Here is a 123,073-nt window from a genome sequence, read left to right on the forward strand (position 1 = left end):
GGCTGGAGAGATGGCCTAGTAGTTGAGAGCACTGGCTGTTCTTCCAGAGAACCCAGGTTCAATTCCCAGCACCCACATGGCAGCTCACAACTGTCTGTAGCTTCAGTTCCAGGGGACTCAAAACCATCTTTTGCTCTCCACACCAGGCACCCAGGGGGCACGAAACTTACATGCAGGTAAAATACGCATCCAGGTATAAAATAATTTTTAAATAAAATACAAATGAAAGAGATACACAGCTGGAAAAATTTTAACTATGACACAGAAGTCATCAAGATGACTCAGCAGGGAAATAAATATTAAAAATGACACAAAAAGAAACAAATTTTAATCACTATCCTCATCAAACAATTTGAAATATCCCCCACCAGATACGAAATATACATTTATTTATATTAAAAAATAAAAGGAAGAGGCTAGAGTCCAGTCAGGAAAGTGCTTGCTGTGTGCTTTACTGAGTTCTAGCCCCCAGAACCCACACATGGACAAAAGAAAGCTGGCTATGGTAGCTGGCATGCTTGTAATCTCATCACTAGGGAGGCAGAGACAGGCAGACCCCTGGATCTCTCTGACCATCCAGCTTAGCATAATTGGTGAGTTACTGGCCAGAGGGAGATACTGTCTCAAAAAATAAGGTGGATAGCACCTGAGGAATAACACCCATGGTGTCTTCTGCCCTCTCTCCCACATCCACCCGCACACACAAGTGCATTCCCGTGAACATGTATGCACATGCATATATGCACAGATAGGCACACCACAAATAATAATGGAAGGAGCCAGGTGCAGTGGTGCACACCACTAGTGTCAGCATTCACTCTGAAGGCTACGGCAGGAGGACTACACGTTTGAAGCCAGCATGGACTACAGAGTGAGTTTCAGGCCAGGCTAAGCCATACAGCCATGACTTATGCCCCAAGTCTGCTTAAATAACCCATCAGGACATGCTCTTACAAGGAGTACCAAGTGAGATGCTGTTTTGGAAAAAAAAAAAAAAAAACCCCAAAGGTAATAACAACAGCAGGAGACTGACTCATTAAGATGTTTAATAGACTACTGTAAAGATGAAGGGACAAGGAATGTGCTCTTGTTGAGTTTACTATAGAACTAAGTAAATATGTTACATAATTACAGATCAGCATTACACTTAAACCAAGCAGCAAGCCCTCCACAGGGAAAACAGAACAAAACAAATGTAACCTAACTGTATCAAGTTTTGGACCCAGAAAGGAATATACCAGAGGAATTTAAATAAAACTTTGAATGGTGTGTGTGTGCCAGGGGTGGAGTGATAGAGTGTAAATTAGTCATACACAAAGGCCTGTGTTTGATCCCTAACGCTGAAAAACTAGAATTAAAATTAATAATTGTATTCTACATCCCTGAGACATACTCAAGGACAACTCAAATGAATTGCAACACACACACAGCACACACTCAAACAGACACACATACACAGAAATAAATTTAAAAGACTACCTCCACCCCTAGAAAGAGGGAAGCAGATATTCTGAAGTGTGGTCCCTGGCCCCAGGCATCACATCTGGCCCTGTGGGTGTGTAGTAAAAGTCTATATGAAAGTTCTAAAGGACAGAGCATCGCTAAGGGGGTAAAACTGTCTTTAAAATATAGTGACTTGGTGGCAGCTGTAATCTAATAGCAGCTCTGCCCTGGTTGGCAGGTTGATTATATTATCTCTTTTCCTAAGCAGTAAAACCCACACATACGTTCTGACCTCTCTTCCCCTGTCTCTGGTCTTCTAAATGTTTCCTAGTAAGTGAGCCTGCATCAGAAGTTTTGAGAAGTGTGAAATATGGGTACCTGCATGTCATTAACAGTGACCAGGGCACCCATGTCACAGGACATACTGTCCAGCATTGAGACCAAACACACAGCCCAGAACAACCTCAGGCAGCAGGGTTGGGAGAGAGAAACAATTATTCGTTAAAGCAACAGACTCAGACCTTAAGAGGCAACGGCAGAGTTGTAGTCCTTAGAGAAACACCGGTAAATTTAAATACCAAGACAGACTGCCTCTTAGGAGTGCCTGGGGCTACAGCCTTTGCCCTAAATCATCAGTGCCCCGGGTGTTCATCCGGGTGCCATCCTGCAGTATTGACATGTGAGCAGAGAGCTTTGCTGTTGTGCACACCCCAAACTTAATTCCAGAGAAGGAACAGCTCAGTGGAGATCAAGTGTCTTACTCCTTGCAGCGAACTGAATGTTTCTTGCCACGGTGTACGTGTGCTCGCGTGGTATATATGGATGTGTTTGTGTGGGCGTGTCCACATGTGCGTAAGTCCGCATGTCAGGCCGGATGTCTTCCTCGATTGTTCTCCACTTTATCTGTGGGGTCTCTCGCTGAACTTGAGGCTTATCAATTCGATAGGCTGGCTGGCCAGTGAGCCCCAGGAATGTACTTGTCTCTGCTTCCCCAGTACTGGGATTACAGACCTGTGCTAACGCACACAGTTTTTGGGGTAATACAGAACCAAACTTAGGTCCTTGTGTGGCAGGCACTTGACCCACTGAGCCGTCTCCCCCAGTTCATCTTGTCAACTTGACTGGACTTGGCGTCGCTTAGGAGAGACACCTCTGGGCTTGTGTGTGACTCCAGTGTTAGGAAGGTTTAACTGAGGAGGAAAGACCCACTCTGAGCGCTGGCAGCATCGCGGCAGGCTGAACATAAAGGTCCAGGACTGAATTTAAGGAAGGAAGTGAGCCGAGCACCAGCTCCAGGGAGGAGCCACAGCCGAGGAAGAGAGGCAGCCTGGCAAAGCAGTGGGTTCTCCTAGGGAGGAAGTCAGCCTTAGCAACGCCCTGACGTTAGCCCTGTGCACCTTCTTTGGACTGCTCTCCAGAACAATAAGATCATGAATTAAATCAATCCCTATTGTCTTAAGTCCTTGAATCTGTGGTCATTTGTGGCCGTGGCTATAGGAAAATGATATATAGGGACGGCTGTTACTGCTTCCACAGGCCCGAGTTGGGAGCCTTTTTTGTGAACTCCAAATTCCTCGCCACCAATTTTCTGTTAAGACATGCTCTTCCCCCATCTGCTTCAAGTGTAGAGACTTCATGGGGAGGGGGGGGGGGTTGACCGACTCTAGCAAGGCATCGCCCTAGTGCTTGAGCGTAGGCGGACTTGAGCCCACGCTGGCCAATCACAGTCCTTCTCTGGGAGTTTATACATGGAAGCCAGAAGAGCGTCGATCCTTTGTGCTGGGGTTCGGTTGAAGATTCAAAGTTGAAAACTAAGATGGAGGGAGCATCAGCCTGCATGGCAGGCAGACATCTCTGAGTGGATGGGGAAGGAAGAAGAAAATAGGACGGAAGGAAGGAGAGTTGGCCATCCGGAGCAGGGAACCCTGCTTCTTAGCGCTTTGGGATCGGGTTGCTTCTGATGCCTGTGGCACACTTGTTCTCCACCTATGAAAAAAATCAATCCGTCTTGCTGTTGTTCACACTCACTGAGCAGGCTCCCAGCTCCTTGGAATACAAATACTTTTATTTTTTTGTGCTGTCTCCTGCAATGGCTGGAGACTGGGGCCCTAGGTCACCCTTTGTCTTTCTCTGCATTTCTATGACCAACTCTTGACTGTTTCTGTCTTGTCTATGTGAGTTTCTCTAAGTCACATGATACCATATACAAATTACAGAGGGATTTGAGTCATTCTGTGTCTCCGCCTGACACTAAACTCCTTTACGAAATAATCAGTTCCTACTTCAAACACATGGAGTCAGTTCCCATAACTGGCTACTAAATCTCTCTCTCTCTCTCTCTCTCTCTCTCTCTCTCTCTCTCTCTCTCTCTCCCTCTCTCCCTCTCTCCCTCTCTCCCTCTCCCTCTCCCTCTCCCTCCCTCCCTCCCTCCCTCCCTCCCTCCCTCTCTCTCTCTCTCTCTCTCTCTCTCTCTCTCTCTCTCTCTCTCTTCCTCCTTCCCTCCCTCCCTCCCTCTCTTTCTCTCTAACTTACCTATCTATTATCTATCTATCTATCTATCTATCTATCTATCATCTATCTATCTCTATTTATGTCAAAACTTTTATTCTTACTTTGACAAGTTCATACATGGATACATTGTAAACTGACGACTCTACCCTCTGCCCCCTCAAACATGTCCCCTTCCCCTGCCACTTTTCGTGGCCTGTTCATTTGTTTTTTAATAACCCACAGACTCCAATCAGTGCTTCTTGGATGAGTCTGAACCTATTAGACTCTCTGTTTTCTGACGCCCGCCCCTCCCCTCTACCTTACGACAAAGAATTCTGATGAGAATTGCATGCGATGCTGAAAACCCTGCAGGGCTGCTTTTCTTCAAAGTTCCACCTAGAGAATTACTTCTGCTCTACCTCATGTGGGGTGTTTGTTTGTTTGTTTTTGTTTTTGTTTTTTGTTTTTTTTCTTCCTGAGACAGGGTCTCACTATGTATTTCCAGCTGGCCTGGAGACCACAGAGATCCGCCTGCCTCTGCCATCAGAGTGCCGGGATCAAAGGCATGCGCTACCATGTCTGGTTTTATAGTCACCTTTAGCTTGAAGAATGGAACAAAGTGGCTGAGTATTAACGAGAAGGTTCTCCAACACTATTCTAGTTTCTTCAACAATGATTCTCCATCCTTATTTTTTACATTTTATTTATTTATTTTGTTTGGGGCACATGTGTGTATGTGTGTTAGTTTGTGTGTGGAGATCAAAGGAGGGTTTGTGAGAACTGATCCTCTCCTTCCAGCCATGTGAGTCTGGGAATTAAACTTAGGCTCAGCAGTAGGTAGTTTACCAGGGGAGCCATCTCACTCACCCCCAGCCATGATTCTTGTTTGCCTTTCAATTCTAAAGTTTCTCAGATCTAGAACATGCACTTAAACACTATCATCAAAAAACATGCACAGACTGTAAACCCTCATTGCCGTGGGGACGGGACTATCACATTTACAAGGTGACACCGATCACACACTTTGCTAAAGGATGCCAACAGACCACCATTGGCAAGTACTTCCCAGTCTTTCCTAGAACGGAGCTGTTAAACATGGTGAGAAGGTTGTGGGCATTGCTTAACGGTATGGAGCTCGTCTGGCATACATGTGGCCTTGGGTTCAATTTCCGCCTCTCCCCAAATTAAAAAATTAGGGCCGTCAAGGTGGCTCTGTAGGTGAAGGTGCCCAACCTGATGACCTGAGTTCAATCCCTAGGACTCACTTAATGGAAGGTGAGAACTGACTCATCATAAAAGTTGTTCTCAGAGTTCCACACAGGAACCTGTACACACACACACACACACACACACACACACACACACACACACACACACTCACACACACTTAAAAATATAATTTAAAATTAATTAATTCATATTAAAACACAAAAAAATGATAGAGAAGGGGGAGTTCTTATCGTTAACCTCTATTAGTAAAGTGGAGAGGGCTGTTGGCGAACAGCAGGAGACTGAGTGTGGTGTTAGCTGTACCATTTATTACCATTTAATAACCTCAGGCAATTCAGTTAACACCTCTCCATTCTAATGTCTTCCTCTCTACAATGAAACCCATGGTACACACCTTCCTGTCTCGTTGGCTGAGTACTTAGAAGAATTAGGCAAAATGGACACATACAAAGCTTTATCATGCACAGGACAGAGTGTCAGGAGAAGTTAGGACTGGAGGTCTTTATTCAAACCTGAGACTGGGATCACAGCTATTCTACTTACCATGATTGAAAAAGAGAATTGTACTGGATAAACCAATTTCTTTAATATGTGTTATGAGTTGAAAATCATACAAGCCCACATACAGAGTAGTATCAAATTTGGAACATAAGTAAGGATGCTACTATATGCAAATGGTTAAAGGTTCAGCGTATGAATCTAAACAGGTGCTACAAATTTCTGCAAAGCATGCCTAAAATGCTCTTCAGCAGATGCTTCCAAACTCTGCCTGAATTACAGCTTTTGAACAAGACAAAAAGCCCAATGGATTTGTACCAGAGATCTCTAACTTCCTCCACCCCCACAACTGTCTTTACTTAGTACTAAACTTAGAGCAGATGGAGAAACCAGCAAATAAGACAATGCCTGCATCTGCTAATAAATTAATCCTGCCGGACCCATTGAGGAGAAAGCTTCAAGTGGTCTGTACATGTTAGCAGAGCTGTGAACAATGCATGCGAGGGTTCCTGCCTTTGAGATATTCATCATTTATATGATTTAGATATGGCACTATTCGGTAACACTTGCTACTGTGTGCCTGGCACTACTGGAAATGCTTTAGTCTTATCAACACATTTGATCTCTTTAGCAGCCCTGTGAAATAGAAATTATCCAGTTTTCACAGAGGTCCAGTGACTTGGTCCAAGAGCACATGGTTAAGAAGCCGAGTAGAGATTTCAAAGTCCATGCTTCTAAATGTGATGCTAAACCACTCTCCTAGAAAGACACAGGAAAGTATAGGATACCTTTTGGCAGTCATATTTACTATATGTTGTGGATTTTTAAAGATTCATTTCATTTTTAGTTATGTGTATGTGTGTGTCTGTGTACGTGTGTACATGTGAGTGCAGGAGCGCCTATGGAGGCCAGAAGAGGGCATTGGATCCCTTGAGCTGGAGTTATGGGCAGTTGTGAGCTACCACGGCCCCCATTATCCTCTCTCATCCCCTGCCTCTCTGTTACCAGAACTCTTCTTCCCCACAGGTTCTCTCACTTTTGTGTCTTTTGTGTGTGCATGAGCAACCAAGTTTAATGAGGGCTGTCTGCATGAGCATCAGTGGGAAATTCTTTACTGGATGGAGCATGGGCAACTTATTAGTGGCCAGACCACTGAAGAATGGGAGACCCCTCCCCCCAGCAGCCACTAACTGTCAATAGCCCCCTAGGGACCCAATCTTATGCAGGTCTTGTATGAGTAATAACAGCTGTGGTGACTTCATGAGTATAAAGAACATGTCATATCCAGAAGACATATTTTTGGTGGTGTGCCCCTTTGTCCCCTAGCTATTACATTCCTTTTCTCCTTCTTCTTTTCATGTTCCCAGTGCCTCAGAGGTGTTGATATGTCCCATTTAAGACCAAACAGTCAACTATCACTTATTCTCAGTCTGCCCAACTGTGTTTCTGCATTAACTGCTATGCCCATTGCAGTAAGAACCTTTTCTTACAACGGTTAAGAGCAGTACTAATCTATGAGTATAAACACGAGTATTTAGAAGGTAGTTTGACAGCATGTCCATTTATAAAACAATAGAAATAGATTACCCCTCTTCCCCCACCAGGGCCTATGACTTTTCTAGCCATGGGCTTTTGAGTAGGTTTTCAAAGCCAGGCATGAGTTCCTTCCTGTGGAGTAGGCCTCAAATTCAAACATAAAGTAGTTGGTTAGCCCCACAACCGTTATGCCACTATTATGCCAATGGGTACATCTTGACTGGCAGCTCATTACTGTAGCTCTCAGAGTTCACAGGTAAGATTGTTGATGACTTTTCTCTACCTGGTACCACGTGGGTCTCGGATATCAAACTCAGATCATCAGGCTGGACACACTTCTTTATCTGCTGAGTCATCTCACCAACCCTTGCATGTTTTAAGACCAGGAAAAAGCTGATGGAAAACTCTAAGGTGTGTGCTTGTCTACTGCTGCTGAGAAGAGCAGGGATGGGAAAAGGACTCGGGTGGAGGTTGTTGCTCAGTGGTAGCACACATTCAGGAGGTTCCAGAATCACTCTCTAGCACCCCAGGGTGGGAAATAAGGGGAGAAGTAGTGATAGACAGTGAGGTCCAAGCAGGCAAATCCAAGGAAGCTTTCAGGTACTACCATAGCCTGGGTCAAGGCTCATGAGAGCATTACTGAGATTAGGGAGCTTGTTTCTCCATCAGTATGTCTGGTTGATTGCCTCAAGACATATCAGAAGGCTAGAACCTAAATTTTGGAGAGTCCAGAAAATTACTGTGACTTATTTTCTCCTTCCATTAGTGCTCAAGTTCATCGGACTCTGTTTTGATTGTAGATGAGGAAGGCATGAGTTGATCACTCACGGAAGATCTAGTGGTAAGATCATGTAAGATCTAGTCAAGATGTTTTTCTTTCTGGTGAGTGCAGTGTATGTCAGTGGAGGATTCTAAACAGAGAAATAACATGATCTGAACCATATCTTTCAAGGATTCCATTCTCATTTATATTGTGTAAAGTAACACTGTCCTCTTGAAATTCAAACGGTAATTGTGAATTTTCTTGTAGGTGCAGTAGCATTAAAAAGAGCTGGGCATAGTAACCAATAAAAAGAACACTTGGGAGGCTGAGGCAAGATAATTGCAAGTTTGAGACAAGCCTGACTTCCATAGTGAGACCCTGTCTCAAATACAAGAAAACTATACAAAGACAGGTGAACTCGTGTGTGTGTGTGTGTGTGTGTGTGTGTGTGTGTGTGTGTGTGTGTATGAATGCATGCACCCATATGCACTCATGAGGAAGCCAGAGGAGGACATCAAGTACCTTCCTTCCTCTATCACTTTACACCTTATTCCCTTGAGACGGGGTCTCAGTGAATCCGAGAAGCTCACCATTCTCACTGGTGAGAGAGCTTCCAGGATCTACTTGTCTCTGTCCCCCAGCACTAACATTTCAGGCATGCCTGGCTTCTGCATGGGTGCTGGAGAACAGCAATCATCCTTATCCACTGAACCATCTTCCTAAGCCGGAAGTCAATATTAATACCATAACAAAGCCTAATATGGCTAAAATGCCATTTTAACATCTAGTCAATATAAAAATTAAATTATGTTACTTTCATAATGTCTTTGAAATCCAGTGACTATCTCCTACTTCCAGCACATCTTGATATGGACCAGCTATAGCTCAAGGACTCAGTAGCCAACATGTGTGGCTGGGGACTTTAGCACAGGTGGGAAGCAATATGTCCTTCACCTACCTTCCCCAGCTGGGGGGTTGTAGGCGCTGTCTCCCCCATACTCAGGCTGGTGGAACTCCCCGAGGCAGCTTCCAGAACTCCCTGAGAATGATCAGGTAATACCTCAGGCTCCAAGTTGACAGTGTTGGATCTGTGCACAGCACTTTCTGTCCTAAGCACTTGTCATTCAGTCAACATGACAACATACTCATTAGAATCCTGCTGCTACCCCACATCGAGAGACGAAGGAACGTAGCCACAGGAGAGATGAAGTAATTTCTCCAAAGCCACACCACAGACTTGTGTCAGTGCCTATGATTTCATCTGTTACACCAGTGACCCTTAAACTTTTTTGTTCATATGCCCTCCGAAAGCTTTTGAAAATGTAGGCATCGCTTTTCACTCTAAGTCATAGCTGCTGCAGAGTGGCTGTTTCCTGAATGTTATAAATAAACTTTATTGTCTACATGTTAACTATGTTCAGCAACCTGGCTAAATTCATTTATTAATCCTTACAGGTTATCTGTTTAATTCTTTTGAACTTTCTACCCATGTAATTACATCACCTGCTTACAACGACCATTTATCCCTTTCTTTTTAGTTTTCACTTATTTATTTATTTATTTATTTATTTATTTATTTATTTATTTATTTATTTATGTCTTGCTTTATTGTACTGGCTATGGCATTTAAGGAACTATACTATGGTGTGCGCCCGGGACCACACAGCCTCCAAAAGAAGAGGAGACTCGGACCACATGGGGCTCCCGGGAACTGCTTGTGGCTTGGTTTCCCGTGTTGGTGGCAGGCGGTATTGAGCGTGTCTACAGGCCCACCTGCAGAAGTGTGTGCCCTGGGGTTTTCTGGAGGCCATGTCTCAGAGTCCTTTGTGCAGCACGTATACCAACCAGCCTTTCCTCATCACTTGCGACGGACACGGAACCTGCAGCACTTACCAAACCATCTGCCAGACTGTCTTATCTCCACAACCCTGGGCCGACTTCCACCAGGTCCTGCTGTGCCTGCTCCTCTGGTTGGAAGAGGACCAGGGGGCTCCCAGGGGTCCTCTTGTGGAGCAGCAACATGCCAGCCTCCCGGGCCGCCGCTGCTGCTGCCCCGTGTGATGATGGCAGGGAGATACTTGCCAGACAGATGGGGATGAATGCAGTACTGAAGAGGCCGGTTGTCCCCAGGGCTGGGTCAATACTGTGGGCAGTTACTGGTGCCAGCATTGGGAGGAGCAGGAGCAGAAACTGCAGTTGGTCCTGGCCCCACTGCACAGCCTGGCCTCTCAGGCGACAGAGCCTGGACTAGAAGACCCTGGCGCGCACCACACAAAACCATCCACAAAAGCGTAGACCGAAACAAACCCCTCCCAGCCGCTGGCTCACCGAGTGAACAGGTCTCTTTGGAGGAGCAGCTGCGGTCCTGCTCTTGCGAAACAGATCTGTGAGAGCATCTCACCCCTCAGGTTGGACTAAGCTGTTACCCGCTACATCCCTTCCAGCAGGAGTTCAAGCACTATCTGGTGGTGCCTGTGAGCAGAAGGCCCTGCTTTTCTGTCCCTCTTTCTCGGGAGGTTCCTGGGACTTGGGCTTGGGGAATGGGGTCGTGTGTGACTCTCCAAATGGAAAGGTAGGAGAGCTCGCTGCCCGGAGGTGAGGTGGGGATTGTCCCATCTTTGTCATAATAAAGCTGGGACCAAAAAAAAAAAAAAAAAAAAAAAAAAAAAAAAAAAAAAAAAAGCTATACTATGGATATGGCACCAAGTGGACATCCTTAAAATGTTTTTTAGAGACAGAACTTTTATTCCTAGTTAGAATATTTACTGTACTTTTCAGCTATTATGTACTAGAATAAAGGCATTCCCTAGGCTTAATATGATCAGAATTTCTATGATTATAAATGAGTGTTAAGTTTTATACGAAAATTCCTCTATCTAGGAGATCATCTTAGCACTCTTCTCCCATTTTCTGTGGACGTGAACACCAATGATTTTCCAATGCTAAGAAACGTTGCGTTCCTGGAATGAACTTCCCTTATAAAGATGTCCTTTTTAGTGTCTGTCATTGGATTCAATTAGCGAATTGTTTTCTTCCAGATTTTATGGGGGCGATTAAGCTGTAACTGTCATTTCTTTTAATGCCTTTCCATTTTGACATCATCTAGATTATACTGGCCTCATAAAATGAGCTGGGACAAGTTCCCCTTTTTACCTTCTAGAAGTCTCTGTGGAAGGAAGGTGTGTTTCTTTAGAATAATTCACTATTGGAGACCAGAAAAAAATTACAAGATTTTCAGGCATAAATTAGACTTTTAAAAAATAATATCAAGAATTCTTTGAAAAGTTCATACTGTGGATTTTCAACTATTTTTTAAAGTAATGTATAAGTTCTGGCAGACTGTGTTTGGGGTTATTCTCTCCCTCTCTCTCTCTCTTAATTTTTGAGACAGGGTCTCACTATGTTGTCATAGCTAGCCTCGAACACCAAACACCGGGGTTCTAGACCTTCCTAAGTAGCTGGGACTACAGGCAAACAACCACCTCTGTCTAACGGTTGGGGGGGGGAGGGGAGCGGGGTGCGTTTGTTTTGGTCCATAATTTTGTTGATTTTTTTTTTTGTTGTTTGAGACAGTTTAACTGCAGGCCTGCTTCAGCTTCTCAAATGCCAGGAGTGCAGAGATGCATCGCCATGCTCGGCTCCCAACTTCTGCTTTTTTAAAAAGTTGCTTTAGCCGGGTGGTGGTGGCACACACCTTTAATCCCAGCACTTGGGAGGCAGAGGCAGGCGGATCTTTGTGAGTTCGAGGCCAGCCTGGTCTACAGCATGGGATCCAGGAAAGGCACAAAGCTACACAGAGAAACCCTGTCTCGAAAAACAAAACAAAAAAAAAACAAAAAACTTGCTTTAGTAATTACACCTAATATTAACACTATTTATGGGATTTTTAAAATCATATTAATGTTTATATCATCTGTACCAATATCTCCTTTTACATTCCTAATATAGGTATTTTATAGAAAATATTTTAAAATAATCTGTCCAATCTACTGAAGCATGGATAAATAAAATGAAGTATATTCTTATAATATGTAGCCATAAAAGGACAAATTACTGATGGGATATATATTGAAAATATGCTGAGTGGAAGAAGCCATTTACAAAGGAGCTCATGCTGTACACGTTTATTCTTACAAAATGTTCAGAATTGGAAAATCTATGGAGCCAGAAAACAGATTAGAGGCTTCCCGTAGCTAGGGGGCTTAGGAAGAGAGCAAAGGAGAGAAGTAGAAATGACTAGCTGTGAGAATTATGGGGTTTCTCTGGGGGATGATAAAAACATTCTAAAACCGGTAGTAGTGATAGCTGCACATTGAATTATAAGCTATGTGAATTTGAGCTCAATAAAGCTGTTTGTCTTTAAAACGTCACTATGAGTTTAATACCCAGCACTAAATACCAACTAACGAACCAAAGCAAAAAACAAAACAAAAACCCAAACCTTATACTGTTGGACAAACTACATCTTCCCTCAGTTTTTTCCAAACAACAAACTGGAAACTTGACTTGAGAAAGAGTTTGTTATCTAATCATGTAACATTTGAGCCTTGGTATCAACATGTCCGTTTTCCTTGTCTTTGGTAACTTGGGGGTTCTTCATCCTGACATCACACCACAGCACTAGCCAGGCACTGGCTCTCCTAGAAGTGTTTCATAAAAAAGTATGCCTGTACATATCAGGACAGTCAGCTGGTTCCAAGACTATTGTCCTCGCTAGCACTTCCTCACGGGCTAGGCGTGTGCGGGACAAAGGGACTGTGTTCTAGTCTCTGCTGGCTGTATGGAAGTGCGTCCTGTGGTGGCAAGGCCCTTTGGATTGGTTGCTGACCCAGACCTGGACACTTCAAGAAGGTCAGTTCCAGTCCAGACGTGCAAAAGAGATACAGTCAGACAAACCTATCATCTCTGGAAGTCACAACAATGTGGAAAACCTGGGCAAGGTGACCTTGTTTCACTGGGTGGCATTGAACCACTGTTTCTTAGTTCCGCCTGTGCTGTCTGAACAGCCCTGGCAGATTTATATTGCTGAAAAACCTGATCCCTCACTCTTCCCTTACACTTTTTTTTTTTTTTTTTTTTTGTGGGTGAATTTAATCTTTGTACCTGCCATGTCTGCTGGGTATATAATTAGCAAGCTGACATCTGAGCAGGGCTTCTCGGCTCGCTTTATTTAGGGGTGGAATTTTTTTTGCTTTTAGGTAAACTTAGACACCCCAACTTCCTTATTAACCAGGATAATAAGGACAGCCTTATTCAACCCTCAGAATTCATCAAGAACACAGAAATGTCTGAGTCTAGGTGTCAATTAGAGTCACCTTGTCCTTTAGATGTGACTCAAACTGCTCAAGTCACGTGGGTTATGGAAAGGTCTGTGCCTCCTTCTAAGCTGGCCACTTCCTGGAGACAGTTCTGTGGTTACTTCTGACTACAGCTTCTGAAAGTGTCCTCCACTGGGGACTGTCCTCTGTCCCCTGCTGCTGTCTTCCCCAGGGAAGACTGTCGCGGAACTCAGAACCTGCTCTCAATTAGTGCTGTGCAGAGCGAGGAAGGGACCCTCTGAACATGGACCTAGAAGACCTCAAAGTTTAGGGCTAGGCAGGGAGTAACTTCCGGTAACCAGACCAGTCAACACAACACATCACTCAAGGTAACCTGTATCAGTGCTGCCAGGTCACAGTGACTCTTAATTGGCTCAGAATAAACTGTTGTCTTATTTCCTTTAAAAAACTGAGTGACCAGGCGGTGGTGGCGCACACCTGTAATCCCAGCACTCAGGAGGCAGAGGCAGGCAGATCTCTGTGAGTTCGAGGCCAGTCTGGTCTACAAAGCAAGTTCTAGGACAGCCAGGACAGCCAGGGCTACACAGAGAAACCCTGTCTCGAAAACAAAACAAACAGAAACAGTTGAATGAGGCTTACACCACTCCCCTGTCCGGTGTGAATCTCCAGACTATTGCCCAAGGCTCAGGCCTCTGCTCCCCTCCCCCTCCCTTCTTCCTTTGCTCTAATATCACAGCCAAGGCTGGCATCCAACTTCTCAGGTAGAGAAAATCTTTCTCTAATCTTTTCCCTGACTCTAGGGTTTTGTCTGCATATCTGAGAACACCAAACCAAAGTTTCAGAATGTTATTTATAAGGATTTGCCCATTAACATCATAGCAAGGATTCGGCTCCTCCTCCTCCTGTGTCAGAGATTGGATCTGTGCATTTTGTGTGTTTTTAACATGAAACAGGAAAAAAATCCATTGGATAACAAAGTACTAAATATTAACAAAATAACAGGACAAGACAATTGGATCCAGTCAACACTGTTTATTGAATGCCTTTGATGTTCTAGGCACTGACTTAGTCATAAAGGGGTACAGAAGCAGACACAGCTCTGCCCTTGTGTGGCTTACAGAGCTGCTGTGAAAGAGAAACATCACATACAGAGGCAAAACGAAGCTGTGAGTGACAAGTGCCAGGAAGATGGTTGTAGGTGCTGAGAAAAAGACACCACCTAGCAGGAGCTGGGCAGGCACAGTCCACGAGGCCTGACAGCAGAGCTGTGGCCTGAAGGTTCACTAGGTCGATTTGGGGAATGCTATTTCAGGTGAAGGAAGCAGGCTACTAGAAGGCTCTGGAACATCAGAAAACCTTGGTCAAGGACTGAAAGGTGGCCCACCCGGCTGGGGCTGCACACTTGAGTAGCACTGGGTGGTAAGGTTAAGTTAGAGAGATAAGTGAGGCCAGACCACTACAGAGTTTCAAGTCAGGGAGAGATGGCAAAAATTTACATTTCAAAGAAAGAACCACCACTCTGGCTACGGTACAGATGGTAAACAGGAATATTACAAGGACTTGAGCTGAACTGTCAGCTGCCTGGAGTACTGATGTGGAGACAACTAGTTATTCAGAGAAGTGGTTTATCTCTATGGGTGCTGTGATGCACCTCTATACTAAATGGATATATACATACCGGTCACAACACCCTCCATGCCAGTGACTCCAAAGGCACCAACAAAAGGGGTAAGTCTTTCCTCCCCAAACTTCCTACCCTCTCTGCCAAGGTGGCTTTCTTTACTTAGAAAAGTTATTAGTACATATTAATTGTACAAAACAGTGAGTTTCATTGTTACATTTTCATACATTCTTACAATCTGAATCCACTTTTAACCATTCCTCTTCCCTCCTCTACCCCCTTGTTTTTCTTGGGGTGTGGTGGTCAATGGGGACACTAGGAATCAAACACACTACTACCCCATAGTTTCTCCTTAAACTTAGTTCTTCTCTGTCAAGAGAGAATATTCAAAGTCACAACTAGTGCTTCCTTTTTAATATTCCTTATAAAAAAACAAAATAAACAAAAACTCCATGTATTTGGACTTTGGGATGTGGCTCAGTTGCTGGAGTATTTGCTTAGCCGGCACAAAGTCCTATGTTCCATCCCCAGCGCCATGCAAACCTGGTATGGTGGCACATGACTGTTACCACAGCATTCTGGAGGTGGAGGCAGAAGCATCAGAAGTTCAAGGTCATCCTTGGCTACACAGCAAGTTCAAAGTTAGTCTGGGCTATATGAGACCCCATCTCAAAGGAAAAGAGGAAAGAGAAAGATGGGGGGCAATATTCCCACTGATTGCCTTCCTTAGTTCATTAGCTCAAATCTGCTAGTAAGGACAGATCTAGTACATTTCACCATAAGCATACACCTCTGTAAATAAAAGTGTCATCACTGTCTATTTGTGATGGATACACTGGAAAGAGGGATTTTTATTTCATTAATAAAGGAAAAAGTAGCCAATTTTCAAGGTGGCATCAGAATATTCAAAGAAATCAGAGTTGAATTATGAGTATTAACTTAAAGGCATAATAAAGATATTTGCACGAGGAGGCAAAAATCATCTTTGCTTTTTATACTACAGATCAAATCCAGGGCCTCAGACACGCTAAACACCAAGCTACACTCTCAGCCTAAAATTTATAAAACTTTCTTGGGAAAGAAACATTCAAAACATTATGGTTAGATTATAAGTGCATGCTTATAACCCCACCTCTTAAGCAGGAGTTCTGTAAGCTTGAGGCCAGGTTGGGCTACACAGTGAGACTTGTTAAAAAGGGAGAGAGAAGATGGAGAGAGGGTGGGACTTGAGAGAGGTTTTTAAATTGATGAAGTCATATCTTCATAGAGTAATAAAACAGGCCACTCCTGTGTGGTGGTTAGGATGTGAATAAACATGAAAATGTATCTTATAAGTCAGATTTATTTCTTTCTGTCCTTTTTTCTTCTTCTGAGATGAAGTCTTACTATGTAGCCAGACTCTCGCAAATGCAAAGGAAACAGGTTTGTGCTGCCATGCCCGACTAAGATGTCACTAACATCTAGAGAGAGAACTGGAAAGAAGGACTGACTGGGGGATACAGAGATTTGAACAGAAGAACCCCAGTCAGCTTTGCTTCTATTAACAGAAAACAACCTCAGTGCTCCAAGAACCAACTCTAAAATGAAATAAAATCACTAAATTCATACTTTCAGAGACCATTTAATGCTGCAGAAAACGCTAATGAAAACAGAAGTTAAGGACCTGTCTGTTAGTGAGCATTCTATTTTGAAGTCCTATAACCAGTGTTTCTCTACATCACTCATCTACTTGCCCCTTTATGCTTTTCATTATTTTTATTGTGCCAAAAATAATACCTCAGAGTTTCTTACCAAGGATTTTTTTGATAATAAACTCCTAGTTTTTGTTTATCCAATAAAATATCTTTATTTTAAGAAAATAGTGGAGGGAGGCCAGCCTTCATGTAAAAATATGCATGAATAAACTATACACATACACAAACATATGTATAAGAATCTATAAAATATCTATCTATTTATATATACCCTCAATTTAAGTACATAGAAAAAAAAGACTTTTTTTTTTTTTCCTCCGAGGCTAGTCCAGCACTCATGTCTTTCAAAATCACGCAGATGGTTTAGCAATGCAGTGTCAGGGTCCACGCTGACTCCTGACTTCGTCTATGGAAGCAGAGCCCACAGCTCTCTGTCCACCTCCACACTCAGCTCACAGCATAGCTCCAGGGCCCTAGACCTGACACAGATACTCACCCTGGGTGGTGGAATCGTGAATATTTCTCCCTACAGTTATAAACTTCACTTGATGACTCATTTTTTTCCAAATAACACTTGATGTGGCATTTCATTCTAACATGCCTATCCTTTACCATCTACTGGAAGATTTAGCTTATCTATTAATTCAGCCTATTACATCACTAATTTTGGCAAAGCATATATTCACATTGGGAATACAAGTTTTGTGTCTCTGAACAGGCCTAGAATTTCAAGGTAATTGTTATGCAGGACTAACCCAAACTGTGCAGAACATATGGCATTCGTGACTCCCACTGAGTGAACTACTGTGGAGCCACCACCTCCCCTCAATCACTGCAACAAGAAAAAAAAATTCCATAATATCTAATTCCTAGTAGACTTCCCAGGACCATGTGTTGAAAGAATCCAGAATGTTGAATAAAATGCTAAGATAAAACCTAGTGCAAACCTGCACGGACTAGTCCAATGACACCCCCAACACGCTGTCATCAATACTGCCCGTAGACTGCCTTCATACATTTATCTCTGTGTCAGGAACACAGATTCTATACAGACTGCCAAAATGTCAGTTTTAGCCAAGAGGACCCAATCCTAGATACTTTGCCGATAATGGCAGTTAAGCTGGGCAAAGCTAAGTCCAACACTGGGTGGAGTATTGGCTTCAATCTGTGGCAGAGACACAAGAGGAGTACCCCTGAAAAATCGATTATTTTGTCACATCTGCACTTTAAGAAGGATGCTGGGTATTTTTATCATTTAAAAATGATTTATTGTTAAAAATCGTGTTCCCTCTCACTACTGAGTCAGCTCAGCAACCCAGCTCCATCTTTCGGATTATTAGGGCCAAAATAATTAAAAAAAAAAAAAATCCAAAACCTAAAGAAAAAAATTGCTCACCACCACCACCAATAAAAGTCTTAGCACAGGTCTGGTAATACAGGCACAACGCGTCCACGTTTATGCATTCAGGAGCACTGGCTTCCTTTCTTGATTGGAATGCCAATCACCATGAAATCTTCTGCTAGAGTCACTTCCTGCAGCCCTAGCACTGACTCAGCTTGCTTTCTCAGTTCCACAATGCCATCCGTCTCTCCTTCCCTAGTCAAGGCTATGGGTTTGTATCTCTGGCTGAAGTGAGTTAGAACCAGCCTCTTCGCACGGCACAGCTTCGCAAATGTTGCCGCCATCTGCGGTGTGCTGTGGCCATGCTCTTTTGCTTTGTCCATCTGAGAATCATCCAGAGTTGCTTCATGGATCAACAGGTCTGCTTCAAAGCACAGCTTCACTCCTCCATCACCCACAACCCCAGAACAGTCACCCAGTATGCAGATTTTTCTTCCAACCATAGGCTTTTTTAAGACGTCTTGGGGAGAAACTGTAACTCCATTATCCAAAACAACAGAAATTCCATTTTTCAGTTTCCCGTAGGCAGGACCTGGGGGTACACCTGATGATGAAACAGATTATACTACATCAAAGATATGGAATTATGGTTTGTAAAGAGACAACTTTTACAGCATAGCAAACAGCAAATAGCAAAGGTATCTCCCGGGGTCTGGAGCGAGTTGCTCGGCAGTTAAGAGCATTTGCTGCTCTTCCAGAGGACCTGGAGTCAATTCCCAGCACCCACATGGTAGCTCACGAATGTCTGTAACTCCAGTTCCAGGGCCTCTGAGGGTGCCAGACATATATATATGGTGCACAGACATAATGCAGACAAAACACCCATACACATAAAATAAAATTAAAAAATTAAAGGCATCTAATTATTTTCAAAACTGCAAGAAATGCTTTCCTGTTTGTAGACAATGGGTTATTTAAACATTTTAAAAGTTCAGTGTTGACTGTTGTTATGAACAATGGCTTTATGCTGGAAACCTTTTCCTAGAACATGTGTGAGCTGGCTGTTAAGCTCTGAAGTATCACTTAGGCCTTACTATACTCGAGATACCAGCTTTGATTTTCTGTTCTGCATGAGAATAACAGTTCTTGGGGATCCTTTATTTACCATGACATCAAAGAGTGGATCTAAATAAACACATAATCAGTCTCTCTAGTCAGAACAAGTGTCTATGAACTGACTAACTAAATAAGAAATTTGTTCGGAAGGACTACTGGGATTCTAAGTTTGAGATAGGGAGATGGTACAGCAGGTGAAGACCCTTGCAGCCAAGGCTAACAACCTCAGGTTGGTACTGAGACCCACATGGGAGAAGGAGGGAACTGACTCCCAAAAGCTGTCCCCTGACCTCTACCTGCATACCACGGCAAACACACATGCACACACACCAAGCAAAACAACCAAAAATAAAGTCAAGGGGTAGTTCAGGCAATCATACATGATTAATCTTCTTGGTAGATGGTAGCAGTTCCAGATTTTCAAACTTCAGTGTTATTTAATATAGACTAACTGTGGATAATACTTACAAACAAACACATGGTCAACACAGATTTTCAACAAAGATCATGTTTAAATTTTCCAAATATAACCATTTACACAATATTTACTTGACAAAAATACCTTCGACCTATATCACTTTCCTCACTATCTAGTATATTGTTTTAGTAGGGGAAAATAAGCATTAGATGAATCACTACCATTCTTTCAACAGGAATATTCACGCCATGCCAGGTGTAGTGGTGAGACCAGAAAAAGACCTCCATTTCTTGGGTCTCCTCACTTATGCATCATGGCCTCACATGAAGAAATTACCAATTCTTCAAGGACCTTTGCCCATCTTTGTGTGCTTCCTTTCCACTATGATGAACCATGACATGTAGAACTGGTTAAGGTGCAATGCCAAATTAATTCAATCAAGATTGAATGAGTAAGCAAGGTGGATAAAAAGGAAACTCTTGGGGTAGCTGGCTGCTACTGTAAAGTAAAGACCCATGGCAAAAATCCTTACACTGAAGACGTCATTGAAGAGCCAAGGAGATGCCTCAGTGGTTAAGGTGCTTGCTGAGCAAGCCTGAGGACCTGAGTTCAGATCCCAGCCCCCATGTCAAATCCAGGTGTGGTGGTGTGCATCTGTAACCTCAGCACTGGGAAACAGAAAGAGGTGGATCCTAGGGTCTTGCTGGGTAGCCAATCTGGCCAAAATAATGAGCTCTAGGTTCAGTGAGAGACTCTGTGTCAAAAAGGTAGAGAGTAGTTGAGGACCCCTGATGTCAACCTCTGACCTCTGCATGCACATGCATGGACGAGAGGACACACACACCTCACACAAAGATGTCATTGAAAATATACCTGAGGACTATGTATATTTCCAATTCCAATCAATCTTGAGGAAGAGGCTGGAGGATCATGAATTTGAATTTGAGCTACATAGTAAGTACAATGGGCCAGGCTGGGCTACAGAGTGAAACCCTGTATCAAACAAAAATGAAAATAGGAACAGATTTAAAAAACAAAAACACAACAACTTCAAAAATGAGACATGAGGATTTGGTTCAAGCACATGGGCTTGAACCCTAGCATGGCCAAAATAAAACAGAAAAGAAAAGCACAAGGAAATAAAAATAAATCCTGGACTTACCAGCCCAATTCAAACCACCCTGCCAACCAAGTCAGAGCTGGGCCTGGTCATACAGGCTATACCTCAGCTTCTCAGAATGATCTCACATTCAAAGCCACCTTGGGCAACTTAGTGAGAAGCTGGCTCAGGTGAAAAGACGAACGAGCTGGAGATCTAGCTCAGTGGAAGACAGTGCTTGCTTAGCATGTATCCTAGATTCAATGCCCAGTGTAGCCAAAAGGAAAGAAAAAGGAATGTGAATCTAGGAAGCTAACAAGAAAAGATTCAAATATATTAAGTATTCGAGTTTTGTTCTGAATAGCATCTTTGGACCCTAAAGATATTCCTTAATAAGCCAATTTTGGGCCAAGGAAGTGAGTGCTTACTGTGACCACACAGGAAACAGGCTCCCCCGACACTCCCAGTGGCTTCCGCTAAAACAGCTCAGATAAAGAGAAGGAAAGGCAGACTCACCGAGGTCTTTCAGCTTCTGTGCATTGAGTTTACCTGCACGTTTCTTTTCCATAACTGAAAAGCCAAAGGATGGAATTCTGTGAAAGAGGCGAAATGCCTTTACAACAAACTGCTCATCATCAACCAGACAGTAGGAGTTTTCTTCTGTGTCTAACAAGATAGTTCGTCCCTGTCCTTTGGGAGAGCTGTCTGCTTCATTCACATGGGTAAATTCTTTTAGTTCTTCCACAGGACACTGATCAGCTGTAGGCACTATCTCATGGACCACATAAGGAAAAACCAACTCCGTGTGAGAGAGCTCCATGGTTCTCCAGATGAAATCCCGAAGTCCTACAGGGCCATAGATTTCAATAGGCTGCCTTGTGACCACAGAGCCACTCTGCAGGCTGATCGTACAAAGGAGGCCCGGGAGGCCGAAGAAGTGGTCTCCATGAAGATGTGTGATGAAGATCTTGGTAATTCTCCCTTTTGATCGAGACAGAGAAATATATTAGGAAACTTTTCAGAAATAAAAACCAAGACAAAACTATTCGACTCAGCATCCCCACTCCTCAGCCCCACACTGGAAGTTAATCCTGTGCATACTACACACTTGGTCTACCACTGCGCTGCCACCGAAGAACATCCTCAGTTCCACAAACAAAGCAACTTAAAACAAGCCTAAGAACTTACATATAAAGTAGTAAACTGAAATCAGATGTTCTGTATGTTACCATACACTTATTTATTCCTTTCATTTTGCTGCGTGACTTCAGAAAAAAGAGAGATAGGCTTTATTATGCTGTACAGTCTGGTTGGTTAGTTAGTCGGTTGGTTTGGTTGATTGGTTTTATTTATGTGTGTTTGTGTGGGGGTGCATGTGGTGTTGTGTGTGTAGTCTATGCAATGAATACGTGGATATACATACATGTAAAGACCAGAGGAGGAGTTTGGGAGTCTTCCTCCATGGCTCTCTAACTTATTATCTTGAGACAGAGTCTCTCAGAAACCAAAAGCTCATCATTTGGCTTGGCTGGATAACCAATGAGCTCCCAAAATCTGCCTCCTGACTACCCACTAATGCTAGGGTTATAGGTACCACACAGACATGTCCGGCTTTTTACACAGATGAGGGGATTTGAACTCAGGACCTCATGCTAGACAGCAAGCATTCTTACCCTTGAGACATCTACCCAGCCCTACTTGGTTGCTTTCTGAGACAAGCTCTCACTCTATAGCCCATGCTAGCCTGGAACTCACTATGTAATCCAGGCAGCCTTGAACTTCTGGCAATTCTCCTGCCTTAGCCTCCCAAGTGACAGGATTATAGGTGTGAACTACCAAGCCCAGCTTCACAGGATAGTTTAAATAGGATAGTATTTTTTTTCTATGAAAATCTTCAAATTACAGTGTTTTACAGCTTTTCAAGTGTTTTCCTACATATTCTCACATTCCAAATGTGAAATATAAAAGTACCCCAAGATAACCCACTTAACTAAATGGCCTCAAGTGTCAAAGCATCTTTTAGTCACACTGTCCCCTATCAGTCCCTCTGAGATGAGCAAACATGTACATAATGTAAAATGGAATGTTCCATGGCTCTAATTGACTGTATCAAGCCTAAACCCAAACTGCCTTCTAAGGTCTCCTTGCTGGACAGGGATTCACTAACAAAGACTGAGCTATTTGTCCCAGTGAGGATGTGGAGGAAGGACAAATGGGACACAGACTGGGAGGAGGAAGACTAAGAAAACTAGAAGAGGAACGAGGTAGGAATGAGGAAGGTCGTGGACATCAGAGGCCAGTACGTAGACTACAGCAGATCCCTGATCAGACTGCACAAGGGCACTGGGCCCTACTCTTGTTTCCGGGCTGAACCTACACACCAGCTTTTTCGTGCACGTTGGCTCGGGCTGTAACTTGATTTAGCTAATGACAAACTGAATTCACTGCTGGGAAATGGCAGGATGCCACATCAGCATTTTCTGAGATGCACCACAGGCATTTTGAAAGTAACAATCACAACCAGTATATTTCCAGTAGAACAGGCTCAAGGGCCACCTATCTGAAGTATATGATACCATAAAAGTACAGGAGCAGTTTATTGATACCATAAAAGAACAGGAACAGTTTATCACACTGTGATTTGTTCTGACAGCAAACGCTCTCAAAGCACAGCTTCCCAGAATGACTACGCCCAGGCTGGCTCAGAGGCTGACTTGGGTCCTTGAGGACCCCCTCCCCCAGGTTGTGCTCTCTGGTTTCACAAGGTTTCTCTCTATAGATGTCTTCCACATGCTGCCTTTGCTCTTCTTCAGGTTTGTTTTGTAATTTCTGTATGGTGCTGGAGATATCTAGGGTGCTAGAATCTAGGGTACCACACACACTTGGCAAGTGCTCTCTCACAGAGCTATACCCCCAGGCCTCTTGTAAGCCTTCATTTTTGCTGGTTTGTTTTTTTTTCAACTTCAAATGATATTCCTTAAATTTCCCCATTTTTCCCTTTCCAGGCTGTCTCTCAATATGACCCAAGGACTCTAGAAACAAAATAATTACAGCAGCCACTGAGTCCAGGTTCCCATGTTGGCCTCAAAACTGCCAACATCAGACTTTCTAGGCCTCCTCACTATATCTACTGAAAACAAAGCCAAAGTTGGATACAAAACAGCCTGGGAAGCAAGGCAAGTGCAGCACACAAAGGGAGAGAGAACTGCTTCCCACAGTAACCAGTTTCATTTTCAGGAAATGTGATTTCTGAGAGACAAGGAATGGCAACCACAGCTATGAAAGGTATGAGGAAGCTCTCCGATGAAGAGTAAAAATCACACTCGATTCCTTTCCCCTAAGAAGAAGGAAGTGGTGGGGAAACACTGGCCACAGAGAAGCAGAACACTAGGCATCCTTAGTTGGACATGATAACGCAACTAAATATACTGTCCCAACAGTATATGATATATCTGTTCAGCTAAAACAAAAAGCAGCTAATGTCGAGCAAAGTGTGGTTCCATTTAGGCAAATTACACATACTTTTATACATATCCATACCATTACCACATCTGTATTCATAGAAAATGTACCTGTGGGAGCTATGGACATTAACTCAGTACAGTGTTTGCCTATCACCCATTCACAAAGCCATGAATTCACTCCCCAGTACCACATAAAACTGGATGTTATGGCGCATGCCTATAATCCCAGCACTTGGATGTAGAGGCAGGAGGATTGATAGTCAAAGTCATGGGCTATGTAATAAGTTCAATGCTTCCTGGACTATATGGAACTCTGCCTCCTAGAAAAGAGAGAGAGGTATGTGTATGTGTGTTGGGGTGGAGGGTGCATCTGTGTGAGGAAGACTTGGGCTTTTCTTATTTATACATTTTAGTTTTGTTTTATTTGAATTTCTTCAATAAAAATATGCATTCAAAAAATTTTCTAATTAAGAAGTTTTGTTCTTTTGAGACAAGGTCTCACGTAGATCAGGCTTGACTCAAATATAGAGGATAACCTTGAACTCCTAATCCTCTGGCTTCTACCACCTAAGTACTAGGCTAACAGGAATGTGTCACCAGAGCAGCCACAGCAACGTGTTTTTCTTCCTTCCCTTCCTCCCTCCAGCTCTCTCCCTCTCCCTCTCCCTCTCCCTCTCCCTCTCTTCCCTCTCCCTCTCCCTCTCCCTCTCCCTCTCCCTCTCCTCCCTCTCCCTCTCCCTCTCCTCCCTCTCCTCCCTCTCCCTCTCCTCCCTCTCCCTCTCCTCCCTCTCCCTCTCCCTCTCCTCCCTCTCCCTCTCCCTCTCCCTCTCCCTCTCCCTCTCCCTCTCCTCCTCTCCTCTCCTCTCCTCTCCCTCTCTCTCTCTCTCTCTCTTAAAATGGGCCAGGCCTACTATTCCAACCACAAATTCAAGGCCTTCCTGGACTACTGAGTGAATTCCAGAATAGTCAATGGGTAACTTAGCAAAATCTTATCTCAAAATAAAAACCTAGAAAAGTAAAAAGTACTAGGATTTGGCTCAGTGGTAGAGTACTCAATTGCCAGATTACACACACACACACACACACACACACACACACACACACACGCATATATATATATATATAAAATTTAATTTTTTCCTTTTTTTAGTGTTGGAGGCTGAACTCAAGGCCTTGCACATAGTCCCATTTTCAAATTTTACTATTGTGTTAAGATCGTGCTTTTGTAATGCTTTTAGAAATCACTTAATCCTCACTTCTTTTGCTTTGTTGATTTTGGTTTCAATGATGGGGACTGGAACATGGAGGTAAACAACCCAAGCATGCATTCCACCACAATTAGTGCCCCCTCTTTCATGCTGCAAGTATTTAAAAATCCCTCCTTTGTTTCCTATATCTACATGACTGATAGCTTCTGGTCCCTGGACACTAGAAGTATGTTTCTTTAAATACCAAGTGCACACCCTCTGATGAGCTGTAGCAACTGTGATTTATCAAGACCTCAGAAGTGGGAGACCCTAAATGTCTATTGTTCACAAGGAACAGGGGCTTGTTAGGCATTTACCAGGCACCCAGGTGTCACTAGACCCACCTGACTGTACATCAACGTGCAAGCACAAAAACAAACTCCTTACATAGCATAGTTCCAGACACTAAGGACGCTGTTAATAAAAATAGTATAAAATAAAGGAATGACTAGGGTAGGGAGAGGATACTTAACCCAGGAGGTTCAGAAAATCCTGAGGAAAGAGCCTTTGAGATGAGATTTAAATGATGAAAACCTGATAATTGATGAGCTATTAGAAATTATTTTTAAAGATTTAAATGGTGAGACGGAAGCAGCCATGTAGGACACAAATTATTTAATATATATAATTCCTTCAATTGTTTTTGGAGACAAGGTCTCACTGTGTAGCTCAGGCTGTCCTCTAACTCACAATCCTCTCTAACTCCTGAGTTCTGGGATTCCAGGCAAGTGCCACACACCTGCTTTATGACATTTCTTTTAGGCAGTTTGTATGCCTGTTCTTTGGGACAAGAAAAGAAAATTTAAGCCTGCTGCTCTGCTAAGGTCAAGCCTGAGCTACAACTGGGCCTAACACCAGGTCTGCCTGGCTCAGGCTGAGGGTTTTCAACACGGGATTCCTCTGCCTCCAGGGGCCAGTCTTGGCTTACTACTCCATTCCCTCAACTAGACTTCCATTCTTGCCAGGCCAGGGATTTTCCCTCTCTCAGCAATTCAGAGATAACCTTGTCTGAGAGGGCTACCGTGACAGCAAGAGTAGCAGTGTCCTCTCGTCGGCCCATCTCCTGCCCTTTGCACTCTCCCAGAACACTGTCTCCTGGTGGAGAGCAGTGTGGCCACCACTCCCTTGTTAGGACAGGGTCCATCTGCTACACCTCTTGTCTCTCGACATCCTGCGTGCCCAGGGCTTCGTAAATCATCCTCTCACACTCACAGGCTAAGTGAGAAGCAAGTAAAGGCACATAGGACATTCAGCAGGCACTGCTGGATGCCCGGTACTCTTTCAAGGCTTGTCAGACAGAGCTCTGCTTCAGAAGTGGATGCTTCTTTAGGGCTGATATGGAGGAGTCAAGAGTCAAGACATGAAACACGACCGAGGCCAGATCTGCGTAGCTGGGACACACACTGACCTGCTTTAAGTTGGCTTTTCATGAGCTGTGTCTGTGTCCCCTCCCCACAGTCAAAGAGCCAGCACTCGCCCTCACACCGAAGAACCACAGCTGAGGCACCCCGGGTTGGGGACGGGTATGCTGCTCCTGTCCCAAGGAAAGTCACATCCATAGACATCTTCCACCCTGCAACAGAAATATCACTGGGGGTTATTAAAAAATCACCGCACCAAAACACATTCCTCTGAGATTTACTGACTGGTGGAGTGATTGGTTGATTTTTGGTACTAGGATTGAACCCAGATCTTCACACTTGCTGAGCATGAGCTCTATTTACATGGAGCTATACCTTTGATCCCTAGTTATTTTCTAGTTAAAATGATCTGTTTGGTGGTTTAAAATAGTGCCAGTACTCTATCACTGAACTATAGCCCCAGGCCTGCTTATGTCTTAACTGGTTAAAACTACAGGTCACCAGACCTTATATAACCGCACACACATGGGCATGGGCAGCGCACGCATAAACACACACACACACACACACACACACACACACACACACACACACACCACTATAGTTCTGGGACTCAGTAGGTTAAGCCACTTGCCACTACCCCTGACAACCTGAGCTTGACTCCTGAATACACATGGTGGAGGGAACCAGGTCCTTGTTGCCCCCTTACCTCCACGCTCCCTCCATACACAAATAAATCAATAAATATATATTTTTAAAAACCTATAGTTGAAGGGCTGGGCATTAGCTCAATGGGTAGAGCTCTTGCCTGGCACGCACAAGGCTCTGGGCTTAGTACCTGGCACTACAAGTGAAGCACTGTAGTTGAATTCCAACCCTACGACAATCTAAAAAAGACAAACTACAGAGACAGTAAAAAGATGAGTGTTTGCCAGTGATACCAAGGAGAGGATTAATAGAGGAAGCACATTTTTAAGGAAACAAAGCCATTCTATATGACAGCATCAACTCAGCAATGTCATTATATGGAAATGGGCATGTAACTGGTATAGCACTTACCTAGCACATAGAAAGCTCTGGATTTGACCCCAGTACCACATATACAGACAAAGAAATGTTATTATGTATCGGTACACACAGTGCACAACACAAAAATTCAAATGACATTTGTTAATAATTGTCAAAGCTGGCTCATGAACTTACCAGACTAATGTTAGTACAGAAGGAAATGAGGAGTGAAGGGTGAGAAGGTCTATGAGAAGGCTCCATACTTGTTTGTACTAGTTCATTTTTTTAAGTCCTTTTAAACACTAAGGCCCACCTGGGTTTGGTTCTGGCTAAGGTTCTGAACAAGAGATAGTATTTGATCATGCTCACCACGTGGTGGCCATGGTGACCAGTCCTTCCTCTGAAGGATCAGGGTGCTGGATAACAGTGCTGATATTTCACAGCAATGCAAATGGCGTCCTTGGGTCAAGGACAGAGTTCATGGTTGGTTAGAGTGCACCTTTGCCTTCTCCCCCAAGTCCCCTGCTCAAACACAGACCTGTGCACAGGCCAGAAGAGCTGCCATAAGCATACTCCAGCTGGGACTGTATCTGCTCTTTTCAGTGATCTGGAACCCAGTCAGTGTGCAGATTTCTGCCAACTCCTGGCACTAATCTCACTAGCTCTAGGCACGGTGCCACCTCTGATCTGTGTCTGTGACGGAGATGTGCGTCACACGCAATAAATGAGAGTTAGCTGAAACTTATGAATAACCAGTTCCACACGAGATAGAAATTTAAATACAAAAAATGGTAAGATGTGCTTTAAAAATTAGAAGAGTGCTGCGGATATAGTTCAATGGGTGAGCCTTTGCCCTGCACGCAAGAGGCTCTAGTTCCATCCCCAACACTGGGTGGGGGGCTGGAGAATGTCTTTGGGGAGTGGAAAAGTCTTCCTTGCAAAGGCAAGAAGCTCTGACATTTAAAAACAATGTTACACCATTTTGTAACTTCTGTGTACCAAAAACTCAGTCAAATGACAGAAAAAGTAAACATCCACAAAACCTCAGGCTGAGAGAAAGCACTGAGGAGCAGCAAGATTTTTTAGGAGTCAGATGACCAGGACTGTGGTGATATTTTGTTTGTGCTCTAACAAAGCTTGCCCGAAGATCAGAGGGTGGAGCTAGCCTTTAGTTAACCATAGAGGTCTGGAGGTCTGTATAGAAGGAGACAGGAAGTGATATGGCTGGGTGGAGAGAGGAATATAAGGCGGGTGGAGACAGGAGCTCGGCCCCTTTTTGGTTTGAGGAGTCGGAGAGGTAAGAGGTGACTTTGGCTGCTCCTTCTCTGATCTTTCAGATTTACCCCAATATCTGACTCCGGGTTTTTCTTGTTAAGACCAATTAGAACTCACGCTACACAGGAAGCCTGCTGCTAGGTAGGGCCTTCCAAATGTGAGAGAAGCTGCACATGTGATGTCTCAACAGCATGGCTGCCTAAACAGGGCCTGCAAATAATAACACCAGTCCCATGGCTACATGGACGGCGGAAATTTCAAAAGGTGCCACCCCTAGATGAAGAGCTACAATCCATGGATGCTTAGGGAGGAAGAATCCGTTTTCTTCAGGGACGAGCTACCTGAAAGGTTATCTGCTGTGTCCTACATGGATCCAGGGATGGGCCTGACTGAGGCAGCAAGGGAACAAAGAAAAGACAAACATACATAGACATACACAGATAGCTGGAGTTGGGTGGACTGGGCTATCTGACGGACAGACCCAACACCCCAGACGCTCAGTGTGTTTATTATATAGAGTTGAACCGAGGATTATTGCACATAGCTGAACAAGGAGGCAGGGTTATGGCATACAGCTGGATCGAGGAGGCAGGTTTAGCTAATCTCAGCAGGAGCAGTCTCTGTAGGGGAACAGTCTTTAGACCTTAAAGGAGGATGGTGCTAAGGTGGACATCAGCACATACTGTCAACACTCACACTTGGGACTCCTGAGGAAGGCTTGTCCATCCCACTGAGCCTCACCCTGGGTGGAGAGGCGTAGGGAGGCTTTGTGTTTTTCCCTTGGGTCTAAGGCTAAGGTCCATGACATGGCCATGTCAACAGCACACATTCACTCAGGGCTTCCTCCACTCCCGTTATCCAATCCCAACTGGTCAGCCCTAAATACATGCACACATAAGCAACACTAAATGGATTCAGTAGGTTGAATATACCTATTTGTCTATATGTGTGGAACAGTAGTAATTAAAGAAGAGGTCATGAATTTGTAGGAGGCGGCAGGGATGAATTGGAAGGGGAAAAGGGAGAGGTAGGAATATAAATACAGTACTTGTTATGAGATTCTCAAAATTTAAAGAAAGTAAAAATTGTTTTTAAGAGATTAAAGCCTCTTAAAATGTTTACGTGGTGCTAGAGAAGTGGTTCCTTGGGTAAGGGAGCTTGTAGCCCAGCCCAAGGACCTGAGTTCAATCCCTAGAACCCACAAGGTAGAAATATTCAACTTTCACAAGCTGTCCTCTGACCGCCTCACGTGCCCTTTCCAGCTCATTTTAGTCTATGAAAATGCACTTAATAAAAAATACTGACACACACAAAGTAAAGAAGCTATATACCAAGTCACAGAATACATTCAAAAGACTAATAAGCATTAAAAGTGCTCAGCAAATTAAAGAACAAAGAGACTCAATTTCCCACACATCAGCTGGCAGCTACTAATCAAGCCATGCCAGCCAGAGCTACTTGGGGTGATGGGAAATGGGGAAGCAGGTGCAATTACAAGTTACTGATGGTGGAGGGGTGAATTGCTATTGCACTCTGGGATAATAATTTGACAAATACTGCCAGTAATGATAGTGTTGATAATAAATCCAAGCAATCTCATTTTCTGGAATCTAGCTTATAGAAATAAATATTTATGTATAATAATGCTTACTTTGGTGCTTCTGGGTGGGCTAAAATATAGAAGTAATTTCTATGTCAACAGGAAAATTACTAGTGTATGTTCTTAATATTAATTATTCTATTGAATTACATTCTATAGGTACACACTCTGATCTGTAACTACAAGGATAACAATGGGAAAATTATAAATGGTTACAGTATAATCTTGTTCTAGAACAATGCTCCAAGCCCCTACACTTACATGAGACAGTGTGGGGAAAGGGTAAACAACATCATTAATGCTGGCAGTCTCCTGGATCTTTGGAATGATGGGAGATGGACAGGACAATGTCTGGTAACTTACATTTTTGTTTTCAGCTGCAATGAGCAATGTTTTATTTATTTTTGCTTTGTATTTAATAGTGAACTTTTTAATGTAGTAAAAGGCCAAACATGCTTTTATAGCTACACAACATTTAGTTTTTCTTTCCATTTTGGGAAACAGCTCCCTACTCTTTACCCTGCACACGCCTCACACACAAGGTGGTTATCTACACCCAAGCATTAAGGTTACTGTTAGCATCCCTTCCATGAGTTATTTCACATTTCTACCTCTAAGACTAAGCTTACCTTTTGACAATGAAGTAGTTTAGTATGTACAGGCTCCAGGCCACCTAAGGCTACACAGTATGGACTTATCTCAAAAAAAAAAACCAAAAAAACAAAACAAAAACCCGAGTTGAAATTTTTCAGAGGCTAGAGAGATACCTCAGTTGAGTGAAGTGCCTGACACACAGCATGAGGATCTTTGTTCAGATTCCCAGCACCCACATAAAAATCTGGGTCTGGCAGGGGTGTCTATAATCCTAGGGCTGGGGAAGCAGGCAAGCAGATCCCTAGAACTCACTGGCAACCAATCTAGACAATCTGTGAGTGAAAGACCTTGTCTCAAAAAATTAAGGTAGAGAGTAATCTGGAAGACATGCAACACTGACTTCTGGCCTCCATACACATTTGCACATCCATGTGTACACACACAATTCCAATGGGGTGTGTTGGTGAACACCTCAAATCCATGATGGGAGGCTAAAGTAGAGGGATTAAGAGTTAGAGGCCAGCCAGCGGTGGTGGCGCATGCCTTTAATCCCAGCACTCGGGAGGCAGAGCCAGGTAGATCTCTGTGAGTTCAAGGATAGCCTGGTCTACAGAGTGAGCTCTAAGACAGGCACTAAAACTACAGAGAAACCCTGTCTCGAAAAACCAAAAAAAAAAAAAAAAAAAAGAATTTGAGGCCAACCTGGGCTGGAGAAACCCTGTCTTGAAACAAAAACAAGAGATTTCAAACACATACAGAATTAGAAATGTCAGTACAATACATTGCCACAGAGTATTCACAAAACTTCAAATTATCAACTCCTGGGCAACCTTGATCCATCTACACTCCAACTTGATCCCCACTGCTCCAAAAGTACTTTCTCAGTGGTATGAGGTGCTGCTTCCTACAGGATTGACACAGTGCTGGAATGTCTCCTTTTCTGATGTTAACAGCTACTAATGATCACTGGCAAGATCCATTATTTCATCCGGGGTTGCTACTAGGTGACAGTTCGGTCGCAAGTTGTTAGTTGTTCCTTACTCAATTATCTGCTTACCCCAGGGAGTGCTTTGTATATAAAAGATCCATGAAGAGAGGCAAGATCTTATTTAAGTCTTGATAACGCAGCATGAAATAAACAGGCCTCCATGTACACAGTGGGCCTCCGTGCACACAGTAGGCTTCCATGAGGTTTTCTTGCCAAAAGTAGAACCAAAACCAGAAAAAGCTAAATACCACTTTACTAAAGAATTCCAGGGAGATTATTTAAAAGGGGGGGGGGCAATATACAGGTTGTAGGAAAATATACGTAGAACACATGGCTTGTACAAGGGGGAAAAAAGAGAAGGGATTAAGAGAGCAAAAGAGACGGAAGACATCACTGGTCTGAAATATGTGTACTTGTATGGCTCCTGATTTGGATTAACTGATAAAGGAAGAGACAGTAGGGGAAATGTAAACACTAATTGGATAATAGATGATAACATGAAATGCTAACTAGACTGATGATGACTTTATGTTTTAAAAAAAAACACAGCTATCTTGTCTTATAGACAAGCATTTAGCAGATGCAACAGGACATTTCAGAATCGCTTTGAAACAGTGGGAAAGAGGGTAATGGGTGAAACAAGCTTGACCACGAATTGGGAATTTTCCTCCATATATGCTGGAAAATTTCTCCAATAAAAAGTTTAAAAATAGACTCAATAATCAAAACCCTCCTGGTAGGTCAGGTGGCAAACAGCAATTATTTAAGCAACGGTGGTTTTGTGACATGCATCTCTCTAGGCATTAGGAATTAAATGCGAGCAAACCACATTCGGTCCCTGTCTTCTTGGACAAAAAAAAAAAAAAATCAGCTGCTCGCTTTCTCAAGACTCTCATCATCCACACGTTCGAGATAGTGCGTAGTAATTTCAGTCTTGACAAGGCTGTCACTTGGGGCCTGGCTGCAGATCACAATCTCTGCTGACCGTGGGGCCTCCCACAGCACCTGGGTGACCAGTGGAGACCAGCCGCTCCTCAGTATCCAGGATGGCAGTGTCAGGCCTGGGGTGCAGGAGGGTGATGACGCCGCCCTTCTTTTTTTTTTTTTTTTTTTTTTTTGAGATTGAAGGAGCCGCGTGGGCCTGAGAGCGAGTGGCCAGGCCTGTGGCCACCGCAAGCCCAGGGCACCACGCGGCGCGTCCTCGCTGTCCGGCGCTCCCGGGACCTCTGCGCCCGCCCCGCGGGCCTGCGAGTTCCGAGGAAGCGCGCCCGCCCCCCTCGGGCGTCCTGCCCCACTCACCCTCTCTGCGAGGCCCGCCGGAGCCGAGGGAGGCGCAGGCCGGCTCCGAGGCCCAGCAGTGCACGAGCGGCGACGCGCGGCCGGAAGTGCGCCGCCCCGCGGTCCGGCGCTGCCGCTCTAGGCGCGCGGGAGGTGCGCGGGAGGTCCGCGCTCGGTGGCCCCCGCCCGGCCCGTCTGACTGCACCGCCTGGAGAGGGGTCGCCGGGTCGCGAGTCCCCACCTACTTCCAAGTCTCCAAGGCCGTGCCGGCTGGGACCCCAAAGTGAAAACGTTTACTCTTCCGCATTTGGTTTGATTTCCCTGTCCTGTTTTCCAGACAAGAATGTTTTCCCTGGTGCACTTCTGTAAGTTTTGAGTCTGGTTGGGATGAATCTTTCAACCGCAAAACCAGAAAGTGTAAGCTTGTGCCTTGAGAGGAAAACACTTGGCATCGGAGTGCATTATCAGCATAACCACGTGCCTCCTAAATCTCTGATCTTATTTAAGGATTTTGTTTGGGTTTTTTTGCTTGTTTGTTTTGAGACAGGGTCTCACTATGTCACCCTGGCTAGGTTTGAACTTGCTATGTAGACCGTGCTAGCCTGGAACTCACCGAAAACCATCTGTGTCTACCTCTGCCTCCCGAGAGCGCCGGGATTAAAGGCATACTCGTGTTTAAGTTTGCTGTTTAGGGATAAACTTTTATCACAGCCGCAGAAATGAAGCTAGAACACTAACATTGGCTTCCGTGTTGTCTCGGTTCTGTTTTTGTTCTTCTGGCTGGAGATCTACTTAGCGTTTGATGAGTGCCACTGGCACCAAAGATAGTAATCTCTAGTGCCCTGTTCTTAGATTAGAAGGGGCTGGAGAGATGGCTCAGAGGTTAAGAGCACTGGCTGTTCTTCCAGAGATCCTGAGTTCAATTCCCAGCAACCACATGGTGGCTCACAACCATCTATAATGAGATCTGGTGCTCTCTTCTGGCATACAAGTATACATGCAGGCAGAACACTGCATACATAATAAATAAATAAAACTGTGAAAAAAAAAAAAGAAGGGACTTTATTGACTCTTCCTGGAAGACACGGCTGAGAGTGGATCACCGGCTGCTTGATCTCCAGCTCACATTCCTGTTCATGTGTAGGATAAAAGCTCACATTCCTGTTCATGTGTAGGATAAACCCAAATCTATCCCCCAAAGCTGCGAATTCTGGATCTAAAACCTGTTAGGAATGGCTGCTTCTGTACTCGTGATCCTACATCGTAGACGCACTCTCTGTTCGTTTCCTATCTACTCAAGGTGGTTGTTGGTACTCTTGTTTTCTCTCTGTCAAGCTAATAGCTTCAGCCAAGGGAACCCCGCCTTCTCACAGCTGATTTACTAGTCTGCTTTATAAATCTCCTCAAGGACAACTCTCCCTGCTTCCTTCCCCTCCTCAATGCTGTGTTTTAACCTCTAACTTTTCTCTTTGTGAGACTCCAGTCTCTCATCTTAATTCTGGAGTCTCACTAAATGATGTTTTGTAGAACTTCCGTAACTTTTAAGGTTAACATAGGTAAATTTAGACTTCAGGAGTTCTCATTCGAGTTTGTTCAAACCTTAGCTGCCCTATGTGTCTGTCCTTAAATTTTTGCACTGGACAGACAGTGGTGTCTGATCCAGGTGGGGAATTCTGCACCAGTTCTCCAGCTTTACACTAGATGGACCATGTGTCTGACCCATGAGGGTAAAAATCCCCTCTGAAGCTACAGGGAATGATGTCCCTTGTCCAGTAGTGACTATCTTGGATGGGCCAGCAATTCCTGGCCCAGAGATGGAACTGTTCCAGGTTGGCAACTAGATGGACTGGTGTTTGATCCAGGAATCTATGCTTATTTTGTTTCCTTCCCTTTCCTTCTAGAAGCATGCATGGCTTAGCCTCATTATAAATTTTAAAAGTAAAATGTTTTGGCCTAAAATGATTTTGAGAAAGGCATGTCCATCTGTGAGGGCACACCTTACAGGTACTTTCAGTCTGTAGGATGAGCTTCCCGTTTTGACTTTTATACGTTCACTGGGTATCTCCTTGAGCCTTAATGATCAAGTTAGACTCTGTCCTTAAGATGCATTTCTAAGAAAAGACTTCCTTTGGAGATGTAGACTGAAGGTTAAGGATTGCTTGTGCTATAAAGAAAATAGATAAACTAATTTAAAACTGACAAGTGGGGACTCTAATTGAAAGGTACAAAAGCTTCAGCTTTTCTTTTCTTTCTGTTTTTAAACATAGTTTTTTTAATTGATTCTTTGGGAATTTCACATCATGCACCCCAATCTCACTCATTTTCTCGTCCTTCCATATCTGCCTTCCACCCTTGTAGTGTCCCCCCAAAAGGAGATTTAAAAAGATAAATAAATAAAAATAAAAAGTAATAATAATATATAATAATAATAAAAGTAATAATAATAAAAGATAAATAAAAATAAAAAGTAAAAAATAAAAATACAAACAAAAATATTAATAAAAAAACAAACATAAAACAAAACAAAACCAAAAAAAAACTACTTTAATCCTCCATCTTTCCTGCTTCTCCTTCCCTTCCTCATTTGTCTTAGGGTCAGTGGGAGCTGCTGTGTATCATGCAGTACACCCTTTTGTCCAGGCAGCTTTACTTGCAAATGTTCATTGTTTAATGTGTTGCTGGTCAGGTTCAAGGCCTCTGGCTTCTGGTACACGATCAATACTGGACCCTCACCAAAACTCCCCTTGGATACCCTGCTGTGGCCGGGAGTCATGGAGATCCTGTGGCCATAGCTCTGCAGGACCAGTCCCTTCATGTGCTCCAGCAGGTCGTAGATGGGGCAGATGTTGGGGTGTGCCAACTCAAAGCCCTGGACGTGTGCCTGGGTTGTAGCTGAGTTGGTCAGTCCAGGCTGCTGGGACCACCACCTCAGGTGAGGGGCAGGGCCAGTTCTCCTGTGCCAGGGTCAGGGGAGCCTCTATCCCAGGGCCAGTGAGGGGTAAGGGGTCAGCTCTGTGGTTGGGGGACCAGATCGAGTAAGGGGTGGGGCCAGCTCAGCACAGCCCTCATACTTCAACACATGGTTCAACACATGATTCACATGGGCCACTGTGGTAACACAGGCAACGGACATCAACCCAGACCTTAGGGGCAGCAGGACCACAGACCTAGACATGACCAGCAGCGGCAGCTTGGGCCCAGATGTCACCATGGCCCCTGGTGGCAGCACAGACCTCTCAGATTGGCATGGGCTCAGCAACAGTGTGGTCCCCAGACTCCAACATGGCCCCAGGTGGCAGCTCAGATCCTGGCCATTTGCACAGCCTTCTATGGTAACAGGAGACATGGACATCAACACAGAGCCTGGCTGCAGTAGGGCCATAGACCCAGACATGGCCCCCAGCTACAGTTTGGCCCGGATGTCACCATAGCCCCAGGTAGCAGTGTAGGCCACCCTATCTGAATGGCCCCAGTGGCAGTATGACCCTCAAACACAAACATGACCTCAAGTGTCGGTCCAGACACCAGCCATCTGCACAGCCTTTGTTGGTAATAGGAGCTACAGACATACACACAGAACCTGACTGTATTAGGGCCACGGATCCTGACAGGGCCCTTGGCAGAAGCTCAGGCCCCGGGTGGCAGAACAGGCCACTCAGATCAGCCTAGCCCCCGGCAGTGGCATGTCCTTCGGACCCCAACATGGCCACAGGTGGCAGCTTAGAACCTGAGCATCTGTATGGTCTTTAGTGGCAACACAGACCGTGGCTGCAGTAGGACCATGGACCCAGACATGGTCCTCAGCAGTAGCAGGGGCATGGATGTTACCATGAACCCATGGGGCAACGCAGATCACTCTGGTTTTTCTTAATCAGTCTTTATGTATGACTATGTATAAGTATTCACTGTTTGCATCTGCTTGGTTTTTGTTTGTTTTTTCTGTTTCCATGGAACAAATTGGATTATAAATGATTTTTCATGTAAAGTAAAATAGCTAAATTAAAGTTGTCAGATGCCTTTTACTATTCAAACATAAAACAGAAAATCATCTTTAGCTGACTTGTACAAAACACATATTCCATACTCATGCTAATGCAGATATATATGTTACCTTTGAAAGTTTGTATGTTTTCAGAAAAAAGGACCAGACTCCAGTGAAGACAAGTAGCCCAGGTGATCCAGCCTCTCAGTGTAGCATAATCTTAAAAGGTCTTATTAATAAAAACAAACCTGGAGCCAGGTATTGGGGTGAATGCTGAAAGATCAGAGAAGCAGAACAAGCCACAGCTAACCTCACCTCGATAACTTCTCAGCCGATCCTGTTTCCTCAAACTGGATGCCTCAGAATCCTCATCCGAATGGATCTCAGCTAAACTGCTGCTAAAAGCTAAAAGCTTAACAAGACAGTTCCTGGTCCTCATGCCTGATATACCTTTCTGCTTCCGGCCATCACTTCCTGGGATTAAAGGCGTGTGTCACCATGCCTGGCTGTTTCCAGTGTGGCTTTGAACTCACAGAGATCCAGACGGGTCTCTGTCTCTGGAATTCTAGGATTAAAGGCATGTGTGCCACCATTTTCTGGCCTCTATGTCTGTCTAGTGGCTTTTCTGTTCTCTGACCCCAGATAAGTTTATTAGGGTGCACAATGTATTGGGGGACACAATATCACCACATCTCAGAGTACTTCTGTTGCAGTTTCCCCAACATTCTGCATCCAGCACAACTTCAAAGTGGCTAGCCGAGATGGTTCAACCACATGCACTACTCCAGCCAGAACTTCAGATGAGCCCTGCACTTTCCCACTACACAGACTGGACAACAAATGACACAGCTAGCTCTCCCAGGACTTGACCATTATCCCAATTTTCTCTGGGTCGCCTAAAGAGGCTGTTGCCCCCAGATAACAGGAAGCAGTCTAGAGAACATGATGCCCACATTCCCAAGTAGGTAGTTTTTGATCATTCAATGGATTATGGATGCTTGTCATTGTTTATAGGGGTTGGTTACAAGTTGTTGTTGGTCATGGTCAGGAAAAACACTGAACAAAGGAGATTAGATTCAGATCTCTTTCTGAAGGGGAAAGGGGGGATATAGTATAGAAATGATGGATAAAAGGGTAGATTGTTAAGACTACTTTTGGACAACTACTAGTCTCAAATATTTTACATTGGTATGGGTTTTTATATATTGATACAAATTTAAGATTATTTTTGTTATACTGTATATAAGTTTCTATTCTTGTTTAAGGTATGGTACCTATGCAGCTCATTTTAAAATGTAATGTAAATTTCTAGTCCTTGAAAGATATTTAGAACAATAAAGAAAGATAGGTTAATAGTTAGTCATCTATAACAATCAAACTTATAGTCATGTTAGGTATCTCTTCAAGGTCAAACAGAGATATATTTTAAATAGATAGATGATCTTTAAACACTTCAGAGACCTATAGAATATGGCATTTAAAATGTTTTAATAACACAAGGTTTTTCATGACAGTGAGATACTTCTGTTTCTGGCAGCACCAATACTTCAAAAAAGGATGATGGACTTCAAAGAACCTCCATATGGAGTTTTCTTTCAATGTGACAAAGCTAGCCATTTGGGCAACAAACTGCCCTTGCCTCGACTGCTGACAGTATGCTATTCAAATTGGACAAGAGGACACAAAAGAAAGCGACTGCCAAACTTTGTCAAGACAAGGTAGGGCAATCCTTCAAAATTCCTGCTTCACAGAAAAGTCTGTCAGATATTCTAGGCCTGTAAGTTAAAGGTGGATGCTTCAACATTGCAGAAAAACCTTGGGTGACTGTCCAGACAGCCAGATGTCTCTGTCATTTCTATAGTTTTGGGAGTTTTTTTTGCTCTGCACTTCCTGTTTACTCAGGTAATAGTATATCCTTCTTGGGTCTTTGATGGGGTTGAAGACTAGATAGTTACAGTTACAGTTTTCCTTGTTACCAAATTTGAAAAAGAAACTCCCAAAAGAGGTGTAAAGTGTATAAGGTTGGGAGACATAAAAGCTTAAATTGTTTATCTAAGAAAATGTTTTAAGGTCTAAAAAGATATTGTTAGGATGGTAATACAAATTATGATAGAAAATGGTCTAGGTATAAAACTTTGTATTCATCAAGATAAGATAGGTAATAGAGTATTTTCTCTGAATATGCCAAATACAAATGGACTGGACATTGTGAATGTAATTCTTACTTGATAACTGTTCTTATTGTATATAGTTTTACTATGTTAGAGTTAAAACCTTTTCTTTTTATTTAGACAAAGAGGGGGATGTTGTGGTATATTTGTACACTGTGAAGATGAATTGTTGTGATTGGTGTAATAAATAGCTGAACGGGCCAATAGCTAGGCAGGGAGGATAGGCAGGATTTCTGGGGAGAGACAAAAAGAGGAGGAGGAATCTAGGCATGTGAATTACACCAGTGAGATGCCAATGAGACACAGGGAATCGGACACAGAATGAAAGAAAGGTAAAAAAAAAAAAAAAAAAAAAAAAAAAAAAACCCAAAAAAAAAAAAAAACCACATGGTAAGCATAGATTAATAAAAACAGGTTAATTTAAGTTATAAGAGTTAGTGGGACAAGCCTAAGCTAAGGACAAGCTTTCATAATTAATAATAAGACTCCATGTCATTACTTGTGTGCTGGCGCTCCAAAGAAAAAATCCGATTCAATCCCCTCAATCCACTCCTCCTCTGTTTCTGTTCAGAAAGGGGCAGGCCTCCTATGGGTATAAAAATATTGACTGCTTCACAAATTTGCATGTCACCCTTGCATAGGGGCCATGCTAGTCTTCTCTGTGTTGTTCTAATTTTAGTATGTGTGCTGCTGAAGTGAGCACCCTTAATAACTTTTTAAAAAAATGTATCTCATGGGTATGGGTGTTTTATCTGCATGAATGCCTGTGCACCACTTGCATGCAGCACTCACAGAGGCCAGAAGGGGGCATCAGATCCTCTGCAACTGGAGTTACAGAGAGCTAGGAGCTGCCGTGTAGGTGTTGAGAACCGAACCCAGGTCCCCTAGAAGGACAGCCAGTGGTCTTAACTGCTGAGCCATCTCTCTAGCCCCTCTTACTAACCTTTTAAGATGTAACCTGAAAGCCACCAAAATGGAGCCATATCTAATACTAAGAGAGCAATTGCAGGTCTTCCTTGAGCCCACTTGACATTTGAGTATGTTATAGGTTCTTTCTGACCAGCTCACTTTCTCTTAACCCTCATTTCATGCTTAAAACCTGTATTAAAATACTTTATTTACTTATTTATTTATTTGTTTGTTTGTTTTGAGACAGGGTTTCTCTATATAGCCCTGGCTGTTCTGGAACTTGCTATGTAGACCAGGCTGGCTGAGAATTCACAAAGATCTACCTACCTCTGCCTTCTGACTGCTGAGATTAAAGGGGTGCACCACCATACCCATACTGCATTAAAGTATCATGAATAAAATCTCCAATTCTGCTTCATACTGATGAGCTTTTAAGTTCTTTTCTATACTGAAGCCATGATTCTCTGTTTGTCCTGCATCGAGGTTCCTAAAAGATTGTGGGAACTCTTCAGGCTTCTGAAGATAACATCATGGAGCTCAGCTCCCTCATCTGACTTCTGACAACGTCCAGCATCCCCTGTGGGTCTTGGATTCATCTTCCAAGGATGGGGGAGCTAATATCCAAGCTGGGAGGAGGACCCTCACCAGAAACCAACCAAGATGGTTTAGCTGTCCCGTAGCTTCAGCCTCTAGAGCTATGTGAAAACAAATTCCTGTTGTTTAATTGCTCGTCTCTAGCATTTTACTATGATAGCCCTCTAAAACTAAGGCTGACTAATAATGTAAGTCTGCTTGTTAATAGAATATTTGCTTACTGAATATGAGAGTTGTTTTAAGACTTGTTTTCATTAATTCCTAGTCATAATGCAGTAGAGGTTACCTGAACCTTACTCACATGTAAAACTTTTTTGGTATTGCCATTAAATTTAAAGTGCCTTATTTAATAGCATGTTTCCAAACTGTCTGAGGTTATTTCACAGTATAGACTGAAGCTGGGACAGTAAATCTGGGGGTGGGAGGAGAGAATGGTATGTATTAAGAACACAGAAATTCTAATTACCTCACCAATAGTTCCCATCATTTTAGTGTTTCCTATCTGCAGACACATTTCCAGAGTCATCTGTGCTAGCCTGGGCCTTCCAAGAAACACAGAAGATGAAATTAAACATGCAAGGAGCATATTAGGAGACCTGTTTGGTCAGAGCAGGAGGGAGCGAGCAAGGCTGTGAGAGCCTTCAAAACACGATGGAAATGTGATGCAGTGTGCAGGAGACAGGTAAGGAAGACAGGTGTGGACAAGAAAGCACATGGAAATACAGTTTTGTTCTGCAAGACCACTGGGGAGCCATGAGCTGATGTTGCCCTTTAGAAGTCAGTCCTTGGCTCCTAGGAAAGGGCCTGCCATTCTCTGCCTGCTGCCCTAAGTTGTTGGCTGAGAGAGTCCAAAGGCAGCCTGTCTTCCAAGTTCAAAGGGAAGATGATTTCAGAGTGTGGCACTTGTGGCTCCTAATCCGACATGATGAAAGCATTCTCGTGGTTGCCACACCCGAGTCTCCAGGTAGACAGTGAAAGAATTGAAACTGAGATCCTGTGGGCTGCAGCATTGCTTCCTCGGGGGCGGGGCAGGGGGTGAAGGGAAGTCCACACATACCAGAGGTCAGGAGGCTGTGGTGGGGATGCTGGGGGAGAAATTCAGGTGTTTTTGTAAACATGAAAGGAAAAAGCCTCGTATGTATAGCATTCTTACTCAGTTGAGGAGAGACAAATAAATAAGTGTTCTCACTGTATCAGATAGGGGAGAAAATTGGAGAGGGGTGCTGCAGAGTCTCGGCTGCAGTTATTAGAGGGTGAGTCAGAGAAAGCCTTCCTGAAGTGATAGCCCTGAAAGCTGAAGGAGGTGCAGATGTTGTGAGCTCTGAGAGTTCCAGGCAGAGGTGCAGTGAGTGTGGAGGCGGCTTTGGAGGTCCAGTGTGTAGCCTGGGGTAAAGGAACACCATGTCTGCAGCCCATTCTCAGTCATTCTGAAAATAACCTTTATGTGTACAGAGTGACAGAGGAGGAAGAGAGAGGGAACAATGAGGCAAACAGTAAACTCTGTGCTCTGAGTCAAGGCTGCCAAGTCCCTGGCATTCTCCCTGCACCTGCCCTGTAACGTGGACATAATCATCTTCCTGTCCCTGCCCCTGCCCCTGGTCAAAACAAATATAAAAGCCAGAAGAAATGACCTGTATGCATGCATATGGGATTACGGCAATTTAAATTTGGCCTTTGATTAGCAATGGGAAGATCTCTGAGTGTGGGATCGGTGTGAAGGCCTCGATGGAGTGATACAGGACAAAGCGGAGGGGACTGGCTTTGCAGCTCGGTGGGGAAGCATTTGCTGAGCCTGTGGCAGGCCCTGGGTTCAGTCGCCAGTACTGCCAGAGATTGCACAGTGAGAACTGAGGCCAGGAAGAAGAAGTTAGTTCAAAATTCCTTTGCTGAGTTTTGTTTGGGGGCGACATCCTGAGAGGAAGAGCATCTACCAGCCCTCGCCACGCTACTTTCAGGATGAGGGCAGTTGAAGCATGTTTGCATCCCGGTGCTAGTGAACTGCAGAGGGCGGGAGGGCGGGAGGACTGATGGCCAGCAAGACAGCAGACCCAATGGCACCAAGCTCTCGGACAGAGCGGCAATGAGCCCGGAGCCCAAAGAGCACATGGTCCTGGTGCTTTTGTTTGTTTAGGTGTGTGTAGTTGGAGGCTGTCAGTGTCTTCTAGCCAAAGGCCTCTACGAATGTATGTGTAGCTCACCAAGTCGGGCCATTGCTTATTCCTGTGAGGGAGTATGTATACTGCAGGGAAATATGGGGTGTCGTAGTAAGTCGGTACTCTCTGAGCTGAGCTCAGAAGGCTTACCTTGCATGCATGAGGATTTGATCCCCAGACTCCATAGACAAATTTTAAAAAGTGAATAACTAGACCTCTTGCAAGAGGTGGATCTGGTTAGGTGAACTTGCAGGAGCACCGAAGTTGAGGTTCACTCAGGATTGGGGGGGTCAGAAAGCGGAGACACTTCTAGGACAGCTAATCTCAACAAGCTCTCCGCCAAGAATCAGCACTTGATCATCCTGATGATCATCCTGGCCAGGAGAGGGAGGGGGATGATCTTTTTTTTTGTGGTCTCAGCAGTCAATGCCTGTGTGTTTAACTAGGTACAGACAAGGTTTACAGAAAGCTCCTGTTTTTATCTGGTTCCATCCTGATCAGCATGGCCTCATCTGGGGTTGATGTGCTTTTTTTTTTTTTCCCGGAGCTGAGGACCGAACCCAGGGCCTTGCGCTTGCTAGGCAAGCGCTCTACCACTGAGCTAAATCCCCAACCCCTGATGTCCTATGAATGATTTACATGCAACGGAACACAAGCCTAGATGAGTTGCAAGCCTGGAGAATGATGGTGAGAGCTCCAGGGCGCCCTCTTCTGATCATTCTCTTTCTCTGTGAGCCGGAAGCCAGGCATCTGCAGAGCATGAAGGTGCAGGACGACGTCGGAGATCTGAGAGAGTGGGTATCACAGGGACATGCCAGGCAACAGGAAGGGTTTCTTGAAGGTGGTGATTTTGACCAACTGACAATGACAGGCTCTGTAGTCACCCTTTGCTGCACTGACCGGAGATTTCGTCCGGGACTGAGGTTCCATCAGACAGTGATGGGGGAGGTTTGAATCTTACCATTGCCGTCTCAGATACTTGACACCACTATGGCCTCAGATTTTGCATCTGTAAATAGGGAAATATTGACATCCCCTAAGTGTTATGAAGTTTAATGAGTTATTCTGCCAGATACCTAGAACAGTGCTGGATTGCGTAAACAGTGGTCGCTACTGATTACAACACGCACCTCCCCCATCAAGTCAGCACGCTTTTCTAAAAGCGCTGGCATGGAGTTCGGGTCTCCTTTACCATTGCAATTAATCTAAATAAGGAGATACAAAGAGTAGGGAATGGAACAGAAGAAAATAAAGGGCAAAGATGAGGAGCAAAGTCGTGTTCTATGAGTGAGTTAAGTATAACAAATCCCCGAGGGGTCAAGTATCTGGGAAGAGAGGAGAGGAAAGGAGGGATTCTCAATAATATCAAGCTTTGAAGGTACCCTATACACTCCTTAAAAACAAGGTCACTCAGTTGTGTAGCTTGGTCTACTTGTAGGACTCCTAGCAACTGGAGCAGGGGCTGTCCCTAATGCTTCGGCTGGTTTGGGGAACCTATTCCTCATACTGGGTTGCTTTGCCCAGCCTTTATAATACCATGGGAGGAGCTTAGTCCTGCAGCAACCTGATATGCTATGCCTTGTTGATACCCATGGGAAGCCTGCCTTTTCTGAACAGAAATAGAGGAGGAGTGGATGGGGAAGGGTGGGGGGAGGGATTGGGAGGAGAGGAGGGAGGGGAAACTGCAGTTGGGATGGATGTAAAATGAACAAATAAATTTAATTAATAAAAAACGAGGTCACCAACCATTTATGCTTAAGAAAAATTTTACTAAGAAAATATAAGAACACATCTCATTACAAGTAATAATAAATCACAAAAAAGGAAAAATAGTTCCCATAATGATCAAGTTTTTATACCAGTCTCGGGACTATGTGTAAGAAGTCAACACAGCATGATGTACTCTCCATTAGGGAATCACCACAAGACTAGTCATCCCGTTATTTTACCTTAACACAAAGGTGAGAAAAGCTGAGCGATGACATGCAATGTGTGGTTTCTCCAAGTCAGCAACTGATGGCTGCTGATATTACTGAAGGAGAGACAATAACGCCAAGTGGAAAAATACAGTTTTACCTCCTGCTGATGTTAAAGCTTATTAGGCAAAGTACAATAAAAACACTGAGTAGAAATTTTATCAAATACTTAGCAAACATGGCTTTCCAGAAATTCCTTATTCCACACATACCCCTCCTTCATTGAAGTTGTGTGTGCACAGAACACAATAAACGTCACTGAGAGTATGTTCCAGGTGCGCGCTGACAGGAGCAGATTAACAAAGTGAGTGACGAGAAAGTGTCACTGACCCTGATCTGCAGGAAAGTGACAGTAGCTGGTGGCTCTGTGAATATTACCAAATCTAGAGATGTTAGTGAACTAGCTATTGAGACTCTTTGGTATAACCTATCACATTCAAACCAAACCAAACCAAACCAAACCAAAAAACCCCTTAATATACACACCCAATACTTAACAAATAAGGGGTTTGTTGGGTATTTGAATTATTAAGTAGGAACAAAGTGGAAAAAATCACATGAACTGGTAAAATGCATTCAAGAGGACTCAAAACTAATCTTGTACAAATAGGTGAAGAATTTCCACTCAGACAAAATTGGCTGCAGAGGCTGGCCCTTCGTTGACAGGGGTCTGAGCTGAGCCCCAGCTTGGCAGCTCACCATGAGCTCTTTAACTTCCCTAGGACTCTGTCCTTGTTTGTAATACAGGGTCAGAAACACAATGCTCCAGTGTAAACGTGCAAGACGCTTTGAACACCTGACATGGGGCAGGCACAGCCACACGGGTGAGTATGTCATGACTTGGCAACTGCACATGAAATGCATTGGTGACAACCCAATGACCACACGAAAGCCATAATTTTCTGGAAGCATGCAGTTAGAAAAGAGAAAACACTTTCTAGAATGTGCGCAGACCATTCCGGCACGGGGGTGGGGGTGGGGTAGGGGGGTAGCTAAGCTAGTGTAAGGCTTGACGACGTTACAATGGCCCTGCCCCCAAATCAGAAATAAAGAAGCCCAGTGAAAGCAAACAAAGGTCCTGAAAACCGAAGAACATAAACCAACAGATGTCTGGGCGTCTAAGACTTAGAGGATATGAAGTGTAGGAACAATGTCTAAGGTACTCAGACTGCACATATTTTTATGTGGCAGAAAAAAAATTAAAGAGTCCATTTATTGAGGAAATAATTACTTAGCCAAAGATATACTTACTTGTGTGCTAGCCTGGGCCTTTCCTGGAAGCACACAAGGTAAAATTAAATGTGAAAGTAACACAAACCAACTATTTAGACCATTTCCTTTTTCTCTCTGAGGGACACAATTTTCTTTAAGATATTGCTTTAAAACCTAAGTGATACTTTAAGTGCCAGTAAAGATTAGAGAGTTCCCCAAGGCATGTCCTCCTTTGGACTACCTGAATGTCTTGAAATTTGAAAGAAAAAACATAAACCCAGCACTCTTTCTTCCAGCACATATTAAGACATCTGACTTCAGATGAGGTGGTTTTTCTACAGCTGAATTATCGTGAACATTTAACGTATCTAGTGCGTATCGTTCGCTCATCTTTAGGGGTTTGGGTTTGTGAGGCAGGGTCTCATGGAACCCAGGCTGGATTGACCTCCGTTGTTGAAGGTGGCCTTTAACTCCCGATCCTTCTCCTCCTACTTCCCATGTGCTGGGATTAGAGGCTCGCAGCACCTCTGGCTAGTGAGTCTCGTTTTAACATCATGTACAAAGTGCAAATCACACTGGTTGGTAAGAGACACGTCCAGGTGTGCAGTCAGCAACATGTCTGTCTGCACTGGAGTACATCTTGAATGGCAACAGGATGCTGCTGCTGTTCCCTGCAGGATTCTGGAAATGGAATCCCAGTAAGGAGCTTTGAGGTTTGTACTAGGGCTGGTTCTGTGTAGGTGAATTCCAGAACACTGACAAGAAAGCCCCAAACAAAAAGCTCCAGGGACATCTGTACTTTCCCCCAAGGCAAGGCTCTTTGCACGTCACCATCCCGTGGGAGCAATGACGAATGTTCCACTCTGCACTCCATAGGACGTCAGTCTGAATTCATCAGTAACTTTGTAAAATCTCCTCTCCAGAAGCCAGGAATTTAGAGAAAAGTCAAGGACCAGCAAGTCCTTCCAGAGAACAAAGACCACCACCCCACAAATAGCCACTGGACAGCTGCTGTGTCACAAATACAAACTGGTCACTAGATTCTATGAGCTTAATAAAGTATTACAGATTATGTTTTCAGAAAAAAATATATCAAAAGCGTCCTTATTAACCTCCAAAAACATCCTGTATCAACTAAGGAAAATTAGATGCAGGCTGTTCTGTATAGGATAGTTTCAGCGGACTCTTTTCATACATGTTGAAGCATACAGCGTCTGAGCACTAAATGTAAAAGTGCGTGCAACGTAAAACTGCCTGGCCAGTTCTCTCCAACCACATGGGCACCACCTGTGAGGTCATTAGAAATCTGAGACCTCAACAACCAAACAGTAAGCTAAAACAAAAGTACACACCCAGACGGAAAAACATGAGTCTGTTTTGTGTTAGACAACTACTCCTAGGCATGGGGACCGCCCTAGAGTGTGTTGACATACCCAGTGACAGTCCCCTGGAGTGTGCTGATATGCCCAGTGACACTCCATTTGTCGTCTTTGTTGTTGAGGAAGCAGAGACCCAGAGAATGAACATCAAGTGGGTAGGAGCATGGGGAAGATCGGGAGGAGAAACAGGATCAAAATACAGTATGAAAATTAATTTAATAAAAAATAAGAAAAAAAATTGCAAGGTTGTGAACCCCATCCTGAAACTGCACCAGCAGCACCAGCAGCATGGGGCCAACCATCCAGATGACCGCGATGTCCCACATTACGGCAGTGACTGTGAGAACAAGGTGCCCATCAGAACCCTGGAGGTTCCGCTGGAAATACCTGCCAAGGCTCCCCTCCCTAGGAGGTCATTTAGGCGGCTGAAGGCGGGGAGGAGAGATAATCGCCATTTGAAAGGTGGTTCTGAAGCAAACTTGTAGTTAAGAAGCCACTCTTGGAGAACGGTTTAAGGAAACTCTTAGAACATTAACATCTGTGCATCACAATGGAAAGAAAGAAAACAGGGACCCTTTTCCTACTGATGACTGGAAGCTCATCTACTCCACTGAGTATAAGCCCATTACCACTCTTCCAAATAATTGCCTTCTTGCCCATAGAAGGCCCAAATATTTCTCCCCCTCAATATGATGCCATCATGGCCTCCCACTCTTAGATTAAAAAACATCGAAACTGACATCCAATAATTGATATTTATAAGCAGGTTGTATTTCATTTTGCCATATTCTCCTTAAAAATGACTGCTGTGAATTGTACTAGATATTTAATAAGCAACATCTTGGTAAGACTACTTTAATTCAGCATATGTCCTCACCTTCAGTAAATAAGCAAAAAGCTGGCAATTTTTATACCTGCAATGTTCCAAACTAAGATTTTACATACATAATGTTAACAAGAACATAAAAAAAAAGCCTATTTCATGATTTTTGTTACATTTATGGTGTGTGTGTGTGTCAGAGGACAACTTCTGAAAGTTGGTTCTTTCTTTCCACCACGAGTCCCAGGAATAAATTTAAGTGTCAAGGCTTAGGAACAAGGGCCTTAACCACTGAACCATCTTGTTTTCATTTTGTGGGTTTTTTTCTAGACAGGATGATACTAAGTAGTCCAGTCTGGCTTCGAACTTGAGGTCCTCCTGCCTCAGTGCTGGACCCACGCCCATATAATCTTTCATCTTTAGATGAATAAAACTATGATTTACTTATTTTACTAAACAGACTTCTGACTACTATTAACTACCCTATCTACCCATACTTAAAATGGCAATGCCATTTCAAACCTGCTTTTTTGGGGGTGGTCCTATGGACTGAACCTGGGGTCTGGTGCACATTAAGCAGTCTTAAATATCAGAATTTTAATCTCTTTAAGCAGGAAGCTGGAAAGGTGGTCCTTTCCACCTACAGAGTATGAAATATGTACTGTGATATGTACCTATGAATTGCTTTGTACTACATCCATTCCAGGGTGAGCATTTTTAAGTTCTGTCCCTGAGTATGTGGTTCATAACTATGATCTCAGCACTTGGAAGCAAGCCAGGGACATATAGTGAGTTCCAGGCCAGCTTGCTGGTCTCAAAACAAAAACAAGCTTTGTCCCTCAAAGCACTGAGATAGGCAAATGTCCCAGCCACATTGCTATTTCTCAAAACACTTCAGAGAGTTCCTTCAGAATCCCCAACATGTGACCCATGAACACTGATGTCTTCATACAGCACTTAACATCTTCCTGGGATAAAAACGACATTTCCTGCCAGGTGTAGTGGTACACACCTTTAATCCCAGCACTCTGGAGGCAGAGGCAGGTAAGACCTCTGAGTTCTAGGCCAGCCTGGTCTACAGAGTGAGTTCTAGGACAGCCAGAGCTACATAGTGAGACCCTGCCATGAGAAAACAAAAGAAGGCATTTCCTGGTCTAATTCTACTTTCTTTATATCCACTGAGCTTGGAAACCTATTATCTATTCTCAGCAGAGAAAGATGTCACTACCAATATTCAAAGGAACGTGTCATAGGAGAATCTCTAACTACTGCAAAATAAAGAACACGGGGGACAGAAAAAAAGGTATAGACTGTGGTGAAGTACTTCAGATAGGATTTCTAAATCACATGACAGTCGTCCTAAGATGTTAGGTAGATGACTCTCCTTCAACTAGAATTGAAGACGATGAAACTGTGTTTTCAAAATCAACACACCTAAGTTTCTGTTTGGTCAATAAGATAATGTAGCTGAAACAATGAAATGTAAGGTATGACTTTTATTAGACAAAAGTGGCTTTTTGTACACTGTTGCAGATGACTGCTCAGCCTGTCTAAAGGCAGTGGTGGCTCCTCCCACTCTGCTATAATGTTATAGTTAGCCACGATTTAGTTCTAGGAAATCGGGAATTTTTTTCATATTTCCCCATATCTGTCTACTACAAAAGGATTCCAGAGCATGAAAGTAAAATGAAGCATATATAAAAGAACAGTTTTAGCTACTGACAGTTTTTCTTTGGAGTTAGGTTAAATTTTGGTTTCTTCTCAACATTTTGTATTCATATCCACAGCCCTTGAGGAACTGAGTGGAAGTGGAAGATACATTCATGTAACAGCAAAAACACCGTGGCAGGCTCAAGTAGGAGCACACGGGGCGACCTCCAGCAGAACTACAGCATTCGTAGTACCGGACTGTGGGCATGGGTGGGCATTAACAGTATATTCAACGTATCTGTTCCCAACGAAAGAGATTCACAGGAAAAAAAAAAAAAAATGCCAGGCAAAGTGGTGTGGAAGAATAACACACAGACGACTGCAACTCTGAGAATGTTATCTTTTTGTCTAAAAATAGTGGTTCCCTGCAGCATGGAGCGTCTCAATGGGAAAGCGTCTATTCTGATATCTGAGGAGGCTTCAATGAAGACTCTGGCCAATCGTACACATCCGGCAGCAGGGAAACATAATCACTCCGCCATATTCTCTCTTTAATGTACTTGGCCTTGTCTTCAGGTTCTGGGTATCGGAAAGCCATTTTATTAGCATACAGGTATTCTGCAACCTGGAAAATAAACAGCATTACTGTGCTTAGGCTCTGAATGTTAACCTATCAGAGAACTAAAACAGCATTACAACACACAGACGCAAATACAGAAAAATGGCACTTTTCTTTTTCCAAAATATAAAATAATATTACTTTGACTAATTTCAAATTATTTTAAAATTATGCAAAATTTGAAAGATAAAAATTATCTGTCATCTCATGACAACTTGGATATGTTCTGGTCACCTTTCTTGATGTAGAAAAGAATTATAGTATTTCTCTAAATTCAACAAACAAATTGAAATTCTAGTAGGCAAATCTACATGCAAGTGATATATGTACCAGCCAGCATTCCCACAGCCCTGCTGAAAGGCTGTGCTGTTCAGGTGACTCTGCCTCCTAATCAGAACCGCCCCAAAGAGCAAAATGCAATCTTAAATATGTGTGTGCCCACCCCCTCTCCCCCAAAAAAATTAGAACTGACAAAGGAACAGACACATCCAGAAGCATGGCGGCTGTTAGCCACTCTCTTGAAGTACATAAGGCCGACTCAACCCCTCAGCGGCTGTCACTGCCTTCAGAGTGAATCCTGATCTGTACCATGTTCTTTTGTGAATCTTTGTGCATGCAAGCTCTCCTGTTTGAAACTTCCTGTTCTTGGTTCTAGACAGTTCCTCCTTCCTACAACATAGGAGACACTGCTGGGATACACAGAACAGTGCTTAGCTCCCAGGCAATCCAGATGGCACCCCGATGTTCATGCCAGTGCTAATCCCAGTCCTCAGACTGGGAACTTGGAAATGCAAATCCTGGGCTTCCCCCTAAATCTACACTGCCTCTTATGACCAAAGCCTGGTCCCAGGGCCCAGGACTCTGCTAACAAGCAGTACAGGCAATTCTGATGCGTTTTCCCATCTGAGATATGCTGTTTAGTGTGATAAACACCGCTTCCTCTCAAACTCTAAACCCTTATATTTTTTAGTGCATCCTCTTAAAGGAAAAAAATGTTCACTTTTGATTAAAATGTAAAACTCTGCAGAAAAAAAAATCCCAAGAGTTGAATAAACTAAAAGTTCTTAAAATTCCTCGGCCTATCCACTGAGTTAAGAATATAAGATAACAAAGCCCGGCAGTGGTGGCACACGCCTTTAATCCCAGCACTCAGGAGGCAGAGGCAGGCGGATCTCTGTCAATTTGAGGCCAGCCTGGGCTACAGAGTGAGATCTAGGATAGGCACAAAGCTACACAGAGAAACTCTGTCTTGAAAAACCTATAACAAAGAAACTTAAAATTCTGGGCCGAAGAGATGGTTCAGTGGTTAGAACCACTTGATGCTCTTGCCAAGGACGGGGTGGGGTGTGGGGTGTGGGGTGTGGGGTGTGGGAGTGGGGGTTTAGTTCCCAGCACCCCATATGGTGAATCACAATTGCCTACAATTCCAGTTCCAGAAGATCTGATACCCTCTTCTGGCCTTCCTGGGCACCATCATCACGTGGTATATTTAACATACATGTAGACACAACACTTATACAATAAAATGAGAATAATTAAAAAAAAAAAGGAAAGGGAAAAAACCTCTACTAAAGGAGGGACAAGACTCTTCCAGGGAAGAGGCCCTTCTCAGAATGCAGGTAACAGCAGGCAGCTACAACGTTCCGGTGCTGCCGAAGTGAACCTGAGCTTGTGCTTTAATCCGGGCCGTGAGGCCCAGTAACACAGCAGTTCGCCTTGGCATTTCCCCCTCAGACATGCTGACAAATGGCTAAAAGCAAGCCATTAGATAAGAGCCCCAGTGGGTCATGCAGGCACGCAGGGGTGACTGGAGCGGCTACTGGGGAACACACAGTGCATCATCAGCCCTGTCCTGATGATGCACAACGCTCCCGCTGGCCCCTGTGCTATAAAGAGGTGGTCGGGGTTGCAGGCTCCAAAGACATGCACATTTCCCTGAGCCTTTTCTCTTCGAAAGGAAGGCTAAACTCTGAAGCAAGCGGCAGCAGATTCCCTCCCTTCCCCGGGCTAGGGGTGCAACGAGCCTAGGTTCACAAGCCTACAGTAACGCAGAGCACGTCTCCTTCACTGGGTCATATTGGACATAGCAGCCTGGGCTACGTCACTCCCTTCTTAAACAAAACCATCAGAACATGTATCAGGTAAAATTTCCTTCTAAATGTAACTTATTTCTAATGCACTTGTATTACTAGGACAAGAAAATGTCATTAGAGTTCATGTAAGATGGCACAGATTACTTACTTTAATAGCTATGTTAACAGAAACTTCCTGAATATTAGCAAGTGATGGGTAAAGCCTCCCTTGGGCTAACTCTTCATCTGTCAACTGACTTGTCAGGGCCTGAAAGGAAAACCAGCATCATGTTTTTGTTTCAACAGAAGAATCTAGTAAAATGAAGAAAGCATTGGAGAAAGAAAAAAGTATAGACAGCAGAATTTTTATTTCTTATAGGACTACACTAAACCAATATAGAAATTAAAACTGCCATCAAGGCTGGGCATGGTGGAACACACCTTTAATCTTAGCACCCAGAAGCAGAAGCAGGTGAGCCTGTGAGTTTGAGGCCAGCCTTGTCTACACTGTGACACTACACGATGAGGGTCTGTCTAAAAAAATAAAATCAAAAAGCCCCACCAAAACACAACAGAACCCAAACAACACTGCTCACTGTTCAGCAATAAATCAATAACCAGATCTAAAGACTTAATGGCATGTTCTGCTTCACACATACCAACATCACAGAAGGAAATACACATCAGCACTAGAGTTAATGTGACTTCTTCAGAATTCCTACTGAGAGTGTGGTGTTCCACTACGAATATGGAAGGAGTTATATTTTATCTTCTACCGTTATCACCGTCGACGCTGTCAGAGCGTTACCTTCACATGACAGGTCACATGAGACCCAGGGTAGGGCATGAGTGCTATGTCACCTTCATACACACACACACACACACACACACACACACATATATATGAGACATAGGTACAAAGGTTAGAAATATGAACTATTCACAACTCATAATCAGGCATTTGAAAAAGTTATGATTTTAAAAAATTGACATAATACAAAAGTAGACAAATTAAAAAGAAATGGACTGCTAACTTCCTTTCCATCCATAAGGATAGTTAACCCACTCTGGTTTTAAGATCAATTCACCTCTATAATCCATACTTTATACAATCAGCAATATTTAAAACATTACCTTTGCAGCTTCCAAGAAAACACTGTCACTGATGTGCCGGGTTTGACAGAGAATAACAGCTAAAGCCACACCTAGAATACACATTACACAGCTTATTTATTTAATAAGGTCACTTTTCAAATTATGACAGGCTGAATTCCTAAACTGAGAAAAAGAAATACACGGTAATAAACTCCCGGCCCAAACAGCCCCAGAGAAAGCAAAACCAGACCAAAGTGAAAGGGAACGATCTCGTCAATGTCTGCTTCTCATTCATTAACAAAATCATTTTAGAAGTAAGTGGCTTTCTCAATTGTTTTACCTTTATAAACACAGTGAGTACTCAGGGGTTTGTGTCAGGGCCTGCTTCAACTCCCAGTGCCAAAGAACAAGAGCAAGCGAGACAGACAGACAGACAGACAGACACACACACACACACACACACACACACACACACACACACAGAAACGCCCGCAGCCACACACAAACGCGCATTCACCAACCTCTAAGGGAAGAGACAACAAAGCAGGCCCAAGCCACCTTGGACCCGACTCCCCAGCAGCAGCTCCTGTCAGCCCTCCAGCTGATGAGTTCACTCTTTCTGAGTCTCTGATACTTTAATTTCTTTCAGTTTTGAGCTTTAGAGACCTGATTCCTCCTGGCTGAACACAAGCATCCTGCCCTCTTGCTGTTTCCCGGCTTCTCTCTCTTCCCAATATGGACAAAAACAGAACTGGGGTCCAGTTTACATGCACGGTTTACAGTATGGCTTTCTAAGTGCTGCTCAGTCCAGGCCGTGTTAATGCTGTGCTGGGGCCACGTCCGCTTCTGTATACGTTTTCTTTTCCCCGAGTTTACTGTTCTGTTTTCCCCTTTACTGTCATCTTTATTAATTAACATTATTTCATCTCAGAACTCGTCTTTAATTGCCCGATCTTCTTGTACTTTGGCACCCTGTTTATATACTGGCATGAACCTTTGGGGCAGCTCTCTTCGCTCAGCTGATTCTCCACCCCATCATTTAGGGTCTGTGTTTCTTTGAGTCCATTTACTAAACTCCCTTTCCTAGTCTTTTGTTACCCTCTCTTTCTAGGAGGACAGATTTTCCCGCAATGTTCTGAGAACAGCTGATGGGAAATGCATTTTTAATTTTTGAAACTCTGCATTTCTGAAAACATGTGCTCACCTATTTCCACTCTTCTGGGCTTAGAATTTACGTTTGAAAATAGCTCTGCATCTCCTGGCTTCCAGCTTCGGGCACTGTCTTTTCATCTCTGGAAGCACGGAGATCTTTGATTCTGATTTTATGACTGTGTCTTGGGTATGTTCTCAAATCCACTGTGTCTGGAACTCCGCGGTGAGCCCAGCCCCTCTCTGAACCAGAGCCTTTCCACTTGGAGAAATGTTTGTCTTTGATGTCACCCCCCACCCCCACCCCCCACCACTTGCTTTTATTTTTCTCCTTTGTCCTGAAATTTCTATTTTCTGAACTTGTACCTCTGGAGCTGACACCTAACTTTATTCATTTGCTATCTCCTGTCCCAAAATCTATTTTTAAGTGGTTCCCTCAACTTATGTCCGTTTTTGTTTAAACACTGCTTTGGCCTCTTATGATATCAACCATTTTTAAATTTTTCTTAATGAGAGACTTTTCTTACATGACATGTTAGAAGAGCAGCCAGTGCTCTCAATTGCTGACCATTTCTCCAACCCCAAAGTTTACCACCCTCCTCTCCCTCCCGCCTCTGTTAGTGGCTAGCTCACTTTAGTGCTGAAGGCTACAGCTAGTGTTTGGTCTTATATTTGTCCTGTCCACTCTATGATCCCTTTTTTCCCCTTCTTGCTTTTTTTTTTTTAATTGTTGCATTTTATCCCTCAATATTCCCTGACTGGAAATGGTAAGTTTTTCTAGTATTCTAGTGATCATCCTCAAGTTTATAACATGTATCCTCACTAAAAATTTCCATTAGTTTAAAATTTATCTTCCTGCCAGACAAGGCAAATCCCTGCTAACAGGTCAAGTCTATTTAACCGAGAATGCATTGTTGTGCATTTTGTCTCGATACATTTTTTTTGAAATACAACATCACTGTTTTGCTGTCTATACAAGTTTGCTTCAACTGCACATCTACAACATGACTTGCTCTCCATTCCCTCCTACATCCCTGAGCTTCTGGGACTGTTTCCCACTGGCCTAAGGAACAAGACTTCCTGTCCTTTCATTTCATACAAATATGCAGGCAGTGAGTTCTCGGTATTTCTGAAATGTCTCCATTTTGCCCCAATTCTTGTGAGATACTGTCTCTGTGTAATGAATTCTATCTAGTTGGCAAGTATTTCCGAGAAGCAACAAGAACCGATCACTCCAATGCCTCTTGGCCCGCAGCGATACTGAGAAATAAGATGTTGTTCCCACAGCTGCACCTTCTGCTGTCACGACTTCTCTTTCTTGGGACTTTCTGAAGCCTCACAGTGAGGGTCTTAGACAGGGACTTCCTGTCTACCCCACAGAGGTTTCCCTGAGCTACACTGGAAGGCATTCCTGGCCACACGGCCCACACGGCTGCCTCTGCTTCATTCCCACTCTCACTGACTTAATGACAATTAAAGGTCGACTTCTCCCTTGCTTCTCCATACGTTCCCTTTAGACTCTGCTTCACTTACAGTTTCTTCTGCAGTGCCCTCCAGTCACCTGCTTTGGTCTACTCTTCCCCCACCCATTAGATTATTGCTGTTACTCAATTCTAGAAGTTAATGATTTTGACCAACGTTCCGAAGCTTTGCTTTTATTGCTATAAAACAATAATCATGTTTGTGTTATGGCACTTATCTTCTGTGTAGACCTGAACATGTCTTCTTGTCCTGTGGTATCTGCTGGTGTTGTCAGGTGTCTGCACACGTCTCCTTTCCCCCTCCAAACAAGAGTTGCATTTGTATGTTTCTTGAGAAAAACAACTTGAGGACTGGTGTGTTTTCAGAGACTTCTGATTGCTTTTGCCAGGCACTGGCAGTCCAGGGCAAAGCCTGGGGTTTTCCAGACCACCCACAGCTGTAAACCACAATCCACTCCTAGGTGCAGTCCTGTAGGGTTTCAGCCCAGTGTAGGTGGCCATTCATAAGCCGGGGAGTCATACCTGGACAATATGTCAACACTGTCCTTCCTCTAGTGTTGAGGGATATTTGATTACACTGTGAACCCAAATTTGTATTTGCATTAATTAAAATCAACCTTGGGTCAAGTGGCTGAGTTAGCAACTAGTTGACAGGAAGTGATCGTAGAGCACCAGAGAGACACAGGAAGTAGCAGGGAGGGATCTAAAGTGGCACAGCCTTTTCTGGTTTGGTGAAGCGGTGCAGCCTTTTCTGGTTTGGCAAGGAAGCACAGGTCTTTTGGAGACACCAGCAAGGAGAGAGGGTTAGCTAGTTGCTATTCATCCTCTCTGAGCTCCCAGGTTTTCACCCCAGCTTTTGAATCTCGAGTCTTATTTATAAATAGAACCATAGAGATTTAGTGAAAGCTACCTTTAGTGGCAGCGACAGAGCTGGTGCTGCAGGAACAGAAGTCCCGCTGGCTGCTGCCAGAGAAGCAGGTCAGTTAACTGTGGAGTTGCAATTGCTGTCTGCAATAGCTATAGATTTTGGAGTAGCCATTGTGCCGAAGTTAAAACAACACTGAAGGACAAACACAACTTATCCGTTGGTTGTTTATTTCCTGATTAGTGAGTGTTTTTAGAGTGTGTGTTGGGGGGGGGGGGGCGCTACAAACCCTGGCCACCTCACCAAGCTCTCTACTCATTGATCTTGACCCAGAATCCCATGTCTTATCAATCAATATGCTATTGGCTTCTTGCTGTGGATTATACTCATGGTTAAAAAAAAAAATGACTGGTCAATAGCAGGGCAAGAAGAGACTGGGCAAGACAGCCTGATGCAGAGAGAATGATGGGAGGAGGAAGGACAGAGTCAAGAAAGTCGAGAGATGCTAACTAGCCACTGAACAAGCAGGATGCAGAAATGAGGTGCAGAAAATGAGGTAACAAGCCATGAGCCACATGGCAAAGCATAACTAGAAATATGGGCTAATTTAAATGTAAGAGTTAGCTAGTAACAAGCCTGAGCTATCAACAGAGCATTTACAATTAATATAAGCCTCTGTGTGGTAATTTGGAAGCAGCTGCTGGGATGAGAAAACTCTGCCTACACCTTTTGATCTTTGAAGGCTGTCTATTTATCTGTACATCTTTACTTACTTTTATTTTATGAGTATTTTGCCTGCATTTGTGAATGTGTGTATGTGCATCATGTATGTGCCTGATGCCCGCAGAGGCCAGAAGAGGGCATTGAATCCCATGGAACTGGAGTTACAGATGGTTATGTGATGCCACATGGATGCTGGGACTGAACCTAGGCCCTCTGCAAAAGCAGCAAGCACTTTCTCCAGGCCCTCTAATCTTTTCTAAATATGTAGCCCATGATGGCTCTGAACTCACACTTCTCCTGCCCTAGTCTCCCAACTACTGAAACTACGAGCTTGGACCATTATACTCAGCTTTGAATTTTAAATCTTACCCATTGTTAGAGTGGTAGGACTGGTAGTTCTGACATATCACAGCCTTTGAGTTTTAAATTTCTTTTTATAAGACTTTCAGACAATCTCCCACTGGTGGGTCTGTTTTGACTTCCATCTTGTCTCTTCATAGGGCTAATAGCTTTCACTCATAAAGCCAAGGCTTTAAAATGCTATATATGTAAAGAATCAATTGCCAAAGTTCTTAAGAGTAAAATATAAGGGCTAGAGAGATGGCCAGTGGTCAAGAGCACTAGATGCTCTAGCAGAGAACCTGAGTTCTCCACGAGCACCAGGCACACATGTTGCATACACATACATGCAGGCAAAATACTCATATACGTAAAGTAAAAAAACTAAATAAATCTTTAAAAAAGTCAAATACAAATTTAAAAATTGCTTTGTCAAAGTCAGCAAAGTATTCTCTTTTTGGTTCTCAAATTTTTACACTACAGAAATACTGCTGGATAGAATAGGACAATTTAAAATATTACCAAATGCTAGAGAGAAATCATTGATGGTAGAGGAGTGTCTTTACAGATGCTAGATCTCAAGAGACAACCACAACAACATGAAGAGAAAAGGGGGCATTACAAAACAAAGACACTAGACAGGTTAAATAAACACCTTGTTTACGTTGACAGTGGTAATAATGAGCCTGCCTGGTGCCATGCATTACTGACAACTTAGCCAGAGCCTGCTGCCAGCTCTTTAGGGAAGACCCAAGGGGGGAAGAAGAAACATGTGACAAAGGAACTCATGCCAGATCCCCATTTTGCTCAATACAGTCTTTCTAAATGGGCTGAGATGTCGCTCAATGGTGGAGCACTAGTCTATTTTGTATGAGGTTCTGGATTCAACCCTTAGTATTACAAAAAGTGAAAAAATAAAAAGGCAACTGAAGACCAACAGAAATTTATGGAAATAAACACAAAGGAAGAAATATTTCCAATGACAGAGAAAAAAAAATCCTTAACTGTAAAAATAAAAAAAGAAATGAAAAATGCAATTCTAGAATAAGGTATTGGGAATAAGAAACTGTTAAGTCCCATGAACTGATAAACATGCTGCTAAGCAACTACAGACTTCTCTTATATTCAGATACCAATACAGCGGTCACGATGAAAATACTGAAGTGTCTGATTTCTCTTCACTGTCTTAGCCAAAGGCTGAGAAGGGAGGGCCTACTTAGTTTTTGGATACATACTGAAGTTACTAGGAATGAAATTGTATGCTATCTTTAAAGAAACTTAGGAAATACACTAAACGTGCTAAAACCCAGAACAGACACAAGCTGCGTGAGTACCACAGCAGCCTCCCATGTTACAAGACATAAAGAGGAAGTAAAAATGAGATTTAGAAGTCAGCTACAATATAGAGATTCAACCATGATCAAACATTAAGCTCCATGTAGAAAAAGATGAAATAAAAGAAGGGAAATGGGGGAAAAAAGTAAATAAAAATTCATACGTAAACATGTTTTTATAGTGATGGTGCTCACCCACAGATGTGCAAGACAAATGGAAATAATCCCACCCCCAGACACATCCCGGTAAAACCATCAATTGTAAGGGAAAACTGTGAATATTGTGAGAGAGAAAAACACTGTATTATGTAAATGAATGGAGCCTGTCCTGACTACAGATTTCCCACTCCCACCATGGGCCTAACAGAAGTGAGTGAAGGAGAGGCCTCAAAGGCCTGAAGACAATGACAGATCTCGCTCAAATAATCCAGTGAGAGGACAAAACAAAGATATGTGAGATTAGCAAACGTACAACATTTTCATAGGTTTTGTTTTTCTAGAGAGTGGGTCTTACTATGCAGTCTGGGCTGGCCTTTACTTGCTAGGTGACCCAGACAGGTCTCAAACTCATGATAATTCTCCTGCCTCCACTTCCAAGTGCTAGGATCATAAGCCTGTATGAACATACTTGCCTTCACATACTATGGGAGCCCACAAAGGTTTCCTAGTTAGAGCTGAGCTTGCTTTACACAGCAGGGCTGCACTAGGGGATGGCTGGACCATGTGCATAGTTACCAGGTGTCTGAGATTGTCTGCACTTGGCTGTGTGTGTATGTCTTTTGTTCTACCCCTTGGCATTCCTTTAAAAACCCTTTGGCAGACACAGTCAGGGCCCAATGGATTAGGATCCAGGCCCTCCTGAGGCTATCCTGTGTTTCTGTCTCTCTCTCTCTCTCCAGCTGTCTTTCTATCTAATTTTTCCTGCTGTTCCTGCACAAGAGTACCTTGGGGAAAGTAGGGTGGGGGGATGGACCCCCCACAACATACTATTTAGAAATATATATCTTGGCTTTCTCGAGACAGGGTTTTTCTGTGTAGCTTTGCGCCTTTCCTGTTTTAAAGGCTTATTCAAATATATATTCTAAGCCGGAAAGTGGTGGCACACACCTTTAATTGCAGCACTCCGGAGGCAGAGGCAGGAAGATCTCTGAGATAGAGGCCAGGCTGGTCTACAGATGTCCAAGGACAGCCAAGGCTACACAGAGAAACTCTGTCTCCAAAAAAAAAAAAAGAACAAAAGCTATATTCTAGAACCACGGGATAGAGTGGGACAGCACCCCTGTGCAGAAGATGAGGTCTGAGACGGTTTGCTGCAGAAATCAAGAGTGAAGTGAAATGGAAAGGGGCATCATGCTTGATATTTGCAGAAAAACACAGTGACAACAAGTTCTATAGTTAACAAATCACACTAGTTGGTGAATACTAATTATGTAATCACGATTTTTTTATAATAATGTTATGGAATACTCAGTCAATCCAGACAAATCAACAAAACACCGCACACTTGCTGAAAAACTCTCCACAATGTAGACTAGAAACTAACCAACCCGGAGGTGGGGTAAGGTAAAAGCTAAACACTGCAATTTTGTCCTTCTCCATTGGCAAGCTGACAATGGTCTCTGAAGAGACAGCTCCGTGGTTCAGAGGGCTTGTTATACAAGCATGAGGCCCTGAGGTTGGATTCCAGCCCCCACATAAAAAACCAGCCTGGTCTTTTATGTGCTTATAACCACAGCACTGGTTTGTAGGCATGGAAACAGGAATGCTGGGGTTTGCTGGCTGCCAGTCTAGCTGAAAGAACATGAACTCTAGGTTCAGAAGAGACCATACCTCAAAGGAATAAGGCAAAGAGAATAGTAAAGGACACCGATGCCATCCTTTGGCCTCTGCACGTGCACATACACTACAGACACACACTCATACACACGTGTGCATATACACCACAGACACACAAATGTAAACTTCCAACAAAGCGCTTTGCTGTGTAAGGTAAAGATAACGACTCAGGAGAACAGGCAAGACACCCCCGGTGGGCAGCAGGATCGGCAAACAGTGGAAGGGATGTGTGCAGTATTGTTGATGGCTCACAGCAGGAAGTTCACATCTACAGACAAGTTAGAAGAACCACGCCAGAGGGATACACCCATGGCCTGTATCCACCAGGAAAAGGGCAAAACCCGAAAGCAGTTACATCAGAGAGTGTGATGAAAAGTACCAACAGAGCTGAACAACCCTAACCTTCTGTTCCTCTGTACTTTCATGACACAGGTACTACATTATCGCTATAATAAAGTCTAACAGAATGAATAGATTTTCAAAGAAAACAGAGCAAATTAGAATTACTGAATTCCTTGTTTCCCTGTAAAATATCACACTTCTGGAAATACTATTGGTTATGTCAACTTTAAATTCGAAAGAATTCCATGAAATTTTTTTAAAAAATTATTATTTTATGTGTCTGACTATTTTGCCTGCATGTATGTCTCTGCACTGTTTTCACACAGTGCTGGCAAAAGCCAGCCAAGGCCACCAGAGGCCCTGGAACTGGAGTTACAAACAACTGTGAGTCTCCATGTGGGTGCTGGGAACCGAACCAGGGTTCTCTGGAAGAGCAGCTGGTGCTGAAACAATTTTATGCAATTAACGACGGATCTATAACATCAGTCACGATGGCATTTACCTGGGAAAATATACGCATTGTTTCCTTGGCCTGGGGTGAAGACTCGTCCATCCTGGAGTTTCACTGGCTCAAATGGGCTGCCACTGGCAAACAGACACCTGCCCTGTTAAGATGAAATCATCTCAATTTTTTTGGCCACTTATTCAGGGAAATTCATAAAAGAGTAAGTCTTACGGTTAAGTTAGACTACTAAATTACCTAGAAACAAGAACTCGTTTACTACAGAACATAGTCCTTTAATCTAAATCCTTTTATTAGAATAAAGCTTGTTTTGTGCATAGTACACAGGCAGATGAAGCTGAAAAATATCCATCTAACTCTTTAAACCCTAACACTCTACCTCCTTTATAAAATTAACACTGGTTAATAAATAGCACCTCAGATAATAAAGACTGATGGGAACCTCATAAATGAAGCGGGAAATAGCAAAATTAATTTCCTACCACTCGTGGTCCGTCTGTTCCACTAGCTCTGTGCTGGGCGCTCTGTGTGCCACTCAGTTCATTTACCTTTTCTGAAAGCCCTGCCTGACTGTTACCACCTTCCATTCATTGATTAAAAGAACCAAGCACAGCAGAACTAAGGCTAGGACATTTCCAAGTACTTTGTGAATACTGTCTAAAATTTGTAGCAGTTAAATTTGAATCCAAATTTTTATAAATCTAAATCCAATGTTTTTTTTCTATTATACCATGATCTGCCCCCCCAAGTTTAAAATATAGGCGTATGATATAATTACACTACTGTTACACAACAAGCTTGCCATGCTGCCTTGTTAAGGAAAGGTAAGTCTCCACATATTTTTTCTTTATTCAATTTTAGTACTATGTCTATAGAGATGTGATGCTAGTGGAACTGTCTGTATTTCCAAAATAAACTGGACACCCTTATGATCGAAGGGGCTATACATTTAATTCATAAAAAACTGTTTACATTATTACCTTGCCCCACCAAATTCAAAGAACAAAGGCACACAATAGCACTCCAACAGGGCAACCTATCTTGGAATGTTCAAGAAGAGCTAATGTTAAATCATGTTTAAATAACCAATTTAGTTAGATTAAAGAATGATTGACAGAAGCCAGGTGGTGGTGGTGCATGCAGAGGCAGGCAGATCTCTGTGAGTTCAAGGCTAGCCTGGTCTACAAAGCTAGTTCCAGGACAGCCAGGGCTGTTACACAGAGAAACCCTGTCTTGAAAAACAAAAACAGAAGATTCACAGGAAACTTACTGAAATGGAAAGACAAACTGCCACTTACTAGAACATCCGACAGCTGCCCCCATCTCTAGAGTGTCAGGGTTACAGGTATGTATCACAACACCTGGTTTATGCAATACTGGGGTCTAACAGTGGCTTTGTGCATGGTAGGTAAAATTGTACCAACTGAGCGATGTTCCCAAGCCCTAATACTAACAGTCTTTATAGTAAATGTTGGACAATCTGAAGGGCTACATTACATTGTGTTACTTTAGTAATTTCAATATAGTGCAAATTCAAAATTTAATTTCAAAATGATACGAAGTTTAGGTGTGGGAGCAAGCTAATTATGCTAATGGCTCAAGAAAGTATCTCACATGCACAATTCCACACGCTAAGTCATTTCCACTGATTCTACAGTTATTAGATGGTCCTCATGCAGAGCGTAACATGGTCAGATTTCACGACAGCAGCAGTCTAGTTTTAACTGGCTATTAAAACATGAAGACACTGTTCCAACAATTTCCTCCTGTAATCCCAATTGCTTAGGAGGCAGACAAGAAGATGACTAGGTTCTAGGTCAGCCCAGACAACACTGAAACCTCATCTCACAACAGAAAAGGGAGTATTCTTCTCGCTGAGCAGCAGAGGGTGTTAGAGCAACAGGTCATTTCTCCCCTAAAAAGAGGAGCACTAAAAACTTATGGGGCAAATACAAAAGTCATTTCTCCCCTAAAAAGAGGAGCACTAGGCCGGGCGGTGGTGGCGCACGCCTTTAATCCCAGCACTCGGGAGGCAGAGCCAGGCGGATCTCTGTGAGTTCGAGGCCAGCCTGGGCTACCAAGTGAGTCCCAGGAAAGGCGCAAAGCTACACAGAGAAACCCTGTCTCGAAAAAAAACCAAAAAAAAAAAAAAAAAAAAAAAAAAAAAAAAGAGGAGCACTAAAAACTCAAGAGGCAAATACAAAAGTTAACACCACTGTTTTGTGTAACAGTGAGAAAGAATTTATATGAACTCTGATTCAATGGTTCCATGCTTTTTACTCTGGGAAGAGAATATCAAGTCTCTCACACTCGTGTGTGGTGTGTGCCCATTTACATGGTAAGGTAAACAGATGACCTGTGGTAGTTTGTTCTCTCTGTCCATGTGGGATACAAGGACTGAACTCAGAACACTGGTCTTGGTGATAACTGCCTTTACCTGCTAAGTCGTCTCCCTGGCCTAAAAGCTGCATCATAAAACTGATTGTTTACAGTTTATCAAACTATTCTCTTTGGAGAATTTTGGTTCTTTCCAAAAATGTGTATTAAGTTCAACAATATTGTTCAAAAATAAAATTCTCAAATATCTGAACAGTTTTATTGATTTAGAACTTTGTAAAACACTATATATATGTAGACACACATATATAATGTTATATGTTTCTTTATTTTGAAAATGTCAGAGCTACTGATATATTAGATCTGAACCTAATGTTTATTATGCAAGAGAATGGCTTAATTTGGGGAATAACAGTCATCAATTTTACCCAAAACTGATAGATAGGATAAGCAATCAAGCTAACAATAATACTGTATTTTGGTAAAAGCTTACGACTAAAGAGAATACATTTTTTAAAAAATGTAAAATTTTATGTGTATGAGTTTTGCCTGCATGGATGTCTGTGCACCGTGTGTGTGACTGCTGTTTATGGAGGGCAGAAAAGAGGAGAAGATCAGTTTAAAAAAACTCTTTTATGCTGATTTGTGACTGATTTGAAAAGTAAGGATTTCAATCGGTATTATAGATTTAATAATAGTCACAAGAATTTATTTTTCTGACAGAGTAGTGGCAGCGGCAGAAGGAGCTGAGAGAATAAACACTCTAACAACGAGAAAAGGGAATGCTAAGTCCATCTGCAACATGAAACTGCGACCGAACAAATTCTCCAAGTTCTGCTCTGGCGGTGACATTCCAGGCTGTTTTATGCTCATGTCCCCTCTGGTTACTGTGGAGTGACACTAAGAAGTACGTCCTACAGAGTTTTAAAAGAAGCAGAGAGGAACCACAGCAATCAGGGGTTGGTGCCAGGGGACTGGAGAAAGAAGGCTCTGAGACCCATTGTCTCCAGCATTCCAAGCGTTTCCCTTCAAGGTGTCTGCTGATCTCCACAGCAGCCTGTGGCTGAGACCCTGAGCAGCTCTGGGGAGGCTCCGGAAACACAGGCAAACAGCAGCTCAGGGAACACACGGATAAAGGTTCTCAGTAAATACCTCGGGCTGCCCAGCAGGAAGGAGCGAGGAAGGGATGGAAGCCGAGCCCTTACCTGACTGTGTGCCAAATGGATTAGAGCCACAGAGCCTGGCCTATCAACCACTAGGAGGTAAAGGCCCCAAGCCTCCAGTAACTGTTAAACCTGCCATCCATGCTACCCAGCATTCAGACAAACGGCTAAGCTTACCAGAGAATTACAAACTAATGATGGGGGTAGGGTGGGGTAGGGGGTGGGGGGTAATAAAATGGATTTCCAGAAAGGGAGATTTTGTTACAACCAGAAACTTTAACTATAATTTCTGTATTCAGGAAATGAAATGAAAAGACAGAAAATTTCAACAGTGAGATGCGGCTGTGCAGTCCTCTGATCTGGGCACCTGGGAGGCTGGAGCAGGAGGACACTAAGTTTCAATCTAAGCTACACAGTGAGAGTTTACAACAACAACAACAACAACAAAAAAAAAAACCCAAAAATCCACAACGGGAAGAGATTCAGTAGAAAGCTGAAAGGTATGCCAGAGGACAAGTAAGTATTAAAATGACACCTGAGGCCGTGAGATGACACAGCTCAGAGGGTGAAGGGGAGGGCCGCCCGCCTGACTCCTCCACTTTTATCCTCAGGACCCACGCGACAGTGAACGCTGGCACTGGCCACCAAATTGTCCTCTGACCAACACACACGATGTGGCATGAGTCTGCCCACACATATAAACACAAAATAGTATGTTTTTAAATTTTAGAGATGGTACAGTCCTATTAATGATCTTGATCATTTATTTATTTGTTTACTGGAGGGGTGTGTGTGCAAGTTCCTGCCAAGGCACACAGGTAGGGGTCAGAGGGACAACCTGTGGGAGTCAGTTCTCTCCTTCTACCACATGGATTCTGGGCACTGAACTCGGGTTGTCAGGGTCAGTGGCAAAGCCTTTACCCACTGAGTGACCTTATCAGCACCCATATCATTATTTTTAAAAGACTCAACTTCTGAGAGATACAGTGTTTACAGTTGATATCTAAGATCTTTAAAATCATCTGGGGAGATATGAAATAAACAAAATTACCAGTGAGTTTTTAGCAATGAGAATAATAAAGACTTATTATTACATTCTCTATTTATGAGAGTATAACAAAGCCAGGAGGTGGTGGTGCTTATGCCTTTAATCTCAGCACTCAGGAGACAGAGGCAGGCAGATTCTGTGAGTTCAAGGCCAGAAAGGTCTACAGACAGAATTCCATGACAGCCAGAGCTACACAGAGAAAGCCCGTCTCAAAAAGACCAAAAAAAATAAAAAATAAAAAAAAAAGTATAACCTAACAATTATATTCACGAATATTCATATATTCAAGAAATTAAGTAGGAATTAGGCATATCATGGTAAACAGAACTGTAAAATTCATATCCTAGGGCCAAGGAATACATCTTAGTGGTAGCTTGGTGGCCTAAATGTGCACATCTACAAGGCTATAGGTTTATTACACAGGATAAAAAAAGAAAGAAAGAAAAAGAAAGAAAGAAAGAAGAAAGGAAAGGAAGGAAAGGAAAGGAAAGGAAAGAAAAGAAAAGAAAAGAAAAGAAAAGAAAAGAAAAGAAAAGAAAAAGAAAGCTCCACTTCCTGGAGTCACTTTGACCATCTACAAAAACGGAAGAAGTGATTACCTGGTGGAGATTAAAACACCATCCCACAGAACACGAGGGAACCCCCACTGCACACATATGTGCATACACGGTACACACATACGCTCCTGTCTGTAACTGACATGCAGTACAGCAACAGTGTCCAAGGCCCAAAGCACCGACTCGCTAACCGTCTGGGTGAAAGTAAGAAGTCCCGTCCAGACAGCCTCAGTTCACAGCAGAGCAAAAGCCAGCCCCAGTGCAGGCAAAAGCCGACAGCGAAGGGCATCTGAAGGGAGTAAAGTTGTCGTTTATAAAGTAAGAAAAAGAGAGCCGGGCGATGGTGGCTCACGCCTTTAATCCCAGCACTCCGTAGGCAGAGCCAGGTGGATCTTTGTGAATTCGAGGCCAGCCTGGTCTACAGTGAGTTCCAGGACTGTTTCACAGAGAAACGCTGTCTCCAAAAAAACCAAAACAAAAAAACCAAAACAACACAACAACAAAAAACCAAAAAGAAAAAGAAAAAGAGAGCAAAATTTCCACAAGTGAAAACTATGTAAGAACTGGCACCAAGACCCTAAGGACAGACTGACATGGAGGGAAGGGACCGCAAAGTGGAAGGGGCCAGGCCAGTCACAGTGGGCGGCCCACACAACCGAAACAGTCTAGACACGGCCACAGCACCCACTGCGCAAACGCAGTCTCACAAGAGGCGATGTGGCACAGCAGACACACCAGCCCTGTGTTTCCAAAACAGAAATGACACTCAACTGCCAGCCACCAAGCTGTGGACTTGGGAGCACTCTGTCTCCGGCGAGAATTAACACAAAGAAAACCACACCCAAGTCCGTGCTGAAAACCCGGAGCCATGACGGCAAGACACAATTCAGAAACAACAAAACAGAAAAAACAGTTCTTAAAGCACTGAAATACAGCAACTGTTAACTCCATGTGGGGTGAAAATGCCCTTCAAAACGAAGGCGAAATACACTACTAAAAGACTTCCTCAGACCCACACTGAGGTTCTTCTGGGAGGAGGATTGTCCCAGATAGAAGCAGACAGGCAGGAAGGATGGTTATAGAAAAAAACAAAACAAAAACGAAAACAAAAACCTTAAATGTAGGCAAATCAAAATGGATAGTTTCCATACAAAAAGAATTAAGAAAAAAGAAGCATGTTTGGTTTCTATCCAGAGAAGCACAGATGCCCAGCAGGCGGGCGAGTGAGGGGTAGTCATGAGGTAACCGCTCTCAGAAATGATGGGTTAGACTTGGTGACCCACGGCCATCGCCACTTAAACACTGATGAACGACACGCGCACTAATGTGTGACTACTGAGCTGATGGACCACCGCAGTAACCTGTGAGGTTTGCACTGACAATACCTCCGTAAGTGTGTAGGCCTCTTCAGCCGTGCACTCAGCCTGTGCCGTAGGATTACTCAGCGCAAATATTATGGGTCTTTCATTGATAGAGGCCATGGCTTTGATGACGCCAGGAGTAAAAAGGCGGCCAGCACCTGCCACTCCTACAATAAAGGATGAAAAAAAAAAGTAAGCACGGGCATAACAAACCGGTTCTTGCTAATTGTTTTTATAACACGTTTACCATAACGAAACCACAGGAATCATTACAAAGATAGATTTTTGTAGTGATGGGAGAATACTATGGGGACACAGCTTCAGATACGAAAAGAGAAGTAATGAAATGCCGAAAATTTTCACTTAAATATTTATTGGCTAGCTCACACAGTAAGCTCTAGGGAAAGCGGTAAAAAACATGACTCCTCCATTCTAACCAGGGACGAGACAGTACTGTGAGAGTCTACTCATCCAAGGGTCCAGAAACAGACCCTCAGAGAGATCAGACAGTAGCTACAAGGGCCTGGGGAAGTGCCAAGTCATTTAATGGGCACAGTTTCAGCTTCAGGGGTCGCAACCCACAGGTTGAGAACCACTGCTCTGGAGCTAAACAATGAGTGGATACATTCTTGTTTCCATATTGAGTTTTGAGAGAAGTGGAGTAAAAAAATGTTTTAAGATTTCTTCTCAGTATAAAAGTAATAAGAGTTCTTATCAATAAAAAGAACAGGCATACTTTTCTCAGCATAGGAACTCACTGTGAAGGTTTACGGTTCAACACTGAACAGAGTTCCTAAATGAAAGCTAGAAAAACACAAGATTGAGAACTCAAATCTACAGCTATACAGGGAACAGCACTGTATCTGTGCCGAGAACTCGGGGCTGCGTCAGTACAGAAGTCAGCGACATGGGCCTCACAAAACACACCCAAAGTTTCCGCTTGGCTGCCAATGACATTCCCACTCTGCACTGCATTTTCCCGGTACAGTCTTGAAATGACCTTGGCCTTTTAAGGTTGCATTCAACAGTCACAACTCTACAAGTAAAACACTATAAAGAGCCAGGCATGTAGTCCCAGCGCCTTGGGAGGCTCAGGCAGGACAAGCACTGGAGCCCAGGTGTTCAAAGCTAGCCCACAGGAGAGTAAGAGAGCTTTGGTTTTGTTTTCAGTGAAAGTTCAAATGTAATTTTAAAATTACATTTATCTATTTAGTGTCTGCATGTGTATGTGTGGGGGCGCCATGCCATGGAGTACATGTGGAGAGGACAACTTGCAGGAGATGTTCCTCTCCTACTATGTGGATCCTGGGAGCTCAGCTCACACTATCAGGTGTATAGCAAGCCTTTACCTGCTGAGCCATCTTGCTGGCCCCATTTCCAGATTTTTTTTTTTTTTGTACTTTTTTTTAAACAAATTTATTTAACTTTATTTTATACGCGTTGGTGTGAGGGTGTCAGATGCCCTGGAACTAGAGTTACAGACAGTTGTGAGCTGCCATGTGGGTGCTGGGAATTGAACCTGGGTCCTCTGGAAGAGCAGCCAGTGCTCTTAACCGCTGAGCCATTTCTCCAGCCCCATTTCCAGATTTTTAGATAACGTTTCAATAAGTAGTCTAAACTGGCCTTGAACTCTTAATCTTGCCTTAGTCTCCACAGAGTGTTGGGATTACAAGTGTGCACCACCATATTTAGCATGAGATTCTGTCTCTTAAAATTTTTATTCCCGGGGTGGTGGTGGCCTTTAATCCCAGCACTTGGGAGGCAGAGGCAGGCAGATCTCTGTGAGTTTAAGGCTAGCCTTGTCTACAGAGTGAAACCCTGTCTCGGAAAAAAATAAATAAAATTTTTATGCACAGTAACCAAAAATATTTATTTGAGTCAGCCCTCTTTATCTGCGGGATTTTGTATACACAGATTTGATAAATGTACATTTTCAACATAGGCTGGAAACGCTGAAGGAAACAAAACTGTGTACATACTGAACATGAGCAGACCATTTTGCATCATTTTCTATCAATACAGCTTTAAGTGTAAGCTGCCTACAGGTGTGCTCAAGTATACAGTGGGGTGTGTACAAGTTATGAACAAGTCCTACACCTCTGAACGTAGGGGACACAGGTGTGGCAGGTTTGGGTATGTCCAGTGGGCCTTGGCTCCAGTCCCTCATACACTGAGATCACCTGCAGATGCTAAAAGCAAGGTAAAATACATCAATTTACTTTAGTAATCTTCCATGATAGTTATGGCAGAGAGCTAAGTAACAGGATTATTTCTCAACAGCTTCACTTACCAATTATAACTGAAGGCTTCAGTTCATTCACTGCATCTTCAAAAGTTCCAGGTACGTTCTCTGGGGCCCAGTGAGCAAATGGTTCCTGGTTACTATCGATGCTAGCAGTCCTTCCCTGAATGTTTTCATAAAATACAGTATCACTAAGTGCATATTTAACTGAACAAATCAATTAGATACATTTTGTCCTTATAACACAAATGTATTTTTATTTACTTTTCTCTTCAACATTTATCTTCTAATTTTAACATCACAGAATCCAAAAATACAGTCCATCAAATTACATTATGTCTAGAACACAAACTTGGCATCTCTCTCAAGCACTCATTCCTTCCATGAAGTCCTCCTAAATTCAATATTTACAATGAAGAATCTTTAGTATTTTAGAAATGTAATACAGCAATATAGCAAATATTGTAAATTTGCCCACCAAGTGAGAAAAACATAGCCTACCAAATTTATGAACAGTCACACCAAAAAGTTTGTTTTGGGTACTAGGAATAGAACCCAGGGCTTTGAACATACAGTCAAATGCTCTACTGCGGAGGCAAACTGCCCAACTCCGCTCTCCCTTTAAGACAGGGTCTTGAATGGCCTAGCCTTGGCTGGTCTCAAACTCACTACATGGTTTAAGCCCTGTCCAAGCATCTCTAAGTAAGAAAGGTTAAAACTACTCAGAGTGCTGGCTTTACTGGCTCAGTATCATCACAGCTCTGGAGAGTGGGAATTTAGCAGGGAACATGCAGCGTATCCAAATGGATGACAGGTTTAGAACCACTAGAAGAGACTGAAAGTCTAAGACCCACAGGCCAAGCTACTTTAACTTTATATTCTAAAAACCAGAACCCAAACAACAGCAAAATACACTTGAGGGTCCAGGTGAACAGGGATGCTCGCCTGTGTGGAGGAAGCTGTTTTTGCCACCAACACTACAGTCCCTTTAGACTCGGACCCTTGCACTACAACATGAAGCCTGGAACTGCAGACCTGCAGAAATATAGTCCTCTCCCGGTAAACGTGTGATGTTTACAACAATTCTACTCTACATGGATTAGCAAACACTGCAGCTACAGCACCTCTGTAAGAACTGTTTAATAATCCAGACTGGGCTTTATACCCAGACTACATTCTTAGCTATTTACTCTGTCTCCATCTCTTTGAAACTGATGACTTTGAAAACAACAAAGTCTTTGATCATTAGAAATAAGTCTTCTCAAAAGCAACAAGTGCTCTTAGCTGCTGAGCCAGCCCTCCATGGCCATTTTAAACTTATTGCTGTGATTATAAAATTTCGTAAGGAAAACAAAACAAAAAAAAAACCCCAAAAAACAACATCCTCTCCCCAAAAAAGGACAGGATATTTGAGAGGACCAAAGGCAACAGTACATACAATGTTACCCCAGTATCTGGTTACGGACACCAGAGAAGGAAAAAGCACCAGAACTAGAGCCATGCACATGTCCTATACATGTAAATGTACGTGGAGACAGCATGCTCAATACATATAAATGGGAAAGAACTGTCCTGTCATGAGATTATGATGCAAACATGGGAAAAGAAAATAGTACTGCATATCGGATAGATGAAATATGTCACACGATGTAAGACCTTGTGGAGACCCACAGAGGTTTCTTGGTGAGATCCGAGCTTGCTTTTCCCAGGAGGGCTGCATAAGGAGATGATTGGACCACAGGTGTGGTTATTAGGTGTTTGGAAGGGTTTGCACTTGGCTGTACGGTATGCTTTGATCTAGCTAGGGGGGAGGTCCCTTGGCATTGGTATAAAAAGCCCTTTTGAAGAGACATAAGGGGCCGGTGGATTTTGATCTAGGTCCTCCAGAAGCTATCCTGTGTTTCTGTCTGTCTCCTCTCTGCTATCTTTCTATCCAAAAGTTTCTTATTCCTCTCTCCTCCTCATAGGAACCCTTTAAAAGGTGGGAGCCTGCCTCCCGCAGATGGTGCCCTGAACAGGGACTTAGGTTCAGGGATCCCCACAAGGCCTATGGTATTCTTTAACTGATTAAAAACAGTAACCAATGGAAAGGAATGCAGGCAGGCAGGCTCAGAGTTGCTAAAATAAGCTCCTTATTACACATGAACCGACACAGGGGATTATGACTTAAACAACATTACAACATTTAAGAGTTTCTGCTCAAATATTAGATGTATTGCTAATAGTTTACACAGAATGTTGGGTTCCAACTCAAAACCTAGTTTCAGTGTCAGGGGTGTAGACCAATGATAGAATGTTTATGCTTGCCTGGCATGCACAAGGCCTTGGGATCAATCCCCAGAACCACAAAAAATTTCAGTTTAGGAGAGTCAAATACAATCAGATATAATAAAAGAGCTTGAGAGCACAGCAAGAGAAAGTAAGTCCGGTCCCAGCAGACAGATTATGATTTAAGAATGAAGAAGTCTTTATAAGAGACAGTGTACTGGTCAGCTGTAACGGCCAACTTCACACAACAACCCAGAATCACTTGAGAAGAGGCTAAATGAAGAATTATCTAGACCACGTTGGCCTTTGGACATGCCTGGCGGGAGTCAGATATGTGTGGAAGGTGTGTGTATGCATGGACTGTCTGGATTGCCTTACCTGAGGATGGATGGAAAACCTACCCTAATGTGGATGACTCCATGTCACGGGCTGGGCCTGGACAGTGTCAGAGTAAGAGGAGCCAGACAACAAGAAGGAAGCATGCATGCATTTATTCTCTCTGCTCTGGACTGCGGTTGCGACACTTGAAGTTTCTGCCTTGGCTTCCCCGCAGTACTGGATTATAACCTGGAACTGCAGCCAAGTAAGCCCCCTCTCTCCCCTACGCTGCTCTTTGTCGGGGCTGTTTTATCACAGCAACAAAACGAAACCACGACAGACAGAAAGATGCGACGGTCTCTGCCGACACCACAGTGGAGGCCAGCTCCTGCACACTGTGGCAGGGAGTGAGATGTCCGTCTGTAAGGGGTGAGACGGTCAGCACCCCAGCCAGATGCTCTGTGGTTCCTGCAAGTTCTGCATCCTTACCTTAACTAATAAGCCGTTCTTGTCGAACATCCAGACCTTCCTCCGTGCCTCCTCTTCTGAGAGGCCACTTTCCACCATACACATAACTATAAGATTTGCAATTCCAAGTGCAGCCTGTCCAGGAAGCACAGTTTTAAAAATCAAGCCTAGAGTATGAGATGATGCTCAATTGCTCTGTATGTGAGGATCATGTTATCGGCCACATTTGCTTTATTTTCCCTTACAAATTACATAGTCACTCTGATCACAAAGTACTTATTTATTTTATAAGAGATCAAGATTCACACCATTTCAGCAAATTCTAAATTCACTGTATCTTCAATAAGCACCAACATGCTGTCTGACTTAATTTTTTTTTTCTTTTGATACAGAGTCTCTCTGTGCAGCCCGAGCTGTCCTGGAACACACTCTGTAGACCAGGCTGGCCCCGAACTCACTGCCTCTGCCTCCCAAGTGCAAGTGCGATGGAATCAAAGGCATGCGCCACCACCCCTGGTCAGTCTTACTTTATAGAAGAAAAGAAGAGTACTGGTCTGAAACTGTAAAAGCTTTAAAAACTTACCTCTCCTGCCCCAAGAAATAAGATTTTGTGTTCTGAGACTGGTTTCTTAATAACTTTTTGGGTCGCAAGAAGGCCCGACAGAGCGACTGCAGCTGTCCCTGTCGGAAAACCCATGATTTCACAATGAGACAGACAAGAGACATTATAATAAACATTTAAAATTTGGAAAATCTTTTCACTTCTGCTTTACCTTGGATATCATCATTGAAGGTACAGTATTTTTGCTGGTACTTTCTTAAGAATCTGAATGCATTATGATTCCCAAAGTCTTCAAACTGAATGAGCGTGTTCCGGCCGTATCTAGAAACAGCAAACTCTTTAATAATCGTGTTGAAAGCATCACTATTAAACAGATTTCCTGTTTACTATTTCTATGACGAGTATCTGAAAGAAAGGTATTATACTGGCTCAAGGCCTTGAGTTTCAGAGCTTGTGAAAGTCTAGAGTGCTGTGGGATGTTCTGTATGGCAAATGTGTTGCTAATTAGTCAATAAATAAAACACTGATTGGCCATTGGCTAGGCAGGAAGTGTAGGCGGGACAAGGAGGAGAATAAAGCTCAGAAGTGGAAGGCTGAGTCAGAGAGACACTGCCAGCCGCCACAATGACAAACAGCATGTGAAGATGCCGGTAAGCCACGAGCCATGTGGCAAGGTATAGATTAATAGAAATGGATTAATTTAAGCTGTAAGAACAGTTAGCAAGAAGCCTGACACGGCCATACAGTTTGTAACCAATATAAGTCTCTGTGTTTACTTGATCAGGTCTGAGGCTGTGGGAGTGGCAGGTGAGAGAGATTTGTCCTGACTGTGGGCCAGGCAGGAAAACTCTAGCTACACTAGAGCCCCAATGTGGACATCTGTTACTTGATGGACAAGGAGGCGCAAATGCGTCTATGGCCATTCTCTGTGTAAACGCTTGCCAAGGGCTCAGGAGGGTGTCCAATGCATACAGGCACAAAGTGACCCCCTAAAAGGGATTCTTTCTGCGTTTCAGAGAGCAGACCTTTGAAATGGATGAGTCTCGTTAAGTGACGGATGCCCGACAACGCAGAAAGGTTCATTAAGTAAACAGCAGGAGAGAGCTATCAGGTGAGTGCGCTCTGGTGAACGGGAGTAAGAAGGAAGGCCGTGCAGGTATGGTAGCACATGCATCCTGCACCAGAGGAGCTAAGGCAGGAGGAGCACAGGTTTGAGGCCAGTCTAGAAAACATAGGGAGACTGACTCAAACCAATAAACCAAGACAATAAAAGGCAAAACAGCCTGGAAAGGGAGCTAGCTGCACGGGGTCTTCATCTGGGAAACAAGTAATAGACGTAAAGAGGAAAGTTAAACAAGGTACACTCTAGTGACCCCGGATTTTCAGGGTTCACACTGAAGACAGGGAGAAGCTGGCTCCTGTTGAATCCCTGAAGGCTAGAGAGGAGGGAAGAATTCACAGAGGCCTCCTCCTAGCAAAGGTAACCTACCAGTGGTGTGTGGCATGTGCGAGTGTGGGGAGAGGAAAAACAGAGCAGCAGCCAGGAGTCTACGACGACCCAGGAAACGTGCAGCAGATGCCATGGAATACCAGAACAAACTGGAAAGTGTGGAACAGTCCGGGGCCAAGGCGGTCTGGATCTCTAAGAGGACAATACCTTGTTGTCCAGGGAAGGAAAGTGAGAAAGAAGAGGCGGTGTGTGGGAAGATGAGCAGTTCAGCTCTGAATCAGTCACCGTCTTTTCCTCTACAAGGAATTCATGTCTGAGTATCTCCACGTGCCGGTAATTTTAAAAGCTGAGCTAGAGTTTGGAAGATGGTTCAGTGGGTAAAAGTGCTTGCCCAGTAAGTGTGAGGTCCTGAGTTCAAATACCAAAAACCCTAAAAAACGCTGGACTCAGTGTGAGCATAAATAATCCAGTACTCTTACAGAGAGACAGAAAGCAGAGGCAGGAGCATCTCTGGAAGCCTGTGAACCAGCTAGCAGCATAAAAAGCATACCACATAAGAGAGTATGCAGTAGAAAAAAACAATGAAGAGACCCCGTTTTAAGGTTGAAGGTGAAGATAGACACAGGAGCTTGGTTTTTGACCTCTACACGCTTGCCATGGTACATGCACCAGCATGCACACACATAAATGCATATACACGCACACATGTGTGTACACACACAGGGGAGGGGGGGATGGAGCACTAGACCATAAAGATGAACAATCTGGGTTTTAAGCTGTGGTAATAGAAAACCACTGAGAAACTTCCAGGGGGTAAAAAAAGTAAGGCAATACACATTTTTGCAAGATTAATCCCAGTGTTAGATGGAAATGAACTAGAGAGAAACCGGCTGGAGAAGGGCTTAGAGGAATCCAGGGGAGGTGAAAGGTGGCTGTGGTAACAAGAGACACACTTCTGAGGCATGCAGATAGTGGTACCAGCGGAGTCTGAGGAGGCTCTGATGGAACGGCTGATGAAGAAAAGTCATAAACGGCACTGAGATTAAAGGTTTGACAAGGGGGTGAACGTTACTGCCATTATTAGCAGTTAGGAATAGAGAAGGCAGGCTGTTTGGAAAGGAAAGAACTCAATCTGAGATAGGAACAGGATACAGTGATAGAATTTCTCAAGACGGGATGCCCCAGCAGTTTGGAGTGCAGGGCCACAGAGGTGGCTTTGATGAGTCACATGTATGGAGGCCACAATTTACTGCACATGCAAGAACTGAGAGTCCAGCTTGGTCATACAGTGCTTGTCTAGCATGTGTAAGGCCCTGAACTCCATTCCCAGGACAGCAGCCCACAAAAAATCCCAAGTTCAACCCACGTAAAGGCAGATGGAGAGAACAGACTCTACAAAGGTGGCCTCTGGCCTCCACATTCACCCCAAAACACACTTGCACACATCTCCAGAAACAAACGAATAAACCCCACAAAGTGAGCCCAGGTAAGACGTCAAAGATGCAGGAGCGCTCTGGTGGAGTGGTGGGAATTAGCTCGGTCACGGAAGGCTTATGGGAGGAACGCACTGTGCGAGTTTAGGAGTTTCCTTCTAGATGTCATGTAATCCTAGCCAGCAATGCACAACAGAGGTACCATCTTGTGCCAGCACGTATCAGTGGGCATGAAAAAGTTCCCACAATTTAACCCTTCCCTCACATGCTCTCGGGACATTAAAAAAAAAAAAAAAAAAAAAGCAGAATGGTGCCCCCCGCCCCCAGAAGAGGTTCTTTTATAACCATGAGCTTCACAGGATACCTGTCAGTAATCGCCTTCATAAACTCATCAATCAGGTCATCATAGAGTTGGGAACGATCTCGCTTCTGATACAAGCCCATATAAAATGGATCTTTTAATAGTGCCTATATATGAAATTGAATACAAAAATAAAGTCTTTTATTACAGTATTTGTTTACATTAAACATATAAAACTTTAATCCTTAAAGAAACTTAATAGACTTGATTCACTCTTATTTATATAAACATTAGAAGCCACGTTTAAGACAAAGATTAAGATCTAAAATGACAAGATTTTCCCTTCACAAATCATCTTCAGAGATGGCTACAGTTGGTTGGTTGGTTTGTTTTTTTAGGATAGGGGAGGCTGGGCCAAAAGGAGGGTGCTACTCACATTATTATCGGTCCCCACGTCGATGCACACAGGCAAGCACTTCTCAGGCTGTATTCCTGCACATGCTGTATATAAACAAAGCTTTCCTACTGGAATCCCCATTCCATAAACACCCAAATCTCCGAGACCCAGAATTCTCTCTCCATCGGTCACCACGACAGCCTTCATTATAAATAAAACAAAAAGCGTATTAAAAGCTGCCAGAAGTGGGAACAAAGAAGTGCATTTTTAAAGAGGATGGACTCTCGTGTTCTGCTTCTACTCTCGCCCTCAGAAGCAGAATCACTTCTTACCTAGCTCCAAACATAACCCAATGAGCATGCTTAAACTAGGACTGCTGCCTATTATGAGGTATTGAAGGAGAATTAACTAGACACGTTTCCCATCTGACTTTGGCTTGGGAACAGAATGAGGGGACAGGAGGATCAAGTTATGTATTCTTTCCTAGTCTGAAACACAGGAGAAGTGAATTAAAGTCCAAAGTTACCACAATAAAAAGTCTAAAAATAAACAGCATGATTTCCAAACCTAGGGCCATCAAGAAAAACCTTAGCAAAATAAAGGAGAAAAACAACAATCTAGATTTTTTGTTTGTTTGTTTGTTTTTTGAGACAGGGTTTCTCTGTAACTTTGGAGCCTGTCCTGGAACTCGCTTTGTAGACCAGGCTGGCCTCGAACTCACAGAGATCCACATGGCTCTGCCTCCCAAGTGCTGAGATTAAAGGCGCACGCCACCAACGCCCGGCCAACAATCTAGATTTTAAATACATATATATATATATGCAACTACATACAAGTGTGTAAAATGATACTGTAAATTTAGTTATTTTTACCAAATTTTTCCTAAATTATCTGAACTAATAATTTTGGAAGGGTGGGGGAGAGGGAGGCAGTGTCCAATTTAGCACAGGCTGGCCTAGAATTCCTTAAGTAGTGAAGGATGACCTGATCCTTGTACTCTCACCGTGGAAGTGCTGGGATTGCACATGCTGAACTCACGATTCATCAGTGTTTGGGAACGAGACATTCACACTAAAGGCTGTAAGATGACTGCAGTGACAAGCACAGTCACCCAAAGGCCTTTCAATAAGTTACTCAGTTTGCTTCATGAATTCAGTTACAATGACCACGGCTTATATTTGCTACATTTAAAACTCTCTTGATAGTACAGTATTTGTCAAGGATCTAAATCTACCTTAGACAAAAAGAGACAGACAGACAGAGACAGAGAGATAGAAAGAAAGAACATACTACCCTCCAGAACCAAAGTTCCTCTGTCATTTCCTTCCTTTTCTGAGCCTGGGTCTCATGTATCCCAGGATGGCCTCCAACTCAAGCTTCTGGGCCTTCTGTCTTTTCCTTCCAAGGGGAGGGACTACAGGATTACAGGTCTGTACCACCACACTGGGTTCACTGGGTTGAGCATTCGATTTTCTCTACCAAGAAACTAAAGCGCCGGGCGGTGGTGGCGCACGCCTTTAATCCCAGCACTCGGGAGGCAGAGGCAGGCAGATCTCTGTGAGTTCAAGGCCAGCCTGGTCTACAGAGTGAGTTCCAGGAAAGGCACAAAGCTACACAGAGAAACCCTGTCTCGAAAAACCAAAAAAAAAAAAAAAAACAAACCAAACCAAAACACCTAAAGCTGGAGGGCTACAACCACTCGCTTTGTACACTAGCGTCAACGTCTCGCTCAGAGCAAAGCACTGTCCTGGTGATCTGTCTCAGAGTGATTACTGCCGGCACCTCCTCAGACACAAAGCACACACCTGCATGTATCCGTAGGTGTAAACAGCTCAGCGCAACAAGGGAAACTTGTTCTTGGCGATCTAAAGTTAACTTACAAGGAGGAGAAGACATGTGAGAAGGAGGGTGTGCTCTTCGTACCTTAACATGATTTTCGGGCCAGTTATCCACAATTGATCTGACATGACCTCTGTCTGAGATTGAAATAAACAATCCCCTGCAACAGAACAAAACACCTTCACATTTCATGACCGATATTTTCTATGTCTTTGTCCATAATTGGGATACTTAAAGATACTCTAATAAAGCATCAAGATATGGTTTCATTTCCAAGCACTGATTTATTTCTAAACACTTCAACTCTTTCAAATGATAACTATGCTGCTTACAGAATAACAAAGATTATTGTTAACTGATGTGATCATTTTCCCAAAAAGAAATGTGTCTCCATTGCATGGTCTAATTATCAAAGTGAAAAATAAAGAAAAATTCCTACATAGGAAACAAAGAATTCACGCTGTAACAGCATCCAAAAGCCCCGCCCCGTGTGGTTACGTCTCCTGTCAGTTCTCATCTGTGGTGCGCACGAGAATCACTCAAGGAGCTTTTATAAACTACACCCGGGCCCACGCCTCGACTAACTGAACCACACAGGGTGAGGTTTGGCAGCACACTTCCCAGTTTCCTTTTCTCCTTTAAGCTGAGTTGGGAAACACTCTTCTCAGAAGAAACCACACATGTGGCCAACCACACTAGGCTATCTCCTAGAAATGTTCTGAATACTTTGGTAATAGCACCATACAGGTTCAACAGTGCTTTTCGGTGTCTGCCAGGGAGTTTCTGTCACGTAAGCATGGAGGGTGCTCGCTAAGTTCAGGCTGCTAGATCTTCTTCCTCACCAGAAGCTTGTGGGGAGAGAGAAAGTTGGCAGGGTTCAACCTTTTAAATAATTCAGCAGGTGCTTCTTACGGACTCAAGTTTGAGAGGAGTCTTCAGACTAGATATGTGTGTGCGTGTGTGTGTGTGGGGGGGGAGATGCTGTCATTCCTGATCTAAATGCCTACAAGGATATCAATATGTGAGCTGGCCATGGGAAAAAACAAGGGATCAGAAGGGGCAGAAAAACTCAGAAACCGTCTCCGGCAGATCCAGCCCGTCAATTTCCTCTCAATGGTCTGTTACGGTTCTGTCACCCTTAGGTGGCAGGCAGCCATGTACTCCCCCAAGGACGTGAGGCACACGGAGGAGGAACTCTTCCTACTAAGATGTCTGACGGTGCTAGAACGGTCTGAAATTAAAATTCATCAATGCTAACTTTTCTTTTAAAAGGGAGGACAAGCATTAGAAATTAAAGCTGATAAATGAGGAAGCCACCCCCAACCTGGCAAACTGCCAAAAGGCTGAAGCGTAATTATGACCTGGGGAGGAGAAAGGTGCAGTTACTATACAACTCCTCTAATAATGGCAACAATTATTAGGAGCTAGTTAATTGAGCTATTTCTACAAAAACAAGAGATATGAACACGTTGAGTCTTTATAATACCAATTCGGCTTTTAATACAAATTAGGCTTTTGTGAGGCGAGAAATCTGGCAGGGATATGACCGCAACACACAGAAATCTAATTAGATATTACAGAATGTTTTCCTTACACAATCATCAATGGCATATTTGTATTTAAAAACAAGCCTTACTTAGGTCTTCTAAAGATGTGTCCATATTGGGAACAGGCAAGACCAACTGTTGGTGTATATACAATTGGCATCAGACTTTCAATATCATCTTGCAGTATTCTATAAAACAGTTTTTCATTTCTTTCTTGGATGCCCATTATATAGATGTATCTAAAATTAAGCACAGCAAATAATGTCTAAGTTAGCTTGCATCACACTGAAAAATTTGACTTTTGAAAGTTAACCTAAATGTCTAAAACTGTGCACCTTCACATACATTCATAAACACAGACACACATGCGCCCATACCTCAAAAAAGAAACCACACCAAAACCCTAAGTTATAATTCTGTAACACACAGTACTGAAAATTAGCAGCACACAGGAGTACTTAAGTGTTAGATGATAACCAGAGAAACGACAGCTAACCCTTTGACCGAAGGCCTGGAAACACGAAGGGGTCAACAGAGGCCCACATGTAAAGGAGAAGCTAAAGGAAATGGTGTGCATCCAAATGTCCACCACACACTGAAGGCCTCCAGCTCTGCTCTCAAGTCCAGGACACAGGAAGCCGCCAATGCTGGAGAGTTCATAATCCAGTTGTGTTGTAAGTGTTACTGGGTATATGGAGCAGCAACACCACCAAGAAAACAAGGGTCCATCTAGAGACCATTCTTAATTTCTTTTCTCTCTCTCTCCCTCTCTCTCTCTCTCTCTCTCCCTCACTCTCTCCCAGTATCTTTCAACTATGTCCACTTCTTCTCCCCATATCCAGCCTAAACCACTAACTAGTCTTTAGACAATTTTCCTTTTTTGCTCCAATCCATTCTTTTAAAATACAAGATCTGTGATCATTTCTAATTGCTCTTAAATGAATTGTAAATGCCAATAAAATAAAGCTCAAACCCCTAAAAGTTACAAACCCTCATGTACTTTCCGGCCTCATTTCCTCTATCCTGACTTACTTCATCTCCTTGGAAATGATACATCAGATGGCCCTGTCTCGTTATCTGCTAGGAACAGTTCCTGACTCATGTCTCCTAATGTAGCTCTGAGGCCATTCCCCTCTCCTACTGTTCTGGTCCCACCACACCCTATTATTTCTACTGTATGCAACTTCACATTGCTTTTGCACTGTTAAGAAAAAGAAAAAAAAAAAAACAAACCTCAAGGGAGTGACCATCTGTAAAAGGGAGGGTATATATATGTGGAGGTTATATGCAAATACTCTCTCTTATGCCGGGCTCTTACAGTGAGCCGTGGCTTTCAGGTAGCCATGCAATCAAAGGTCAGCAATTTGCTCTGAAATGGATTGTGTTGTTGAGCTATGGTATTTGGTATGCTGGGTGTACTAAACACACCTTCACCTTATAATATTTTCAATTTAAAAATGGTTTATTTGAACATAACTCCATTTTAGGCTGAGACGTCTGTATTTCTATATTTTATTTGGTGAATACTTAAAAACCATTTATACAAATGAACTGTATTTTCTATATAACTACCAGAGACAGAAATGCCATCAATAATAGGTAGAAATTAAAGAGAAGATTTCTCCTCACTCTAGGGAAGTAATCAAAAGCAATCAGGCTATAAAATGGCAAAGATGGCTTTCTGAAAGAGATGACGGGGTAGTAAAGAAACAGACGACCCTTCAGGCAGTGGGAGGGAGCTGTGCAACTCTGGGCCTCCTCCTCCGACCACTCCACCTTCACCCTGCCTCACACTGATCTTGTTCCTACCCAGGTCTCCCGGAATTCCACACATCACAACCCTACCCTCCTCCCCAACTGTCACCATTTGAGAAGTTACAGGTACACACATCTCTACCACTGCACAACCCTACCTACCAGAGCATGTATGTCCCCGCCCACCAATCAGTCAACTCCAGACAGACAGGCTGACTTTCACTTTACAGTACGGAGCCTAGAACAATGCCCCAAACCTGAACCAAGGCTACATTCTCCTCCTCTGTAGAAACTAACACTGCCCTATAGAACGACAGCTCTACAAATGAGATCATTTCACAGGGCCTTCAGGGCCTGCTCGCGTGCATTTTGTTGGGTTTAGACAGGGTCTCACTGTGTAGCCCAGGCTAGCCTTCAAGTTATGAACCTGCCCCTTCCTCATCAGTTTTTCAAGTGCTGTTAACACTTGAGAAGTAAGTGTGCCACCATGGCAGGGCTGCTCTTTTCGACCCATCTAACTTCAAGGGGCTTCACTTCCTAACTGAATAGGCTTTCTCCGGGTGACCTTAGCCCTTCTACAGTTTATCTGGGACATTCAAATTCCGTTTCACCAGGTAAGAGTTCAGAGCCATCACTAGCACACCTACCCTTACCAATATATCTGCGTCTACCCCTCTGGATTAACGGAGCCTTCTACCCCTGCACTTGCCCCTGTGTCTTCTTCTGGAACCTTGCTGCAGCAGTTTCTCCCGAGTCTGTTCTGTGCAACTATGAACACTTTCAACTTGTTCCCCAAGCGAGAATACTTAAACCAGAGTTCCACTTTTTCCATGGCTCAATGTCTTTCTTCCCCCTCTTACTTGAACTTCAGAGGAGATTACATTTTCTTCCCACCCACTCGCTTCTCAATGCAACTATCTTTTTGTCCCATCCAATCAACGGAACTACTCCCACAGGTCAGCAGTGTTTATATTTACCCCAATGAATTCAGACAACTCCCGCTACCTGCAATACCTTCCTTTCTCATTTTAACTGTTAGCTTGCAACAGGCTTTCAATTTTGGCTCAGATATCGCTTCCTTCTAGAAGTTTTATCTCATTCCCCAAGTTGGGCTACATGACCCCTCATGCTCTCAGAATAGAAAAATGCAATTTTCTACCACAACACACACCACAGTACAGACAGAATGCAGTTACAGTCACAGCCACAGCATAGCTATCTGCTGTTGAACTCCTAGAAGGTGGGGCTGTATGTTACTGGGTTGGTCCCTGGGCTATCACGGGAGCAGGTTAGTTATCAGCAGACACAACCTACTTAAAAAAGCCAGTTAGCTCCCTCATTATTTGATGTCCCATGGAACCTCAAGTCTCTACCAGCAAGAAAGCCCTCTTAGAGGCAGCCCCTTATTCCTGGATTCCTGCACTTCCAAATCTAGCAGCAAAATGTCACACACAAAGTGGGAGACCAGTGAAAGCTGTGGAATGAAATGGGAGCAAATCACACGGCACCTCCTGTTTCCAAATCACACGTGGAATGTGAATGCAAGGCATTATCATTGGCACAGAACTTATTTCTGCCCAATTCTACAGCAGTGATCACTAGCAAGCATGCCCTAAAGGGAAGATGACACAATCACCATAGGAGGAAGTAACTGATAAAAGAACAAACTTCACTGGGAGCGTGGACATTTCTCAGGCCATGAACAATCGCACTCTGATTCTAAAAAAGACTGCCAACATGACAACTAACCATCCCATCAGCGCTTACTTTTCTAAAGGGTTAGTCATTTTTTTCAAGTTTCTATGGAATCGTAAGGCTTGAATATCTTGCGTCTCTATTTTAGGAGGTAAAAGTCCTTGAAGACCAAGCATTTGCCGTTCTTGTAACGTAAACGCCATCCCCTAAAAAACAGAAGTGAAGAATTAAAATTAGTACTAACTGCAGGAGCAACAGCACCGCCCTTTAAAATACAAATTAAATGAAAATCCTGAAAAGTAAAACACCTTTTCCAGGAAGCTCAAAATGTTTTAAGGCTGATGACATCATATACGATGAATGTATGGGGGGGGGGGGGTCCGTCTTGGAGATGCTGCTGTGGGAGATGGAAGAGGACCTAAAGAACATCTAAACGTCTTGGGTTTGTTTTGGTTTTTGGATTGATACAGGGTTTCTGTGTAGCCCTGGCTATCCTGAAACTTGCTCCATAGACCAGGCAGGACTCAGTCTCCCTAGTGCGGTGCTAGGATTAAAGGTGTGTGTGCTACCACACCTGGCTACACTTAGTGCACATATTTTCTAATGAAGCAATATAACCTGCACAGTCATTCCAGAGAAATATCTAGTTAAATAGAGAATATGTAGGTATATAACAGTGATCAGTTCTAACAATGCTCCTAGATCACTTGGCTATTATAAACTACAAGTTCATTATCTATGCCATAGGAAATTCACGGTATATATCCATTGTATATCCATACAATGAATACCACAGAGTGCCAATCAAAGCACACTGTTAACCCATTTATGCTTAGAAAACTCACCAAAACTTCACATTATATATAGATGCATGTAACATATAAATGAAATCAACGAAATAGAGCTGAAAATTAATCTATGTCAAAACATATTCAATTTCCAGTTTTTAGGTGTGGATAAATTATATTAAAATGAACCCAGCAAAAATGCTTAGGTATTTCTTAAAATTCTTTCCTCCAAAGAAGGGATAAGGGATAAGAGCATTAGCCAAATGATCAGGAATCAACTTTTTTTTTAGTTCTGGAAAATAACCGAAGGCTTAGCATTTATCCAAGAAAAGCAGCTGAACGTAGTTTCAGACAACTGCTTGAAACACTGGATAATGCCCACTAAAGAACAGGATACACAAAAAGCTGCATAGGAAAAAGCGTAGGGAATAAGATGTCCACAGGAGTGAGGCACGGAAAAGCTCTGAGGTAGCTGGGGGAATACAACATCCAGGAAAAAGCCGGAAGATAACCGGCAGGTACGAGAGCAGGACTATACATGGTGTTTGAGTGGACCAGGCATGCATCATGCAACAGAGCCCTTAGCGAAGCACGGGAGACTAAATGGTTCTAGCTCCAGACATGTAAGTCTTTGTCCTTTCCTCAGCTGACTGCCAAACTAACCAGAGACTTCATTAGATATACAGAATAAAATACACACTTAAATATTACTATAAAGTAGAATCTGAGACATAGCTCAGTGATAGAAGCTTGCTCAGCATGTACAAGGCCCGGAGCTTGATACTCAGTGCTGGATTTGGAAGAGAAAGAGAAAGAAAGGAAAGAGAGAAAAAGAAACATCCTTCACTCTAAGAAGCCAGATAAGGGGTGTGTGCTGGAGAGACGGCTCAGCAGGTAAGAAGACAGGCTGCTCTTCAGAGGACTCGAGTTCAATTCCAGCACCCGCATTGGGGGCTCACAACCACTTGTAACTCCAGGCCCAGAGGGTTCGGACATCTCTGCAGGCACACACACACACACACACACACACACACACACACACACACTTTAAAGACAAATAAGCAAATCCCACATATGTACAAAATGGCTACTATGAGACATTAGAAAAGATACAAAGTAGATGAATGGTACTGTCCCAAAGGAACAGGAAATATACTCAAAAAGATAAACTCATGGGAACATGATCTTAAGACACGGAAAGTAGCAGAAAGAGACAAAAACTGGTGATGGCATAGGAACAGGGGCTAAGAATTGCTGCAGGGTTTCAGAGAAGGAGGAACCACCCATCTATGGTGGTGTGGAAAGGTCACTGGTGCTCTGCTTTGTTTTGCTTTATAACATTTCTAGGGGTTGAACGAGTCTCCAAGCACGCCCTGCTGGTGCTCTTTCGGCACACCACGTCTCCAGTCCTGGATTAGGAGTGAGCTGCAGGTTAAAGAGCATGTAGGATTTGGAGGCGGGGGAAACCGAGAAGGGAACTCCTTCTTTATGCACCCTGTAACTGCAGCTTGCATAACTCTCTGCAAGTATCCGACATGCTAACATGAGGAATACTCTGCAGGCCTCAAACTCCTGTAAACATGGTATGCTAAACAGCTCATAATTTTTCTCTTACAACAGAAAAAAACAGAATAGGCAAAAATTTTACAGCAAGTTTTTTTAAAACAGAACACACCTTTCATCTCAATGCAGCATTCCCAAGAAGGCATACACACTTCATATATTGTGATAAACACTATGTGCCCTCTTGCAAGCTTTCTTTAAGAAATCTCTTTTCAGATTACATTTTTAAAATATTACATTGTCTGAGTTAGGGTTTCTATTGCTGCAATGAAACATCATAACCAAAAAGCAAGTTGGGGGAGGAAAGGGTTTATTTGGCTTACATTTTCAGATCATAGTCCATCACTGGAGGAAGTCAGAACAGGAACTCAAGCAGGGCTGAAACCTTTAGTTACATACAATCTGATGCAGAGGCCACCGAGGGGTGCTGCTTACTGGCTTGCTTCCATGGCTTGCTCAGTTTGCTTTCTTAGGGAACCCAGGACCACCAGCCCAGGGATGGTACCACCCACCACGGTCTAGGCCCTCCACCATTAATCACTAATTGAGAAAATGCCTTCCAGCTGGACTTCAGGGAGGCATTTCCTCAACGGAGGCTCCTTCCTCTCTGATGACTCTAGCTCGTGTCAAGTTGACACACAAACCAGCCAGTCCATCTTGTATATATTTACCCAGAGTTACATTTTATTGATGACTGTTTTGTGGTGCTGAGGACTGGATCTAGGAACACGGTAAGCAGGCACTCTACCACTGAACTCTCCCCTGATCACACGCCAGACACGATGCAAAGCAGGTCAAAAGCCCCGTGTTATTCCCTCCATAGAAGGCATCAACAAGCAGGAGCTGCTTTCTGCCATGTTTTTCAGATGACATCAGCTGAGTTGCCAAGAGGTCTCAATCAGGTGCCAGTGTCATCCAGTAAATAAAGGTCAGAATGAGTCAAAACCTGAATGTTTTCTCGGGAGCTCTCGGGAGGCAGAGGCAGGCAGATCTCTGAGTTCAAGGCCAGCCTGGTCTACAGAGCGAGTTCCGGGACAGCCAGGGCTACAAAGAGGAACGCTGTCTTGAAAAACCAAAACCAACCAAAGAAAGAAAGAAACAAAAGCCAGCTGAATGAAGAGATCCGACACAGAAAAAGCAACCCTCCACAGGCCTTAGACAGCTACAGAGCTATCAAATACAAAACTTTCCAGCCTTATCAGTCCAAAAGCACACCTCTACAGGAAGATAAATCACGTTGGCATTAACGTTACTAACCTTGTTTGTTCTTGGATTCAACATGAGTGGCTTGCCTTTCTCCTTCAGGTGCAAATGGCGGCGGCATGTCAAAGCACAAGGAGTGGTAACAGCTCTTACCCGGGAAAACATCTTTTCTCTCCCCTGGGGAAAACAAAGTGCTGGTAAGAAACACACAGCTGCAAAGCATCACCCATTTCAAAGGCGGCCGTGGACGCTCACTGCACTCCGGAAAACGCTCTAGTTTAAAGGCATCACTAAGACAGCTGATGGGGAGGGAGAAACACTACTGATGTTACACTCCCTGACCTCGGCAACTGAGCTACACTTCCCTGTCGACCTGACTGGAATTAGAATCACCCAGGAGACATGCCTCCGATGTCTGTGATGATGTCTGTGATGCACTTCCAGAAAGGTTTAGTGGAAAACCCTACCCTGAGTGTGAGTGACACCATGCACGGGCTGGGGTCCTGGACTGAATGAAGAGGGGGAAAAAGACTAAGTCAGTGTTTATCTCCCTCCACCCCTTGGGTCCCAGCCTCGAGCTCTTCCGCTGTCATGGACTCTGCCATGCTTCCCCTGCCAAGACGGCCTTCACCCAAAACAAACCCCTCTCCTTATAAGCTTTTTGTCAGGTTTTGATCAGGGCAACCAAAAAATGAATATATAGTAGCCACAGAGAAGGTATTCCACTTTGAATACACGATACAAAGTTACAGAGGAAAGGGATATGATAGATGTGTAAAATGCATCTTTTGAAATTATTTTTTAAAAAATCTATGCAGTGGTGTCAAGTGTGCCAACAAATGCTGGAATAACCATTTAATTTATTATAAGACCCCAAGGAAGACTGAAATGGCATTACATATACTATATATAATATAGCTACCTACATACAGCTATATAGAACGAATATGGAGCTGCCTTGAAGGCTGAAATGTGTAGCTTTTGGTTGTCTATCTGCTGGTGTTATGGAAAGTCTTTTGGCTTCTCCCCTGCTCTTCTCAAAGTCCTGAGTGAATGGGAAGAACCTCTGCTAAGCAGACTGCCAAAGCCAAGTGACCTGCTCACCAAGCAATAAAACAAAAACACAGCTCGACCAACTAAAGACATTTCCTAAAGAACAACCGTAAAATACGACTTTCAAATCAGCGCTTGGGTCCAGCTTTCACAGAAGTTACAGGGACAGTACGGAGTTCTCGGGTTTACATTCCTTTTTTAGTTTCTCCTCTGCTTCCCCCAGGAGACACCACCGAAACAATGGGAAATCCCTAGGGAAGAAAAAGGGGCACCACACTTTAAATTTTATCATCGAACAAGACACTAGCTTCAAAGTGTCTCAAGACTATACTGTTTTATGGGCGAGCAATACTGTTTTATGACAGTGTAGGCTGGCAATCGAAAATGGGTGTGCTCTTCTAAAAGCAACAGGCCTGTTTGTATGTGGTCCTTGACCTAAGAAGGGTTTTCACATTTTTCATAGGGTTGCAGAAACACATAAGCAAAATAAAAGCAGAGAACACAAAGAAAATATCTGACTCTGAATACCTAAACTGTTTACTCACTAATTCTTTACTTTTAAAAAATGCTGCTGACCCCTGCTGCAGAGGCTACAAATCCCTGTCATCTGAAGGACGTAAAATCTCCTTCCTGTGTTGTACTTGCACACACCTCTAGGGGCTGGAAGTCAGCAGCATTTCTGGATTGTTTTCTACAGGTATTTCAATCCAGAGATCAGCAAATTCAAACCAGGCTAGTTTACAAGCACCGCTGATTGTTTAGTTAGGGACACTGAAATACTGCAGTTTTCAAGACGCTCTGCTGAAGCTCTTGTCTGCCGAGCACCAGAAATCAGAAGATAAACTGTTTGGGATACACTGTTTCAAATACACTCGCATAAGGCCTGGAGCCCCACCAACACACCCACATCTCAAGGGTGATGCTGATAGCAGACTTAATGCGAAGCTGAAGACTTCAACATTGTCACAGATGTTCCCACTCAGCTTAGGTAGCCATGGATACAAGTAACTTTAAAATAAAGTATGAAAGGGACTGTAGTGAAAAGAATGTGTGAATGAAAGGTTTTCTACTCTTGAAGAAAGTGAAAATCATTGTACATAAAAGACCAACACAGAGACGAATTTAAGCAGACATTTTAGGGAAGGAATTTAAGCACTAAGTGTGAGCCTCAAGAAAAGGTGACAGAGCAGGAAGTGGGAGAACAGAAAAAAAAGACGATTAAAGGAAAGACTAACAATCAAAATCTTCATAAACCACCTGTTCAAATCCCTCAAAGACCCATCTATGGTCCAATTCTGGCCAGCAATTAAAATGCAGCTGAGGCTTCTTTTAAGAGAAAGGATGGCAAGAATCGTGAGACAGAAGCAGAGTTCTGTGTTAGTGAAGATGGTACACATACAACATGAGCATCACATTAAAAACAAATCTGAAAAAACAAACACACCCTTGGAGATCTGGAGAGACGGGGGAGCAGAAAGGACGGAAGTGAATTTGACTTTCAATTTTTACTGCATGTAATTTTTTTTGTCATTCCTAGAATTTTAACTTATGCATGACCTGAATATCCATAAAGATACCCAAATTTACTGTTTGAAGATCACAATGCCAGGAGATCTAAAAATCAAATAGTCTAATTTCTTCAGATTTAAGTTCACTTTTTTCATTTACATGTTGAAAATTGAAGACACTATGTTAAGAGAATAGTGAAGTTTCTGTTTTCCCTGTCGTGCGGCTCCCCACTCCTCTGGAAACAAGTACTAGAACTTATTTCCAGACCTAGTTAGTGGATCTACTACCTACAGAACAATTAAGGGACAAAACTATTTATGTGTAAAGAGAAAACTTTTTCCTCTCCTTCCACATTTCAGTCACCAATTCTGTGGAGATGCAGCATCTCTCTCCTATGAATTACAGAAAATGCCTGACTAGCTGTATACAAGGCTTACTCCACACAATTCTACAGCAGATACAAAGGATGCTCTATAATTCCATTCAACTGTGATACTACACATCGTGTCAGACCAATAGGTAAAGGACCCACACTCACAAGACTGGCCTCACTCCAGCGGCTGACTCAAGGAGAAGACTGCCACTTTTACTTCTCACCAAGCAGCTTCCTGTCTGGCCTTGATCGTTTGCTACAATGGTTCACAGTGCTCAGAGAAAGACTTCCTTTACTTACTGTTTAACTCTAAAAGATACAGAAAGGATACAGATGAACAGCAAGATAGATGTGCTGGGCAAAGTGCGAAGGAGTGGGGTACACTGCCACCTCCCCTGGTCTTGCACATGTCTGGCAACCCAGAAGCACATGAACTCTTCTAATTCAGGAGGTTTTATAGAGCTTAATGTCCAGCCCCACCCTTCCCAGAGGTCATGGGTGAGGCTGAACGTTACAGTCCTCTAGACCCCGCAGTGCCCAGCCCCATCCTGGAGCTCTCCAGGAGCTTTACCCAGTTACCTCATTAGCATAAAATGATAGAATCAAAAAGTCTTACCAAGAACAACAAATGACATTCCTATCCCTCAAGAAACTCCAAAACTTGTAGCTCTCAGCAAAGAACAGGACAAATACCAAAAACCATCATATGACCCTGATGGTTTTTTTTTCTTACTTTTGATCTTTAAAAAAAAAATGACTCTTTGTCATTCTATACATGTATATAATACATTCCCGTAACACATGCACACATCCTTCTCCTCCCATCCCTCTGGCCGGCTCCCAATAGGTCCCCTTCCCACTCTCATGTCTTTTGGAGAGGGGTTTGTTTTATCCTTTCCCCGCCTCTTTTTATTGGGGGAGGGGGGTAGGATTGCATTCTATAGCCCCAAATCAAGTAAATCTTCCTGCCTCAGCATCTAAGTTGTAGGATTACAGGATGACACCTAGCTCCTTGAGATTCCTGCCTGAAGCAAAAGATTACAGCTATTTAAACCAAGTCCATAGCCTTAAAGTTAACTACACACTCATTAGTGGATTTACATACTTAAACAGATTTTCTTTGAATCACACCTATAATTCCACCCTCCTTAAACTTCTTAATTTATTGAAAACCATGAAAGCCCAATCATAGGAATTGGCATGCGCTGTTTCACCCAGTGTAACAGCTACTGTCTGGGCTCCTGGTTTGGTTTTCCTTTCATGTTCCAAACTACAGCCCTTGAAACTTTGGTTAGATTTGTTTCTTAACTTTTATGTAGTTATTTCTTTTCCCTCTAAATCCCATTCTTCCAAATAAAATTATTAAACAACTCCTCTACCCTAAATTCTCCTAGCTCTTCAGTGATCCCTTTCTTTTTGTGAGACAAATCTCCTATCTGAGGCCTCAAGCTTCCGATCTTCCTGCACCATTGCCTGGGGCGTTCTCCTGAGGCGCTAGACAGCAAACCAGGGCATCCTGCACACAGGCAAGCAAGCACTCTACCAACTAAACTACATTCCAGCCCTAATTACCTATTTCTGATTGGCATTTTTTCCACTTTATTGGTTCTATTTGAACCTACTCGTATTTTATAATTTAAAATTCTGGTTTCATTACATATTTCAAAGACCTTTTCAAGACTCTTCCAAATCACTCTAATGTCTCTAGTACTCAGATATAAATTTTAATTTCTTTCCTGGCATAATTTTTATCTGAGGTAATTTTCTTTTGGCAATTACAGCAGAGATCTTTGACAGTGGGCCCCTACATGCTATATGCTCTCTAGAAGCCAACTTCTGGAGGCCACTGAGAGTTTGCGTCCGTGAGATCCAGGGTTTACGGCCTAAAAGCAATTCTTAAATTAGTCCATATCTAAATGGATGCAGACTGTCAAACCCAGATTCAAGTGAGCTGAAGGTTTAGGACACACTTATGATGTAGGGTGACTGGCTTAACCTATTCCCATCCTAGGCAGGACAGACAGACTTCCTAGCCCTGCCGACTGCTCTCATACGTCTCACTCGGGACATAAAATTTTGGTTCCTATGGGTAAACAGGGCCTAGGAAATCCGTTTCGATCTCCTGTAGAGCAATAAACACTTCAGACTCAACCTGTCCTTACAGTTCCGTGTCTACCCAGGAGGAGTCTGTCTTCAGCTCCTGGCCACTGCTGGGAGGGTCTCTCTTCATTCCTGTATCTGAAGAGTTCCCTCTCAAACTTGCCTCTGTGTTTTTCTATTTCATTAACTTCACTGTTCAGGAAGGGGAGGGTCTCTCAGGTAGGTGTTTTTATCTGTATTCATGTCTATGTACCATGTGAGTGCGGTGCCCAAGGAAGTCAACTCGGGGTGTCAGATCCTGTGGAACCAGAGTTACAGACGGCTGTGAGCCACCATTCGGGTGCTGGCAACTGAACCCCAGTCTGCTGCAAGAACACGTGCTCTTAACAGCTGTACCATCTCCCCACCCCTACAACGCAATGTTCTTTATGTTCTACCATCACCCAAGTCTACCGCTTTCCTTTGTGGTCCCCTACTCCAGAGGGTCATGGAACCTGGGGTATGTTCCAGGAAACTCCAGTTTCATGGATCCTGGTTCTCTGCTGGCATGGCCACTGCCGTTCTCCCTGCCCCCTTTCACTGAACTCTGAAGCAGTGGACCTCTCTTTCTGGGTGTTGTTTACAGACGGCTTCAACTGTAAAGTCACTGCATGCCCTGGAGACAGAAATGAGACGGCGACCATCTGGAAAGGCTATCCACTAGAGACCAGTCTTCGACACTCTTCACAAGACAGAGGTCATGACTTGGTGTAATGAGCGAGTTTGGCAGTTAGAGACCTGAACTTGAGTCTGGACTCAGATAATGACGGGTTTGGAATGAGCTGTCACCGTGGAGATCCCAAATGATCTCTGAACTGGCATTGGGGTTAGTCAGGTTTTCACTGGCCTGTGACCACCTAAGGACATTTTTAGGACATTCATAATAGTAAATGTATCCTTTGTTTTTATGTTATTAATCATCACCTTTACTTTGTGGCAGTTAAATTCTATCTTTTAGGACAGGATGGGAATAGTGGACTTTGGAGGGGAATTCTGATGCTGTCCTTAAAGACACTGTTTTGCTATGTTCCAAAGGCTGGTCCTGAAGTCACTAATTAGAAAAAGCTGGCCTCAAAATCACAGCAGTCCTCCCGCCTTCCAAACAGCAAGATTTACAGTAGTTTTAAAGACGGTTCTTAACTTAGAAGTTGGCAGTTTCCTCTCTGGTCCCAAATACCCTCTACATATATACTTAAAAAAAAATAACAACAAAAAACCAAAAAACTGCTCGTGAAGTTTAATCCGGGAACCAACCACTCCACCAGAACACTCATTTTTCTCAATAAAATGAGGGCTGGGGACATGAGTAAAGTTCTTGCTTCCCAACCACGAGGACCTGAGTTTAAACCCCTAACACCCACACATAAAAAGCCAGTTACATGGGTGTAACCCCAGTGCTGAGGGTGGGGGGATTGTGACAGGCAGATCTTGCCAGTCAGTCTAGACAAAGGTTACTGCTTAGTGAGAGATCCTGTCTCCAAAGAAGATGGGAAGTAACTGAGGACATCGGTGGCCTCTGCACTAAGTGCACACAGGCACAACACACACAAAGGAAAGGTGAACCCAACGACAAACTTACAGAGTGATGGTGTATATACACCATGGTGATACACACTGTATCGTCATCCTGTCAGAAGCCTCACGGCCCGACTTGAAGGTTTTTCCAATAAAAAGGGCAAGCTCTACAGTCCAACTGCTCGGACTGAAACCCTGCTTTGCCACTTGCTGAATCAACTAATTTGTAGTTAAGTCACACCCTCCCTGAGTTTCAGTTCTCATAGCTCACGACAAGAGCTACTCAACGGGCTTTCTTCACTCCCTCAAGCTTTAAATCAAGACAGTTTAACTTTAAATAAGACTCAAGATGCTTTCTGCGCGGTTGTACAAACGCTCCTTATGAAGGAGCTACTGGCGAACAGTCAGAAGCTGCATTCTAAACACCTGGGAGTTTCTGCATCCACATTTTTTAAATGATTAAATTTAGAGGCTATGAGGATAATCAAGATTAACATTTAAAATATTTCAATCTCTTGGTCAAAAAGGAGACAGAGGGGGTTGGGGATTTAGCTCAGTGGTAGAGCGCTTGCAAGGCCCTGGGTTTGGTCCTCAGCTGCAAAAAAAAAAAAAAAGAAAGAAAGAAAGAAAAAAGGAGACAGAGATCCAGACAACAGAAAATGCTAAACAATATCTACATAAATATGTTCTTCACTTTGAAATTTGCAAACATTGATCAATTTCAGCAGTATAAACAAAATGATCACCTTCAAATAAACTAGTTCACTTTCCATAAATAATTACATTTTTATTAAACCAAATGTAACTTGGAACCAAGATTAACAGATTTCAGTGAGTTTTTCTTTCTTTTCTTTCTTTTTTTTGGGTGTGTGTGTGTGTGTGTGTGTGTGTGTGTGTGTGTAGTTTATTTCAACTTCAGTGAGCTATAATTTTAAACACAATATAAAATTTAGTATAGATGAGAATTTTTAAAATGGAATTAAATACAAATTAGGCATAAACAGCACTACAGAAGCTTTTAACTTAAACATCACCTCTAAAATGAGCAGGTTATGGAGGCTCAGGGGTGAATCACAGCACTTGGGAATCAAGGCTGCCTGGGGCTATGTTAGCCCCTTTCCAAACACTAACCAACCAACCAAATAAACACAGCAACCCTGAAACAGTGAGTCCTTCAGGACTCTGAAATGTAATTTCATTAAGTACACTAAACTCCTTATAGGGATGTGACTCAGCTGCTTCTTCATTCATTTTAAGAATAAACGAGGACCTTCTAATAAAAGCAAGGTCCACCAAGCCTAGTGATGATAAAGCATTGTATCAGCATTTCTGACCTCTGTATCTAACTTTCAAGCTTTCATAACTACACAAAAGAGCCAACTGCAGCTTACAATCAATGCTCAAGGCTGGTTTCTTAAAAATCCAGTATTTAAAAAGTTAAACTGTTGTCTTGTGTTTCTGAAAACCGTGTAGCAGATGTATAACCACCTAATTACAGCGGTTACACACAAGGTACATTTACTTTTCAATTTATTCGGGGGATGCGACCGACCGTTTCTTCTCTATCTTCCAGAATATTTGGAAACTAAAAAAAAAGTTTGCATTACTTTGCAATCGCTTACCAACATAAACAACACTTAAGGAGTATGCACAGTTCAAAAGCTATGAAGTTAGCTTGAGTTTAAAATCCAGTCCCTCGCTTATTTAAAGACTCAGGTCTTGAAATAGTTACTTAACCTTCCAAGGTATTTACTGGGACATAACAGCATTAACCTGAAAAGGTTATTCTGGGGTAACCTGTTCAGAGAACAGCGCCCAGACCATTTCTAACAATAGTGTTTTCTACTGTTACCAACAATTCCTACACCAACAGAAGTAACAGCGTTACTGCTTTGCTTAGAAGTGACTGCCACAAGCATTTTAAGAGGATAATTCCAGGGATCCAATGTTACTAAGGGTGCACTTCTGTTGAGGTCAGTTATTTTGATCATGCTTATCACAAGCAATACACATTTTCTAGAATGATCACTAGTACCCCCCCAAATAAAGTTGAACCTAAAGCCACAAACGCAACACCACACTCTGGGTTGGTCATGAAGAGCGTGAGAGTCACCTGCAATCCCGGTGCACAGGTGCCATTACAGATGAATGGACAGAACCACTCCAATCTTAGAACTTTCTAGCCCGCAACAACTCTTTCTTTTAAAATGAGGAACACACACACACACACACACACACACACACACACACACACACACAGCCCAACTCCTGTGCCTCCCTGGGCTCTGTTGAGAAAGAAATCTTGCCAAAGGGGTTTCGAACCACAAAGTATGTCTTTCCCCAGCGCAAGAGGAAAAGATACTGGGATGCTGGAGATCTGGAAGGCACCCGGCTGGACTCCTGGGAGGAAAGCGGGGTGTCCTGGCACCGGCGAGCTGGAGCTCAACAGAGTGCAGAGTCCCTCCTTCCGCCCCGCTGCCCACCCGCCAGGCGGGCCGCACATGCGAAGCACAAACGGCGCGCGCGGCTCCCGGGGCGGAAAGGCCCGCGCCCACCCTCCAGGACCAGGCCGCCCGCTCCGAGCCTTACCGAACCCTGGCCCGCGCCAGGTGGTGCTGCAGGCAGAGAGGCCGCGGCGTTACAGCCCGTGATGCTCGGTCCTGGCGCCGCCCCGGCCGGCCTCCCGCGAGCTCCTGGCAGCCGGCGCCAGCTCCGGCTCGCTCTGCCGGGGGGAGCCCGCCCCACACGCGCAGAGGTAGCGGAGAAAGAGGCGCGGGCCGGTGCCGGGCGGACGGACAGGCGCGCAGGCCAATGGGAGGCCGGGAGCTGGCGCGGGACGTGGCTCCAGCCTGGTTCCGCCCCCCGGGCTCGGTTCCTCTCGGCTGCACCTTCCTGCGCCGGGTTCCTGGGTGTTAACTGTTCTGAGGCGGCGCGCAAAGGTTCACCCGCGACCCCGGCGGCGGGAGGAGGGATGCGCTTCGGGGGAGCAGGGTGGTACCCGGTTCCATGAGGACGCGGAGGGGCGGCTTATGCCAGCCACCAGCCAGGCACTCCGGGTCGGCAGCCACCGCAGGGCGTTCACGCGAGAAGACGGCTGTGCGCAGGCGCGGCGCGTGGTCTGCGGGTACCAATCTCCCAGTCCAGCAGACACGAGGAGATGATGATGTGGGTTCTCCTGGACCGCCTGTGGAGGAGGGAAGAGGTGGGCCACGCAGGAGAATGGAAAGTAGGGAGCTCAAGAAGCGCAAGCTTGGGCGCTTTGATGGGGCTGCATTTTTCTGAGCAGTACTTATTGGCGAATGTAGGTCTTCTCCAAAATTCTATGCCATCCTCCACGGCTGCTGGCCCAGTTACTGACCTACCGGGAGTTTACTAATCATTAATGCTGCCACCGTCACCATGAATAGATATTCAGTGTTCTTGGGAACGCGCTGGGACAGTTCATCTTCTCATCCTTGAAGGCAGCAAGGGACACATACACACACACCCCGTCCCGCATCTGTGCCCACCCACAACTAGGATTTTGAAAGATATTTATTTTTGTTTCAGAAACTGTAATCGCTAGAAGTTATCCACTATAATGAAATCGATATGCTCTTAAGGGATATGAATAATAATTTTTTAAAAGATAAAAGGGTAAATAAGAGGCAACGAAGAGAAAATAAGAAATTTAAAGGTGATGGAAATGTATAGGAAAAGTTTAAGAGAAGCCAGAGAGAGAAAAGTGAATCATTCCCCTCAAAGCCAGGCAGTTACACTGCCCTGAACACTGAAGGGTGGGGCACTTGAGGAAAAACTACAGTTAGATGACAAATAATAGGTATGGCTGCTATAGTCACCACCGCAGGAAAGAGGAACTATAAATAAGTGTGGCCTGACATAACCCTGCCTGCCAGAAACTCAAGGTGTGGCAAGCTGAATGATAGAAGCTGAAAAATTGCAAATGTCATGAATTCCTCATCAGCGGAGTTCTGTTGTCCCTGATTGCCGTCTTTGGGTTATTCCAGGTTGAAGGTTGCAAAGAGCTATCAGGATGGGATTTAATTTGCTTGAGGTCGCTGGAGTCCTCATTAAACACAGTATCTGCTTATGTCAGGTGCCCGATGCACTCTGACTTGCAGATTGGTCAAACGCCTTCCAGTGAAAAGTAAATACTTCGTTACTAGAGAAACAAGCTAGTCTTTCTGCGGTTCCTCCTCTTCCTCCTGTTGTTCTCTCCCTCCCTCTCCATCCCCCCAACGTTCAAACACATAGGAATCCAAATGACTCGTTCCTAGGACACGTGCAATAGGATCGCCATCTACACTCTGCTTAGAGTTGAGCCATACTTCTTTCTGGTCCAGGGTCAACAGCTTCTAGTTCCATTTACAAGGGACTCTCCTCCTTTGGAAGAAATTCTTTCATCCTCTTAGAGACCATTCAGAAAGTGACTGAGCCATGTTCAGCCTTAAGCCCTACTTCTTTTAGTTCTTATTTTAAAAAATAACACTCTATTTGTATAAATCAATTATAATAAGGTTTTGTGGTTTTATACCTTAAAAAAATCATTTCTAACAGTCGCTGATCAAATGTACAAAACAAATCTTGTTCCTATCACAGTAATTATCATCCTTTCCATGGAATATATCCTAACACTTGTTAGATAAAATTGAGGACATTAGAGTTATTAGTAGCAGGAATAGAATAATAATGATAATCATACTTTGCTCTGTGTGCCTCTGACCCACTGTAATAGGCAGGAGACCTTTTAATTAATTATTATTTTTTAGAATTCTATACTGGCTCCAGAGCAGGTGTTGTGTGACACTGTTCCTGGGGAGAGGTGATCAAATGTCCACTTACTCCAGATAGAGAACTCAAGACTGACCTAAGTAAGGTTATAGCACAAAATCCAATCTTCTGTCTTAGTTACTTTTCTATTGCTGTGAAGAGACACCAAAACCAAGGCAACTTACAAAAGAAAGCATTTAATTAGAGCTTGCTTACAGTTTCAGAGGTTTCATTTTCATCATGGCAGGGACCATGGCAGCATGTCGGCAGACATGGTGCTGGAGAAATAGCTGAGAACTCTACATACCGACCCACAGGCGGCAGGAAGAGAGAGAGAGACTTGGGGCTTGCAATGGGCTTTTGAAACCTCAGAGCCCACCCCCAGTGTCACACTTCCTCCAATGAGGCCACATCTCCTAGTCCTTTCAAATAGTGCCACTCCCTGGTAGCCAAGTATTCAAATCTATGAGCCTATGAGGGCCATTCTCATTCATACCACCACAGTAAGGATACTACCAGAGCCAACTTGATGAACCTATGGGTTTTATTAGGGTTACTTATGAGAGTGTAAGTGAAGGGTTACTATAGGCACAGAGTGACTCAGACAGCCGAGCCACCAAAAGCCCAACCAGCATGGATGACAGCTCATGAAAGCTGGAGACCTGAGGTACACCATGTTTGGATGGAGTCTGGTGGAAGATCCACCTCAACTCCCATCCCCTATCTCTTAAACTTGCTCCTTCAAAGCCCACCAAACACAGCTCCTCCCCCGGAGAGGCTCGAGATCACTCCCACAGTGTATGAAAGCTGCATCCCAGAAAAGAGACACGTGGTTCTTCTGGTCTTGCATCCCCATGTTGGGGGAATTGCCCGAGAACGCTTTACCCATTAAACCTGGGCTTTCCAATTCGGTCTGATTCGGTTTGTTGCAACAGTGGAGAGGCCTTCGGGAGGCCTAAAACTTATCACACCACAAAACCTACAGGTAGGAGTGTTGTTTTTTTTTTTTTTTTCAGGCAGTCAGTTGGTCTGAGCCTCTTCTAAGCAGTTCAGTTTATCAGAGAGTTTTCTAGGAAGATGGTCTTATCTAAGAGTTTCTCTCAGTAGTCTTTACTGTTTATATATACTTGGGGAGGGAGGGACCTAATGTAGCTATTCTCCTTTAGGGATTTCCTGAGCCTTTTGAGTTGTTCACTTCCCGAGTTTAAGGAGCTTCCCCGCAGGACAGTGATTAGAGCAGTGGTTCTCATCCTTCTAATGCTAAGACTCTTTAATATATGTTGTGGTGATCCCCAACCCTAAAATTATTTTCGTTGTTACTTCAATGCAGATAGACGAAGTAACATTGTCAAAGTTGGTTGATGTTTTTTTATGAGGGATTATTATACTTGAATTTCTACTTTTGTGTTTAATTGAATATTTTATTTTGAACAGGTGTTTTCATAAGATGTGAAGAATAAGCTCCAAGTGCTGCAGTTATTCGAAAAGAGGGATTACCTGAGAAAGCTCTGTGGGGAACACAACATGAGAGTAAGCCTTGATTATTAGAAAAGTTCCTCAAATGACAACCTGTCTCCTGCAGCTCCACAGAGTGTTATAGACCATCCTCAAATCCAAATGTTTCAGGAAAGTTTGGTAGTTTAAGACTTTGTGACAATCAGAATATGTCTATAGTCCTTGTTTTCCGAACGTAATATAAATAGTCATCCATTTCTCAGAAATGTGAGTGTTCTGTTGGCGAGATGGCTCAGTAGGCCAAGCACTCACTGCCCCGGCTGACGATCTGTGTTCACCCGGGACCCACATGGTAGAAAGAGAGCCCTGATTCCCCCCAAATTGTCCTCTGACAATCACATGAGCACTGTGGCATGCACCTGTGCACACACACACATATGCACAATAAATACATGCAACAAAAATTTTTAAAGAAATATCAATGCATTTCTGAGTCACAGACCCAGATCCCACTGTGAGTAGTGCATAACATGCACAATACATACATTGTAATATTTTTCTGAATCCAACAGTTTCCAAATCCTTGACCCCATGGCCTTATCCATTTGCATGATTAAAAAAAAAAAGATGCTACCTTTCTCCCAGTGCTAGTGAGGAAAGGCTATGGGCAGTTCTTTCTATTGACTGAGATTAAGCAGGTAATTTATTACATTAAAACTGCTTATTTTAATTGCTGATTTGCTTAGTGTTTGTGTGCATGTGCACAGGTAGAAGTCAGAGGAAAACTTGAGTCAGTTTTTCTCTGGGGTGGGTCTCCAGGATTGCACTAGCTTGCCAGCCCCAGACGGCTTGTTATAAGGCTCAGAAAGCTAGATTACTGTGAAGGAGAAACAACCATTTTGACATCTTACATGTTTGTCTGAGGGCAGGAATATCTGACTCATTGAAGTTAGAAGATTTAGCCGTAATACTATGATGATAGAGGTCAGTAGTGAGGTGTTCGTCTTAATATGGATTTGCTGAAAGGAGATATAAAAGAAATCTGTGGAGGCTAAAAGCATTCCATAGCTCAGTCTGGGCAGTGGCTACACAGGTGTGGACTTCCTGAAATGTATCTCCTATACACACCTCTCTGTGTGACTCTTATATCTATATCCTGGTGTTTACATAAGAGGACTCGCATTAATGAACTTTTTCTTGCAGAGGAAACTCCCTTCGGTACTCTGGTGTAGATGTACTGTCCTCCTTACCTGTTTCCTCATTGCTGTCCTCTGTTGGACCCTCTGACAAAATGGAGAGATCATTCTTGGCATGTTCATAGCTAACTGGAATGCAATTCACCTGGCCTTGTCAGAGTTCACAATGGCCTTGCAGGCAAATACAAACAACACTGGGTCCAGAAAGAAGACACAGGTTCCTCTTGTAAGAATCACAGGTTACAAGACGTGAGGGTAAGGAAAAAGGTGGCAAGACCCAAATCAATAGGAAGCCTGAAGGAGGAAACAGGTGTCAGGAGGGCCATTGAACACACAGAAAAGGCTGTAGGTTGTGTTCAGTTTGTGTGAGTTCTGAACTATTGGAGTTTAGCTGGCCACCTCAGGCTTTGTGTTCCTTTTGCTCTCTTTGCATGTGGAATGGAAGGAGTCTTAAAAGGACAGGCAGCTGATTACATATCTGGTCATGTGATTCTCTGTAAAACTCTTCAATTGGCAGAGTTTAAAGTGAAAGACCTGTATGACAAGAACTTCAAATCTTTGAAGAAAGAAATTGAAGAAGATATCAGAAGATGGAAAGATCTCCTATGCTCACAGATCAGTAGGATCAACGTAGTAAAAATTAATGCAGTCCCTATTAAAATCCCAACACAATTCTTTACAGACCTTGAAAGAACAATAGTCAAATTCATATGGAAAAAAAAAAAACCCAGGATAGCTAAAACAATCCTGAATAATAAAAGAAGTTCCAGAGGTATCACCATCCCTGATTTCAAGCTTTACTACAGAGCTATAGTAATAAAAACCGCATGGTATTGGCGTAAAAATAGCCAGGTGGATCAATGGAATCGAATCAAAGACCCAGACATAAATCCACACCTATGGACACCTGATTTTCAACAAAGAAGCCAAAATTATACAATGGAAAAAAGAAAATATTTTCAACAAATAGTGCTGATCCAACAGGATGTCAGCATGTAGAAGGATGCATATACATCCATCCATATCTATCACCCTGCATAAAAACTCAACTCCAAGTGGATCAAAGGCCTTAACATAAATCCAGTTACACCAAGCCTGATAGAAGAGAAAGTGGGAAATAATCTCGAACATATTGGCGCAGGAGAAACTTCTTGAACAGAACACCAATAGTACAGGCACTAAAACTGACAATAAATGGAGCCTCATGAAATTGAAACGTTTATGTAAAGCAAAGGGACACCATTAATTAACAGGACACAATGGCAGCCTACAGAATGGGAAAAGATCTTCACCAACCCCACATCCAACAGAGGGCTGATTTCTAAAATATATAAAGAACTCAAGAAACTATCAACAAACCAAATAATCCAATTAGAAAATGGGGAACAGATCTAAACAGATAATTCTCAACAGAAGAATCTCAAATGGCCGAGAAACACTTTAAGAAATGTTTGGCATCCTTAGCCATCAGGGAAACGCAAATCAAAACGACTCTGAGATTGCATCTTACACTTGTCAGAATGGCTAAGATCAAAAACACAAGTGACAGCTCATGCTGGAGAGGATGCAGAGCAAGGGGAACACTCCTCCATTGCTGGTGGAAGTGCAAACTTTTACAGCCACTTTGGAAGACAGTGTGGCAGTTTCTCAGAAAACTGGGAATCAATCTACCACAAGACCCAGCGACACCACTCTTGGGTATATACCCAAAGGATGTTCAGTCATACCACAAGGACAGTTGCTCAACTATGTTCATAGCAGCTTTATTTGTAATAGAACCTGGAAACGACCTAGATGTCCCTCAACCAAGGAATGGATAAAGAAAACACTATGTATTTACACAATGGAATATTATTCAGCTGATTAAAACAAGGACATCAAGAAATTTGCAGGCAAATGGATGGAACTAGAAAAAAAATCATCCTGAGTGAGGTAACCCAGACTCAGAAAGACAAACATGGTATGTACTCACTCATAAGTGGATATTAGTTTTAAGATAGAGGATAACTATGCTACAATCCACAGACCCAGAAAGACTAGGTAACAAGGAAGGCTCATTGGGGGGGGGGGGGGGGATACCCAGATCTTCCTGGGGAAGCGAAATAGAAGAGAGATTTTGTGAGTGGACTGAGGGTGGGTGGAGATGGGAACATGAGTGATCAGGTTGTGAGGGGGTGTGTGTAGAGGGGGAGAGTACTGGAAGAGACTACTGGAAAAGAGGGGCATTTCAGGGTCAGGTAAAAACCTGCTGCAAGGGAATCTCCCAGGAATCTACAAGGATGACCCCAGCTAAGACTCCTAGCAATAGCAGATACATAGCCTGAACTGGCCATCTCCTGTGACCAGATTGGTGCCTACCCCAACTGTCATCAGAGAGACTTCTTCTAGCAACTGATAGAAACAGATGCAGACCCACAGCCAAGCATTAGATGGAGTTCGGGGAATCCTGCAGAAGAACAGGAGAAAAGATTGTAGGAGCCAGAGGGGTCAAGGACGTCACAAGAAAACTCACAGAATCAACTAACCCGACTGAACCAACAACCAACGTCAATGCATGAGACTGATGTAGGCACTCTGCATATATGTTACAGTTGTGCAGCTTGGTCCTCTTGTGGAACTCCTAACACTGGAAACAGGGGCTGTCTTCAACTTTTTTACTGGCTTTTGAGACCTTACTCCTCATACTGGGTCATCTTGCCCAGCCTTTTTTTAAAAAAATAATTTATTTAACTTTATTTTATGTGCGTTGGTGTGAGGGTGTCAGATCCCCTGGAACTGGAGTTACAGGCAGTTGTGAGCTGCCATGTGGGTGCTGGGAATTGAACCCAGGTCCTATGGAAGAGCAGCCAGTGCTCTTAACCACTGAGCCATCTCTCCAGCCCCTTGCTTAGCCTTAATATGTGAGGAGGTGCTTACTCTTACTACAACTTGATATGCCATGTTTTGTTGACACTCACAGGAGACCTACCCTTTCCTGAACAGAAGAGGAGGAGTAGATTAGGGGATGAAAATGGGGGAGGGGGGAGTCCGAGGCTGGGACGTAAAATTAATTAATTAAAAAAATAAAGTGCTGTGTTAGTAGGACATGGAGTAGCATGCCTGTGATCTCAGCATTCAGGAGGCAGAGGAAGGAGGATGGTGAGTTCAAAGCCAGCCTGGACTAAAAAAAAACTGCTTTAAAGAGAAGCAGGAGTGTGTGTGTTCCAGTTATTGCAGGATGGCACTTTCCCTCACCGCCCCCCCCCCCCCAGCCTTTCTCAAAAATCAAGTAAAATGCTGGAGAAGGCTTTTGTATCAGTAACCATGGAAACCGAGCAGCTTCACTTCATCCAACACCCAGGCATGTGTTTCCCTAAGGAAGATCCATATTGAGTTTTCCGAGAATTCTAGGAAGTCATTTTCTTTGCAGTGGGGTGGGTTTGCATGCATGGGTGGTTGGTTTTAGGTTCCTATGCTCAGTAGCACCAGCAGACACAGTGTGCTGACCACATCTTGAGGTGTTTTTTTTTGTTGTTGTTGTTTTTTTAAACAAATGTTGCCTGCACCACTGGGAATTAGCCTGCAATAGATTAGGAACAGTTAAAAAAAAAAAAAAAGAAAAAAGAAAAAAAAAAGAAAGAAAGAAAGAAAAGAAAAGAAAAAAAAGAAAAATGCAAACTCTTTAAGGACAGAAAAGAAAGTGAACAGTTCTTAAGACCTTCATGTTCCAGGCTTTGCAGAAATAAGTCTTCAGCCTCATCTGCAAGGACGTTTTGCTGTCGTTCTTGTTTTTTGAGACAGGGTTTCTCTGAGCAGCCCTGATTGTCCTGGAACACCCTTTGTAGACCAGGCTGGCCTTGAACTCAGAGATCTGCCTGCCTCTGCCTCCTGAGTACTGGGATTTCAGGCATGTGTCACCACTACCCAGCTGGTAAGGACTATCATTCAGAGACATGTTTTGTGAAAATACAACAAAGTGTAAATGGTGTTAATTGCCTCCAAAACATTCTACAATTCTTTTGTAAAATTAAAATCAACATGACATTCTGGCTAAGAATATATAATACTATATAATGAACAGTATCTTGGTTTCCAAAATTATTTGAAGGAAAGATCTCAAAATCTCTGTGAAGAACACCACAGCCTTTAAATTTATTACTACATTTTACTGTGATTTCTCTATGTTTTATTTTATTGTGTTTATTTCCTAGAACTTTTTAAGGTAAAGTGGAGGGAGCAAAACAGAACTTGACTAGCATCATGGCATTGTGGGAGTCCCCTCTTGAATGAAATGCTTCAATTTTGTTTAGAGTTGCCTTTAACATGTCCCTTAGCTACAACTGCTTGGTGCCACTTACTGTAAACCTAGACTTGACACCAACATTACCCATATATTCTTGTTTTAAAGGACCCCACGATCATCATGCCATGCCCAGAGATCATGGTTGAAAAACACATCCCAGCTGTAGTGTCCTGCCTTGGTGGTTCTGTGCATGTTAGCATTTGGGAAGCATGGAGGGCCTCCGATGTTCTAGATACTGGGAATGCACATTGTTATGAACAGATTCTTATTTCTGAATATTGGATAATGTAAAATGCATCAATATATTACAACACATACAGATATATTGTATAATACCCTCAAGGGATATTGACAGAGTGCTTGTTTAGCATGCCAAAGCCCCCAGGTTTCATCATTGGCAGTCTATAAACTGGGTATTGTGGTGCACAAAGCCAGGAGGACCAGAGGATCAAGGCCATCTTCACATAGATAGTGAGTTCAAAGCCATCCTGGGAAATGTTGTAAAATTTCCTTGTGCAAGACAAACACACTTGTTCTTTTTCTTTGACACACTGAGAAAATGTTATGCCTAAAGCACGCAGTCCTTTTTCTTGTTCATTCACTATGTGCACAGTGAATCATATTTCCTGGGAGAAAGTTTGCAACACATACAATGGATGTAAAATCTCTGGCTGACAGCTGAAGGGGAAAACATCCAAAGAATGTTTGCCTTGATTATCCAAATAATGTTCTTGGCAGTTTGAACACCACTCTGTGTGACCCTGTAGCAGCCCCGGCAGGTGTTGGAGTTCTAAAATAACACTGCTGTAAACTTTGAAATTCTATCTTTGGGGGGCAGCACAGGGCCTTTTTTCTATAAAGTATCCAAGACTGTGGGCCAAGAAATCTGCTACAACAGCTATAGTAACTTAAAGCCACCAAAATAAATAAATTGGGTTTGATTATCTAATTCCTCTTCCTTCTAAGCAGCAAATGGTGGATCCTGTGCTGTGTGGGATGTCAGAACCCAACAAAACAGTTTCGACATCATTCCATCAACAAGATGTGTTCAGATCACAGAAGAAACCTCCTGGAGGTAATTTTCCGCCCAATACTTTTGCCTGGGTTTTCAGATAGGGTTGCACTAAGGCTCCCAGGCTGCCCTTAAGCACAAGATTCTCCTGCTTTGGCCTCCTGAGTATGAGGACTACAGGTGGGTGCCACCACACTCAGCCCCCAGTACTTTTTGATTTGAGATTTGCTGGAAGTCACAAGTACTTTCTGAAGCAAACTACCCTTCATGTCCCAGTGTTCTCCTGGGCTTGGGATTTCTTGAAGAGTTTCTCTCTGTAGACAACTTTCTCAGGAATATTTAGAAGACTTCAGAGCTTTCCCTAAGATCTGGCCGATTTCAGTGGTTCATTTTAGAACTTAGTCATTTGGGGGCCTGACTAGGCCCAGGGAATAACAGGAAGGATTCTGAGTACCCAAAAGGAAGCAAAACAGCCTCTTTTTCCTGCACTTGAACTGAAATTATACTCACATTGCCCAGAATATGAGGAAATGATTATTCCTAAGAACACTACTTTGTCGAAAGGGTAGTTAGTTTGTGATGCTGCAGAATGCATGGTTGAGCAAAGCGAGCTCATGTCATGTCAGGCTATGATGCTGAGAAAGGAGAATGCTCATGCTGTTAGTTCTCTGCTTTCTCCCCTTCTCTTCCATGTGGGTCCCTCGCCCGTGAGATGGTATCCCTCACATTCAGGGTGGGCCATCCTCCCTCAACCCTCTCTGGAAATACCTTCATAGACATACCTAGAACTGTACCTCACTATCTTTTAGTTGTTTCTAAATCGAATCAAGCTGACTCTTAAAATGAACCATCATAGCTGGGAGTCTAGCTCCATGGTCGAGCACTTGCCTAATATTCGTGAGGCCCTGGGTTCAATACTTAGTACCATAAGGGAAAAAAAGTGATGTTGGAGATGAGCAGTGTGTGTTAGGATGTTGTATGGGTGAGGGGAGCAATATATGCCCTGGTAATGGATTGGGCCATTATTATTGCTGTTGTTTTGTTTTGTTTGTTTGTTTGTTTATTGAGACAGAACTTACTATGTAGCCAGGCTGGTCTTGAACTCACAATCTTCCTGCCTTTGCCTCCCCAGTGCTGGAATTACAGGTATGTGCCATGAAACCCAGATACAACTGGGTCATTATACGGTCCAGTGGTAGGAGAAAGGCCTGGAGGTCAGGGTCTGCAGGGTTGTTGACGCTGTTCTGTAACACACTTTGTGACTTGAGTACTGTTTTTCTGAGTCCTGGGAATGACTTTGTGGGCACATCTGACCTGAGTAAAGGATGCATGGGACAGCACCAAAGAGGCTTAGAAGAGGAAATTTTTTTTTTTTTTTAACTCTGATGAAGCAGTGTAAAAAACAGTTTAACCCAAGCCATTCAGAACTGCCAGAACAGGGAAGAGGGTAGAGGCAAGAATGATGCTGGAGAGGAGAGAAGGATGGGACAGTAAGAAACACTGGAGGGTCTCAAGCAAATGAGTGATGCGGCCACTCCTGGATTTCAGAGTGATCACTTGGGTGGCAGGATGAGTTTGAGAGGAGTCTGCATCGGCCAGAGGGGTTTGGACAGCATTGGCACCTGAGTAGTTTCTAGAGCTTGCTAACAGAGGACTCACCCTAGTGTGTTTACAGAGAGTAGTGGGGCCAGAATGAGGCTTGGGCTGGTTATCTGTGTAATCTTTCAGTTCCACATCGACCCATCTAGACCTGACTCCTTGAGGGGAGGCCACCCCAAATTTAGTATCTGTCCACAAGGGGATCTGGAATGCATTCCCCATCAGGGCATGTGCTGTGGGATGTATGTGGGGAGCCTTTTTAATCATCCCCATCAAGATGTTACTGTTGGGAGCCTGAAATATTTCATGCCCCAGTAGGTCAAACCTGTTTGTTGTCCTTGTACTTCTCGTGGTTCTTGGCGAATACAGCGGGGGGGTGGGGGGGGTGGGGGGGTGTTGGGATGAGAGAGGAACACTTTGTCTGTCCTTCCCACCACTCCCTTCCCAGGCTGCTGGACTCCCTGTCCACCTTCCCTCTCCTGTGTTAAGGTCAGATCTCACAGCCTGACTGACTCCCCAAAGAGGATTTGATGAAGGCCCAGCTCTTTTCACGCACCAGGCTGACAGGACAACCATCTATCTACAGAGACCTATCTTCAGTGTCCTACGTGGGCTGTTGGTCAGATTTTGATGCTTGTCAGCACGCCTGTGTGGATGACTCACTCGGAGAGCCCAGCACAAACACTCTCCGAGCCTTGCCAAGCTGTAATCTAATCTTGGCCTTTATTTGCTGAGACCTTGAATGTGTTGCCTAACCTTCTGAATTCCTTTCCTCCCCTAACTCCCAGGGAAGACAAAAGAATTGGTTCTTATAGGACACACCAAGAAACCCCTGCACTGTTATCTAGAATACAATTCACTTGAACTGATCATTAAACTCATCTACACACAGATTAACCTCTGGACTGAAAGATGATAACATGAGAAATCATTAACACCATTTCTTGACAAAACATACCTAAATTTTAAAAATCCGAAGCAATTTAACTACATTTTTAAATGATGAGTAAATTCACCACCAGTGGATAAATGGATTAACAGATAATGTAAGAGAGTATGTGAGGCACTAAAAAGGATATCCAAGTCATTTCCTCAATTTAGTGGAGTTTGCAGTTTGGAAGAGCTAGGGTGTGCACATGAGTTACTGATATACAAAGAGGTGTTGAGTACTCTTGGGGTGGTTCACAGATATGCATGAGAAACACCCGAAGCCTTTCAGGTAGAGGAAATAAAAGAAGCTGTGTCAGTCACCGTGGTCAAACAACCTACAGGCATTCATTTCGGCCCACGGTTTCAGAAGGTCGCAGGGGAGGCATTGCCAAGTTGTTGAGTGTGTAACGTTGGAAGAGTGTGGCAGCCGCACACACTGGGCAGGAAGCAAGAGAGGCTTGAATGAGGAGCTGGGCTCCACCCTTCAGTGGTCCAGCCCCAGGGACTTCCATCAGTCATACTACCCAAAGGTTCCACAGCCTTCCCCGAGCGGTGCTAACATGAGAAACAAGCACTCAGAACACGAGCCCGAAGGGGCCATTTCACATTCATGTTACAACAGAAGCCTCGCACAGAACTGTCCTTTTGATCTCAGCCTTGAAAGATAGAGTTCTTTCTTTTTTTTTAAAGGCTTATCTTTATTTTTTAAAATTATCTATATGTGTGCACATGGGTACAGGTGCTTGTGAAGGCCTCCCTGGCGCTGTAGTCACAGGCAGTTGCGAGTCACTAGACATGGATGCTGGGAACCAACACTGGGTCCTCTGCAAGAGCAGTATGTGCTTTTAACTGCCCAGCCATGTCTCCAGCCCCACTCCTAAGGTTCTGAAAGGTAGAAATAATTTGTCAATAAGAAGTTAAACACGGAATCTTAGGACTTATTCCATTAGAAAGAACATATAGTTGGAGATTGTAAGACTAAACCAGCGGGTTGACTTGGAAGCTGGGATTGCCTGATGTTGAATAATTTGGGCTCTGTTCTGTGAGCAATGTAGTTACTGAAAGGTTTGTCAGGACGATAAGACAACAATAGTGACAGGGTGAAAACATAACTCTGAGGCATTCTGGAGTGATATGGGAACAGATGACCACATGAGAAGATACAGACATCCTCTAGACTAGCAAAACCATGAAGAGGTCTAAACCAGGAGGACGGGAATGGAAGGAAGGGTGAGGGATTTCCAAATTTATGAGACTTTTTTTTTTCTAGTATTAAGACCTGTGTGATGAAACTCCATTGTCAACTCAACTGTTTAGAATCACCTAGGAGACACATCACTGTCGGTGAAGGTTCTCCAGAGAGGTTGAACTGAGTAAGGAAGACACATCCTGAATGTGGGCAGCATCAGGCTGGAGTTCCAGACTGAATAAAAAGAGAAAAATGAAAACATGAGAATGAGCACCAGACTTACTCTCTCTCTCTCTCTCTCTCTCTCTCTCTCTCTCTCTCTCTCTCTCTCTCTCTGCTTTGTTACTGCAGATGCAATGTGACCAACCACCTCATGCTCTCACAGCCATTCCTTACCCGCCATGATGGACTTTATCCCCTCAAACTGTAAGCCAAAGGAAACCCTTCCTTACGTAAATTTCTTTTGTGAGATATTTCATCCCAGCAGTGAGAAAAGTAACTGATACAAAAATCAATACGGAGGTGTGGGACCACTATGGTGAAAAATTGCACCATGTGGGTCATGGGCCTTTGGAACTCGTTTATGGGAGGAATATGGAAGAGTTTTGATCTTTGGGTAAGAGAAGTCTTAGAATTCTGTAAGCAGAGCTTAATGGGCTATTCTGGTGAGGGTATGTCAGTGGAAGGAAGACGATAAAGACTGTATTCATGAAGTTTCGGAGGGGAACTGGACTTTATCAGGAACTGGGGTAGAGGCCATTTGTGTTATACTCTGGCAAAAAAAAAATTATGTGCTTGCTCCTTTTATCTTAAAAACTTGAATGAGACTGTATTATAATAAGGTAAGACCGGGCCAAAGAGATGGCTCAGTGGTTAAGAGCACTAGCTGGTCTTCCAGAAGACCTGGATTTAGTTCTCAGCACTTACATGGTGGCTCACAACTATCTATAACTTCAGTTCTAGGAGGTCCAATGCCCTCTTGCCCTCTCTGGCCTCTGCCAGCACCAGGCATATACATAGAACACACACATGCATGTAGGCAAAACATTCATACACATAAAAATAAGTAAATAAATCTTTTTACAAAAAGGTAATGGACTAAGTTGTTTAGCGGGAAAAAATTGAAGTCATCATAACATCCAAGCTGAGGCGTAGTTATTGCGTATTGCTTTTAGTCAGTTCTTTAGTGATGAAAAGAAGAAAAAAATTTTTTTTAATTAGTAGTTTGGCAAGGAGAGGAGCACAGGCAAGGTTGAAGTTACAGATGTGGTCGAGAGAACGTAGCTGTAACTGTTAAATGACGGACTTATTAAAGGGAAACCTTGTGTTCTTCCCTAGACCGACATGAAAGGACCTTACCCATCACGTGTTCTAACCTGCGAAAATGCAAACTGACATCAAAGGAGAGAATCTGAACTGAGAAGCCCACTCAAGGGGTTCTGTACTGAAAAACAAAGGCCTGGGTATCTTAGTGACTTTCTCACGGTTGCCGTAAAATATCCTGTCAAAGCAAGTTAAGAAGTAAAAGGTTCATTTGGCTTACACTTCCTGAGGGATACAGTCCATCATGATAGGGAAGGCATGCTGGTAGGAGTGGAAGGCTAATGGGCTAAGGGAGAGTGAGAAAATAAAAGATAATGAGGCTGGAGAGCTGGCTTAGTGGTTAAGAGCACTTGTTGTTCATGCAAAGGACTGGGGTTTGATTCCCAACGCCCTCATGGAGGCTCACCGCTTCCTCAGGCCCCTGGCACATGGGGGGCACAGACAGACATGCAGGCGACACACTCACACCCACTAAATAAAATAAATCTAAAAAATAATTAAAAATTTTTTAGAAGAAAAGAAAAAAAGATAAGTGAATTGGACATGGATCCAAGTTACTGGAACTCTAAATCTGGGGGATGTGAATGTGGGTATATGTGTACCACGACATGTGATTGTGTGTTGGTGGTCAGAGGACAACCTCCAGTGTTAGATAGCTGACCCAGGAGCTTCCAGGGGTTTTTCCTGTCTCCATCTCCCATCTCCCTTAGGGGCACTAGGATTATAGATGTTTGCACTATGCATCTAACCTTTACATAGGTTCTGAGGATTGGAACTCAGGTCCTCATGATTGTATGGTGAATGATTTTATTCACTGAGCCTCCTCCACGATCAATATTCACAGTTGAATTAATTTACTGAGTAAGTCAGATGGTTTTTCCCCAGTATAAGTGGCCATCATCCCCTTTGGGTACACATGTAGAATAAAAAGGGAGAAGAAAGTTGGATTCACGCTCTGCCTGCTTCAACTGAGACATTGACTTTCCATCCTTAACGCTCTTGGTCCTTAGGGCTTCAAGACCTAACTAGAATCTAGACCATCAGCTCTCTGATGTTGAGGACTTCAAATTGGATCATGAAGTTTCCTGAGTCTCCAGGGAACCTCTCTGTCTCCACATTTATGAAAGCAAATGTGTTATATATGCTATAAATTGTAATTCAATAGAAATAAGCAATATATGATTATACCTGAATATATGATAGACTATATGGATGCTGTCTTAGTTACAGTTCTATTGCTGTGAAGAGACACCATGACCAAGGCAATTCTTCTAAGAGAAAGCATTTAATTTGGGGCTTATTTATAGTTTCAGAAGTTTAGTCAGTCATCATCATGGTGGAGAGCATGGCAGCACACAGGTAGACATGGTGCTGGAGAAGGACCTGGGAGTTCTACATCAGGATTTACAAGCAGCAGGATGAGAGAGACTCTTGACATAAGCTAAAGTCATCTGAAAGGAGGGAACCTCAGTTAAGATAATGCCTGCATAAGATCGGGCTGTAGGCAAGCCTGTGATTGATGGGGGAGGGCCCAGCCCCCAGCCCATTGTGGGTGGTGTCATCCCTGGGCTCGTGGCCCTGGGTTCTATAAGAAAGCAGGCTGAGCGAGCCATGAGGAGCAATCCTGTAAGCAGTTCTACTTCATGGCCTCCACATCAGCTCCTGCCTCCAGGTTCCTGCCCTATTTGAGTTCCTGTCCTGAACTTTTTTGGATGATCTACAGTGATATGGAAATGTAAACCAAATAAACCCTTTTCTCCCCAACTTTGCCTTTTGGTCATAGTGTTTCATCACAGCAATAGAAACCCTAAGACACAGGACCTGGGTTGGCTTTTGAAACCTCAAAGCCCACCCCCAGTTACACACTTCCTCCAACAAGGCCATACCTCCTAATCCTTCTCAAATAGTATCACTCCTTGATGACTAAACATTCAAATATATGAGCCTATGGGGGCCTGTGGGAGACCAGCTCCAACTTGTCGAATGGTTCTTGCGGGGAGGAGAGAGGAATGAGGAAGTATTAGATAGAAATATAGGCACAGATGGAGAGAAAGAGACACAGAATAGCTTCAGGAGGGCTCTGGGTCAATACCCACTCACCTCCAGTTTTAGTCTAATGGACTTTTTATACACTGCCAAGGGGAGAGGCAAAAGACCTCCCTCTTTCAAGATCAAAGCACAATGTACAGCCAAGTGTAGACCCTTCAGAACACCTGGTAACCACATCCCTGGCTAAATCATCCTATTATGCAGCCCTGCTGAGTAAAGCAAGCTCAGATTCTCTGACCTTGAGTAAGGCCTTACTAGGGAGCCTCTGTGGGCCACCACAGGGGCCATTCTTCAAACCACCATAGATTTATAGTATAAACAAATGTTATTTATTATTATAATATATGTGAAGTAGAAGTCAATAGAATATATTATAATATATTCTTGTATAAACTTTTCTGCCTTTCTGTATCTCTCTCTACATGCACGTATACACGCACACACCATATGTAGATGATTATTATCTTATGATAAGGGGATTTCTAGATTCTTGGTCTCTTAATCAAGGAATCAAAAATAGGGCTGAGTGTGGTGGCTCTCAGGAGGCAGAGTCAGGTGGATCTCTGTGAGTTCAAGGCCAGCCTTGTTTATAAATAACAAACTCTAGGCCAGTCAGAGGCACAGCGTGAGACCTTGCCTCAAGAATTATTGAGCCTGATTCTAGAACTGGGACCTGTAAAACATTCACACAGCCAAGTATGTGTCTGCAAGTCTTTCTCACCAGTAGACATTTGACTCTGGTAACTGGGCTATATTTACCTTCCAAACCGCAGGCTAGTCCTAGTTTACCATGTAATTCTGCAACCCTGTAATGTCAGGGTTCTTACATAGTTAAAGAGACAACTACACACAGCCATGTTTGTCACAATGAAGGACCTTGTTACTAACTTTTGAGGCCCATAAAAGATCTAAAAAACTAGGGTACACCCAAACCTATCAGCGTACTTGAAAGCGACCCGCTTCCCTTCCTACGAGCGTCTACCGCACCACCCCAAACTGTTGAGTAAACCTGCTCCTGGTTAAATTTTGTCTCTTACCATTTACGTGTGTTTGGGAAAGCCTGCCACCTAAGAATAACTTTTTGTCTCCTTTAATTTGAAAGAGTCCTGGGTGAGCGTCTTCTCAAACCACGCAGTTCTGTTTGAAAACTGCAAGCTGCAGAGTGACTTCCCTGTGCTGTGCCCCGGGGTCACCTTAGCAAGTAAGTGAAAGGGGAAAAGGACAGCAGGGCTGAGCTAGAGAGGAAGTCCTTCCTTCCGGCTCTTTGTTTTCAAATCGCCAAACCACAGAACTCGGTACATAATTTATCTTGGCTTTTCACACTGCCCTTTTAAATAAATAAAAATAACTGTTTTGTCTCTTCCAAATGGGGATAATGCCGCAGCAGCGTTTGTGAACAGTATCTTGGCTTCTCTTCCCCTTGAGATTCATGTTGTGAGCTAAGCCTTGGTGGGAGAGAAGTGCAGTAGAGGAGCCCTTCACTAGCAGAGCACACACGTTCACCTGGAGTTTGGATTACTGGGTGTGGATGGACCTGAGTGGAAGCAGGACAGTCATAGCTGTGGGGTATGCGTGGGCAAAGCCACACAGCATCATTCCACCTGTGCACCAGGGTGTTACATTCTTATCTAGGAACTTAAGAAAGTACAACGGAGCAAGTGACTTCTAGTTCACCTCAAACTCCTCCTTGTAGGACCCAGGTCGGAACAGGGGATTTCTAGGTTCCTGGGCTCCTTTAAATCAAGGAATCAAAATAGACCTACTTGTGGTGCTTTCAGGAGGCAGAGGCAGGGGGATTTCTGTGCATTCAAGGCCAATCTGGTCTATATCTACATAGCAAATTTCAGGCCAGTCAGGGCTTCACAGTGAGACCCTCTCTCAAGACAGAGGCAGAGGCAGAGGCAGAGGCAGACACACACACACACAGAGATAGAGAGACAGAGAGCAGACAGACAGACACTGCAAGGGAGCAGAAGCCACAGACAATGCCCTAGGGCCCCAGGTCTGAGGTCTCTTTTTAAGTGGTTTAAAGGAAAAGGGGCCTAGTTTCTTAAGGGCCTACTTTGTGTAAAAAAGCCATTGAGTGTTCAGTGCTTGGTGAGCTCTTCTCTAGGAGAAGATAAGAATGTTGAGGGCAGTGCAGAAGATGGAGGCCTGGCTTGTAAAGCTTCATAGGGAAGTTTAAAGACTCTATCAGGGCCATTTGTTATTTTGAATTAAAGTTCTGGTTAGCTGGAGCTGAAGAATCAGCTGTGATTAACCAGATACCAGAACTACTAAGGCGAAACCTTTACATTACTGGGACAGTTGATGCTGGTCAGCTGGAGCTGAGAAATTAGTGGTGATTAAGAAGAGACCAGCAACGCTGAAGTGAAACCTGAGAAGTGTTTCCTGAGAGTCAGCACACAGAAGCTGTGTTGAGAGGTGACTAAGGTTGTACCTTGTGCTGGCAGCTGAACTTGGTAGCATAAAAGTCCCGAGGTGCTGCTGGTTTTGAAGGCATGAAGGGGTCATGGAGAGCAGCTGAGGCTTTATTGTACCCGCGTCCTGAGACAACCGCCCCCCTCCCAAGCAAGACCACCACAGAGCTGATACCCGATGCAAAACACACAGGGGTTTATTGTTAACAAGCAAGCCTGGGCTTGGTCCGTGTCCAACACTGACGCAGCGGGTGGAGGAGGACGGCCCTGAGCGCTCAGGGTGAGGTTTTTAAAGGGAAAAACCATGAGCAGGGTGGTACAAGCCTTTGAGTCATATGATTGGGTGAGGTGTGTAACCTTTGAATTTACTGGTTGAGGGTTACAGTTATCACTTTTGGGCAGGCCTGGATAAGTTCCAGGCTCTGTCCTTGAGCTGCCATGGAGGCTGACTGGCCTCACACATTCACATTGACCCACACACGTAGCTCTAAGTTGGTGAGGGGTCCCAGACAGTAAACAACTGGCTGAACCTTGAGCAGTCAGAGTACGTGCAGAAAGGGAGCTACTGCAAGGACTATGTCTTTTGTTTACGGCTCTCCCAGAAACTGCTTGCTCAAGGCCTGATCTCTGAGAGAAGACTGAGCAGCCTGTTATGGCATCTGCTTGGTCCTTTCAGCTTAGGACTGTGAGAGGCCAGGAGAGGCCATTGGTGAAGGTGAAGCCTCAGTGGCAGTTGAAGGCCCAGGACTGAAGGGGTCATGAAGAGAAGCTGAGGCGTGGCACCGTGACGAGATCCTATGAGAGGCTGTGGGTGAAAGTGCAGCCCAGTTGCAGCAGAAGACCCCAGCACTGTGGAGATGCCAGGACCATGGGATGACCACCAAGAACAGCAGCAGGTGTGGAGTGGAGCCAGCTGGAGCCTAGAAGATGAGCTGTGTTTGCTGCAGAGGGCGGGAGCTGGAGAAGTAACCTGAGCCCCTTGGAGGAGTCCAGAAGATTGTGAGTGAGTCCCAGACATTGGACATTGTGTTGTTTATACAGTTAGGGTTTGAGTTAGCTTTGATTTGATTGTGACTGTTCCCTTGGTCTTCCCTCTTGAAGTAAGGATATATTTATTTTTGTATTTTACAGGAGCTGACAGTTCAAAGACTGAATTTTAAAAGAGATTTTAGATTTTAAAAGAGACTTTGAATTAGCTGGGTGCCGGCGGCGGCGGCATATACCTTTAACCCCAGCACTTAGGAGGCAGAGGCAGGTGAATCTCTGTGAGTTTGAGGCCAGCCTGGTCTACACAGTGAGTTCCAGGACAGCCAAAGGTACAAATAGAAATCCTGTCTCAAAAAGCCAAAAGAGAGAGAGACTTTGAATAAAAAAAAAAACCAAAAAGATTGAATTTTAAAGTGTTTGTAAAGACTGTAATCTTTTTGTTGTTTTGTTTTTGTGTTTTTGAGACAGGACTTTTTAAGTTTGTAAAATATTTTTCATTGTGATATTGATATTAATGTGTCATCTTGGAGATGAACAAGAAAGGAAAAGTTGTGGGTTAGCAGTGATGTGTTTGTATGTCAAGTTGAAAAGGGGTCAATTGTGTCGGATTGTTTTATGTCAACTTGATATAAGCTAAAGCAATCCGAAAGGAAGGAGCTTCAATTAAGAAAATGTCTCCATAAGATCAGGCTGTAGGCAAGCCTGTAGGGCATTTTCTTAATTAGTAATTGATGTGGGGGGCCCAGCCCATTGTGGGTGGGGCCATCTCTGGGCTGATGGTCAGGATTCTGTAAGAAAGCAGGCTGAGCAAGCCATGGGGAACAAGCCAGTAAGCAGCACTCTTCCATGGCCTCTGCATCCGCTCCTGCCTCCAGGTTCCTGTCCTGACTTCTTTTGGTGATGAACGGTGATGTGGAAATTTAAGCAGCATAAACCCTTTCCTTCCCAACTTGCTTTTTGGTCACGGTGTTTCAGGAGTTAGGCTGCCACGTGCAGCAATAGAAACCCTAACTAAGACAGGGTGGTTCCCTATTTTTGATTGACAGATTAGGTAATATATTCATTTTTCCTATTGCTTATGTCTCTCCCCACAATGCATCTGATTTTAATGATATGCACACCCAATTATGCATAGGCATAAGGTGGTAAACCAAGGATTCTTCCTAAAAGTTTACTTGAGGACACAGCTTTACCTGACTGCCCATGTACCCCATACCAGTTCAGGCTATATTGACTTTCCCAAGTACATTTGGAATATATCCAAATAGAATTTTTATGAATTTTGTGGTTCTTGGGGGTGAGGAAAATAGTATTGTTCAGAAATGAGTGTACATGAAGCCTGATGCAGGTGAGATTGGGGAATGGGACGGTTGGCACTACTAGAGCCATCATTTAGAGAGCAGTGTATGTCCGTAATACAAAGAGGTAAAGGGGTTAGGCTGCCACTTGCATTCTTTAGAAATGGAGGTGAGATGGCTCAGCAGTGAAGAGTACTTGTTGCTCTTGCAGAGGACCCAGTTTGGTTTCAAGCACCCACATAAGACAGTTCATATCTCTCTGAACTCCAGTTTCAGAGTAGCCAGTGCCCTATCTGGGCCTCTGAATTCACCTGCATGCTTCTGGTATACATACATGCCTTCAAGTGTACACATTTGCACATAAAATTAAATAAACAAATCTTTACAAAAAGAAGTGGGGTGGGTGTGCATAACCTGAAGCAAATCAAGTCCCGGACTGTTAACTATTATTCCTTATCTTTGCCTGCTTCAAAGCCGTGTGAGTTTTCTCAGCTGGACTCTAGGTGCACAGCCTTGGACTAATTTCTGGGCCTCGGTTGCTTCAGTCTTGAAGATAGCTGCAGACATCCCCATCTCGTTGAACTGTTCATTTAAACAAATGAATTGCATTATGATGAGCTGTATGATATGAAATATGTTCCCCTGGAAGTCATAGAGCTAAACGCTCCAGCACTTACGTCCTTCAGAGTGTTGCTGAGTTTTAGAGATAGGTCTGTAAAGAGGCAATGGAACTATGATGAGGATGGGTTCTAATCAAATATTTCTAGTATCTTTATATAAAAGGAATGTTTGGACACAGACATAGATGGACATAGATCATTAGGGTTAGAAAATGGTCACCTGTAAGCTGAGGAGTGGAGCTTCAGATGAACCCAGTCCTGCAGACACCATGACCAGGCTGTCTACACTCTTGATGATACCATTCTGTTGTTTAAGCCCCCTGTCTGTGATAGCTTGTTATGGCGGCCCATCATGGCTAATGTTATATATCAACTTCTCTGCCCGAGGGCATCTACATATTGCTCAAATATTATTTGGAATAAGTCTATAAATATGTCTTTTTATGAGATTCATGTTTAATCAGTGCAATTTGAGTCACAAAGGTTCCTACATAAGTGGATCATAGCCAGCCAGTTGAAGGTTTGAGTAGAATAAACACTAACCTGCCTTGAGCAAGAAGAAATTGGATTTGAGCTGCAGCTCTTTCTTGGTCTCAAGTATGCAAACTTACCCTATAGACTTTGAGTTGTTCAACAACAATAATGTGAGCTATTTCCTTAAAATAAACTTTTCCTCTTCCCCTCTCTCTCCTTTTCCTCCTTCTCATTTCCTTTCCATTATTATTATTATTATTATTATTATTATTATTATTATTATTATTATTATTGCCACTGTGTGTGTATGCATGCATGTGTGTGTATGTGTGTGCACATGCATGTGTGTGTGTGTGTGCATGCATATGCGTGTGTAAACTTGTCATGGTGAATGTGTGAAGTTAAGAGGACAACTTTTGGGAAGAGTTCCTGGGATTGACCTTGGTGGCATTTTATCCACCAAGCCATCTATTATTATTAACAGCATCACCATTTCTTTGAGAAGTTTGTACAGAGTATTTTGTTCACATTACCCCATCCAAAACTCCTTCTAGATCCATCTCCTTCTCTGCTAACTTTGTGTCCTCTTCTTTTTCTTAAACCCATCAAGTACAGATGGCGTTGCTCACCTGCTCTTGGCTATCCAATGAAACATGGTCAACCCACCAAGGGCCGCACCTTTAAAGAAACTGACTCTCCCTCTCCCAGCAGCTGCCAATTGCCAATAGCTCCTTAGTGAGGGGTAAACTTTGTGTTCATTTCCCCTCTCATGTTCAGATTTTATCTGGCTTGAGTTGAGGGGGTCTTGTGCATGCTATCTCAACTGCTAGAGTTTATCTGTGCAACCCCCCTTTGTACCTAGAGAACAGTTCTGGACATTCTGCAGTCTTCTAGTCTCTTCACCTTGACCAGTTGTGGGTCTTTGTGTTAACAACCACCTACTATGAAAGGAGCTTCTCTGGTGACGGTTGAGAGATGCACTAATCCATGGGTATAACAAGGAGGGAGTCATTAGCAGAAAGAAATAGCAGTAGGTTCTCCCCTAGGGCCTATGGCGTGTCTAGTCACAGGTTCTTGGCCCAAATGTTGGTGCCAGATATGGGTTTCAACTTGTGAAGCAAGATTAAATCCAATCAGAAAGTGGTTAGTTGCTATCATGACATCATGACACTATTGACCAGTGGGCATGTCTTATCAGGGTGGTAATTTTTCTAGCTTACAGGATTCACAGTTGAACAAGATTGGCAATAAGACAAGCAAGGGAGATAAATGGATAAAAATAAGAAAGGAAGCTGGATGGTGGTGGTGCATACCTTTAATCCCAGCACTCCAGAGGCAGAGACAAGCTGATCTCTGTGAGTTTGAGGCCAGCCTGGTCTACAGAGGGAGTTCCAGAACAGGCTCCAAAGCTACAGAGAAAACCTGTCTCGGGGATAAAAAATGGAAAGAAAGAAGTCAAAGTATCCTTGTTTTGCAGATGATATAATTCTGTACATAAGAGACCCTAAAGGCTTGGCAACAGGGAATCTTGAGCTGAAGGTCCACTGTCTAGGGGGGTGGGTCCTTTCCAAGGGTGAACACAGAACTGGACACCCAGGAACAGATAATGAAGTAAAGATTCAGAGAAGGAGGCTGTCTCCTCCTCCTCTTTCCCATTACTCAATCTCGGGGCATGGATGGTCCTTGGTCTGAGGACATAACAAAGGGGAATGAGGTTGTGTCCTAGCTGCAGGGCCAGGGTGTTCTCTCTCTTTACAGTACAGTTGCTCCATGGGATTGTTATCTCTTTCCCTATGACCTCATCCCTGACTATTTCCTGCTGACTCCTCACAACTTCACCAGAAACTTCCTACAGGGGAAAAACACATTCAGCAAAGTAGCAGGATACAAAATTAACACACAAAATCTGTAGCCTTCTATGCAAATCACAAACAAACCAAGAATGAAATCAAACAGTCCCTCCCACAACCTCAAAAATGCATTGAGATAAATCTAACCAAGTGAAAGACATTGAAAAAGAAACTGAAGATACATGAATATGTAAAGATCTTTAATGCTCATAGATTGGCAAGATTAA

At 43.5% G+C, this 123,073-nt stretch overlaps 2 protein-coding genes, 1 long non-coding RNA gene, 1 other non-coding gene and 1 pseudogene across 4 annotated transcripts; 2 read left to right on the forward strand and 3 right to left on the reverse strand.

Moving 5' to 3' along the window:
• The first annotated feature begins 8,452 nt into the window (after window positions 1-8,452).
• Window positions 8,453-10,255, forward strand: LOC131895645 (epidermal growth factor-like protein 7; annotated as a pseudogene).
• Window positions 10,256-14,251: 3,996 nt separating this feature from the next.
• On the reverse strand, window positions 14,252-33,444 carry Elac1 (elaC ribonuclease Z 1). Its single transcript, XM_059246388.1, has 4 exons — window positions 33,366-33,444; window positions 26,649-26,813; window positions 21,046-21,510; window positions 14,252-18,500 (listed from the first exon to the last, which is right to left on the reverse strand). The coding sequence occupies exons 2-4, from the start codon at window positions 26,803-26,805 to the stop codon at window positions 18,019-18,021; spliced, it is 1,104 nt and encodes a 367-aa protein (XP_059102371.1). The 5' UTR covers window positions 26,806-26,813; window positions 33,366-33,444; the 3' UTR covers window positions 14,252-18,018.
• A 6,649-nt stretch (window positions 33,445-40,093) lies between these two features.
• On the reverse strand, window positions 40,094-40,200 carry LOC131896244 (U6 spliceosomal RNA). Its single transcript, XR_009375405.1, has one exon. It is a non-coding gene; the product is annotated as a U6 spliceosomal RNA (small nuclear RNA).
• Window positions 40,201-50,021: 9,821 nt separating this feature from the next.
• Window positions 50,022-98,450, reverse strand: Me2 (malic enzyme 2). The gene is made up of 16 exons (XM_059245874.1): window positions 97,982-98,450; window positions 88,858-88,980; window positions 85,322-85,455; window positions 81,889-82,038; window positions 80,337-80,412; window positions 78,453-78,614; window positions 78,080-78,183; window positions 75,044-75,153; window positions 74,854-74,951; window positions 74,292-74,405; window positions 71,265-71,379; window positions 68,999-69,141; window positions 62,548-62,650; window positions 54,016-54,086; window positions 53,051-53,149; window positions 50,022-50,815 (listed from the first exon to the last, which is right to left on the reverse strand). Exons 2-16 carry the CDS (start codon window positions 88,966-88,968, stop codon window positions 50,648-50,650), a joined length of 1,758 nt encoding a protein of 585 aa, XP_059101857.1. The 5' UTR covers window positions 88,969-88,980; window positions 97,982-98,450; the 3' UTR covers window positions 50,022-50,647.
• LOC131895463 (uncharacterized) lies at window positions 98,234-112,995 on the forward strand. Its single transcript, XR_009375189.1, has 4 exons — window positions 98,234-98,331; window positions 101,597-101,692; window positions 108,065-108,170; window positions 111,907-112,995. It is a non-coding gene; the product is annotated as an uncharacterized LOC131895463 (long non-coding RNA).
• Window positions 112,996-123,073: the final 10,078 nt, after the last annotated feature.

Source organism: Peromyscus eremicus, chromosome 19 (genome assembly GCF_949786415.1).
Source record: "Peromyscus eremicus chromosome 19, PerEre_H2_v1, whole genome shotgun sequence".
Lineage (NCBI taxonomy): Eukaryota > Metazoa > Chordata > Mammalia > Rodentia > Cricetidae > Peromyscus > Peromyscus eremicus.

What these genes read in the sequence shown, in the direction of transcription:
- Me2 (XM_059245874.1), bottom strand. Translation starts at nt 88,968, where the DNA reads ATGTTTTCCCGGGTAAGAGCTGTTACCACTCCTTGTGCTTTGACATGC. An exon ending in TGAATCCAAGAACAAACAAG is followed by an intron (nt 85,456 to 88,857) that starts GTTAGTAACGTT and finishes TCTGTTTTTTAG; the next exon opens with GGGATGGCGTTTACGTTACA. An exon ending in ACGTGGGGACCGATAATAAT is followed by an intron (nt 78,184 to 78,452) that starts GTGAGTAGCACC and finishes TTTCATATATAG; the next exon opens with GCACTATTAAAAGATCCATT.
- Elac1 (XM_059246388.1), bottom strand. Translation starts at nt 26,805, where the DNA reads ATGTCTATGGATGTGACTTTCCTTGGGACAGGAGCAGCATACCCGTCC. An exon ending in GAAAAGCCAACTTAAAGCAG is followed by an intron (nt 21,511 to 26,648) that starts GTCAGTGTGTGT and finishes CTCGATCAAAAG; the next exon opens with GGAGAATTACCAAGATCTTC. An exon ending in ACAGAAGCTGAAAGACCTCG is followed by an intron (nt 18,501 to 21,045) that starts GTGAGTCTGCCT and finishes TTTCATCATCAG; the next exon opens with GTGTACCCCCAGGTCCTGCC.